Consider the following 130,496-nt stretch of genomic DNA (forward strand, 5'->3'; position numbering starts at 1 on the left):
GGCATTCTTATTCTGTGCTGATTCCTGTTTTGTTTTTTGAAAGAATAAAAACAAATCAATGTGATTTTGTCGGTTGCCTGTCATTGCTACCATTCCCTTCATAATAATAATAGTAATAATAATAATAATAATAATAGTAATAGTAATAATAATAATAATCAGTTGAATGATGAGCTCATGTCTCATTTGTGTAAAGACTCAAGAGTAGGCCAAGGTGAAAAAAAGCACAAATGTTAAAAACAAACACTAGGCCTACGTATAATATATTACATCACATGACATGACATTACATTAGATGCTTTTATCCAAAGCGACTTACAGATATTACAGGATATTGGTTACAGTCCCTGGGAGCAGTAGCCTTTGTGCCTATAGCTCAATGGCGTCTTGGCCCTTGGAGGAAGAAAGGATTGGTAAGCTGAATTGAACATGCATTGCTGTGATTTACTGTCCAACACCCTAACCAGGGCTGGGGAACCTATATCTCAAGGCCATTTTATCCGGCCCCTGATATAATTTTAATGTTATGCAGCTTCACATGAAATATTACATATTTTGTGAAGGCATCTTAGAAATTACATTTGCAATATAATTAAGTTATATTCAGGGGATCTAGAGAAGGTGGGGTCTGATTTAAAGGTCGCTGCCTTCAGTAAAGGGCTAAAGTGCAGAGGGAAATCCTGGTTTGTGTTCATCATACGGCCCTTGGAAAATTTTGAAGTGGCCCCTAGAATGCTCTAACCATTACAAGATCAGCCTACCCCTAAATATAATATATAATACAATAATACACTGTAGGCCTGATGAGTGGGTGATGAAAAACAGTTTTACATTTAGACACATTTGACACTTGATCAGTGGTGTCGTCTACTTTGTTGTGGTGGGTATACTGCATATTTGAGCATTTTTTTAAGTGGGTATACTGTAGTATATATTTGTGCTATTCTAAATAATGGTCTGGATCAATCAATTTACTGAAATCCCAGACATTTTGAGGTGGGTATACTGTGTACCTGCGTTCTACGTGCACTACACCACTGCACTTGACACACATAGGACAGGAATGTCAAACTCATAACACAAAGTCATTTTATGCAGCCCGCGAGATCATTTCAAATATGTATTACAGTTAGCCCATACACACCATTATTGTATAGCGAAGACAAAAATATGGAATTTGATGTGGCACAGAAATATGAGTGAACCCAGGCCAATGAAACAGCCGAGGAATATGTGCAGAATATGCACATTTGAACTACCATAGACGATGCCCAAGGGTTGTACCCAGGGTTCGAATCCGGCCTGGGTCATTTGCCATCCCTACCCCATCTCTCTCTCCACATTCGCTTCCTGTCGCTCTTCGCTGTCTTGTATGAAATAAAGGCGAAAAAGAAAAGCCCATAAAAAAACATTTACAAAAAAAAAAGAAAAAAAAATATATCTTGGTATTACAGTGCATGCATGCAAAATTTGGCGAATAAATATTGAATTCGGCCTGCGACTTTGTTCCAGATTTTAATTTTGGCCCTCAGTCTATCTGAGTTTGACACCCCTGCTCTAGGACAACCTTTTTAATGCACAGGCTAGAGATGGCTCCAGATTAGGAGCCCCCACCTGCCAGTGGGCCTGATTGGCCAAAAGTGAAAAATTGCGGAAATGTGACAGGATGCAATATTGAAATATTCATGTGTCTTATTGAGTACTGTTGGTAGACAAGTTATCATTCATTTCTTGCTCATAATTATGACACTATCTGTGAATTTGTCCCAAGATTTGCCTTCCCGGGGCCCCCACAGCAACCCGTAGCCTAGGGGGCAGGGCCCCAGGCCGTCTTAATCCTGCCCTGCTTGCCCCCTTCCATTGAAGTGCACCTGCACGATATTGTTTGATACACTGGCAGTGCTCCGCCATCTCTCTCTTATTATTTATTGTTTAATATGTGACCTGGCTCATAAATTCTCCTACCATCATCAGGATAACCAGAATGTATGGATTGGGGAGACATTAGTAGCCTAAGTTCCCATGTTTCACAAATGCACATACATTGTTTTGTTTTTGGACCACGCCTTGGATATGAGAATAAACCATTGTGTAAAGCATGGACAACTCTTATGTGTGGAAAATAGTCTAATTGCATGGCTGTCAGTTAGTTTTATGCCAACAACTCCATTAGGTTAGGATACGATAATAACATTTTTTCTTGTATGCTGCAATTTGCAACAAATGTGCAATGCCCTGTTCAAGTTAAAAATAGGTTCAGGTCATTAAAAAAAATAAAGCAAGCAAATTGGTCATAAGATAGGCTGACTATTATTTGTATTCAACAATCTATTTATGTTCAACAACACCTGTACATGAACAGCACTCATCTCTTCGTCCCTTTCACCATATATCCTCAAGGGGGCGATGTGCATATTTTTGACGTGTTCTCCCAAATGTTGTCAGTCTTGCTCGTCGTAGTGTACTGGGGTTGAGAGAAATATGGCTGACGCTAAGGAGAAAGAAGAATCGAAGCAGGCTGAAAGCATCCTTCACACTGAAGGTGAGAACAGTATAATATTACTTCGAAGGGGATTTGGACGTCTGCAAGCCATTCAGCGATATACCAGCCCGATATCCCTGTCGTTTGGCTATCCTTGCTGTAACTCCTACAACTAGTAGTTACCCATCTAAAGTTAGCCAGCGTGAGCTAACTAACTGCCTCCCATCGTGGCCTGTAAACTTACCATCTGTGAATGGTAGTTGCATCATTCGCTATCTGTAATCACACTCCCACCAAGACACAAGACCACTGCCAAAAAACACCGTATATATGTAGTTTAGAAAGTGTAGGGGATGAATCCTTGTGGTGAAAGTTACTGAACGGTGATCAAAACGTCTCCCCAGTTCGGATACTCAACGTGACAGCCCTGTCACTAGCTGTTGTTCAGCCGCTCAGCATCCAGCGTCATGCGCCCATGCTACCAGTTTGGGCGTCAATCACTCCACAGTCCACATTCAATGTGCAGCACTTTATTTTTTTATTTTTTTGCTTCGGGTACAATTATCTGCTCATAATGTAATTGCATTGCAGGTGGAGGTGAAACGAACAATGACGACATATTACGTGCTAAAGTAAGTGTATTTTCTTTCAATCCCAACGTAGTGACTGCACGTCATTTTGCACGAAATCAAGTGTTATTGTCGCTGTCATTTATAGTTCCATGTGTTATATTTCTGCAGCAAGAGGGGAGGGAGCTGACCAAAGAAGAGAAACAACGTCTGAGGAAAGAGAAAAAACAACAGAAGAAACAGAAAGGTGGAAAGGAAGACAAGACTGCATCTGAACATGAACAAGGGAAAGGAAAGAAACAGGTTGCCTCGCCTGAGTCACAGAAGGCAACGCGGCCTCCTACACAAAAAGGTTTCTGCTTTCGTTATGAGATGGGATATACATCAAACAATATATTGTCTTACGTTTGTGCTTAGTATGGGGTATTGCATACATTATATGTTTTGTTAACCAATTCCAGTAATGCTGCATTGACTGTGCAATTTCTAAGGCAATTCATTCATACCTTGTAGTTTGCAGTGCCCAACTACTGCGTTCACTGCACTAAACAGCATAAACACTGCAGTGTTTTGCAGTAATACTGCGGTAAAATTGTAGTAATACTGTAATAAAATGATAGGTTTTATAATGCACAACAATACAGTGTTCATAAGGGAGATTGATCATGTTTTCATATCATAATCATAATCACCAATGTGATTCAATGAAATGTGTTATGGTCTTATATTACAACCACTAACTGACAAGTAATTAAAAGAAAAGAGGTGATATGGACACTGGTATAGCCCTAATGAAAGTGTTCCTACTAAGTACTCACACATAATGTGTATTGCTGTAACACCGTACTTACTAGCCCTGTGTACAACAGCATGCTGCTTTTGTTGCCTGTCTTCAACTCAACATCAGTTTGAAATCGGAACCTGCGTTTAGGTGACAGAAGTCGTGTGCATATAGACTGCTGGTTTATGAACACTGCTTTCGATACTAAATTACGTGAAAAGGTGTGATCTTGTATAGCTACACTGGTATAGCTCTAGTAAAAGGTGTTTTTTTTTAATCACTGTGGAGTTACTAACACTTCGTATAGTATACAGCCCTAATGTAGTACCAGTCCTGTATACAACAGTATTCTGATGTTGCCTCTATGAATATCAGCATCTATTTTGAAAATGGAACCGTGGGCAAGTAGGGTGCTGGTTTACGAACACCGCCTTTAATGCTGAATACACGTCTTGGATGTTTTTTCCCCTCAGCTTCTGTCACTGTGCCTTCACCCATGCCTTCACCTGTAGAGGCCCCAGCTCCACCCTCGGCCCCAGCCTCCAAACCCGCAGCTTCCACCACGGCTCCATCGCCCGAGTCCGCGGCTGCCCCCTCAGAGAAGCCAGCAAAGACCAAAGCTGAGATGAAGGCAGAGAGGCGCGCCAGGCAGGAGGCCGAGCGGGCGTCCAAAGCCAAGAAGGGAGAGCCGGGCCAGCCGTCCACCTCCGGCAAGAGCAAGACCGTCGCCAATGAGCTACAGCCAGGTAGGAATGCCCCACAAGGCATCAAGAGCCCCCTATGGCATGAATGGTACCACTTGGAACTTCAGTCACTTACCCTTCTCATTGGTTACATGCTCTCTGACCAAAGCTAGTAGTTAGTTAATTGTGAAGGAGATCCAGGCTATGCTAGTGACAAGTCATACACAGCACTTGTCTTGCTCACTTCGTACTTTTTACTTGTATTACTATTCAGAAAGTCACAAAATCATCTATGATGCCTTCTAAAAGGGGTATAGCTTGGATTGAATTGAATTCCTCTTTTTTAGATGCATCTCTATAAGAGGGCATGTCCGTCCGACGGTCGGTCCGTCTGAAAGGCATTCTTTCAATTGTCATTCCCTCCTGTCCACAAGGCGGCAGTGCATAGACGGACGCATCTTTGTCCTGTCAGACCTGTTTAAAATTCTGTTCAAAATTTTTCAGCTTTTAATTGTGTGTGGGTTTTTTTTCTTAATGTGTAACTCACCTGTTTTTATCTCTTATTACTTTCAGTGGTGAAGAGGTTACCAGAACATGTCCAAGTCGATGACCCAGCAGCTATTAGAAAGCTGGCCAAGAAGCTGGAAAGGCAACAGGTTGACTTCTTGAATTTTTCAAAACCCTTTTCTTTCAACTGATTTTTTTGGGGGGCAAAACGTCTTAATGTTGCGATTATTTCAAATTCACAGATCTATCTAAAAAAAAAAAGTGAGTTATAAAAATGTATATGACTGGATGCGAGACCCTGTTTTGTAATAAAACAGAAAAGATGGTAAACCAATACACCTCAGTTTAGTTTTAACATCAGTAGTCTAGTGCTGAAGAGGATTAAGCTTACCATGCTGAAATCAATTAGTTTTGTCTACTCACATGCCACCTTCATTACAAATGAGCATGTTTTGCTGCCATGTTGACAAGCGTAGTGTGTCTCTCTCCTCCCGTTGCCTGTGCCTTGCTTTCCCTGCTGTGTGTCACTCTATCTGACCAATATTGGTAAATCTCGGGAGATGGGAGTGTTGGTTTGGCCTGGGGTGCCTTTTTCTGAAAATCAGTAACCTTCTTTTGACTACTTTTGACCAGACTGGCTCGCACTGGGCATAATCCACTGGTACCAATTCACTTACAGTCTGAATGCATGTGCTTTTAACTCTTACCCTGCAGACACCTTGGCAATCTGGCAGCTCCTCAAAGGTCTGGTTTCAAAATGTGTGCGTGTGTGTGGTGTTGAGTTTTTTCTTTCTTTCTTTTTTTTAATTTTTATTTTTTTAACTTTTCCACAATTTATATTTATTTTATTTTGTATGGTATAATTTTGTTTTGCAGTCCATTTTGCATTTGCAGTAGGTACCAAATTGTTGTCCAGTCTCTTCTCTGTCCGTAGATGTGGGTTGTAGCGAATGTGGGGGTGATCTTTTCGTTTCGTTTTGTTTGTTTTTCTTTGTTTGTTTGTTTTGGTTCTGTTCAGCGATCTAGTGCCCTTGACACAGCCTTGTTGAGGCTACTTCGTCTTATCTCCGTCCGTAGAGGCTGTTCCATGTGTAGTTCCATCCAGTCTGCGTCGTTTGGGGCAGTTCCTCTCCACAAAGGTTCTCTTCAGGGTATTTGTCTTCTCTCTCTCTCTCCCACTGCAGATCCCTCTCAGGTCGGATTATGGCTACAAAGTCAGCCTCTTCTCTCACCTGCACCAGTACAGCCGGAAAGCCCCACTCACGCAGCAAATCAGGTATTGCAGGCTTGCAGACGTGGATGTCCTTTGACTAAATTCTACAATGGAAACACGTTTCATGAGAGTACTCGAATAGAAAAAATATTCAGAGAAATCTCTTTCTAATCAGCAGTCTTGCACTCATGACTACTACCGGTATTTTGTGTGATCACCATGCAATTTTATATGGCCTGTGAATTTGGTTGTCTTCAATGAGACACCCAGGCACATACTGTACAGGCCACATCCTTGACGGACAATTGAGTCTTTGACTATGTATGAGAATCAGTGTTGTTTGAAAAGTAATGTATCTGCTGCACTCCTGTCCTTAACTATCTGATGTGTCACGGGTGAGGACTGAGTTCTAAGGAAGAAGGATAGTCACCACCAGAGCATCTCATATGCGATTATTTAGTGTATTTTATTTAGAGCAGTGCAAAGACTAATGTTTCAACATTGCCACACCTTCATCAGAGTCACCGGTGGATCTCATGTTCTCACATTCAATATTGTTTGTAAAGAGTGGGGAAAAGAATCTGGTGCCACACAGATGTCTTTTTTTTGTTATTTATTTTTTTAAATCAGTGCAGTAAGACTACAGTTTCGACATGCGTCTTCATCAGAGTACTACCGAGGACTCTGATGAAGATGCATGTCGAAACGGTAGTCTTACTGCACTGATTAAAAAAAAAAAAAATAGACATCCGTGTGGAACCAGATTCTTTTTCCCTTTGTACTTATAATTTAGTCCTGCTCTGGTTCCACGGCATTGTTAATTTAGAAGCGAGGAGTGCGTATTTCCTTCGTTTTACAAGCTCAAACTTGTTTGTTTTCAGCATTCCCTCCACGGTAATCCACCCCTCTATTGTGCGGCTGGGTCTGCAGTACTCCCAGGGCATTGTTGCTGGATCCAACGCTCGCTCGGTCGCACTTCTGCATGCTTTTAAACAGGTGGGCACAAGTCACACAAGTCCTTCCCGACCTAACCACTGCATGTTTGATGCTATGATATGACATTGCTGTTATGTGGTTTTAATGGCCTTTCCGACAAATATTTGAGCAAAACAACTGTTAAAAAGCTAAAATGGAATGTGTAAGAGGCTGAGCATGCTTACAAAAAGGGTTTACAATAAAAATTCTTGTTCACTCTACCAAACAATGCACCAATAGTTGCAGATCATGCATTTTTCCCAGATGTGTAAATACCTATTATGTTGGATTGGCATTTTATTCAGCACAGCTGTCATTGCATCTCTCCACATGCTGAAATACACTTTTAACGTCTAATCATTCTAACAGGTGATCCAAGACTACACTACACCTCAGCATGAGGAGCTATCCAGAGACTTGGTGAACAAGCTGAAACCTTACATAAGGTGCGTTAAACTCATACACTGTGCAGGAAATGGTCAAAAAAAGTACTGCAACTATGCTGCTCATTGAAACTGGGCTGCCTATTGCCAAATTTGATCTTTATTACTTAGTAAACTTTCATGTAAACAAATATTTTCTAGTATGGTCCAAGTAGAGTCATTTTTGCAGCTAAAAATGGCTATTTTTGGAAATTCAAAATGGCGGACCATGGAGAAGATCCCCCTTTTCATGTATGAAAAGTGCAAATTTTCCAGTCATAATGAATACTTAGAATTTGATGGTGGTGGTAAGTATTCATGAAAAAGGTAACAGTGAATGGGCAGCATGAGTCCGAAATAAACAACTAAAAATCTCACACAGTGTCCCTTTAAACTCATACAATTAAAAAAAAAACAACGTATGATTCGATACGACAAGATAAGAACGTTGTCAGTTTTCACTGAAGTAAATTTTGCATCTCTGAACTAAACTTGTTTAAAGAACAACAGGACATACATGTTCATGTACAGGACTATTCTATTGCACATTACCAGTACAGTACTAGTGCCATTTTGTAACCCAGTTGCTCAGCATTGCCACCCGCCAGTGAAACTACATGTAGCACCTGTTGCACCTGGGCCATTCAAAGCTTAGAGAAACCTCTCTTTTTGAATAACCTTGTGTGATGATCCAACTATATAATATAAGGCAGCACATCTGATTTCCTGCATAAAAGTACTGAATGAATGTAAAATCAGCCTGCTGACTAATCCTCCCTTTTCAGTTTTCTAAACCAGTGTCGCCCCCTGTCAGCGAGCATGGGTAATGCCATAAAGTACATAAAGAAGGAGATCTCCCATATCCCCAGCCAATGTAAAGAGGAGGAGGTAAGCCTTAATTATTATTATTTTTAAAAAACTTCATTAGCAATTTACTATACACTCACCGGTCACCAGCCAATCTGTTTCGAGACTTCAGCCAGAGAGTAGTTCAACCCAAACTTAACGAACATAAAATGGCCAATGGCAGTTTTGAGAGGCCAATGCCAGTAGAGGAAATTGCCATGCCAGCATACCTCGCGTCAAACACATCCACCTTTCATAGGATGGGTTAATCCTGCAGCTAGATAGACAGCTGCCATGCCAGACAGAGATGCTGCTGGTTAGGATGCTCTCAATGGTACCCCTCTAGAAGGTGGTTAGGGCAGATGTGTGGTTAGAATGCATTGAAATGGCAAAATGTGAATGCGCGCTGCCCAGCAAAAGCAGTACTGTGCCATCACAAACAAGGCCACTGAGAAGTTGGACAGGTGTGCCTGATGAACCTTCTAGTGAGCTTGTTGGTAGATGAGGAGCCGCAGAGGACAAGTTCTATCAACAAATCAAGATGGTCATACCCACCAAATAGACCTAAATGTTTTGTTTGTGTCTTTCTGTGAATTTGTGTCCTTAACGACCAGCTGGGGCAATACTTGTTTTTTTTCTTCTCTTTTCTCAGGCCAAGACAAAATTGGTGGAGTGCATAGATGCTTACATTAATGAGAAGATCATACTGGCAGCTAAGGTCATCTCTGAGTACGCTATTGAGAAGATCAGTGATGGGGACATTATTCTCATTTATGGATGGTAAACACCTTCAATATCTCATAATATTTACTTGTCTGACCAAAGCAGAATTATTTTTGCAGCAAATTACGTCTATTACTGGAAATTCAAAATGGATACTTGGAGATTGATGGTGGTGGTAAATATTCATGCAAAATATGACATCTGTGAATTGGCAGGTTACATTTTGAAAATGAACAGCTAAAAGTGACATACTCTACCTTTTTAAAGGTGCACTGTGTAGGATGTTGACAGCAGGTATTGCAACTGTGCTCCTCATTGAAACGACTGTCTTCTGCCTAATTTGATCTTTCATGAATATTTACTAAATAATGAACAGTGCACTTTTAAGTGCCCCGCCTCTCAAATTGCTGTTCACACTTCCTCTTTCCTGATTCTTCTTTTTTATACAGAGGTTACAGTATGAGTCTTGTCAAGCAATGTGTATACCAATTGGCATGTTCATATCTCCGAATGTCCTGGCTGTCAAGCCAGAGCCGTTATGTGAATAGCTAAATCAAACAGGTCAGTGTCGCGTCCAGAGCGAATAAAGTGCGTAGGTCGTTTCTGAGTCTTGTCAAGCAATGTGTATACCAAGAGCGACCTATGCTACCTGAGCGACAGAAGTCATTATTTCTCTATGGAGGGAGGGTGGGCAACTAAAGTGATCAAAGCGAATTCACCTGGAGCAAAGCGACCAGAGTGACCAGAGCGAATTTCAGCTATTAAAATCAAGCTAATATTATGGTAATAACATGGTTCGGTGTAAAATCAATTGGCATGTTCATATCTCAGAATGTCCCAGGCTGTCAAGCCAGAGCTAAATCAAACATGTCAATGTCACGTCCAGAGCAAATAAAGCGAAACTTCTTCAGCGACCTCAGCTCTCTGGGTCGCGTAGGTCGTTTCTGGTCTACACGCATTATTACTACTGTTCTGACTCAATCGAGTTTCCTCTTCTTTTTCAGCTCTTCACTAGTCAACCATATCCTGTGCGAGGCGCTGGAGAAGAAGAGAAAGTTCCGGGTGGTGGTGGTGGACAGTCGGCCGCGACTGGAGGGCAGAGAGGCTGTCAGGCGCCTGGTGAAGAGAGGCATCAGCTGTACCTACGTGCTCATCTCCGCCGTCTCCTACATTCTACAGGAGGTGAGGCCCCCAAGTAGTGTTAAAAAGTCAGAGAATGCGCGCACATCAGTAGCACAGGTGCTGGACCAAAAATAAGGCAACTGAAAGGAAAATAAAGGTCCGCAACACTGTTTGATGCTCCTTACATTTTGGGAGCATCAAACAGTGTTGCGGACCTTTTATTTTCCTTTCAGTCCCCAAGCAGTGTTGCAAGATGTACGATAATGATCGTATTTGTACCATCATTTTTTTTGTCCGATAACAAAAAAAAAACATGTTGTACAATAATTTCAGAATTTTCTCTCAGTTGCCTTAAACAACCATGTGGTTCATGTACGATAATCCCCCCCCCCCAAAGAAAAAAAACCCAAAAACGATAATTTTGGTTTTCTGGTGGGGTTTCCTTTCTATTTATAGATTTTTATGGGAGTGTTTCTACTTGTATCTACAAGGGGGAAAAATCATGAGGCTATGTTGGGCACAAATATGTCTTCTGAAGGCCTAAACAGAGCACAGCCAAAAACTCCAGTACAATTTGTATCATCTTTGAGGGATGCTATGACGATGCAGGATCATACAGACCAAAACTGACAGTTTTGCAACAAACTATTCCTATCTATGTACCAGCATGCCAAATTTGAGCTTCCTACATGGTTTAGTTCTTGAGCTACGGGCTTGTGAACTTTGACAAAAAAAAAGTGTGAACAAAATGGGCACCCCCCTCCCCCAGTGAAATTGGCTGTAACATGGAGAGTATACATCTTACATTCAAATAAAGTAACAGTGTTTCTCTTAAGTACCATGGGTACACTCAGTAATATTTTCAGAATTTTTTGAGACCTAAGTGCGCGGGCTCCTGTTGATTTGGCGTGGAATGACCCTATTGCGGTTGTACGGTTTATGCTGTATGATTATTATGCAGCTTTCTAGAACGGTAGGGGCAGCCGTGGCCTAACGGTTAAGGACATGGGCCTTAGATCAAAGGCTTGCAGCAGGTTTAAATTCCACCCTTCCATGCTTGGCGGAGGTGCCCTTGAGCAAGGTTCCTAACCCCATACTGTTCGAATACAATATGTCTGGGGACTGGTCAACAATCCCTAATCACTCACTATGCTGTTTCTAGCGCCATCAAAAGTTGGCCTGAAATACGGTACTTTGATCACTGCTCATGTGGCCCTGCCGTGGCCGACCGGTAGGGCACGCGCCTGCGATGTGGCTGACCCGGGTTCGATCCCTGGCCCGGGTCCTTTGCCGACCCCTCCCCATCTATCTCCCAATTCGCTTCCTGTCCACCTCTCACACTGTCCTATCAAATAAAGTTGAAAAAGACAAAAAATAAAAATATAAATAAATAATCACTTCTCATGTACTTTATGCTTATCTTCCCTCATGTCCCTCCTCCCAGGTTTCTAAAGTCTTTCTAGGTGCCCATGCGTTACTGGCCAACGGCTACGTGATGTCGAGAGTGGGCACGTCTCAGATAGCGCTGGTGGCCAAGGCGTACAACGTGCCAGTGCTGGTGTGCTGCGAGACCTACAAGTTCTGCGAACGAGTGCAGACGGACTCCTTCGTCTCCAACGAACTGGGTGAGATATTCAAGCTGTTGGCAATTTGGGGTGGCCTCCAAAAATATTGGAATAGCTAAGGAAATGCCTTTGTTTTTGCCAGTGGCTTGTGGGTGTTTCTTGTCCTGTCAGTTTGCACTTATTTTAACCCATTGATGCATAAAGCACCTGCAAAAAACACCTGCTGAATGTCTGTTGGGAAATTTGCCCTAAGCCTATTTAAACCTACATATCTTCATCTCTCATGCACATAAAAACATGAAATAACTTGCATTTAAACCCTAAGAACCACATCTTGCTTTAGCATGTGCTCATTCAGCTGTAACATTCCCACATTTTTATTAAAAAAAGCTAAAATCTCAAGAGCCTGAATGCAGCGTATACGTGTCTCCAGGCACCAAAGGTCAAACAACACATCCGAGTCATCAGGCTAAAATTGGTTGATGAGCTATTGTGCTGTGACTGATAGGAAAGGGAAAATTTTGATTGAAAGAGAGTGGCAGACAGTTGGGGAATATGACCCAGGCCAGACTTGAACCTGGGTCATCGCAAGCAACTAGCCTGTTTGGTATGGGGGATTACGCATTAGTGTACTTTTTTTTTCTAATTTATTTCCAAAATTGCCTAATTCCAAAAATGTCTTCTTTTTCATGAATATTTACTACTATTCATTATGACTTGGAAATTTACACTTTTATACACTTTTATCTGGCTTTTCAACCAGAGACCAACTGAAGATAAGAACATTCCAATTGTTTTTTCCATGAACTGCATCATAGCTCATTACCATAATATTAACTGAATTCCTGAAATTCACTGAAGTGTTTCCATTCACCTGCCCTTCGTAGACAAATAATGACTTCCACCTCTTTGCCTGATCATCACTAATCCTGTTTTTTGTCGGCCCACCCAGACGACCCTGATGACCTCATTGTGACCCGGAAGGGAAAGACTCAGCTACAGGACTGGCAAAATGTGAAATCTCTGGGGCTGCTCAACCTTGTGTACGATGTAACGCCGCCGGACCTTGTGGATTTGGTCATCACGGACCTGGGCATGATCCCCTGTACTTCGGTACCGGTGGTTCTACGAGTTAAGAACGTTGACCAGTAATGATCAGGAGAAACTCCCAGATGGCTAAGCCTAGCAGCCGGTTGTGCCAAGGCAGAAGCATGACATGAATATATTATATATATAAATATGAATATATCAGAAAAAAAGAAACACTGCTTTGGTTTATTTTGTTTTGTGTGTGTGCGTGCGTGCGTGCGTGTGTGCTGGACAGAATAAATCAGATGAAAGAGGAGATTGTGTGTGTGTGTGTGTGTGTGTGTGTGAGAGGGAGTGTGTGTGTGTGTGTGTGAGAGACAGAAACTCAATACAAAAAAGGGCACTTTTTCAATGGAGACAGGGAAGAACACATCCATGTACACAATAAAAAGGTTGCAAACATTTGATTATGTATGTATGTCTTAACATGTGGTTTGCCTGTTCAATTCATGTCCACTTGAAACAAAATAACATTGAGTACAGAACTAGAAATTTGAAGCGTATTGCAGAAACTCTTTATCTTTTTTTTCCTCCTTGAGAAATAGTCTTGTGCTCCAAGGCATAACAAAATTGACTTATAGGTAGAGTATATTCAGTCAGTTATTTTCAAAATTCATGCTACCCACCCAGTCACAAATTCTGATGATCTTTTGATGGATATTTACCAAGTAACAAACCGATCTGACCAAGTAGGCCTACAGTAAATGGAACATATAGGGCTAATATTTTATTACATCCCTAGAAATTGTGTGATGGAGCAACAGGAAGCCTATGCTCTGGAACCATTGGGCTGTGGGACCAATGACTTGAAAATGAATGGCTGTTCTGTGTAATAGACACTCTTCTGTGTTGTATTCATTATTGCTGTGCAGCACTGTAGGCCTGGGGTTCCCAACCATTTTTTGGCATGGGACCCCCAATCTCTGTGGACCCCATAGCCTACACATTTCTTTCTCGACAAAAATAACGTGACCGAGTTACAATTTGTATTGTAGGCCTATTAGACTGCCACATCTACAGGGCCTAGGTTTAAGATTTTAAAAGGTGTTTCAAGGACAATATTGAATAGTTATGGTATATTAGTTTGTAGGCCTAATATCATTATTTTTCATCTCTTTTGGAGAAATGTTAATGGTTGGCCTGGTCAGATAGATAGACTTGCACTCTATCTCTACACAGGAAGGTCTACTGCACGCTGATGGAACGGCGAGTGGTTCTTCTGCTGGGGTGTGTGTGTGACAGTCACAGATCTGTGGTGTGACAGCCAGCAAGTTCAGCAACTAGCTACTAAATTACCCAAAACTAAGGGGGGAACAGTTAACTACTCCGTTCGGTCACCGCGGTCAGTTCATCTGCCGTGTATCTGGATGTTTCGGAAGAGATTTCAGCATACAGTGTATGGATTTTAGTCATAGATACAGTAAGTATTCTGATTGTTTTAAGACCAATGAACGTATATCAAACATCATCGTAGAGTTTCTCATAGAGAGCTAATTAGCACAAGCCTTTCGGAATAGCTTTTCAACTGCTAAAGTAAGTAAGTACGCTACCACAATTGATCTATTCTCCAATATTACCCGCGGGGTTGTGAAGGGGTTATAATTCATGAACAACACAAGACAAGAAGCCTACACCATAATGTGCTGAAGAACAGCAATTTCTAGCTAGTAGTCTAAATAATAGGCAGTGACAGCTGTCATTGTTGTTAGCATTTGGGTTTGTGTTAGCATCGCATTGGGTAATAGCATTTCCACTTAGTAAAAGAGTGTTTTCAATGTTGTGAAAATGCTTCAATTTTTTAAGTGCTTTAAAATGCTTGAAATTTTGTGTCAAGTCAAACGCAATAAACAAAAAAATAGAAATAAGTTGAATAATAAAAAAAATTCCGAGGTAGTAGTGAGATGTCAGATGGGATTTGCCATTTGACACCCTAAAATTGCTTAAAAATGTAGGAAATTGCATCTTTAAAACACAAAATTAACTGGGGGGAGAGGGACCCCCTCCCTCTCAGTCTACCAAGTGTACCCAGAGATTCTCTGGTGTACCACAGTAGTTCTCAAAGTGTTTTCCAGAAAAAGCCCTGAGTGTCTCTTCTGGTTAAAGTAAACCTGTAGAGCAGTGGTTCTCAAACTTTTTGTGTGAAGTACCACCCGAGAAAATATTGAGCTCTCCGAGTAGATACCACCTTGACAACCATCATGAATGCACAGCAAAGGCCTTCCATATTCACTTTTGCCAGTCAATACAGGAGAGGTTCATAATGACATTTACAGCTACGGTCACATTCATTGCAAGTTTGTTTTTAAATTTCTTGCTTGCCTAGCATTATTCTGCATCATGCTTTCAGATTCATACAGTTCAATATTACAAAATGTGAGACCAAAGAGACATTTTTGACTGCAACAACTTGATCAGCCTTCAAATCAATGCACAAAAAAATACCAGAAAATACCACCAGAGATGTCTCAAGTACCACCAGTGGTACACGTACCACAGTTTGAGCACCACTGCTGTAGAGCTCTATTTTTTTTTTTTCTTGCCGTGGCAGGTACAAAGCAAAGTATACTGGGCGATCATCATTGGTGTGTGAGTAGTACGTATATGTGTTGCTGCACTTCCCATGACCATCTTCACATGGGCAAACACAACTAGAAGGCTGCCTATGCAAAGGTGCTGGAAAATTGAAATTGTGGTGCTTGAAGGTGCTTGAAAATTTGCTCATGAAAAAGTGGTGGGAACTCTGTATGTAAAAAATAACAAATGAATGGAATAGTTCAAAATGTGGGCAATCAATCTATAAATCCATGACAGTTTAACATTATTGATGTAATAATGGGAATAAATCAACTTTTTCATGATATTCTAATGAAGTAAAAAATGAAGCAATGAAAAATGAAGTAAATAAAGCCAAAGTAGTGGTTAACCTGCAACTTGGCCTTTCATTTTTTTGGGCTGTTGTGGTCAAAATAAGCCATATAAAATGACTATATAAATGTTCCATACAGCGCTGGATTAAGATGCCCCGTGGCCCCTAGGCCAGTGGTTCTTAACCTGGGGTGCGGGCACCCCTGGGGGTGCGCCAGAGATTTCAGGGGGTGCGCGGAATTTTGTTTGTGTTGAGGCTGTGACCAAAATTCTGCTTACAAACATAATAATTACACCAAATTTAGAGCAAATTAAAACACATTTCGGTCCCCATTTTAAAGTCATTATGGTATTGATTAATGGCTCAAGCAAGAATCATTGTAAGTTAATTAGTCACTTAAACATTTCTTTTAGTGTGAATACACGAGTAGAAGTTTGGGTAGGGGGTGCGCGGCTTGTCTTCGCCACATGGAAGAGGGTGCGTTAAGGAAAAAAAGTAAAGAACCACTGCCCTAGGCTACAGGTTGTGATAGGCCCCTCAGCAGGAAAAAGGTCATGACAAAATTACAGTCAAAATCCCCCCTTTGATCAAATCAGGGGGTGCCTAGGCTGCCACCACACGTTTTTTTTTTACTTGTATGTAGGGAAATTAGTGTTTTGGTCGCAGATCGGGGTGCTGCCAAGTCAGTTTTTTCAAGGATTAATTGTATATGTTAAAGCTTTCTGTGTCTTGACTTTCCCCTCAGATGGATTTCCCCAAAACGCTCTTCTTTCTGACCCTTGTGGTTGGCGTGACAGGGGTATTAGTAACAAGATGCCGTTGGACAGGAAAGCTGTGCGAGTTAGGAAACCCATCCGCGAATGATCTTCAATGCTATTACAGCCTTCATTCTACTGACACTGCATCCGGTGGCATGGAGAAGCAGGAGCTTGTTGACAAAGTGGATCCCATCATTAAGTCTCTCCAATACATACCCCTCGACACAGAAAACACAGTGAGTTTGAGATACGGATTGACAAAATGGGGTTAAAGGTGCACTGTGTAGGATGGTGGCCTGTGTTGTGCTGTCTACTGATTTGAAATGTGATCATTTCATGTAGTATAGCCAAAGTAGAGTTTTTCAGCTAAAATGTCTATTATTGGAAATTCAAAATGGCGGATATGGAGAAGATCCTCCTTTTCGAGTATGAAAAGTGCAATTTTCCCAGTCATAACGAACACTTCGAATTTCATGGTGGTGATAAGTATTCATGAAAAACTAAATATTTGTGAATGAGGAGCATGAATTCTGAAAAGAAACTGCTACAAATATTACAGTGCACCTTTAATTTTGCCTGTATTCATTGTAATATGTAGCCTGCTTTGAGTTATTTGAAAGCTATTAGTTATTGTTCTTCTACTTCTTCTCAATTGTTTTCTCCCTTCCACAGAAGTATTTTGGATTCCCCTACTATCTCAGAATAGACCTTGACTGTCCCGACCACATGACAGGCATGGTAAATAGATACATAGATAAATAAATAAATAAGTAAATCAATGAATGCATACACACACATACATGCATGCTGTCCACACATGTTGTACATATATACACATTTGTACCTATTTACAATATGATGAGTTCAGATGCAAAACCCTCCTAACGCCACTTTTGAAAAATGAGTTCACAGTGCTAGTACTGCATATCTAAGACCTGGACAATGCTCAATGAGTCAGAAAAATAACGCATCAGACTGACACTATGTATGGTTATCCCAAAAAGTTGTAGACTGTGATCAGGGCTCTACGCTTAGATTTTTCATTAGGAGCACCTGTGCCCCTAAGTGAAAAAATTTAGGGGCACAGATAAAAATTTAGGAGCAACGCAGCTTCATTATTAACACACAGATACAGAGAATATACTCTTTCCACACACAAATACACATTCTAGAGGGCTAGGCCTACAATCAAAATCACTTAGGGCCACTTTTCCAAAATCCCCCCAGTAAAAGGACTAAACTAAAGTACACATTTATATCTATATTCACATTAATTTCTATACGCAGCTGGCGTTTCAATTCAGGCCTACACAGCAGGATCTGGCAGGGAGCTGGGATGAAATTGGTCAGGGGGGCAGATTTTTTACAAGAGAGACCAGAGAGGCAATTACACTTCTGTCCTGAAAATACAATGACTCGCATATGAGTATGCTATGTAGCCTATGATGCTATGATTAGCCTACCCATGGGTTACACTTTTTTTTTTTTAAATGCATTTGGTAGGCCTACCACAGTAACAGCAACTCAGTAATCTGAATATTACCCTTTGAAAAATACAACATTGTTCTTTACTTGCATTTTAGAATTGAAACAAAAAAGAGTGGATGCCAACCAAACACATTTCCTCTAAATAACAATTTGGCAATATTGAAGGCTTGCACATCAAAAACGTGCCCTACGCTACACCCCGAGACTGTCCAACAAAATTCACATGACGTGACGTGATGATGATGACAGTTGAGCAAGTGAGCGCACAGACAGAGCCTGCTATGTGTCCTCCCCTGCCAAGGTCTCAGGACGAGTAACATAAAGTACCACGTACTTACAAGATAAGTCTATGTAAACCGAAGCTATTTCTTCTCACAAAGTTATAGGCAGCGGGCCAGAAATCATAGCTCATCTAGAAAATGAGTTTCGTTGTGACCGTTTAGTGGCAACTTAAAAACATGTTTTCTTGATCAATTTGGGGGTGCTGAATCCAAATCTGCCTGTTGCCACGGCGTCAGCCTGCACATTAGGCCACCACAAGGGGCGCTGTATTCATTTTTGCTTATTTATGGGTAGAAACAGAGTTTTAAAGTTTTCTTTCCTGTTCAGTTATAACATTTTACAGATTGCTTTGTAACAACATTTTCCATGAAACTGAAGACTTGGTGTGTGTGTGTGTGTGTGGAGGGGGGGGGGTGCAGGGGGCTAGTTCAAACTGACTTAAAATGCTGGTTTTGGACTGTTTCTTTACTTCAAGCCATGTTTTTCTCTAAACATGACAGCTAATTGGTTGAATTATCGAACAACATACATATACATTACAATCTAGACTCAAGATGGAAGAAAACACCAAAATATGACACATAGGCTGCGGACCACAAATCATAGCTCATCTGGAAAATGAGTTTTGTTGTGACCTCTTAGTGGCAACTTAAAAATATGTGTACTTGGTCAATTTGGGGGTTCTGAATTCAATTCTGTCTGTTGCCAGGGCATAAACCTGCTCCCTTGGCCACCACAGGGGGCGCTACTTCGGTTTTTACCTTATTTACTGTATATACCGGTAAGTGCACAGAAAAGTACACGTATAGATTTGGCACAAATGTTCATTATTGTGCACTCTTTAAAAAAATGCCCTTGGCCGCGCAGAAAATCCAAGCTGGCGGCCATATTTTAAGATGGCCACCCTCTGCACTTATAATGAGGCCACGAATAGCTTTAATTATGATAGCATGAAATACTGCAAATGTTACCTACAATCCACTTTTGAAAGAAGAGCATTGTCCATTGATAAAATCCAGATGGCCACCGTTTTCAATATGGCCACCCTCTCCACTTATAAATAAGGCAAAGAATCGTTCACTTAGTGATGCAAACATTCAATTTGGCACAAATGTTCTATAGAATACACCCTTTTAAAAAGTGTGATGGCCACCAAAAGAATCCTAAGTGGCCACCATTTTTCAAGATGGCCACCCACCTCAGAAGACCAAGAACTGTTCACATAATGAAATTTTGGCATGCAATTTCGCACCCTTGTTCATTAGAATATACTCTTTGAAACAACAACATTGTTCACACGTTTCGAGATGCTATCCCCTCCACCAACAATTACTAATGCTAACTAACATATAGGTTATGCAATTACTTCAATGAAATCAACAAATTACTGAAGAACAATACTGTATAGGCTACATGATACAGTCTGAAAAGGATATGTGATTTCTTATTCAAAAACATCAGTCACAAATACTAAAACTGCACAATATAATGTCAAAATCTTGACAGGACTGAAGTAAAAAGATTAGGCAGAACTGTACTTCACATATGCAACTTCACTAGACTATGCATATAAGACCAAGCCTGAGGCATGTGCACCTGCCACACTTAACAAACTTTTACTACTCTTTGCAATGGCTGCCCTGATCATTCTTTGCCAATCTTCTCCCGTCAGTTGGATTTAATTTCTTTGAGTTCTGGTTGGCATATGCTTCCAAACCCACAGGCACTCTGCTTGATTTGTTGCATATTATGTAGTGTGTTGTTGCATATTATGTAGTGTGTTGTATCAGTGCTGCTGCTGTTGGAGGGATGTCTTCACATGGCCTTTCTGCAAAATAGTTAATGGCTCGCATCACTCATACAATCTGCAGTGCTGAATCTCTCATTCCACTACTTTCCTTTCCATTGGTTTTGAAGGCTATAAAAGCATGGCAGAACAGCATGTATTAGGCTTTCTCTTGTGCAATTGTGTTGTAAAGTTTGTGGATGAAGGTTCTGGGTTTGGCCACACATCAGCCCTAAATGTTGCACATCTAGACTTGAGTGGAGAACATTGCCATTGGTATAATTTGGCAGGGAAAAGTAAGAAAAGGTCACTCCATGCATTAACTTTCTTTTATTATTACACAGACGTGGTTCGGCGATCTGCCTTACCATAATTTAGCATGGGAAAAGATGTGGCTATTGGCTTCCTCCTAGGACCATGTAGTCTTATCTCATTCAGAGAGAGTTTTGGTTGTACCAAGTCTGATGCAGACGGCAAAAGATATACAGCTCCTATCTCATTCAGAGAGAGTTTTGGTTGTACCAAGTCTGATGCAGACGGCAAAAGATATACAGCTCCCAACTTACTCAGGAAAGTCTCAACATCATCAAAGTTGACTTGGTCAAAGATATCAAACACAATCAGTTCTATCTGAGATGTAGGGTCTCATGTTTCCAGCACAGCATCATGCCAAACATTCCAATGTCCTTACCTACTGTACAACTTGGCCCAAATGGAAGGACTGTAAATGCTGTGTAGTTAACAAGAAAATAGCTGTGGGTTCCCCCAACTTGTCAATTTGGATAACAACACCTTTGCCAATTTCCTCAGTTGAATTTAAAAGCCACCAATGCATCAAAGCACCAATGAGTAGTCAGTACACTCCACTTAACTTGTCGGAGTATGGGAAATGAGGCTGTTCAAAGGTTTTTGGAATATATCTGTTGATAAGGCCAAGACTAGTTAGAAAATCCAGCTGACTGGGGATAAGAAACTAATTGAAAGTGTTCTGGGTAATTGGGTCTCCCATTACAGAGAGTAGAGAATGGCTCAGACGGGTGCAAATGCTACATGTCTTATTTGTCCACTGTCCACCCTTACACAGTTATTTTTGAGATTTTGTTATAGGACTACACTTCTAATATTTATGTTGTTTTGCTCTAAAAAGGCCATTGTGCAAAAATAGCAGATCTTTTTGGTCAGACTGTATGATAGTATAGTGATCAGATTGTTTTGTCTTAAAATAATTGTACTGCAAATCAGTTAATATAGGCTAAGGAGTCATTGGTGGAAGGTTGCCATCTTGGAATTCCCTGAGGCCAGCACCCTTTTTTCAAAGAGTGGATTCTGATTAACATTTTGTGCCAAATTGCATGCTTGCATCATTAAGTGAACTATTCCAGGCCTTTTTTACAAGTGGAGAGGGTGGCCATGTTGAAAAATTGTGACCACCTTGGATTTATATTTTTATATTTGCATAATTATCATAATTATAAATCATAATAATACTATACAACTAATAATAGAGTCTAACTTAAAATATTGAGAATTTTGTCTTTTTCAATTTTGTGAAAACCTTTGGCCCATAATTGGCAATTAGGCCAACTGTATTCTACCTTGTGTCTATCAGTCTTGAGTGAAAGAGTCATGCAAAGGCAAAAGACAGTAACTAAGTTGTGATTATGTGTTTTGTGTTCATAATTACAATCAGCCATGATCTGCTAATTATCATTCATGTCGGGCAATGAATGTTGAATTAACAATTAACGGTTTACCTGTGGTACGTTTGTCACCACACAATTTCCTTATTTTACAAGACATCAACAAACCATTCGCAAAGTAGGCCATGTGTAATAGAATCTACACATCAACTTCACCACTTTTTCCTATATGGAATTAACAGGAGCTGCAGTGCATTTCAAGCAGTTCAATCGCCTACCAAATGGTGGCGCTATGCTTGACTGCCATTTCACTCATAGGCCATGTTTAATAGAATCTACACATCAACTTCACCACATTTTCCTATATGGAATAAACAGTAGCTGCAGTGTATTTCAAGCAGTTCAATTACCTACCACATGGTGGCGCTATGCCTGACTGCCATTACACCCATAAAGAAAATTGATAGGCATAATACACACTTAAGCTTATATGTGAAGTTTTGCTCTTGTGGATCACTTCAAATTTATTTTCTTGTTGAAAAGGGCAATTTTAATTACATTCCTACATTACCAAAAATCGCTATTTCAACCTTTGTTTTTTATATGAATGTGCAACTTTTGACGATGGCAACACTTAGAATATTGACTTATGCACTCTGATGGATATATATGAGCAAAAACCAAGTTGCCACCTGATCACTCCGACGAACTTGCAAGATAGGATTTCTGGCCCGCCGCCTATTAACAGGTTGAGCATTTGTTAGCATTTTTGCTAAGCGGAGAATTAGCAATTCTAGCGCCAAAGTTTCTCTCCAGCTCTTCTCCGTCCGTGGATACTCCCGACGCTTAGCTTTCAAAACTCCCTCGACTGTTTGTCTGTCTGCCTCTGTCTCTCTGTGCGCAACGCGCACGCGGTCTTTTGCGCATTCTCTCGTTCACACGTTTTTGCGTTTCTCTATGGGGTGTATTTATTTTAGGAGCAAAATACAATTGAAAGGGTTGAAACATCTACTCGCACACGTGCGCCCTTTCCATTATTTCGTTCGCACAATCATTTATTTTAGGGGCATATGCGAGCAAAATGCTCGCACTGTAGAGCCCTGACTGTGATCCATGATTACAAAATCCCTCAAAATTCAAGAATTGTATTTATTAATTATTATTATTATTGGTAAAATGCAGTGTTGTCCATTTCCATGTAACAGCTGCAGCAGATAGGGTTTTTTTCCATGCAATGAACCTATCGAGCAGATAATTTGTTGCCAATTTGTCTGAAGTTAAAAATCACAAACTATTAATCATACAAAATCAAATAAAACTAGGTTTCTGTGGTTGAAATAACTTACCACGTTGAAATACACTGGGTTGAAATGCACTACCGGTATATCACCAAAAGTATTCACTCACCCATTTCCATCCAAATGGTCAGAAGGGGTCCCGCAACCGGGGAACTTGGGACCCTTTTTTCAAAATAGGGTTCTAAATTCCTCGCTGCTTCCAACTAGACTGCTGCCGCATGGCAAAGCTCAGGTTGTTGTTCCACCTCTGACAGGTTAGGGGTCTTACACACTAGGGCGGTAAAGCGTCGCGGAACGGCCACGATTTTTAATGGCGTCGGTGAAAATACATTGAAACATATCTGTCCCTACACACCAACCGGCAGTAGTCGGGCGTCAGCGCCGCGGGAGCCGGCTCCACGCCGCGCTGCATTTGGAAAATAGAACTCGAGCGTATTTTTCACGCCGGCGACCGGCGGTGTCTCATTCAAACGAATGGCAAAGTAGCATGCTAGCTTTGGCTGTGGGGAGGGTTTTGAATAGGACTGGCCGTGCACGCCGACGCTGTCAGTGTGAAAGGCAGAGAAAAACACACCGGCCGAAACTAAGCAGAAAGACCGCGTTCGTCCCGCGACCGTTCCGTTCCGCTTTGGTATGTTTTGCCCCTTAGGTTTGGGATAGTTTTGGTCAGGGCACAAATGTACAACTCAGAAACATTGCATTACTGTCAGGTTAGGTTTAGAGCTGGTTGGGAAGGGCACAATTTGAAAACTCGGAAACATACAATGCGGGGAACTTAACCTGCCGCATGGCAAAGCGCAGGTTGTTGTTGCACCTCTGACACATTCAAGGTTCAAAGTTAGAAGGGGGGAGATAATAATAAATTCTAATTATTTCAAAAGCCTACAAATCATCTACTTCCTTCATCTCTTCAAACTCGTCACTCCATCCCCACTCAAAGTTACTCGTTAGTTACTTCGCTGATAAAAGAAGAAGCGAAGGCATGTGATGCAGCTCCTGGCGGTTGCACTATGCATAATATAAATCCATGAATCGTTTTAAGCAAAAACTGCAACTATTGACAGAAACAGCTACATGTGTAGGCTATTCGTGCGTGTGTGTGTGTGTGTGTGTGTATGAAGAGCTAATTTACAGGACGCGGTCGAGGATATAGTGATTGTAGATCGATTTTTTTGTAGATGATAAAAGTTTTGGATTGATATCGGATTTTTCGAACGTGAATCGATATCGGATCGCGGATCAATCTTTTGAACCCAGGCCAATAGGAATGGGCTGACCGGTGTATGTCCTCAGCTGGAGCTTTGATGGAATCAGGGGCGGTGGGATGGACCTTCAGGTCTTCCTGTAGGTCTCCTCGCTGATCACTGATGCTGTCGCTCCTGAATCGATCTCAAACTTGACATTTTGTCCATGTATACGCATGAACGGCCATGCGGGTACTTTGCCTATAAATACGCTCCTCAAATGTACTGCCTTCCAAGTTGAGTTGAAGCTGTAATAGTTGTAAAAGGTGGACGGGTATCAAATGGCATGGCATTTCAGTTCATATGTGAGTCAAGGCAGGTGAGCGAATACTTTTCGTAAATACTTTAGTGTAGTATGAAAGCCTGATAAGAAATGACCTTTTACAGAAGAAATGGTCTGGTGGATTTAGCATCTGAACTCTTCATGTAGACACATATTGTTGCTGTCAGGCAGAAACCTCGTAACTCTACTTTGCATTTTGTTTACATATTAAGTTATAAATCACTATTTTCTAAATAAATAATCAATTAAACATTTAAGTTAAATAATTTTTTGATACACATACAGTGGCTCTCAAAAGTCTACACATCTCTCTTCAAATGTCGAGTTTTTGTGAAGACAAATACATTCACAGCTTATTCCACCTTCAATCTAAACTAATAACCTTTACAATGCAATTGAGAAACAAACTTAAAGCTTTAAAGAGGCACTAGGTAGGATGATGTCATTTGTAAGGTACTGTACCCGTGGGATGCCTGTCTCAAAATCTACACCGTAATGAAAAAAAAATACAAATTCAAATAAACTTGCTGTGAGACTGTTTTTCATCCCGGAATGCCAGCAGTTGATGCAATTCTGAATACGGTATCTAAAGCGATGTTTCAAATGAAAAGTGTTTCTCACGACACTTGTTCGGTCCGACACTGTCTAAAGTTACATGTGGGGTTTTCTGACAGCGAACCGTGGAAGTGATCACGAGAGCCATCGTTCACTTACTAAAGACTCGCATAAGGGAGAAAAATGAAAATAGAAAACTTCAATTAACATAGTTGCATAAATACACACCCTTAAAGTAATACTTTGTTGCAGCACCTTTGGCTTTTAATAGAGCATTATTAGATTATTTTTTGGGTAAGAGTCTATCAGCATGGCACAGGTTGATGTGGGATTATTCGTTCAGTCCTATATTTGCAAAAGCCCTCAAAATCAGACAGATTGCGAGTGCATCTCCTTTGGACAGTCCTCCTCAGATTTTCCAACTAATGTTCGATGGGTTACAGGTCTTGGCCATTCCAAAACCTCAGTCTTATTCTTGTGAAGCCATTCTTTTGTTGATTTAGGTATGTGCTTAGGGTAATTGTCATTCTGAAAGATTCCGCTGAATCCTCACCTTTCTACCAGGGGTCCGAAGGTTTTGTACCACTACCATGGCCCCTGTGGAAATGTTCATAATTCCCTCCTCCCTAATGAAGGCCCCAGTTACCGCTGAAGAAAAACAGCACAAAAGCACATTGCTGCCACCTCCATATTTCACTTTAGGTATGGTGTTACTTGGGTGATGTTTTGCAGCGCCAAACATACTGTACCCTTTGAAATTATGTCCAAGAAGTTCAACTGTGGTGGAGTAAATTTTACAAAGAGACTTCTGTAATCTCCCATATGCATGTGGGAAGATGTGTTATGGTCTGATGAAACCAAGGTCGAACATTTTGGACATAATTCCAAAAGATAAGCTTGTCACAAAAACAACACTACATCGCCATGCGTGACAGTAAGTGAAGCATGTAACTGTTGTTCTTCAGCTGGAACTGGGGCTTTAGTCGGGGAGAAGGGAATTATGAACAGCTCCACAGGGGTCAAGGTGCACAAAACCTTCAGCCCCCAGTTAGAAAGGTGAAGATGCAGAGGAACTTCACCTTTCAGAAAATCAATTATCGGTACCTTAGCACATGCCTAAAACAACAAAGGAATTACTTCACTAGAATAAGACTGAGGTCTGTTGGGTGATCTGAGGAAGACTTTGCAGATGAGATGCATTTGCAATCTGTCAGATTTGGAGTGCTTTTCAAAGATGAGTGGACAAATATTGTTTTGTCAATGTGTGCCATGCTGATAGACTCTTACACAAAAAAGTGCTGTAGAGTGCTATAATAGAAGCCAAAGTTGCTGCATCAAAGTGTTTGTTTAAGGGCGTGTATATTTATGCAAACATGTTAATTGAAGCTTTTTTCTGTTCTTTCCATTTAAAGCTTTGAGTTTGTTTTTCAATTTTTTTGTACAGTATAATAGTTTAAATTTAAAAGTTGTGAAATGTTATGCCTTTTTCTCATTTTTTTACATAACAAAAACCTGCCATTTCAACAGGGGTGGCGTAGACTTTTTATGGGCACTGTATACTCATGGAGACTGACTAGTAGTGCTGATTTATATTTTAAAACCAATGAAGAATATTTTTTTATGAAAAGAATGGTCGTCGCACACTCAGAATTTCATGCAGTACATTTAATGAGACCAACGTGTCGGCTTACGCCTTCATCAAAGTTATCTTGCGACGACAATTCTTTTTATAAAGGTTACTATTGACCGCCATACGCACCTCACACGGTGTGCATTTACTAAAACCAAGGAAAAACCAATAAAGAACTAGGGATGCACCGATACCACTTTTTTGAAAACCGATACAAGTACGAGTACATTAATGTGTGTACTTGCCCATACTGAGTACCGATACCTTTTACCACCAAAATACAATGAAAATAAATGCATGGCCTTGTTTTTTTACACCTGTGATATTTTTATTGTCCATTTCCATGTAGATTTAAATGTTAATAAATGTATGAGGTGGCACTTTTTTTCCATGCTGCTTTCAAGTCTTCAGAACGTGACAAGATTTTGCATTGTTTTGTGTAATAGCAGTATCGTTCCTGGTATCGGCAAGTGCTTGACGAGTATGAGTACGAGTATAATGAGCAGTATCGGGTGCCGATACCGATATCAGTATCGGTATCGGTGCATCCCTATGAAGAACAAATATAAAATAATAATAACACAAATAATGGAGACATAAGGTTTCTGCCCGTCAGTGACAATATAGAATACGTCAGAGGTGGGCAAAGAAAGGCCCAGGGGCCACATGCGGCCTGCTGAGGCATTTCATGTGGGCCGCAGAGCCTTTACAAGACAGACAACTTTTAAATCCACATTCATATGGACACTCAACATTCTTAAAATGGCTACCTAATACAGGGTCTTTTGAACTTAGTAACTTAGTTAACTAAGTACATGGGCTACATTTAAATACCTTTCCATGTAATGTGCTAGAATGGCAAAGCTGACAAGCTATGTCACTATACACTAGTTCTTATTATTGACACGGTGCTAGTTGACATCTGGCCCTTCGGTTAATGTTTTTCACCCAATGTGGCCCCTGGGCCAAAATAATTGCCCACCCCTGGTAGACATATAGTGTATACTACAGCAGTGTTTCCCTACCTTTTTTTTATCCTGCGTACCCCATAAGCAATTTTGTCATATGATGAGTACCCCTCACTCATGCTCTATATCTGTTCCTCTATCCCAATGTGACTACACATATATTTGTCATTATTACATTTTTCCAAGTACCCCCTGAGTTGTGCTTGCGTACCCCTAGTGGTACACGTACCCCTGGTTGGGAAACACTGTACTACAGTATATCGATTGATTAATGGTTGAAAGTAGCTTCAATGTTCTAAGTGTTGACCTGCTGTTGACTGTTCACTTGTTTTTGTGTTTAGCCTCCCTTGGCATATATGACGATGGGTTTGCTCACTGGCCTGAGTCCAGTAGTGTACTTGACTATAGGACCGCCAGTGAAACCCACACTTATCAAACCTCAAAGGCTGGAATTAATCTTGAACACAGGAACCCTCTCGGATTTATGTATGTATCATGAGCCCATTTATATTATCAGTTAACACACAAACACAACACGCTTTGCATTTGTGATACAAACAAACCATTTTAAAAAGGTACCTCTGCAAATAATATTGACTGCGCAGCAATTTCGTGTTTATTCCACTGACATACATGGTCAGCGATGTTCAATTTAGGCCAGTGTTTCCCATACATTGAGGAAAATATGGCGGTCCGCCATGGTTTTAATTTTTCTGAACGGTGCCTCTGTATTTTTTTCTTAATTGTCAAAGAAACTAGTACAGTGCCCTGTGTAATTAAGCTGGATTATTTTTGCTCAAATTGATTGAAAAGGGGGAGAAAAATACATTCCACTATGTCTTCAAATTTTACCCTCCATTTTTACCTTTTTATGACATAATATTGGGGCAGAGCCTAATTGACAGTATATGCCCATAATAAATGCCTAAACCATGCTGGTTTTGGATGGAAAATTGTTTTTCTATGCTTAATTCAACTATGTCTTAAAATTTTCACCTTCCATTTTTATATTTTTATAACATTATCATTTAGGCGGAGCTTATTTTACAGTATAGGGCCACTACAAGGACCTAAATCCTGCTCGATTAGCATGTAAGATTTGGATTTTGCTTACATTGATGAAAATAGAAATAGAAGTTAAACTTTGTCTCAAAGTTTTTTACAGTTTATTTTCACATTTTTATGGCATTATTAAGTCAAGAGGACATTAATGCAGCACATTAAATTAGTGTAGTCATCATTCATGAATAATGTTTTGTTTCTCTTGTATGTTCTCTTTGTGTGTGACCATGGCTATCCTTACTCTTGTCTATGTCCATGCTTTTACAGTACATTGTGCAAGTGAAATGTGCTCTTTCGGATGGTATGCTCCCATGCCAGTCCTAAATGGATCGGTTGTCTATGGGATCAAAATCAAAAGCAATGGCTTCGGCAAGGTGGATGTTAAAGATACAAGGTATATAATTGCACAACAACCCTGACACAGTGACACCCTGGTTTATTCAAAAGAGGTGGTTTAAAAATTGATAAACCAGAGGCCACTGTACTTATTTTGGTAACATTTTATAATAATGGATGCATAAAAAGCATTATAAAGACTAAATAATTTACTATTAATAACTAAACCTTAACAAAAGTTTTTATTATTTACTAAATTTATATTCATGCTTTATGAAATATTTACAAATGATATGTTCAAGATTTTACAAACCTTTTAACAGAGTATTTTTTATTCATTTACCAAAAAAGTAAATGTTTGATAAATAAAAATATTAACATAACATTTACAACTCATTTACAAACATTTGTTAATGTTTTGTTCATAAATAGTTAATTATTTATTAAGCTTAAGTCTTTATTATGCTTTTTTGCATCCATTATTATAAAGTGTTACCCTTACTTTTTATTGAAGAAGATGAACCCCCTCACTTTTTGTATTCAGATGTGCAATTGACCGATCCCAAACCACGCCCATTTTTGGCGCGTCATACAGCTGGCTACTGTAGAACCCTCGGACAGCCTTGGACAACTTGAGAAGAGGAGCAGTCAAACTGCTACTACTCCCGTATTCAGAATAGGCTAAATACAAATACAAAAAATAGGAATAAAAAGCCATTTATTGCCATTATACTCGGTACAATGACATTTTAAGCCTCCATACAAGGTGTACACTAGCCTACAGCATTGAAAGACGTCCCCATTAACGTCTGTCGGTAATTTCACTATTTAAGAAAAGGTCAGAAGATGGGCTGCATGAGTCAAACAGTGGATGAGCTGTAGACCAACTGAATGTACCATTTCTTATTTAATTTGAAAAATGGATAGGATGACCGGCCGGTCTTATGGACTTAGAGAGGGAATAGGATGGATATTGCGCGGGGTGGTGTGTGTGATGTTCTTGCTCATGAGGACTTAGCGTTTCGCAGAGGCTAATGACTTAATAGTCCAACGATTTACAATTCTTATTAGGAGCAGAGGTGTCAAAAGTAAAAGTAAAAGGAAAAAAAAGAAACACAGTTTCCTTCCAACACAAATAACTTATCTGAGTAACCAGTGGACCTGTGTCTTACGATCAGCTAACTCTGCACTGGTTGGATCAAGTTTGGGGGGGTCCTTGTTGGGTTTTCAGTGTTTTTCAGTAACAACACAGCCCGTCTATATCATTAGGTACAATGGAGTAAATGGTGTAACAGCTATGTAATTACATGTGCTAGTGTTGTAATTGCACCACAAATGTAATTTTACTTTTACTATTGACACCTCTGATTAGGAGGTAGCCTAGTTTATTTCATGTTTCACTGATAAGTTTTGTCTCGTTGAGGGCGTCCCCGAGTTCACTGCCTGACGCCACTTTCTTTGATTCCATAACCGCATGGAGAAGCGTTCTCAATTTGATTTTCCTGTCATTATTCTCATGCAATTTGATTTCCCTGTTGACAGATGACTTGCTCATGGAATTCCATGTTTCCAAGTCATATTTGTTCTCCTACTAGGCCTAGTTGAAAACTTAACTTCGAGCTTAAAAGACGTGCCCCCCTTCCTTTGTAGCCTAATGTCTGCGAAAGTGCAGAGCAGAGAACTGGCAAGTGACAATGTTGCCAGTCGGTAAAAAAACTCAGAAAATGTGCATGGGTCAATCAGCGGATGAGCTGTAGACCTATCGAATTAAAACATTTTTATTACAGCATAATGCTTATTTAGGCCTAATTAAAATTTGGATAGAATGACGAGTCACGGGTAAGGTGGATAGGCTACTGCGGCGTCCGTTGTGTGCCTGTGTCTGATGTTCTTGCTCATGGGGACATCACGTTTGACAGAGGCTAATAACTTTTTAATAGTCCAACGATACAATTCCTGTTCGTATTTCGCTGCTAAGTTTTGGCTCGTTGAGGCATCACCGGATTCACCTGCCTGACGCCTCTTTCTTTCATTCACCGTATGGGCTGCATATTCTCTATTAGGTATGATTTACTAGTCATTATTATCATAAAACTCGTTACAGTTCAGAAACAATAGCCTCTCCTATCAGCAGTGAGCATTACAATAATAGGATATGAATTATGTCGGGGATCGGATGTAGCCTATTTGAGCAGAATTGCCTTATTGGCTAGATTACTGCCCTGTCAGTCTCGGAACGAATCAGGGCCTAATCCATCCAATAGGCAAGTGAGGCACATGAAACATTCAAACATGGCATGATTTTTCTGGTTTTGTTTTTGTTTTGGACAAAATAGCCTATTCAACCTCGTTTTAATTAGTCGATGATATAGGGCTCATTAAAGCTACGTACACACACATTACTAGCTTCTCGCTTGCTCGCCTACTCGCCACTCTCTCATGGAACGTTCGCTGAAACTTCCCGCGGCTTTAACTGCCAATGTGCAAGTCATCTGCTCGTTTCGCTGTAACACATTGACATTCTATTGATTTAATTCGCTCAGCGAGTAACTAGTAGTGACGTGTGTGTACGGCCCTTTAGTCATAGTCATTGTCACTCAGTATGGCTCAATAAGCTTTGCATTTGTGTCACCTCTGGTCTCAACAACGTCATGTTAAATATTCTCGTCTGAACAATTTCCATGTTAAAGAATCGTTGACTAAAATATTTTGTCCTTGTGTCGTTTACAAAAGCAATAATAATTGTTAAGCTAGCCTATTTGTGTCCCCATATATTGAATATTAGACCTACAGCAGCCGCGTCTTGACCAAGTAGCCGAATTTGTCCGAGGTAGCATGATGTAACAATCGATGGGCGGGGCTTGGGATTGGTCAATTACCTCAGGTATAGATAAGCCAGGTTTTTTAAAAGTTAATTTAGTTACCTAACCTGACTCGCCAACTGGTATGTTTCGCCTTCATCTTTACGATACCATCTAGGTATCCCCCCACAACAGACACATTTTTGAATGATGCTTCTTATCAAACATCCTTGCATGTGATTGGATAAACAACCTAAAGTCCTCTTCTTTGCTGACATGCCAATTCAGCCACTCACATTGAACTCGACCTGTGATGCAGCAGAGAACGACAGGTGGAAGAAAAGCCATAACGCCACTTATCTATGGAAAACTCCTAATTTCCTAATTTCACAAGCCTCAGATAGTTTTGTGAGGAAACCGGAACGACCTCCAGATGGCCCAAGTCAGTTTAGCAGTTATGAAAGATAGCATGAATTCATTGTAATTGGCTACGCTTACATGATTGTTTTAATTTTGAATTATTAATTTAGAAATAAATAGTTAAGAATTAAAGTTATTTTCCGTCGAGGTTACATGGCCCTTTACATTAATTCTGGATAAATGTCTGGGGATGAAAAAGCATTTCAATTAGACAGAGGATGCATGTGCTGGGCAAGTGAAATTTGACGTTGGGGCATGGTCACTAAGCTCCAAGAGCTCCCTGAATTAATTTTATTTCCGAATAAACTTAATTCCAATTAGGTAAGTGTTTGCATGTTGTTTTTTTCAAGCGAAATTTAATTAATTCAGATTTGAATGGAGTTAATTCGGAATTAAATGTCCCATGTAACCAAGACCACTGTCTCTGTATGACCCTGCTTTTCTGTGCATTCCCCATCACTTCTACGTATATTGTTTGTGGTTGACATTGGAATGGCTGATGCTATGATTACATGTTTGTAACTGATTTATGTTGACATAGCTACTCAATAAATGTGAATGGCCTCAGGACAACGTCTGACTACTCAGAGGATTCTTTTGGAATACCGGTAAGCCACACACGTTAGCTTGGTTTGTGTATGCTGCATTTTTCATGTGAAAATTCACTTTCGATTCAATGTACTCAAAGCAAGAATACTATTCCTTTTACGTCGGACATGCGACTTCTGTTGTGTAGTCCAAATAATTACATATTTTTGCACGCACACAACTGAAAAATCGCTTGTCAAGTGAAGTCGACAAGCACACCATTGGTTATCATTAATTCTGAGGTACAATATATGGGTGATCGACCGGGGAATGCGAGGTGGATCGGAAAATAGCTTTGATCAGTCCATTACAGCCCAGTCAAAAGTTTTGGATTTCACAGCCCCATGAGCCGCCCGGAAGGGGTGCAGACTAAGGTGCCCCATTCATGATCTTGTCTTCTCTATGGTCTTGTCATTATGTCTGGTCTGATTAACTAATCTTCTTGAACTGTGAACTTGCTTATACCTTTTTTTTTTTTTTAAGATTCCACTTAGCTCTGTGATGTCGGCATACAACACATATGAGGCATATTCTCCAATGTTGGCCTCGCCTGATCACTCACCAGTGATGATCATCCCAGGAATCAAACATTCCAAGGCTGTTCTCTTCACAGCATCTCAGTTCAAGCATTCTCAATTCGTAGAGGTGATTCACAACATGCACAACACGATTGTTGCCATCAAAATGAATATCAAAGTGTAGTTCTGTATACCACATAGGACTATAAAATTTTTTAATTTGTTTGGTATTGACATGCACATTAAAGTGTCTTCAGGTGACATTTGAACTATGTAACTTTTAAACACGTTCACATTTGCATTGGAATCTTAACCCCTTAAGACGCGGCTTTATACATTTGTTGTTACCAGTATGGTAATGACCAAGTCGTGGTGCATTGCTAAAGGGCCTATGTTGTGTGTGTCATAGTATTGTAGTGCTATGGTAGTTACATTTCAATGTCTATTACAGCGCGCCACTGGAGGTACGGCGCGCATTAAGGGGCTACATCTTTCTGCAATTGACAAATTCCAGTCTTGTTTTAAACTAAATCATGTAAAGGTGATCCAGTAAACCCAGTGCATCGTAGTAGGGTGTTCTATCCAAATATAATATTGAAATAGCTGAAGATACACAAAAATACACAGTGTGATTACGTAAGTTCCTACCTGCATTTAAGGAGAATTCTGGTTCATTTCGGCTCTGATGGTGGTCAAGGAATGTTTCTCAGTAACAAAACCCAGAGAAAAATCCATACTTGCTACACTTCACGCATAGATTTCCTTCAGCAGGCTTCCTTTAGCTTTATCCTTATGTTCGAAATCTTACTTCAATCCACCTTTTCTAAGTCCCGCCCCCTGAGTTGCTGCTGTTTGGTTGGACAGATGCACATTCTGGGCACTGATGTCCAATCGCAGCAGTATTATAAACATTATTGCCTTTGACTTCAAGTAGTGTGAAATTATTCTGATATTTACAGTTTGATAATGCAACCTTGCGGCTTGATGCTGCCATTGTCTCTTCCCTATCTCCGTGCCTACTCTGTGTGTAGTAGAAGGACTTGTGTTTACATGCGTGGGAACAAGCCGACACTACGCCCACCTTACTTAGTTATTAGCAAATCTCGATCAGCTATTTTGTTCTAATGCATGCAAAGGGTGAATGAGCAAATTAAAAGCCGGCTTGGTACAGATTTATGCGGCATTGCCATTTGCTCCTAGATTCTGTCCGCAGCTGGGGCACACTGGCGCAGCAATTCATCAAATTGTAACGCGTCACGTTACTTCCTGAGTAACGGTAACGGCGATAGCGTTATGAATAGAGTAATTAAGTAATTATTCCGTTACCCAAAATACGGCTCTGTTAGTAACGCCGTATAGTAACACCGATTTGTCAACATGGATGAAGGACCACTACCTACAGCTGAACCTGGCCAAGACAGAGCTCATGGTGATCCCAGCTAAAGAGTCGCTCAGTCACAACATCAACCTCAAGATAGGCTCCACCATCATGACCCCAAACAAAGTCGCCAAAAACCTTGGCGTCATGATTGATGATGAGCTGTCATGCTCCAACTACATCAACTCAGTCACCCGGACCTGTCGAATCCAGATGTCCAACGTACGGAATATCAGACCTGTGCTGACACAATATTCTAGGTAACACTTTATTTTAGGGATACATCTATTAGCACTAATACATACAATATTAATGCCTGTGTAAGTAACTTGCAAGGCATGTACTAAGCAAAATAAGACAGTTGTTAGACATTTATTCGCAAGTGTCTTGTTCATGCACAATAAGGGATGTATTACCAATATAACCTTAGTAAGGACCTAGTAGACCCAGATTTCTATTTATGAGTAAGCAGTAAGGGCCAAAATACAATGTGTATAAGTTCCTGGTAAACTGTGTGAACAAACCCTGAACAGTGTGAAAACAGATGTGGAATAAGGGTCCCTATTCTAAAGTGATGCATTGCTCAGCCCAGATTGCTTAGGGCCCCTGCACTACCTAGGGCCCCCGCACTACCTACCCAGCCCCCCCGGGAAGCAAAGTGAAAGAACTTTTCTGATACCACAGTAGTTTAATGAGATATGTAGATCTCACTTATTTCACTCAGTATAAACATGTGTAATAGGAAGGATTATATAGCAAGGATTGGACGTAAACTTCTCAATGACGGTGGGGTGGTGAGATGTCATTTTTTCATACACCAATTAGTTTTAAATGTAAAAACCGTACAATAAATGCAGAATATAATAACAATGAGAAATAGTTTGGAAGAAAAACTAAGCTGTTCCTTTGTGATAAATAAGTTAATTTTTGAGAAACTTAGCTCCAAGAAGTGCAGTGCATGATGGGTACTCCCTTAGTCAGAAATGCAATGCATGGCCAATGCAGCAATGATAATAGTTCTGTTGTTACGTACATGGCAAATTGTTTGGATAGCAACTAAATTGCACGAGTGAGGGGAGGAGCTTAGGACGTAGGTAGGCTCAGAGCTGGGTAGGTTGTCTGTTGGCCTAGATTGCGTACCCATCATGCACTGCGCTTCTTGAAGCTAATGTTCTCAAACATTAACTTAATTATCACAAAAGATAGTTTATTTTCGCTTCAAAACTAATATTATTATGTTCTGCATTTATTTTGAGGTTTTTTTACAATTAAAACTCAGTGGTACATGAAAAAAATTACATCTCACCAACCCACCGCCATTGACAAGTGTACGTTCAATCCTTGCTATATAAAGGCTCCTGTTACCTTACATTGACATGATCAATAGAAAACTGGATGTCTCAGCTGAAGGAGTAAGAATTTGTTTAACATATCCTTACACTTTGGTGATAGGTAGTGCGGGCCTGGGTAATGTGGGGGCCCTAGGTAACGAGGTTGACTTGGGGGCCCTAAGCCATCTGGGGTGAGCAATGCATCACTTTAGAATAGGGACCCTTATTCCGCCTCTGTTTTCACACTGTTCAGGGTTTGCTCACACAGTGTGTCGGGAGCTTATACACATTGTATTCTGCCACTTACTACTTACTAATAAATAGAAATATAGGCTTACTGGTCCTTACTAATGTTATATTAGTAATAAATCCCTAATTGGGCATGAACAAGACATTTGTGAATACATGCTTAACAACCATGGGCGTAATTTTAGGGGGGGATGGTGGGGACATGTCCATACCACTTTTGAGATAAACCTAGCTTGTCCCCACCACTTTTTCCACAAATATAATGCAAAAATTGTATACCCGGACAATTTGCCATTAAAATGTCCCCACCACTTTTCGAGCCAAACCTACACCTTTGTTAACAACTGTCTTATTTTGCTTAGTACATGCCTTATACATACCTGCAAACTTGTCACCTTTCGGCGAAATTCGCCGTTTTGATCTCAAAATAGGTCACTTACGTGAATCGTGTAGATCCGAAGAGTTTTTTTTAGGGGGGGGGGTAGGCAGACGGAGACAGACTACAGACAGATAGACTGGATACGGTACTCATAGAATCTGCTAGTTCTAGTTCTACAGACATTACGGTTGGTCTTTTGTTGGTCTGCCTCTGCCCTCTCGTTCCCATTGGCCGGCAACGTGTGTCGGGGGAAACATTGACCAATCAGAGCGCTAATTCAGAGGCTAGTTCTACTAGCGGCAAAACTTCGAGGCACCGCATCAGTCGGAGTGAACAGCTGATGAAACGGTGGCTGCGAAACACACGTAGGCTACCCCCCTGTCATTATCTTTACCTTCGGTACTATCGCTTTCCTTTTACAAATGACCGCTGTCCAAATCACTGTTTCAAAAGTAAACGGGATTTGAGCAGGGTTTGGGAATTGTGAATGGTTTCATTAGCTACGTCCACTTGTGAAAATAAATAGCCCAACGGCAGCAGGTCTGCGGTCCTAACATGCATGCTTTATTTGATTTGACGACAATATCTTGATGCTTGTTTTGATACTTGACCAAAACGGTATTGGATACTTCAGAGTGAGAAAATGTGCTAGAATGACGGTAGGCAGGTCCCGACTGCGCTATACATTGGCAGATAAGCAGATAACTAGCCTACCGGTAAAGTTGGTTCCCTTATGTCTGATCATTTAACCGGCAATAGTGAGAGCCCTCTACACACTCGATGAAACCTTCATAAACGTCAGAGGAATGCATAGCAATGGCTATTTGTCGTGCCCCCGCCCCTCAATAGCTATTATATGAATATTTTTGCAACGTGTGCAATCATGATTTTAATGTTAGCCACCAAGGACATATGAATCTAAGTAGCCTATTAACCTAAATGACATCTGTTATCTTATTCTACAATCTAATGCTTCTTCATAGTACAACATAATTGTATAGGGGAAATGCTGACATTTGACCAACATTCATTCATTCATTCATAAATTCAATAAAATGCCTTGGTACTATTTTAAATGGCTTATTTGTATTATACATTTCCCTATTATTTACCCTCTTTAGCCAAAAGCAGAAAATGCTTTAATTTCATAGTCAAATGCAGTGGGGCTCAAAGTTAAGACAACCCCAAGTGGCCATGTGCTCCCTCATTTTGGCTGACCAGTAAATAGGACAACTTAAATTTTGACAGGTGGTAAGTGCAGAGGCGCTCCTTGTCATTAGGCTAGATAGGCAGCCGCTTGGGGGCCCCAAACTAGATGGTGAACAGCTAAGACTATACAGTAGTTGTTGAATTTTCGCTTGGCGTCCCAGGTCAACCTAGAATTGCCTCTGGGTGATTGTATGTTTGGCTTGTAAGACATATATTGGCTGGTGATTAATAAAATTAATTTAGAAGTTTGATTTCTAATAGTGTAGGCCTAGTAAACAAAATATTGTCTTTTTCCCTGTTCTTTTTTTTTGTGGGGTGGGAGGGGGGTCGCCGCGATGCCGCGATTAGTTTGTCACCTTTTTCAACCCTCCTGAGTTTGCAGGTATGCTTTACATGTTACTTACACAGGCATTAATATTGTACAGTATGTATTAGTGTTAATAGATGTATCCCTAAAATAAAGTGTTACCATATTCTACACAACGACTGGTCCAGGCCACGGTCCTGTCCCGCGTTGACTACTGCAACTCACTCATGACAGGTCTACCTGCTTGTGCGCTAAAGCCTCTGCAGATGATCCAGAATGCGGCGGCACGGTTGATATTCAATCAACCCAAAAGGACCCATGTTACTCCTCTATTTATTGAGTTGCACTGGTTACTAACGCCTTATGTTACTGGAAGAGAACTGCGCTCATCCAGCACAAGCCGTCTGGCTCTGCCATCCAGTCGCTCTAGGTACTCCCAGTCAAGATTGTTCTCCGTTGTGGTACCCAAGTGGTGGAACAGTCTCCCAGAGGCAGCAAGACTAAGCACATCTCTTGCAGCCTTCAAGAAACTGTTAAAGTACAGACAGGAAGACCCAATTGCAGTTCAGAGATTTTCTTTTCTTATCACAGGAATCCAACGAAAGATTTGCAGTCCAAAAACAGTTAACAAAAAAGGGGTAACGCTCAGAAGATTCAAAAAGGGCAAAAATGAAAAACCCCAGTATCGGTTGGCAAAGTCTTCAAGAAAGAACAAAACTCAAAAGTTGCATAAGCACAGTCCATGAAAATCTTCAAAAAACTCAGGTCACAAAAATCTCCAGACAGAAAAAAAAACTCAAAAGGCTGCCAGAGAAAAAAGTCCAGGCAGTTCCAAAAAAGTCACAATAAAAGATCTTCACCAAAAATTCCAGAAAATAGCAAAAACAAGGAGCATGGTAAAAACTGAAAATTTCACAGGGAAAGAGCACTTACGAACTGGTGCACACTCGGGAAGGGACAGAACAGTCTGACACGTGGCAAAGGGTGAGCAGGGCTTAAGTAGGGGGAAATGAACAAACAATGAAGGTGATGCCAATGAGGGGCAGGTGGCAAACAATCAAACAATCATGAGGGGAAACAAAAACAAAAGCACATGGGCAATGCAGTACGCAAAGGGGTCACTAGAGGGCAGGCACAAATGTAAACAGAAAGTGACAGGTGGAGACAGACTGTGACAGTACTCCCCCCCCAAAGACGCCCCTTGGCGTCTCTAAGATGCAGAAAGTCTTTGGCGCTTGAAGTCAGCAATGAGCGATGGGTCCAAGATCTGACGAGCCGGGATCCAGCACCTCTCCTCAGGGCCGTAGCCTTCCCAGTCCACAAGGTACTGGAGACCCCGGCCCCTCCGTCTGACATCCAACAGACGACGCACAGTGAATGCCTCTGCGCCATCAACTAACCGGGGAGGTGGGGGGGCAGGTTGGGCAGGGTGCATGGGGCTGGTGATGAAGGGCTTAATCTTGGACACATGAAAGGTGGGATGGATGCGGCGAAGGGGAAAAGGGAGCTTGAGCCGGACTGCAGAGCGGCTGATGACCTTGGCGATTGGGAAGGGGCCAATAAAGCGGGGGGAAAGCTTACGGGACTCTGTTTTGAGGGGGAGGTCTTGGGTTGACAGCCAAACACGCTGCCCTTGGCGGTAACGGGGTGCTTGTGAACGGTGCTTGTCAGCCTGCCTTTTCATTCTGGAGGAAGTGCGGAGTAGAGCAGAGCGGGTAAGCCTCCATGACCGCCGGCAACGGCGGACGAAGGCCTCAGCGGAGGGGACCCCCACTTCTCTCTCCTGGTCCGGGAAGAGTGGTGGTTGGTAGCCCAGGGAGCACTCAAATGGGGACCGGCCAGTGGAGGAGGAGATGTGGGAATTGATGGCGTACTCTGCCCACGGCAACTGCTCACTCCAGGTGGTAGGGTTCTGGGAGGCCAAACATCGCAGCACTGTCTCCAACTGCTGATTGGCCCGCTCGGTCTGGCCATTTGTCTGCGGGTGAAAACCAGAGGACAGACAGACAGAAGCACCCAACAATTTGCAAAAAGCCCTCCAGAAACTAGAGGTAAATTGGGGACCCCTATCAGAAACCACCTCAGAGGGCAGTCCATGCAGTTTAAACACATGCTGTATCATTATTTTGGCAGTGTCTTTAGCAGATGGTAAGCCAGTAAGGGGTATAAAATGTACTGCTTTAGAAAAGCGATCAACCACAGTGAGGATTGTATTGTTACCAGCAGACTGGGGCAAACCCGTGACGAAGTCGATGGAAATGTGGGACCAGGGCCTCTTCGGAACAGGTAAGGGTTGTAGCAGTCCCGCAGGTGGGCGTGTAGAGGTCTTGTTTTGGGAACAGATGGGACAAGAGGCGGCAAAGGCCTTGGCGTCCTCTTTCAGGGTGGGCCACCAGAAACGCCGGGAGATGAAGCTGAGAGTGCGGTCGGATCCAGGGTGACAGGAGAGTCGTGACGAGTGGCCCCACTGCAGTACCTGAGAGCGGACAGAGGTAGGAACAAAAAGAAGGTTAGATGGACACTGACTGGGGCTCGGTCTACGACCCTGGGCAGAGATGACCACAGACTCAATGTCCAGCTGCGCCGCCCCGACAATGCGATTTAAGGGCAGGATGGTGTCTGCCTCTGTGGGCTCTTCATCTGTGCTGAAGAGTCTGGACAGGGCATCAGGCTTCACATTCTTGTGGCCAGGGCGGTAGGACAGGGTGAAGTCAAATCTTGCAAAGAACAATGACCAGCGAGCCTGACGAGGGTTGAGTCTCTTTGCAGAGCGGAGATACTCGAGGTTACGGTGATCTGTCCAGACGAGGAAGGGTTCGCTGGCCCCTTCCAGCCAATGCCTCCATTCTTCCAGGGCCAGCTTTACCGCCAACAGCTCCCGGTCCCCGATGCTGTAGTTCTGTTCTGTAGGAGTGAGGCGGTGGGAAAAAAAGGCACAGGGATGAACCTTGTTGTCCTTGGCAGATCGTTGCGAAAGCACGGCTCCCACACCGACATCAGAGGCATCGACTTCCACGATAAACTGCCGAGCAGGGTCAGGATGGACTAAAACTGGGGCTGAGGTGAAACGTCGTTTCAGGACCTGGAATGCATTCTCAGCTGCAGGGGACCAGTTGAACTTGACCTTGGAGGAGGTTAAGGCAGTGAGAGGAGCTGCCAGGGAGCTGTAACTTCGTATGAAGCGCCGGTAAAAGTTGGCAAACCCCAGAAAGCGCTGAAGTTCACGACGGGATGAAGGAGTTGGCCACTCCACCACTGCCCTGATCTTGGTGCAGTCCATCTTCAGTGTCCCGGCTGAGACCACGTATCCAAGGAAGCCCATGGTGTTGCGATGGAATTCGCATTTCTCAGCTTTGACGAAGAGCTGGTTCTCGAGTAGTCTTTGGAGGACTCTGCGGACATGTGAAGAGTGCTCAGAGAGAGTCCTGGAGAAAATAAGAATGTCATCCAAAAAGACAAAAACAAACTGGTTAATCATGTCCCTCAGCACATCATTCACTAATGACTGGAAGACGGCAGGGGCATTGGTCAGTCCAAAAGGCATCACTAGATATTCATAGTGGCCGGAGGCGGTGTTGAAGGCCGTCTTCCACTCATCCCCTTCTCGAATGCGGACTAGATGGTAGGCGTTTCTCAGGTCAAGCTTAGTGAACACAGTTGCCTCTTGCAGTAACTCAAAGGCGGAAGACATTAAAGGAAGGGGGTACCTGTTTTTGACGGTTATGTCATTGAGGCCTCTGTAGTCAATACAGGGTCGGAGTGAACCATCCTTCTTCCCAACGAAGAAAAATCCGGCACCCGCTGGAGAGGAGGAGGGCCTGATGATGCCTGCTGCCAGAGATTCTTGGACATATTTAGTCATGGCCTCAGTTTCAGGACGAGATAGGGAATACAGTCGCCCTCTAGGTGGGGATGTTCCAGGGAGCAGATCAATTGCACAATCATAGGGGCGATGTGGGGGTAGAGAAGAGGCTCTTGACTTACTGAAAACTGCCTTGAGGTCCAGATATTCAGACGGGACAGCTGAGAGATCCGGGAACTCCTCCGCTGGAGTGGAGACAGGTGGTGGTGTCTGTGCCTGGAGGAGACATAGCAGAGGGGGCTCCAGCCCACAATTAGTTTAGTGGCCCAGTCAATGTGAGGATTATGCTTAACTAGCCAGGGGTGGCCAAGAACTATAGGGGCATGAGGAGAGTCAATGACATAAAAGGCCAACAGTTCATGGTGATTACCGGAAAGGCATAGACTCACCGGTACGCTGACATGCGTGATGTTGGCTAGCCGTCGACCATCCAATGCATTTGCCACCAGTGGTCTTTCAAGGGCAGTTGTGGGTAATTGCAGCTGGGTCAAAAGGGTGGAGTCAATGAAGTTCGCCTCAGCCCCCGAATCCACTAGAGCCAGTAGTTGTTGTTGGAGGCTGCCAAAGCTCAAGGTGGCCGGGAGGAGAGTACGTTGCATGGAGGAGGGTGTTATGGGCGTCACACTCACCAGTACCCCTCTAGCTACTGGCGAGCGTTGGATTTTACTGGGCAGGTAGCGATGAAGTGATCTGGTTGGCCACAGTACAGACAGGATCCAGTGGTCATCCGTCTCTGTCTCTCAGCGGGGGTCAGACGGGCACGGTCCACTTGCATTGGTTGTGGGTCGGAAGTGCTGGTGGTTGGCTGAGGGGTGACCATGTCGCTGGTGGGTCTGGGACGAATGGAGAAGAATCTTCTACCAGGGCGCTGTTGTAGCCTAGTGTCAATTCTGATGGCTAGGTCGATCAGCTCCTCGCAGGTCGATGGAAGATCATGTGACACCAGCTCATCCTTGATCTCATCCGATAGGCCGTTCAAGAAGATATCAAAGATGGCTCCTGCGTTCCAGGAAGTGGATGTTGCCAGGGTCTGGAAATCAATGGCGAACTCGGAAACAGACCGGCGACCCTGACGCATGTGTAGCAGTTCTCTTGCAGCTTCATGGCCATGTTTAGAACGGTCAAAGACCCTCTTCATCTCTTCACAGAACCCACGGAAATCCTCGCAGACAGGTGATTCCACCTCCCATAGTGCTGTTCCCCATTCCCTGGCTCGCCCAGAGAGTTGAGTGAGAACATAAGCCACTTTAGCTTGGTCAGAAGGGAAGGTGGCAGGTTGAAGTTGGAAAATGAGTGAGCACTGGGTAAGAAAAGAACGGCAGGTGCCAGGCTCACCAGAATACTTCTCGGGTGGGGGTAGACGAGGCTCATGGGCAGCTGCAGGTGTGGAAGAGGAAGCTGAACGTGATAGCTGCAGAGGCTGAATTTGAGCAGCCAGGTTTCGGACACTTGCAGCTACAGAGTCCAGCTGGGTGGAGTGTCTGCCAAGCATTGCTCCTTGTTGTTCGAGGGCGCTCCTCAGCTGCTGCTGGTCTGCTGGGTCCATCTTGGTCAGACTGTACTGTTAAAGTACAGACAGGAAGACCCAATTGCAGTTCAGAGATTTTATTTTCTTATCACAGGAATCCAACGAAAGATTTGCAGTCCAAAAACAGTCAACAAAAAAAGGGGTAACGCTCAGAAGATTCAAAAAGGGCAAAAATGAAAAACCCCAGTATCGGTTGTCAAAGTCTTCAAGAAAAAACAAAACTCAAAAGTTGCATAAGCACAGTCCATGAAAATCTTCAAAAAAAACTCAGGTCACAAAATTCTCCAGACAGAAAAAAACTCAAAAGGCTGCCAGAGAAAAAAGTCCAGGCAGTTCCAAAAAAGTCACAATAAAAGATCTTCACCAAAAATTCCAGAAAATAGCAAAAACAAGGAGCATGGTAAAAACTGAAAATTTCACAGGAAAAGAGCACTTACGAACTGGTGCACACTCGGGAAGGGACAGAACAGTCTGACACATGGCATAGTGTGAGCAGGGCTTAAGTAATGAGAAATGAACAAACAATGAAGGTGATGCCAATTAGGGGCAGGTGACAAACAATCAATCATGGGGGAAAAAAACAAAAGCACATGGGTAATGCAGTATGCAAAGGGGTCACTAGAGGGCAGGCAAAAAAGTAAACAAAAGGTGACAGGTGGAGACAGACAGTGACAGAAACAACTAAAGACATTCCTCTTTCGAGAGAATCTACTTGACTAATGCTTGAACTGGCCTTGCCCCAGGGCAGACTCCTGACATGATGTTTAGTTTAGTTTAGTTTGTGAGTGTGTGTTTGTGTGTGTATGTGTACTCGTTATTTACTCTCTACAAAAAACAAAAAAAAACCGAACCCCTCTTTGCAACTGTACTTGTTGTTCTGTATATCTCCTGTGCACTTTGTATTTGCTTGTGATGTTGGCTTGATTATGTCCTCTTTTGAAAGTCGCTTTGGTTATAAAGCGTCTGCCAAATGCAATGTAATGTAATGTAATGTAAGAGTCATCGTAAGATAATATACTAATTGCTAATGCTACTATTACTACTAATGCTACTATTACTATGTCAGAACGCTATAAAGGACTTTTGGAAAAAGCACAACAAAATACCTCCTCTTAATGTATGTTCTGTACAAGTCTTCTGTTGTCCAGTCTTGCACTTTAAATGTCTGTATGAGCACTGTCTATGTCCATACTGTCTTATGTCTATGTATGAGTACTGTCTATGTCTATACTGTCTATGTCCTTACCTAGATTAGTCTATGTCTGCATGGGAAAGCAAGAAACGTAATTTCAAATTCTTTGTATGACCAGTGCATGTAAAGAAATTGACAATAAAACCAACTTGACTTTCTCACTCTGTGGAAGATGTCCGGATATTATGGGACTCAGTGAAGGGATACATACGGAGCAACTGCATATCGTTCTCCTCTCATTTAAATAGGACCCGTTACCGCAGACTCGCTGAATTGGAAAGCAATCTGAAACAATTGGAAGATGCTATGCACAATACCGCTTCTGCAGATTTAATAACACAACATAAAAGGGTTAGAGACGAGCTTGACTCGCTGTACCTCGACAACGGGCTGATTTTCTCATTTATCGCACACGTCAAAACCATTATTTTGAAGGAGCTCGACCCAGCCGGGCACTAGCCTTAAGCCTGCGCTCCTGCGAAAGCTTTGCGCACATACCATCTATAAAGACACTGGACGGAACTTTAGTATCAGACCCAAAAGTGATTAACCAGACATTTCGTACATTTTATTCCAATCTTTACCGTTCAGAGGTTCCCCACGATCCTATCAAATTTGATGCATTTGTCAAAGACCTACATATAAAAAAAATGTTACCTCAGGAGGCATCTTCCCTCGATGCACCAATCACTCTATCTGAACTAGAGTCAGCTTTACGCTGTCTCAATAAAGGTAAATCGCCTGGTTTTGATGGGATCCCACCTGAATTTTACATCAAGTTTTGGTCTCAACTTGGCCCTTTACTGTTAAAAATGATAAACCACGCCATTTCTAGTGGATCCTTTTCAAGGGATGTGAACACCGCCACGATTACATTACTGCATAAAAAGGGAAAAGATCCCAATGATTGTGCCAACTACCGTCCAATATCTCTTCTTAACACAGACATTAAATTGTTTGCCAAAATACTCGCATCAAGATTGGAGCCACTTATGAACAAACTTATACATCCCGACCAAACCGGTTTCGTAAAATCGCGCGTATCCGCCGACAACGTCCGCAGACTATTGCATATACTGGAGCAATCTGCCAGGGCCCAATCTCCTTATGCTGTGTTATCATTGGATGCAATGAAAGCTTTCGACGTTTTAGAATGGCATTATTTATGGGCTGTCCTTCGTCATATGGGTTTTGGTGCCAATTACATGAATATGGTAAAAACGCTCTATGCGTCTCCTTCTGCTATGGTGATGACGGGTAACATCTGTTCGCCTTTATTTCCAGTCAGCCGTAGCTCTAGGCAAGGTTGCGTTCTTTCTCCCCTTTTGTTTGTGTTATCACTTGAACCCTTGGCACAGAAGGTGCGTCAATCATCACACACTCCTATTACTGTACATGGAACGGACCATTTTATCTCGCTTTATTGTGACGATATTTTATTGTATTTGGGAGATGTAACTAAATCCACTCCTCATGTATTATCAATATTTAATTCTTTCTCTGGCATATCAGGCTACACTATTAACTGGTCTAAATCGGCTTTACTACCGCTGAACAATTGTACGCAGCAAGTTTCACCACCAACCAATGTGCCTGTTGTTGACCAATTTAAATATTTGGGATTATCCATTTTCCCTTCATTACAAACAACCTTGGCCTTTAACTATGACAAGACACTTAAGCAGGTGGAAAGTGATTTAGCGAAATGGATATCCATTCCCAACACATTTAGCGCACGAGTCTCAATTATCAAAATGAATATCCTTCCACGAGTCAACTTCTGCAGTACCATGTTACCCTTGCCTCCCCCTGCTGGACATTGGGAGAAATTACATAGACTTTTGTGCAACTATGTGTGGAGAGGGAAGCGTCCAAGAATGAAAATATCTACACTTCAAAGATGGAAAATCTCTGGTGGTCTTGGGATCCCAAATTTTGAACACTATTTCTGGGCCGCAACTCTCCGACCTCTTAGTACCTGGTTTAACACGGGAGCACAAGTGGCTTGGCGATCTTTGGAGGAAAACCTAGTTAAACCACACAGGCTTCAGGATTTCATTCATTCCAATATTCCTCTTAAAATGTGTAGATCCAAGTTTGGCACCATTGTTTCACACCTTATTGCCACTTGGAAAACCGTAGAATCTTATTCCAAAACCCACCTGAAATATCATTCCTACCTTCCGTTATTCAATAACTTTGATCTCTGTTTGGGGAAACAACCCATTTCATTTCCTCAGTGGAGTGACAAAGGGATTAATACCCTCTCTGACATTACATCAGATAATACACTAAGATCTTTTCAAGACCTAAAATCCCACTACGACCTACCTGGTACTTCTTTTTTTTTCTACCTACAAATTCGTAGTGCTCTCCGTGCATACGGGGTCCCCTGGGGAGAGAAACTAGAATGTCACCCAATACAAAATATTTGTTTATCCACCAAAGACCTGATTTCTAATCTCTATACCTATATTGCCAAATGTGTGGAAAAGCCTTTACACGTTGATGCTCTTTGGAGCCGTGACTTGTCTATCACACCTTCCACAATCAACTGGACAACAGTCTGGGCAAAGACAGTTCTATCATCTCGTAACCCTAACCACCAGATGATTCATTATAACTTCATTCACAGACTCTATACCACTCCTCTTAAATTATTTCACATGAAAAGAAAACAATCACCCACATGCGAGCTGTGCTCCTCTGGAGCCACAGGAACATTTCTACATATGGTCTGGGATTGCCCTGGGGTGCAAATGTTTTGGGAAATGGTTTCTCAAAAGATGTCTCCTATTCTTAACCACACCATCCCTTGCTCCCCAAGGATTCTGTTACTAAATGATTTTAGTGAGCTGGACATTTCCCTGGTGCAGCAACGCTGGCTCTTGGTAGCCCTAACTGCCGCTAAAAAAATAATTGCACAAAGATGGAAAACTCCTCATGCTTTGTCACAACAACATTGGATTAATACAGTCATAGACCTCGCCAAACTCGAAAAATCTGTGGCCAGTATGCACGGTGCTCTGAGGAAGAACATCAATGAGTGGTCATCTTTTATAAGCAGGATGCTGGGATGATGGCTTGTTCTTTTTCATCTTCTTATTCTCTTCTACTATCCCCTTATGCTGAGCTGTTAACATTTTTTGTGTGTTTTCTAGAACTGGGTGAGCGAGCTGGGAATGAGACCTGTGTGTGTGTGTGTGTGTGTGTTTGTGTGTGTGTGTGTGTGGGGGGGGGGGGGGGGGGGGTAGATGTTGATTGTTGTCCATGATCGTTGTCTTGTTTTGTTTTTCTGTGATGTATTAAAAACATAATAAAAAAATTGATCACAAAAAAAAAAAAAAACTTGACTTGACTTCACTAATTGTGAGGAACAGAATAGAGTTGATGTTGATGTTTTGACTTTTCAATGTTGCAGGTGGGTATTAAAAATTGCTGGGTATCTACATTGCAATGCAGAAATAACAGATTTGAAGAGACGATCCGGGAGGCTGTGGTTTTGGAGAGCACCTTGATCATCAGGCAGAATGGGATGCTGCATCGCTTCCTTGGAGACTATACTCTTCTCCCTCTCACAGCCCAAGACTCAAGTAATATGAATGAATCAATCAAAATGTATTGCTATAACAGAATATCACAACTATACATACAGGCTCAAATTGCTTTTAAATACATATAAGCACATGCTCACATTCAGTGTTGCCAGATTGGGCTGTTTCCCGCCCAATTGGGCTGCTTAGGATGGCCGTGTGCGGGTAAAAATGGCATTTAGCAGGGGAAAAAAACGCCCATTTTGCCATAGAAATCAATAGAATTCGGCAGGATTTTGTGCTTCTAGGCGGGTTTGGAGCATTTTTTGGGCTGGAAATCATCACCCTCATCTGGCAACCCTGCTCACATTCACACACCAGCTCTGGAGGAAGGAGGCCCCAATTGTTTGCGGTTAACGTGAGAAAGTGCTCACACACAGAGACACAGGAAATCAGGACTTTCCTATAATTGTCAGGAACTGTATGTATGTATGGTAGTACCAAATTCTTCGGTATATGTTTTGGTGGAGTGTTTGATTTCAGTCACACTCATTAATTGGATTAGCTTATCTAACAAATGTGATTGTTTCACAACAACGGGATTAATAAACGATACTCTACTACTCTACTCTACACAGCATTCAGATGTGATGGTACTCCTGATTTACGCATAATATAGTTTCTTGTAAGCCTCACTTTCAACCCATGACCTACATTCCATGACCTGTGTCTGGTGGACATTTTTAAGGACCATTTTCTACATCTAACATGCTCAAAGTGCTGAATGGCAACTTTTCCAAAAAGTATTTACCTCAGACCTTCATCTCGACTTATCAACAGTATACTACTGATTCTGTCTGAAAAAATGCCACGTCTGATATAACACTATAAAAACCAACCCCTCCAAAGCAGCTAATATGGGCAAATCATACATATTCTGATTCCTTAGGGTCATGCCAGTATTTAAGTGTTAAGATTTTGTTTCTCTAGTACTTCTTGGTGCCACAACATTAAAAGACATGAAAAGGAATTAGGCGGAGATGGCTCAAAAAATTGTGTGATTAAAGGTTTGAAGAGCTCCAGGGTTGGCAGTACATAGCCAAAATGTTCTCAAAGCCCAGACTCTCCCCTTTAAAATGACACCAAACATGACACAACTGTTCCCTTATGTCCAATATAGATGCTTTTCTATGACGATGCTCTGCTTGATTTATATACTTTTTCCCTCAACCTTTGTTTGCATTATGTGTAATAACTCACAACAGCTACTCTTGTTAGATGGCGGTCATACATCATTGAAAAGCGGAGATTCCAAGCTTTCAGAAAAGGTATGGTGGCCTTTGCCACCTTTTCGGTAAGGCCGCTTACACAGTACGGCGGTAAAGTTTCGCGGGACGGAAGAGATTTTTACCGGCGTTGGTGAAAATACATGGAAACATATCTGTCCTTCCACACCAAACACCGATAGTCGGTTGTCAGCGGCGCGGGAGCCGGCTCCGCTCCGTGCTGCATTTGCAAAATAGAACTCGAGCGTATTTTTCACGCCGGCGACCGGCGATGTTCCATTCAAATGAATGGCAAAGTAGCACGTTATCTTTGGCTGTGGGGAGGATTTTGAACGTTTGACTGGCCGCGCACGCCGACACTGTCGGTGTGAAAGGCAGAGTAGAACACACCGGCAGAAACTTAGCAGAAAGACCTCAATCGTCTCGCTGACGTTCCGTTCCGCCTTGGTGTGTCTGACGCATAATGGCCAACCCATCTGGCTCGCGGACTACTATGGGAAAAGGTCCCTCGACCTATAAAAAACTGGGACCCTCATCTTCCATTACAATGTGTTCATTCAGCTCTAACATACCCACATTTTTAACGAAAAAACCCTCAAATCGCAATGACAGTAAAGGCGCTGAATGCAGCGTCTACTGTATGTCCAGGCGCCTAGGTCAATGCAGTGTAGAGTATAATGCAGCCTCAGGCTTAACTGGGTTAAAATATTGTACATTATATTATATTGCATTTTATTGTAATATGCCAATATGCATAATACACAACTATCACTGCTATTCTGTAGTAGTGAATGATCCATATGTATCGTGTGTGTGTGTATGTGCTTGCGTCCATTTCTCCCCCAAGATGTGTGGGTGGAAACGATGCGTTCAGTGTGTGTGAAGAGGATGGTGTTTGTGCCAACGGCCCATGGGGGAAAGGAATTCTTCTATGTCCTTGGAGATGGAAATCATCAACATACACTATTCCGAGCTGACATTGAGGGTAAGGTACAGGGGTGTAGTGGGCGTGGTACGCGGAGGTACGCAGTCCACCCACTTCATCCTGACGTGAGATTTAAAAAAATGAAGTGTTTGAATACAAAAAGGGGATTGACATGATAAGTTGCCTAATTAATTTATGACCTCACAAAACGCGTACCCCCACTTAACACATTCCCATTACACCACTGGTAAGGTAATCAGATAAAACAGTGCAATTTTTAAGTTGTTTTGAAGGCTATGAAGTAAAATAACTAGGGCTGGGACTCGATTAAAATTTTTAATCGAATTAATCTATAGGCTTTGAAATTAATTAATCGAATTAATCGCATTTTAATCTCATTTAAAAATCTGACTTGAGAACAGTGATTTTTTTCTCATGGATTTTGAATAAATAAGCTTAATCTAAAAATATTGTTAATTTTTTAAAGAAGAGAGAACTCTTTTCAATTTCAGCAGGCTGTTGACCATCAGGTGTAATACTGCCCTCCACTGGTCTAATCCAGAACTATGTGGCTATTTATACTGTGATTAATTTGTTTTAATCGTGTTAATTAATTAATCGAATCACGTAATTAATTAATCGAAATTAACACGTTAGTATCCCAGTCCTAAAAATAATCACTGGAAAAGGAAACCACCACATTGGAAATGTTTTCTATCTTCTTCTGTCTAGATGGGGAGCTGACATTCAAAGAATTGAGAGACACTGCAGGAAATGTCTGCTTTTTTCTGGCAAGGATATTGGGTGAGTGCAAGCGTCTCATGCAAACACACAGTGGTGTAGTCTACGTAGAACACAGGTATACGGAGTATACCCACTTCCAAATTTCAGGAATTTCAGTATACCCACTTAAAATTGATCGATCCATTATTTATAATAGCACAAATATAAATAGTATACCCACTTCAAAAAAATGTTCAAATATACAGTATACCCACCACAAAAAAGTAGACTACACCACGGCAAACACACACACACACACACACACACACACACACACACACACACACACACACACACACACACACACACACGTGCGTGTATACATACATTTAGTACTCAAAGAATGCTAAATAGCAATACCACTACCAACTTATAGAAAGTCAGATGATGACGCTTTGTTTCTGCCAAAATGTTTCACCCATAGAGATAGAAAGAGCTAACAGCTTCGGAACACGGCAAGAACACTCCCACCTCTGTCAAAAATAGCTTAATACTGTGTTAATATGAAATGACACATTAATCCAGGACAAGATTTGTCGACTGTCGGCTTGTATAGTGTGAGGACATGAGTTGTGAGATGTGAACTTTTAAATCGTGAAATTCCCTCGTGCAGTGTGAGCAGGAGCTTAATATCCACGATTGAAAATATCGCACTGTGTATGCGTGCTTTAAGGCAAAGAGCTTAGTAACCAAGTATTGAACATTGAAATGTTATTTTGAAGGTACCAAATTCCAACTGTTTTCCCATTTACAACACTACAACTGCAACACTACAACACCGAAACTGTTTTGCGTAATAATTTGGAACAGAGCATTTTAAGTTTTTTATTATTTTATAAAATACCGTTATCACTAGAAGGTTCATTCAAAAACTTTATAATTGTACAAATGACTTGAAAATTATGATGACTGTCATTTATATTGATTAGGCCACACCAATTTAATTTGTTGGTTCTCGGATTCGCCTCTTGTATTTTGTATCAAAATGAAAAAAAAAAAAAAAAATCAGTTTCAATACCCCAAAAAATGAAATCGCTAAAAAAAACGAAGACTGCATGTTTTCATGAACGGGGAGGTGTCTCTTTAGTAGTTGGAGGTCATGTGACGTAGAGAACCAATAAAACCACTCCTTTCAACATGCCGATTACGACTAGCGAATCAGGAAACGTGTTACATTCAAACATTTACAGACAAACATGCAATGGCAAGTTGAAGCCCCTGTGGGTTAGCAGTAGCAGCGGTGAAATACAGTATTGCTCTTAGTGGAATTAGTGGAGTGGGATAGCAGTTTAAAAAAAGAAAAACAACAACTATTCAACTGTTGAATCATCTCAGTTTATTCAAACCAGATTAATATAATAATTGCCCTGTGAGCTAATTTTGTGCCTGGTCTATTTGGCTGCCTTAATTCCCTTCTACACTGTCCTTCTCCATGTCCAGGTGTTTGCCTGTCTTGCACCTTCCTTTGGAGGTCCATGTGAGGCTGAAATACAGGTGGTATAACAACACGACTATTTTTTTTTTTTTTTTTTTTCGCCCTCTCGCTTCAACTTTTTCCTGAAAAAATCCGAGAACCAACAAATTAAATTGGTGTGGCCTTACTTGGGGAAAAATGTCATCTGCGTTATAATTTGGAATGCGGTGTATTTAATACTATTTCTCTATTTTTCTCCTCTTATATGTCACCCATAATGCTGTGTGCATTGCAAAATGTTGAGCAAAACTGTTCTTACCCTGGTAATTGAACCTTCACACTTCACTTTACTGGTGCAATGTGCAATTAATGAAGATTGGCCAACAGGCTGGTCCACTTGAGCCATGAGACTTCCCACACTAAAATGACAGGTGTCTCCGTTATTTTGTCCAACCCCTGTAGATGCTGCATTCAGGCTCTTGAGATTTGAGTTTTGTATTTTTTATTAACCCCTTAAGACACGGCTTTATACATTTGTTGTTACCAGTATGGTAATGACCAAGTTGTGGTGCATTACTAAAAAGCCTGTGTTGTGTCATAGTATTGTAGTGCTATGGTAGTTACATTTCAACGACTATTACAGCGTGCCACTGAAGGTACGGCGCGCATTAAGGGGCTAAGCTCCTGCTCACGCTGCATGAGGGAAATGCACGTTTTAAAAAGTTCACATCTCATGACTAGCGTCCTCACACTATACGAGCCAACAGTCGGATGCGAGCAGAATGCTCACACTGTGCGACACAACAGGCTTGTTCCTGGGACAGCAGATGAAAAAAACGAGGAGGGGAAATGCGCACCTGAGTTGGAGACGAGGAGGCGCTCAACAGTGAATCCCACTGCCCCGTCAATTTGTGCATGTTGTCAAATTGGGTCGTAGCACTGCTTCACCTATGTGATTTACACACGAGGGATAATCAGGATTTCAAACAGTTTTGATTTTCTTGCGACCCTACGACTGCACATTGCAAGCTGTACACGATGCAAGACTCACGATTGACCTCCGATTGAGCAAGAATTCGGCCCAAATCGTGGCAAAATCACAAATCGCACAGTGTATGCCTGGCATTATCATGGTGTACCATATTGAAAATCTACTGCACTAGGTCAGGTACTGCCGTAGAACAAGCCGCTGGATTCAGTCCGGGTATAAGAGTAACGAGAATGGCGTATTGATTTAGTCAGACCAAGAGCAATGTAAATGTAGTTTCTGATCTCTTTTGTGGAAGTGATGACCAGAAATGTATGTAGCGGCCATTTTAAGAAACCCTGGGAGCGCTGAAAATTGGTTTGGTTCAAAAATGTAAGAATTGTATACAGTTATCATTGTAGCACTATTAAAAATACATATTGTTGCTGGGATGTGGAAACTGCCAGGATCTAAACAAACAGAAATTTGCATAAAATACATCCTACTGTAAGATATTGTATAAGCCATGGCTTACGTGTAGCCTATTTTTTTTATAGTTAACTGAGCTCGCATTTACCAATACACTGGGGATTATTTAATTCTGCTGGTTTTTGCCCGTTTTACAGGAATGCCGTTACATTAACAAATTACCTTGCCTTGTCTTTTCCAGGTGCATACCAAGGTGCATTCCTAGACTGTGTAATCAAAACCGTGTGCCAACGTGGGGACATAGAAAACTCGGACATTGTGGTGGTGGACCTGGTTTTGAGTTCCAATAATTGGATAACCTATGTAGTGTTTTACAAAGGTGGGTGGAGGTTGGGGATTGGTTACAAGAGCAATGAGGGATGGAAATCTGACCCCCTGGTTAATGCTAGATGTTAACATCTTGATGATAATATTTGTTTTGTTGTGTGTGTGTGTGTGTGTGTGTGTGTGTGTGTGTGTGTGTGTGTGTGTGTGTGTGTGTGTGTGTGTGTGTGTGTGTGTCTCTTTTCCAATGCATGACCAGCTGCCTGCTGGTTTTCCCATGCCAAACTTAATCTTTAAATTTCCCTGCCATCATATGTAAAATCCAGGGAAACAGAATCAATGTTTACCAGTAGCTCAACTCTCTCTTTCCAAAATGTTTGGCAAAAATTTGATCGATAGAATCAGTGAATCAACAATTCATTTATTAATTAATCAATAATTTGCATGCCTCATTGGTATTCAAAATGAATAGTGAGGCTTACACGTCTCAGGCAATTGGAATGCAGCCATTATTCCATTTTAAACCTGATCAGCATGTTATTGCAGTAATTGAGAAATGCATACAAATGTATACATACAGTAGGTCTCCTGTTTACAAACATTCCCGCTGTGAGGAGGGGCAAGATGCTAAGCAGCCAACCACATGGGCGTATTTTTTGAATTACAGCCGTTTCTAACAAGACTGGGATTGTTTACAAACGGTGAAACCCATGTATACAAGGTCCTCCTGCACCAATCAAAACCTATTTCTGTAAAATGTATTGATGGGTGACGGGAAGCAAGTGGGGGAGAGACGGGTCATGGTCAGACTGAAACCAGGGTTTATAGTATGGTGTCTAAGCACCAGTGTTGCCAGATGTACGATAATTATCACATTTGTACTATAATTTTATCCATTTTGTCTTCTGTACGATCAAAAAAACACAATAATTAATAACTTAATTTTGTATTAACATACAAAACATAATAATTTCAGAGTTTTCATTCAGTTCATTCAGTTGCCCTGAAGCAATCATTTGGTTCTTGTGCTCCCAAAAATGATCATTTTGATATTTTTGGTAGGATAGTTCAGCATTTTCCATCTGGCAAAACTACTCAGCACCCCCAAATGTATGTAGAGTCAACAATACTGTGTTCTGAAATATGACACAAGCGTAAGTCTATGGCTCTGTTGGTAACCTTGACATACTTTGTCTTTCTAGATAACATGTTCCATCTCCAAGGCCGTATGCCCCAGTTTGTCCCTATAGGTAAGCAACAAGTCTGCAGTGTGTCGTCTTGTTTTAAATGAGCGCTAGGCAGGATTTTCAAGTTAATCGTCTTACTTCACAGCCAATGCTTGAATTAGTCAATTAACCCTCTAGAGCCCATAACGGCCATTGACGGCCGTAAGGTATTGACAATAGCCGTAACCACTTACTTCAGTCCGGGGCCGGGCACAGGCATAACCTGAGGCCCGGGGATGTGGTGTGCGCTGAATCTCCACTACGGCAACCGGGGACCTGAACGGGTCTCTCGCCGTGGTCTTCTGTCGCGGACAAAATCCTCAAACATGGTCTGCACCCGGTTTTGTCTGTTCCCTCCTCAAAGCGCTGCTCTCACCTCACCGGCCCGTTCACATTCTGCCCCTTTGCTCTACAGTGATCAGTGCCTATTGGGGAATAAATAGACAGACATGCTCCCCGCACACACCTGTCCTCAATCAAGTCAGAACTCACAACTCACCACGATAGGTGGAGCTCGATTAGTCTAATAGAAAGTAGTTATCAGGTGGCATTAGAAGCACCTGGGGTTAGACACTGCACATAGAACGGCAAACAAAACTCAAAGCACTGCAACCCAATCCATGTAAAAATGGCACATCAAACATTAAAAAGAAATCAAAATTTTACACATGTGACAGATAGATAGATAGATAGATAGATAGATAGATAGATAGATAGATAGATAGATAGATAGATAGATAGATAGATAGATAGATAGATCGATCGATCGATCGATCGATAGAGAAGATGTTATATCCTTTTAAAGAATATTTTCCCAGCTGTAATTTGAAAATTACTTGTAATTGACACTTTTTGTTACTTTTCAGGTTATTGCTCATTATTTAACATATGGTCAAAATTGTCATTTTTTCTTTGAATTATCGGACAACAGCAGCAGCATTCTATAATTTTCAGGTTACATACCGCCATTCAGACATACCGCCATTCCGACAAACACCGCCATTCAGACATACCGCCATTCCGACATACCGCCATTCCGACACTTTTTTATACCGCCATACCGAGACCAAGTTGCTTTTAGGGGAGCGAGCATACACCTTCGGCATGTCCGGAGCTCTCCACGCATGTGGTGCTGAAATCTGCGTAAATCGTGCTCCAAGGGGGGTGTCGAAATGGCTGGACGTTTCATGGAAAAAAGATACCGCCATTCCGACAATTAAACGTCAATGTCGGAATGGTGGTATGTCGGAATGGCAGTTGCCCCCCTAATTTTCCTGGGCTCTAAAGGGTTAAGTAATGAGTAAATTAATATGCAAAAGATTACTCTCCTGACGACTTTTGCGTTCCGCTGCCATATATTGGAACTTTTGGCTAACGAACCTGACTGAGCATCACAAACAATTTGCCACGTACGAAAATCTGACTTTACATATTGCTGTAGACATTCACATTTGGTGCTCTTGGATGGAAAAATATTGAGTTATATCAGAGTAGATTTCCAGACAGTCATGTTGGCGAGCACCAGCGATAGGGAAAGTCACTGTTCACACATTTTTGATTAATTTAATGATTCATTTAAACATTGGTTGTAGAGGTAATTTGATATTAAAAAATAGAAAATCCTGCCTAGTGATCAGCTAGGGGTCAGTAAGTCAGATATTATTGGTAGTTTAATTTGGCTGTGTGTATGTTTTTGTGCGTTTTTGTTGTTTAGCCAGTTCGAATTCATTTATACTTGATGATGGTTATGCACCTGACTCTAATCAGCCGGTGTTCATACATGGTGTGGCATACAGCCCTTACAGTCAAATAATCTACTTCTGGGGAACCGTCCTCGTCTGCTCGTAAGTCCCTTCATTAGACACTTCATTAAAACATAGTTGTTATAGCCAGTTGCTATTTGTTTGAAATGCATACACTGTATTACCAGAAGTATTCGCTAACCTTACCTGCCTAGACTCACATATGAACTTAAGTGCTATCCCATTCCTAGCCCATAGGGTTCAATATGATGTCTGAACATGTCTGTGAACAGCTTCAACTCTTTTAGGAAGGCTGTCCACAAGGTTGAGGAGTGTGTTTATAAGAATTTTTGTCTTCAGTTCACACAAGGAAGAGCGCGACACTGCTTCTTCACAGTTCACCACTTTTTTTCTTTTTTCTTTGGTGCACTGTGAAGAAGCAGTGTCGCGCTCTTCCTTGTGTGAACTGAAGACTGAAGTACCTTGAAAAGCTGCACCTGCTAAAAAAGAAACCTTCGAGGTGTGCAGGCTCTCACGAAAAACTTTGTCAATATAAGAATTTTTGACCATTCTTCGTGATAGTCGAGAAGGCCAGATGGAAAAGCGAGATTCGTCGCTCCAGAGAACGTGTCTCCACTGCTCCAGTGTCCAGTGGTGGCATGCACTTGTAGCCTAGTAAACCAGTGCCACCCGCTTGACGCCGACATTTTTCGGCTGCGAGTGGGTCGGGCATAGAGGTAGAAAATAACACTAGAGGTGACCCCGCCCCCCTTTTTACGGCAATCTGTAGCGGCCATTATCTGTAGGTAGATCAGAGAAATGGAAATTAACGGAGAACGAGGCTCACCTCTGTCAAAAATGGCTTAATCATTTGAAAATGTCCATCAACACACTATACAAGGACAATAGTTGAAGTGTGTTGCTAGCTATGTTCATAAAAGATATTATTTGATTTTTAAATGTATTTTATCGACTCATATGATTTAAGTAGATATTTAGCCTGACATTTCAAATCTGGTCTTTGTTTAATGTGTTACTTCATATTCACACAGTTTTAGTCAATTTTTTGACAGGGGTGGGCGTGTTCTCCACTTGACTTGCATTGCCTGAAGGTACCTACACTACCTACGGAAGTTGGGAAGCTCCATCTGCCATTTCCCAGTGCTGTCGCAAATTGCTGTGTCCTCTCTAGTGTTATTTTCTACCTCTATGGGGTCGGGCCTTGGATCGCTCAAACATTTTGAACACATTGCCCTGAATCTGGCGAACCAATCACAACGCAGAGATTTGTTTTGAATTTGTTTTGAATCAAAGCGGGCAGGGTTTTGAGGGAGTGACGACGAAGCTCGCAACGTTGGGAAAGCACATCAACGAGAAAGATCGGTTTGAAAAACAACGGGTTGTTCTCATCAACAATCTTCGGAGGTATCGTTCATTGGGGCCAGACTAAATTACACATCCAGTCTCACATTTAGGCTGGTTTATCAGGCTAATGCACTTGGTGATGTATACCATTCCATGAAGCTCTATGCATACTGCACTTGGGCTAATCTTGAGATCACATGACGTTTTTGGAGCTCTGTGACAATTGACTGTGCAGAAAGTCTGTGACCTCTCTCTCCACCCTCAGCAGTCGCTGACCCGTCTCCATCAGTTTAAGTGGCCGATCACTTTGTGGCTGAGAAACAAAGAAAATACACGCACACTCGTCTCAAAAAAGTTGTGGGTGCAGGACTAGCAAAGTTACTTGAAAACTGGAAAAAAAGTCCCCACACCAAGCTACAGTTTCTCTTATTTTAATATAGTGACGTTTCGGGCCTTTCATCTTTTCTACGATTTTATACATCTGTGGCCATGCCAAGACACCCCCTGCCAAAACACGATTCGGTTTGTATCGCGACTTTTGACCTACGGTTGGATACACCCCACGATTTTTTTAATATATCTTTTTGATGATTGTTCATAGGTAGATTAAGTTACAAGAGGCTACTAGAAATTTTGAAAAAGTTTAAAAATAATAATGATTTTGATTTGAAGTTTGGAAGCACCATCACATCATATCATGTGGTTGTTTTCTGGAATGAAGGGTAAAAGAACATTGAAAGGGTGTATCACGATACTGCCTTGCATCACGATACAGCATTGTGACTGCTTATCACTATTTCTCGGTTTGATACAATATCGCTACAGCCCTTTATGACACCTGCTTGTCATTTGGATTGGTGATTGAATACTTTGGTAATATAGTGTATGTTCCGAGTTTGAGTTACAACTCATATCTCCCTACACACACACACACACACACACACACACACACACACACACACACACACACACACACACACACACACACCGAATGCAAATGTTACAGTGCTCCCTTAAAGATTTTTATTCTCCTGGATCTCCTGTTCTCCTAGTGAAAAAGCTAAGGCTACGGCCCTGCATCTCTGAAATGCTTGCACTAAAATGCAGGCCCAAGTCCCAGCTTTTATCATTATGTACAGTACATCTACACACACACACACACACACACACACACACACACACACACACACACACACACACACACACTCTATTGTGCCCATGCTTCACCCGCTGGCAGTAAATAACTGTTTAGGTACTGTTAGTTTTACCAGTCGCAGTTCAGTGAATCCTTTCACGTCATCCTATTAGTTGCACTGGTTGATTGTTATCTTGCATTGAGAGGGATTTTAAATGCAACCTTTTTGTAATACATATTTTTCTATTTGTGTATAGGTATTTGTGTTCCTTTAATCTTTTAAAAAGGACATTGTTCATTCGCAGTACAGTGTAGTTACAGGTCACAATTTTGATGTAGGGTTTATGCACGTTTAAAAAAATAATAATTATATATGTTTTTCTGTGATCCCTAGGTTAGACGAAGGACGCACATTCATGTTTCTGCGTGGCCTTGAAAATTTACAGTACCCGATCATGGACTTCAGTTTTTCATACCATGGAGAGTTTGTGTTTGTCACAGCTACCCTTTATGAGGTCAGACTTACGATTCTGTCTGTTGTATCCATTTTCCATTTTCACACATATCCATTTTCCTTTTCTTTCAGAAAAAAAAATGCAAGAAGTAAGCTTGCCTCTTAGGTGAAGCATACTATGTATTGCTTTTCCTCGGTTTATTGTATTCATTACATTTGGCAGATATATATTTTTTTTACAAACGTACGGTACATGGTTGATTCCAACCAGGGCTCTAAATTAACACCAGCCAATCGGCTAAATACTGGCGAAATTTCAGTTTGGCTGGTAGATAAGAACAACTTACAGTATCAGCCACTTTGACCTATTGGTGAGTATGTATTTGGCTAGTAAGATTAACATATGTTAGCCATTTTGGCTGGTAGTGAAAAAAGTTAATTTAGGGCCCTGGTTCCAACATTGCGCATGCAGCCCAATGACGTCACATCTGTGTACAGACAGTAAAGGTGCATACACACCACAAGCGCGGACGTCCACTTAACGTCCACTGAACTTGTCCAGTGTCACACAGATCAAACAGATCATGCCTTACACACAGGAGCGCGGTGTAAGCGCGGCGCATGTCCGGTCTGACCGGACATGTCCGCGAAGCTCCTTGAAAATAGAACTCGAGTCTATTTTCCTGCGCGGACGCCTGCGTTCAATGAGCGGCTTCCATTGAAAATGAATGGCTGCTGCCCGCGGATAGAACGTGGACGCTGACTGTGCAGTGTGAAAGGAAGCCCGCAAGCCTCTCGGACTCGCAATGCTCCCGGACACGTTAAGCGAACGCGACTATCTTGGTGTGCATGTACCGTAAGAGTTCAAAAGCCAACTAGAGGCCCAGAGGCCACATGTGGGCCCCCTCCTCACTCGGCTCGGCCCGTAGATAAAACTAGACTGCATTTCTGAGAAAATAGAGAAAATGCTACTAGTATGCTTGCGGCTCCCACACACACTGCTGCCCTACACATGCACAAACACGAGAGAGAGAGAGAGAGAGAGAGAGAGAGAGTGTGTGTGTGTGTGTGTGTGTGTGTGTGTGTGTGTGTGTGTGTGTGTGTGACAGAGAGAGAGAGAGAGAGAGATAAATCTAATTCAACATGGCTGTATGTGTGTGCTAGGAGCAAGCATAATAAATTAAGAATAAACTGTCGGAGAACAATTAGTATGCTTGACCACTAGCATACTAGCTCGCAAGCATACTAAATACTAAATAATGACCTGATTTTTTTTCAACCACTACTAAATGAATCCGTAATTTTACTTTTGGCCAATAGAGAACATTCCTACTCCTTCCAAACAACATCTGCAGTCAATGAGCAACCAACTGCACCTCGAACTCTGAGTTGCAGTCATATCCGTGCTCATGTGGCCCTCTGTTGGTGGCAAAGAAAAAATGTGGCCCTCCTTATCATGAAGAACAATTAGGATAATATCTACTATTTAAAGCTGTATAACAAACACTTCATCACTTTAAAAGTTAATTAATCACTGTCCCGAGTCATCCGGCGCTTATTTGAGTTATTAGTAGGTGAACGGTGACTCTCGTGACCACTTCCACGGTCCACTGTCAGAAAACCCCAAATACAATTTTTGACAGGGTGGTCCGCTTCTAGTGTCATGGGACACTCATACGAAAAATCGCTTTACATAGTGTTTTCCTATTTGTATCAACTGCTGGCATTCCGTGCAGGGCTCTAAATTAACTTTTTCCACCACCAGCCAATTTGGCTAGTAGACATTTTTTCTTACTAGCCAAATGGAAGGTCAACTAGCCATTTTTTTCTCACCAAAATAAACCATGCGTTAATTATTTTATTAAACTAGGCTATGTCCTCAACACAGATAAACAATATAAATATTATACTCAATATAATTCAGTCTATTCTATAATTATTTAGTAATTATATTTTTATTACCTGCATTTAATTATTTTTCATTCCATTTCCATATACTGCTCAGACAGCCAAACACTAGCCTATTACCTCACACACCATCACCCAAACCTCAAACAGTATAGGCCTACAACTCACACAAACACAGCATGCCTTCAACACTAATGTCACACACATACCAGACTTTCAATATACACTAGCCAAACACACACAACCAAACACTGCAAAACCACATATCCCCTACACAGCATCACTTCACACACAGTGGGCCAAATACCATGGACAATGCACAGAAGACAGGTGAAGGGGAAAAGAGATGAAGGGAGGAGAAGGAGACGGAGAGGAGGACAGGAGACACCCGCGCGCGCACAAACACACACATACACACACCTACACAGTGCGTGAATGATGTCTGCATTGTGTGTTTATGCTGCTGCTGCGTGACACCTTCAAGTTCCTCCAGGTCAAATTAATATTAGCTTTACTTACGATGCGCTTGGAATGACAATTACCGTTACGCTATGTCAACTAGATATCCAATAACACCACGGACACCATGCTTACTTTGTTACTTTCTTCGCTAGTTTTTGTTATCTTTTTTTTTCACTTACTCGTATATCCATGTCAAACTTGTGCAGGGTCTTTGCGATGGCGTGGGCGTTATTAGGAAACGACAACTCCATCGTTTGTAGTTGCGAGGACCTCGCAAATATCGGACGGCTGTCAGCTGTCCTGTCCCTCCACTCCTCACGCCGTTTTCGCTCCACCGATACTCTATTTCACCGTCACAACAGTTACGCTGCTATTACTTGCATTCATAGACACATAACCGTGCTTTAACCACTGCCACATTATTTTTCATCTGACCAAAACCTACAAAACCAAAGTAATCGGCGCTAGTCCGCTCATTGAACATTTTATCAACACTAGTTCCAGCGCGCGGGTATCAAACACGCAGCCAATGGATGTGAGGCTGCCTTATTGTGATTAACGGTCAGCCAATGGGTGTGGGCTACATCATGACTGTAGGACTAATGTTCATGGGTAATGTAGGCGACGTTTTAACGTTCATCAGACGGCAGCTACAGATCTGTGCGGGCAGCTGTTTAACGTTCAGTCGGGCGCGCGCTACCGGCCAATTTGGCTAGTGGATGATTTTTTCTACCAGCCAAAATTATTTTTCACCCGCATTTGGCGTGTTGGCGTGCGTTAATTTAGAGCCCTGATTCCGTGATGAAAAACATTCTCACCGTGAGTTTATTTACGCAGCCTTTTGTCATGACTGTGGAGATTTTGAGACAGGCATGCCACGGGCACTGCACAAACGACGTCATCCTACATTGTGGCCCATTAATAGGCCACTGGAGCTCCATAATGCATATACAATAACGTACCTTCATACTGTTACATAACATTATAATAGTTTAAACTGCCTATAATAGCTCCATATACTGTAAGTCTAGTCATGTATGTATTTGTGAATGCTTGCGTCAATTAGGGCTGGGCGATATTGAGAAAAACAATAATCTCGATTAGTGTCTGCTATATCTCGATATACGATATATATCTCGATATCTATGCAAGGGAAAAAAAAACCTTTTTTTAAAAAAGCTCGGTGGCTATCTAGCCAAAAGATGTTCAATGTTGAAATTACAATGTCATTTTTTGTTCTGTTTGTTATTTTAAGGAAGATAATATGTACAAAAATAAAAAATATAACAAAGCATCAAAATGCTTAAACCATGTGAGATCAAAGGCTAGACTAGAGTCAGACTTGCCTGGTTAACACCAGACCTAATCACAAACGATTGTGTAGAACTAAAGGCAGTATGGGAGTTCCCAGGCTAGAGTCAGACAGGAGTCAGGCCCATTGCTCCGGACCGCTTCCAGGCGGAACGAAAATAAACCGGTCTTTGTTCCTAGACGGCACTATTTGTGAAGCGAGGGGTGCCTCGTCAGTATGCAGCGGTGATAAACAGAGAAAACGGCAGTAATAAACGCTTATTAGTGTCACTGTATGCACTTATAAAAACAGCGGTAACTTTCTAGAAGCACTTAAATCATATTTTAGTTGTTTATTATCATTTCGAAGTGGTTTCCAATGATTGGGAAACGCATCACGGCTGTGTTAGCACAGCCTGTTTACCCCACTCTGGTTGTATGGGACAAAGATGTCTGACAAAAAGCGTCACGAACGGACGGACCAACGCACAAAGCCTCTTATAGACATGCTCCACATCAGAGGCTCTAAATCCGAAATAACGCCATATTATTGAGCCGTTCGTCCTTTTCTTTGGAACAAATTCTGCTGTTTCGGCTTCTTCTGTGGGCGCCGCCATGTTGAAAGAGTTTATCAACACAAACACACGCCGCTACACGCAATAGAGCTCGAAAGTCCCGCCCCTTAGTTCCGCGTTTCACGGGACCTAAGCTGACCATCTAACAACGTGGAAGCGAGTAAATATCTTCTGATCTCAGTCATGATATGCACTGGGCTACAAATATGCTGTTTTAAGATGATAGATAAAGATTATTCATGCAGAAGTATCAATGTTTTGTTCCGAGACCGTCGGCATGAAAAATGTGAAGAAACACAGCTTTCTAAAAAATGTGGGGGTTCGTACGAAAAATTAAGCAAAAATATCAGAAACAACATATATGGAGCTCGTGGCACAACTCGAAGGGGATCGAAATGCCATTTTAATACCGCCATTGGATTACATGCTACGATTTTCGGCTAAAAACGCCGTTGAGGTCCCATGAAATCGGGGGAAGTGACGTCACTTTCGAGCTCTATGGGAGGGGGAGGAGGAGGAGGAGCAGGGGGAGGGGAGAGCCAGCTCTGTTGGGGGGAAACACACGCAGGAGGAGGCGGGGCGGACCGCTCCACAGCACAGAAGGGAAATCAGAGTGGCGAAATCTTACGCATTTACAGCCTAAACTCGATATATTCGATATGTCAAAATACTAATCGATTTCATAAAACTTCTCGAGAAACCGTAAAACTCGATTAACCGCCCAGTCCTAGCGTCAATCATTATAAACCTTTATGATGCATTATAGCCCTTTATCAATGTCCTTATAAGTGGGTTGTTTGGTGCATTTCAGCCATGGAGTGAGGTAGGGTGTTGAAAGGTGGGATTTGAACCTACAACCCACTGATTTAACCCATTTCAGCCTGCCCTTTTTGGAAAAAGGTGCCCTAAAACCTAAATATCTCAGCCTCCGAAGCACATACAAACATGGAATAAATTGCATTTAAAAGCTAGAACCCTCATTTTGCACTAGAATGTGTTCATTCAGCTCCAACATACCCACATTGTTAATAAAGCAGCTCAAATCTCAAGAACCTAAATGCAGCGTATATGTCGCTCCAGGACACAATGGTTAAAGCCCACCTACTTAAACATTAGGCCACAGCTACCCTGTAGATAAGAAGTTTTCAGAGGTATCACAGGTATCAGTAAGCGTTTTCCAACAACCAATCAGACCACTAATTCCGGATACAGATGTGTATCGTTAATTTGTCGTTAATGTCTAGTTATTCAGGAAAAGGAACACTGGAAAATACAATAGGCAGGTACAGTAGCATATTTGTCTGTGAATGCAGTAATGCAATTGTGTATTTGTGAGAGTGCACAATTGCACACTTGAGTGTGTGTTTGTGTGAATGCACAAAATGAATGCTCGCCTTGCTTGAGGGTGTGAATGTTTGTTGTGCATGTTTGCTGTAGGTTTGGTGGGGACAGGAGGGGTTAGACAGAGTTGTACGGCTTAGACCATCTTATGGTTGGTCACTGTTCACCAGTATGGCGAAATACGAGGACAGATTCTCAAGATATCAATATGGACACAAATTGCTGACTGTGTATTGGGATAGCAACAAAAAACTGCAAGAGGTATGTACCAACGTTAATTAAATTAAATTGATTACTTAACAAACTAATGTTGGTGAAACAGGCAGCATATTTTATGAATTTTGCATTTAGTAAAATTAGATTTAATTATGTTCTGTTACATTTCTAATGTAAATGCATTGCTACCGTTGATGTGAATGGTGTGTATACAGTGTTCAGCAATAATGAGTACACCCCTGTTGAAAAGTAACATTTTGAACTAGAAATGTGCTCAGAGAATGCAAACCTCCACCAAGGAAGCTGTTTTATAGAACATATGACTGTTACACCCTATTTTCATTCAAGTCTTTCTGCCTTCTTTTCGCGGAGTTAGAAATTGGAATGTCAAAATTCAGCCTGTCCAGCAATTCAGTGTCTAGATTTCAAGACTAACAATGATGAAAAATATATTTTTTTAAATGCTGGCTCCGGTTCGTGATCTAGATCACCACCAAAATGTAATCACTTGTTCCTTTTCTTCTTCCATTTCCAAAAGCTACACAAAGTTTTGTCCAAATCCATTCATATGTTTTTGAGTTGACAAACAAACAGACAGACAGACAAATTCTTCCTGTCCCAACAATTGTAGACTCTAAGGCTGTAACGATACACCCAACCCACGATTTGGTTTGTATGACGATATATGACCCACGGTTCGATATGCACCACGATTTCCTCCCCAAAAATAAATATATATATATATATACTCTGTAATTAATTATTTCTTGTATTTACCTGCCTACATTTATTTTGTAGGTTTACAAGGCTAAATGATGTTGCAGATATAGGCTACCACTGCAACCTGTTCCCAGGTGTTGACATCAAAATACAACACAGAGAAATAAGGGATATTAGTTCACCAAGGAAAAAGGCTTATATAGGCTAAGATCATATCACCTGAGAGAGAGAGAGAGAGAGAGAGAGAGAGAGAGAGAGAGAGAAGGGTCAGGGTCAGGGTGCCTATGGTCATTGACAGCTGTCTTACTTTATCAAACATTAAGCCTATCCAATTATTATCCAATCATTGACTGAAAACAACACTGGTCATAGCCTATGTCTTCAGGAAACATGTCCTATTTTGATGTTAAATATTTTCGTAGCTTTTCTTTGATCGTGCATCAGCGCATGCCCGTAGCCTACAATCAAAACTCGAAATTAACCTCAGTTAGTGCGCGCACTTTTTTTGTTTTGTTTTGTGATTTGACATTTTGTCAAGAGCGAGAATGAATGCAGATGCTGAAATGGAGCATGCTTTCTGCAGGCAGTAATTTCACAATCACTAGTAACACGGGGAAGAAATAATGTTGCCAAATCCACCTCCCTTACTAGCGATTCCAGGCTGGTTTATGGATATCGACAGGCGGAACATCTCGCACGCTCTCTCTCTCTCTCTCTCTCTCTCTCTCTCTCTGCTCCAACGTCGAACTCCACTCGCCATAGCCTAGGCCTACTTCGCGCATGCATGAATCAAAATAGCTTTACAAAAGCCTTCTTGGTCTGTTGATAATTTCTGCTTCACCTTCCGATGTTTGCCCACGTTTTTCGTCTCACGGAGGTTGCTCAGGCAATGGATAACAATGAATGCACGTGCTGATTGGACGGAGCATTTCATAAGAGAAAGGGGTAAATGGAGTTACTCGCACATGTGCGCCCTTTTTCTACTTGTCTTTTTAAGCGCATATGCGAACTTTTGCCTGCATGTTGACTATTGTGTTCTAGACAGAGGGATAACAACTTTAAAAGGGCACATTACGATTCTGTGAGGAAGGGTCGCGATAGGGGTTCGTGGGTCTGCGTACCGCGATCCCTCGATTCGATGCAATATCGTTACAGCCTTAGTAGACTCTCATTGGTCCAGTCTGATGACGTCTCAACCGTGGCACCTCTCGCGGGCGAAAGTGTTATTAAACCTGCCGAACATGCACATATGCCTAGGAAGCACTAGTTCTTCATTAAATCTTGCGAATTTAAAAAAGTTCTATGGGACCAACGAGAAACTTTTTTAAAAATCCTCAACAAAACTGAAGCACGTTTGGTCGGGAGCGGGAGACTTTTCGAGGTTCACCTTACGGCCTATCTCTACAGGGGTTTAACATAGGGGTCCACTCACTTTTGCACCCCCACAATTTCACAAAAATGGGGTGTGGGAGGGGGGGGGGGGGGGGATGAGTATAATTTAAGTTATATTTTAAGTTATATTTAACTTAACTTTTCTGTTGTAAGCTCAATGTTGCATTAAACGTTCTCTATTCATTCTTTGGAAATAACTTTTTTGTTTTATTGGAATATTGTTCAAAATGGTACTTTTCAACAGCTGTGTAGACATTGTTTCTGAGCAATGTACATACAGTGTATATGTGTGTGTTTTTATGCAGGTAGTGTACATAAACGCAACGGGAGAAGTTTTGAAAAGAGATATACCTGTTGCAGATATAAATGCCTACAATTCTGTGCGGAGTGCACCCATCACCGGGTTATCATTCGGGTAAGATAGAGATGTCCCCTAAATAGAGTTGAAAAGGATCACTCCTAATTGCACCACAAATGTCAGAGATCCGCTAATGCCTTGTTCACACCAAGAGCGACCGACGCTAACGGAGCGACGGAAGTCATTATTTTTCTATAGAGGGTGGCCGACCAGAGCGAATTCGCCAGGGGCAAAGCGAACTGAGCGACCACAGCTAATTTTAACGATTATAGTCAAGCTAATATTATGGTAATGAGCTATTACGCGGTGAGGCGAAAATTGGAATGTTCATATCCAATATCCAAGCCAGAGCCGTTATGTGATTAACCTGAACTAGTAACATAGCGTTTTCACAGAGCCTTTAAAGGTACACTGTGCAGGAAATGGTCAAAAAAGGTACTGCAACTATGCTGCTCATTGAAACTGTGCCGCCTATTGCCAAATTTCACCTTTTCATGAAAGTTTACTAAGTAATAAACTAATATTTTCTAGTATGGCCCACGTACAGTCATTTTTGCAGCTTTCTGGAAATTCAAAATGGCGGACCATGGAGAAGATCCCCCTTTTAATATATGAAAAGTGCAATTTTTCCAGTCATAATGAATACTTCGAATTTGATGGTGGTGGTAAATATTAATGAAAAAGGTAACATTAGTGAATGGGCAGCATGAATACTGGAAATAAACAACTAAAAATCTAACACAGTATCCCTTTAATGCATGTTCTGAGCCATTACAGACCCAACCATTTTTTTAGCTACATATCACATCACAGAACAAGGATTTCATAGCATATTCAACCTATCTCTATCACCTTTAACTTTTGAGGCCAACACTTTATACATAGGCAACTTTTTCTTTGTGTGATTTTTAACAGATGGACGGATTTCTCTTATACAGTAGGTAGAGGAATTTCGTACAGTTTCATTTTGTAGGCCAACACTTTCAAGATGGCTGTTCGTCCTTTGTGTGATTTTGAAGAAGTGGACAGATTTGTACCAAATCTTGGGTACTTATATTCAAATAGAGTAGAGTCACTTTGTTGGTTCCCAGAGGGAAATTAAGGTACAGTATATAAGGTATAATTAAGGTCTATAATAGGTACATGAACTGATCACATCTTGGATGCCACAAACACTGGTAGTCAAGATGGCAGTAGCTTTGTTTGCTACCCTGAGGTTTGGGTGGTTTCAGGGATATACAGTACCTTTGACAGTTGCAGGTAACTGCATAGCCCTAGTTTTTATACATGCTGCTATAAGAAAAACTGCTCACATATTCTCCCCCAACCCCCCAATCTTTTTCTCTGGCCTGCAGGTTCTTCACCGTTGGCAACCCTTGTCCGTTTGAAGTGGAGTACGTGACGGACCTGCCCCTGCCAGATAGGTACACCCGTGTGAAGCGGTACCGGACCAGGCCTCCGCTGATGCCAGGCTTCCTGGGGCTGCACACCACAGCCTCTCTGGCCACCTATCACGGCCTGCTGCACCACATACTCAAGCTGCACGTTGAATATATGCAGGTTGTACTACTCATAAGTCATTTCCCGGTCCTCCCCCTAGTTCCAGATTAATTTTTACATTCATCACGAGAGCCAGGTTACTGTAGTTGTAGGCTGTAGTATGCACAACCTTTTTCCCTCCCTCCCCAAACTGTCTTTAATCAATTACCATTACTGTTTAGGTCTTCACTGTTTGAATTATTTATTTGTTGGACATCAGCTTAAAACATTTACAAGGCAACGAAAAGGTTCGGTATACTTAATAATACAGTTTATCATTAACTTTCTTTATTTACTTCTAGGATATTGGCGATCCTGCAATAGGTCCAGTATCTCGGTTTTGGGCCGGGAAAATGGATGTTGAGGTAAGACGAACGGGAAGTAGCAGCTAGTTTTCTTCAGCTTCTTCGTAATCAGCACTTTGGTCTCAGGCAAATGGGGCACCTAAGTCTCCACCCCTTCCGGGCGGCTTCTGGGGCTGGGAACGCAAACACTTTTGACTGGGCTGTAATGGACTGATCAAAGCTATTTTCCGACCCACCTCGCATTTCCCCGTCGATCACACATATGCTGTGCCTCAAAATTAATAACAACCAATGGTGTGCTTGTTGACTTCACTTGGCAAGCGATTTTTGAGTTGTGTGTGTGCAGAAATATGTAATTATTTGGACTGCACAACAGACGTCGCATGTCCGACGTACAGCCACTTAAGCCACGGTGCAGCGGTAGGGTTGGCTGTGCCTCGGTTCACGTCAGATATGCGAGGCGCACGTGTAGTCTCTAACACAGTTTTGCACAAAAGCTAAAACAACGTTTCTTGCGTGTCAAAAATGAGTGGTCTTACGACGCAAATCCAAACCTTTCAAATTCACTGTCATCATATGTGAAATCCGGAGCACATGCCAAACGGGATGAGGATTTAGCTTGACTCGCTCCATTAACTCGCATTCAAAATTTTGAGAGCTCCAGCCCCATGGATCGGAAGTTGACGGGCGTGACTTAGGTGCCCCATGGGGTTCACTCACTGGTGATTCTGTAGCCTAGTTGGCGTTCGCAACGCAAGCAAGTGAGTGGATGTCAGTGGGGTTTTCACTTGCCCGCGTTCGCCCCCTAGTGGGCACAAAAGAGGAACTGCAGCTAGTTGGCATTCGCAGTAAGTCAATGGATGTCAATGGGGTTTTCACTTGCCCGCGTTCGCCCCCTATTGGGCACCCAACAGGAACTGCAAAAGCTTACTGGCTTGGTCTACCATACTAAATATCTTTGGTGTAACCTGCATGCATAGATCGGTGGCGCTGGGCTCTGTTAGCAGCTGCTAATACATCAAAGGAAAGAGTATTGATTACAGCTTCCAGTAGCACTCAGTGTCATTTCATGGATGCAGGTTAAGCCCGCCCTCTGAAACATTGTTTACACATACAGTAGAGTACCTAAAGAAACTGAGACTTTTCCCTTTATTTGTGTCTTTTGTTTACACACACATAGAGATCTTTCCTCTTAAAAATCATTCTTTGCAGAAACTCAAGCCAAGTGGTTTCGCATTTGCACCTAAATACAGGAAAACTGACACGTGGATGGTTTTCTCCTTTCAGCTACACTGCTACCCATGGACGGGGCATAGTTATGAGAACTCTCGACAGCATATTTATGCAGAATCAATTTTGTTTGTGAACAAAGTTATTTTGGAAAATGGAAGGAAAAAAATGTTCATTTATCAAAATACCCGGCTATGTGTTAACAGTGTGTGAGAATTCAGTTTACTGTAATACATGGCGAGTTGGCCAGATCAAAGCTTGCACAGCTTTGAAGTCGCAATAGTCAGGCAAAAACAATAATGCTATTTTGTAAAGTTTTTTTATGATTGTTATTTTATTTCAGTCTGACTTCAATTGTGAAATACACTGAAAAGGTTGACCCAGCTGATTTTAAGCTGGTTTAGCTGATTTTATCTACGTGTATCTGTTGAGCACTTTGAGCTGCATGTCCTGTATGAAATTGTGCTTTAAAAATATAGTTATGATTATTATTATGATTATTATTATTATTATTATTATTATTATTATTATTATTAGTGATGTTTTAGTTTTACTCTTAAGACAGCCATTTCCGAGAAACATTTAATTAACATCAGTAATTAACATCAGTTGTATCAATTGTATGCTTTTGCAACAGGACTTTTACTCCTATGTGGCCAGCAATGCAAATTTGCAAGTTAACATTGAGATGGATATCGTTTCACGGGTGTATGACTATGCCACCTCAGCCCTCAACATTCCACGTGAAATCTATCTGGACCTTGGGGAGTCATACAGCTTCTCCATCTTCATCAGTGGAGGAGTGCCCAGTGACGCTTCACGAGGTGAATACACCACATACAGTGCATACTGACTCAGTAATACTAACAGGGCTCATCCCTATGTTCGGGAGTGTACCTATGTTCTCTGGGTCCTATGTTCCCCGATTTGTATGGGACCGGCGCATTGTATCTGACAAGGGGCCCAGGATGCATGCATATTTATTTCGCGAACGGTTGCCATGCGTATTTTATGTCAAGTTTGTGCACAGTGGCAGTCTAACCCTAACCCTAACAACAACAACCAGCGCTCGCTCCAACCGTATCTCACTCATTTCGTGAAGTATTCACGAAAAAAATAGATTAATTTTCGTGGTGCATTCACGTTATTGCCCGCCTTTCGTAAAGTCTTCACGAAAATAATAGATTAATTTTCACGCTGCCTATTCACTTGAATTGCCCGACTGTTGCCTAGCGACCCACTAGTTTGATGCCCTTTCAGTAGCCTACCGTCACATGGTAATCAAACATTTCAAACAAGCAATTTAGGGTTAGGTTTAGGGTCAAGGTTAGGGTTAAGGTTAAGGTTAGGGTTAGGGTTAGGTTTAGGGTTAAGTAGGGTTAAGGTTAGGGTTAGGTTTAGGTTTAGGTTTAGGGGACATAAGGCGTAAGTACCGAAAGGGCGTTGCATTAGTGAGTCCCGAGTGTATCAGCAGTGTTCTGTCAGCACCCCCTCCCCGCCCCTGCAGACGTTTGGATAACCATAGCAGCAGTGGGGCAATTCAAGTGAATAGGCAGCGTGAAAATGAATCTATTATTTTCGTGAAGACTTTACGAAAGGCGGGCAATAACGTGAATGCACCACAAAAATTAATCTATTATTTTCGTGAAGAATTTACGAAAGGCGTGAGATAGGGCTCCTCGCCATGTGGCAGCAGTCTACCTGGAAGCAGCAAAGAAAATAGAACCCAAAAAGGGTTCTATGTTCCCCGCTGCTTCCAAGTAGACTGCTGCCGCATGGCAAAGCGCAGATTGTTGTTGCACCTCTGACAGGTTAGGTTAGGTTTATGGATAGTTTTGGTCAGGGCACAAATTTACAACTCAGAAACATTACATCACTAATGGGTCAAATTGGCTAGTAAGTTGGCCTGTTCCACCGGCCAAACTGAAATTTTACCAGCATTTGGCTGGTGTTAATTCAGAGCCCTGATTGCATTACTGACAGGTTAGGTTTAGGGATGGTTTTGGGAAGGGTACAATTTGAAAACTCGGAAACGTGTCGAACATAGAACCCTTTTTTAGAAAGAGGGTCCTACGTATGTTCACCGGTCTTTGTATGGGACTGGGGAACATAGGTACTAATGTCGCACCAAAGGCCACAGAATTCACACTTTTAGTTTGCCGTTTTAACAAGTTATGCCCGGAAAACTGATTTAAAGTTGAATTGATGGTTTAAAAAAAAAAAAAAAAACATTTCATGTGAATGATTGATGAAGATTTGTTTCAGTCCATCCGTTAACTTTTTTCTCTCATTTTCTCAGAAAATATCGATGTAATCTGGATTTCGGTTGAGTGTTATGGCAGGGAGTATGTTCATATTGAAGTCAATAGGCAAGAATTGTACAAACATGCTGCTGTACTTCACCAGGTTGGTCAGAGATAAACGTTGGCAATGCATATTTTTTGTGTGTGTGCATAGACTGTGATTTGTGTGTGACGCATGTGCCTGCCCCATATGTGATCAGGTGAGCATCCAAGACAGAGGAAAATTTGGACGACAGGTCCTGGCAGGAAAGGACCTACAAACTGTCACTGTGATACTCAAGGTGATGATGATGCACACACACACAAACACACGCACATACACACACACACGCACACACGCACACACACACACACACACACACACACACACACACACACACACACACACACAGTACATAACTTTAGGACATGTATATGTTCCCGGTTCTCTGAGGGAGATTGAGTGAGGCATCTCTCTCTATGGGGAATGCCCTCCTGTCTGTCACTTACCAAAGTGACCTTTGTAATCACAGCTGTGAGGCAAAACAGCTGCGCAACTCTGCCGCCACTGGTTTACCGGAGGGTATAAAAGCTGGGTCGGCCATGCGTGGAGTTATCTGACACAACCAATCCTTTTTTTTTTCTCTTTTTTTTAAAGTATTTTTTGGGGCCCTCTGGCCTTTATTATTACAGGACAGTGGAGAACAGACAGGAAACGATTGGGAGAGAGAGATGAGGGAGGGCCAGGAAATGACCCCGGTCGGACTAGAACCGGGGTCCCCGTGGGCAATGTAAGCCCAATGACACAACCAATCCTAAGAGCCCCTAACCGAGAAGGACCAGGCAGAGAGATGCCTCACTCATCTCATCTCCCTCAGAGAACTGGGGACACATACAGTACATGTCCTAATGTACTCTGTCAGTCGATTTCCTTCTGCATTTCTCGCTATGGGGAGATAAAATCACTCCCGATCGTAGTACGGGACACTTAGAGGTGGGGGATCACCCGGTAGGTACCCCAACAAGCCTGCTAGTGTAGTGATCGTCCCCAGGGAGGAGAGTTGGACAGAGGCTGAGTCACAGCTGATGACCATACGGTCTTAGCGGACGTAAGGAGGGTAAGGCGCGCAGGCAGGGGCCTGTCCTGTACCCAGGTGCTGCATCGGGACAGGGATTAGTCTTGAATGGGCCATACCAGAGAGGAAAGAAGAAGTTCTTCTTTCCTCTCTGGCCATACCCATAGTGCCCACAACTCTGGGTGTGGGTGGAAGAGCTCGCCACGTGCCTGGGAGAGTAGATCCCTAACTAAATGGAAACAATTCCATATCAGGCCCACTGTTGAGGGGTTGAGTGTCTGAACTAGGGCTGCTCCTCCAGAGCATATCGGCACCACGTTGAGCTGTCCGCTGTGATTACAAACGACATTTTGGTAAATGTCACGCAGGAAGACATTCCCCAAAGAGAGAGAGATGCCGAATGAAAACGACTCAAAGAGAATTTCAATTTGTGTGTATTTGGACTGTACATTTCACAATAGTCATTGTGTTTTGTGTGTTTTTGATTAAAAAAAACAATAGTTATTATTTATTAAATTACGTTGCTGTGCTATTGTAGTGTTAAAATGTACCCAACTTGGACTGTTTAGGTTGCTTCAGTTCTCTTTATGTAAACATAATCATGTTGACACCATTCTGTAATTCCTACAATTCTTGCAATTTCAGGCAAGCGAATGTGAAGACTGCTTCCAGCAAAGCAGCGATGGGATTGTCCCCTTGGTAGGCACTCAAGTCTTTTTTTTGTCAGAACCTTCTTAACCCCTTAAGACACGGCATTATAAATTACCAGCATGGCAATGACCAAGTCGTAATGTTTTACTAAAGGCCCCGTGCACTGTCATAGTAGTTTAGTACTATAGTAGTTAATTTTCAATGTCTATTACAGCGTGCCACAGGAGGTACAGCGTGCATTAAGTTGCTAGAATACATTGTTGTTATGATCTACTGGCTACTATGGTATGGCGTGCCTAAGACTTCCCCCTTCCAGGCAGCTCACGGGGCCTAGGAAGTGAACAAAATTGGGGGTGACTTATCACCTGTGAAATGCACCAGGCACCACTCATTGCCTACTTCTTATAATTGGGTGGCTTTAGGACGTGCAAGCTCTATAATAGTGCGAGCTCGGAAAATGTTTCAAACCGCACACACGGTACATCAGTGCTCCTCGACGTCTTCAAAACCAGTGAAACTGTGAGAAGGAAGGGACTCAACTTACGTCTCTCTTCCTCCGAATAGATCTCTATTTGCGCGTACCACATGCGCCCGAGAGAGAAGGTCATAATTATCTGTCCAATCACAAAAAAAATCGCCACGCTTCTTTACCAACTTTTCAGGAGTAACTCGTTAGGCGTACACTACTTTTTCCAGTTACATTACTGCAACACAACACTAATAATTTTTCCCTTTGGGTACCCCTAGAATGGCCTATTTTTTAGTGTTGCACCGATACCGATACCAGTATCGGCCGAGGCCCAGATACTGCACTAAAATGGTGGTATTGGTAACGGCAAGTATCAACAAATGGGGTACCGATACCATTTACCCATACTTGTATGACACTTGTACGCAGCCTTGAACTTAGTTATTGTATATCAGAGTTCTACTGGATTCACTTTGTACAGTATCAGTCTTTCACAAAGGTAAGCAGCAGCCTGACAAAGCCATGATAGCAAGGATTTTACATCAAAGTATGCAGCTGTTCATATATATACACGTGTATATAAATTTAAAAAAGAGTGGTATCGGTATGGTATCGGTATCGGCCGATACTGCACGGCCAGGTATCGGGTATTGGTATCGGGGCCAAAAAATTGTATCGGTACAACACCAAGTTTTACCTTAAATTTTCAAAAACTCTGCACCGCAAAAGGGGGGACACCTCCCTTCCGCACCAACCCCCCCCTGGGTCGCTTTGTTCTCTCGACTATACCGCTACTCTAAAATTTCATCCTAGCTAGACCCGTGGATCTTAGGAGCTGTGCATGCACGTTCACGTACGATGATATTTGGGAATCAGGCGTAGAAAAGAACGTTCGTAGAATCAATAGTTTACATTGCACTTAGGTCTAAGATCCATTATTACTGGCAAACGCACCCAGTCGTGACATTTTGTAAATTAAACAAGCTTTGGAAGGGTCATGGAATTTCAGGAACTTTTCCACTGAACTGTCGTGTTTTGATGAGTTTTCATTTGGCTATTATTATGATTATTTCCAAATGTGCTGTATGCACCTGTGGCTGCAGTACATGCATTGACAGTAGTTAAAACAGGAGCGTGTAGGTCCTGCCGTGGCCAACCGGTAGGGCACTCGCCTGCCACGCGGCTGACCCGGGTTCGATTCCCGGCCCAGGTCCATTGCCGACTTCTCCCTGTCTCTCTCCCAATTTGCTTCCTGTCCACCTCTCACACTGTCCTATCAAAATAAAGTCGGAAAAAATATCCCCCAAAAAACATCTTTAAAACGGGAGTGTGTCTATGTTCCCACAGCCCATTGGTCCCACAGCCCATTGGTCCCACATCACTAAGACTTTAACATTAATTTTTAGGCCCATTGTTCACACAGCATATTCCTGCTGCTCAATGTTCCCACATTTTTAAGAATTTATTCAAATTGATCTATGTTCCAAAGGCACATTCTCTTAGTTTGCGCAGAAATGTGGGAGTTGTATAACATAGGTTCTTTATTTGAATAATTTCTTTAAAAGTTGTGAACATGGAGCAGCAGGAATAAACCGTGAGACCAATGTGGGACCAATGGGCTGTGGGAACATAGAGCAGACCCGGTTAAAACACAGTTCAACAGAGTTAGTGGAAAGGATTAACAGCTTATTTAGTCCTAGAATGTGTGTAATTCTTCCTGCTTATGGTGCAGTTAAGTCATGAAAAAAACTCTTTTGGTCATGAAAAATGCTAGTTCTGAAATTTGGTCAGTGAAAAAAGTGGGAATCTTGCCAGGGGCAAACAATGTTTGTTTAAATGGCAAACAAAATTTAGTTGATTGAAATTTTGTGAAAAAAAAGTGATCCACTTCATTTCATTTCACTGCATTTCAGCCACATTTTACAGAGATAGGGTTTACCTGCACAAGGAGTGGTTTCTCAAATGCATTGTTGCTCAGTAGTGGAACAATTAGTGGGTTGTCAATGGGAAATTGTATTGCAACCAAGTAAGTTGCTAAGTTAAGGCAGGCATACACTGTGCAATGTTTTTAATTGTGGGTATTAAGCTCCTTCTCATACTGCAAGAGGGAATTTAAAGATTTAAAAGTTCACATCTCACGACTCATGTCGTCACAATATACTGTATGAGCCGACAGTCGGATGTGAGCAGAATGCTCTCACTGTGCGACACGAAAGGAATGTTTCCCGGGTCTGCAGAGGAGGGAACATGCACACCTGAAGTGGAGAAGAGGACGCGCCCATGAGCGAATCGCGCTGCCCTATCAATTAGTGCATGTGTAGTGTGAAATCATGGCAAAATCGCCAAAAAGTCGCACAGTGTAAGCCCGGCTTCAGTTAGTAATGAAAAGACCCCTGTATAGGTCAAGTAAACCAGTAGCCGTACCATTTTTTTTCTCAGAAAATGATATTCTTCCTTCACATCCTCAGGGCATTTACACAATACTTGTGTATATTGGGTGCCCTCCTGGAAAACGCTTGGCCTTCGACATCTCGAAAACTATTTTAGAGAGCACTCGCCTCAACAAACGCTACTTTGACTGCCCAGTGCTGAGCAGCTCCCCCTGTTTCTACTACGAAGACAGTGAGCCTCACAATTTCTGTTGATTCAATTTAGTGATTTAAATTGAAGATGTATTTAAAATAGAAGTGGTGGTAAATGGATATTATCATGTCATTTATGGAATGAATGCCTTATTTTTAGTCCACATAAAATATGCATTATGTAACATGTTTAACTTACAGCAGTTGGCGTAGCCATACTGTACAAGCTTAATGCAATACTGACTGAATCAATGTTCTTATTCATTTGTTCTATTTACCCCTTCATGCCAAACACATTTTGATTAACTACCTGAAGAAATATCATTTTCTTTCTCCTTCTGTAGAGTTTTATCCCTTCTTTCTGATCCAAGACATGGTGTTAGGGGAATCAGGACCCTTTTTTGGCAGGTATGATTGGTTAATGTGCATGTGTGTTCAATCCACTGTTAATTGATATATGGTGTTAACAAGAGAGTAATGTGTCATTGGTAGTTACACTTTTAAGATAGTGGGAGGAGGCGCATACTCCAGAGATAACATCCGCTACTACAACCAGGAGGAAATACTGATGTATAACAGCGTTAACATGTAAGTTAATCGCAGAACTGCCAGAAAAGAATGTTTATTTTTATTCTGATTTCAAGCTTGAGTTTTGTATGTAACATAATAATTAAGAACACACTGACTTGTCTTTCAGGTCAAAGAACAGTCTGATATGGGTTTACGGTGAACAGACAACGGTATTGACTACCAATGAAGGCTTTCCGGTGCTGTCAGATACCCGCAACAGTATTCGGTAAGACCACTATTGCTACTACTACTAATTGCTACTATTGCTACTAATAAAATGAATTATATTACATTACATTACATTACATTGCATTTGGCAGACGCTTTATAACCAAAGCGACTTTCAGAAGAGGACATAATCAAGCCAACATCACAAGCAAATACAAAGTGCACAGGAGATATACAGAACAACAAGTGCAATTACAAAGAGGGGTTAGTTTTTTTTTTTTTTTTTTTAATAAGGAGGAAATAACGAGAACACACACACACACACAAACACACACTCACAAACTAAACTAAACTAAACATCATGTCAGGATTCTGCCCTGGGGCAAGGCCAGTTCAATCAGTAGTCTAGTAGATTCTCTCGAAAGAGGAATGTCTTTAGTTGTTTCTTGAAGGCTGCAAGAGAGGTGCTTAGTCTTGCTGCCTCTGGGAGACTGTTCCACCACTTGGGTACCACAATGGAGAACAATCTTGACTGGGAGTACCTAGAGCGACTGGATGGCAGAGCCAGACGGCTTGTGCTGGATGAGCGCAGTTCTCTTCCAGTAACATAAGGCGTTAGTAGGTCCTTCAGATAAGCTGGGGCCGTTCCTGTGATGGTTTTGTAGGCAAGGGTCAATGCCTTGTGCTTGATCCGGGCGGCGATCGGTAACCAGTGCAACTCAATAAATAGAGGAGTAACATGGGTCCTTTTGGGTTGATTGAATATCAACCGTGCCGCCGCATTCTGGATCATCTGCAGAGGCTTTAGCGCACAAGCAGGTAGACCTGTCATGAGTGAGTTGCAGTAGTCAACGCGGGACAGGACCGTGGCCTGGACCAGTCGTTGTGTAGAATATTGTGTCAGCACAGGTCTGATATTCCGTACGTTGGACATCTGGATTTGACAGGTCCGGGTGACCGAGTTGATGTAGTTGGAGCATGACAGCTCATCATCAATCATGATGCTAAGGTTTTTGGCGACTTTGTTTGGGGTCACGATGGTGGAGCCTATCTTGAGGTTGATGTTGTGACTGAGCGGCTCTTTAGCTGGGATCACCAGGAGCTCTGTCTTGGCCAGGTTCAGCTGTAGGTGGTGGTCCTTCATCCATGTTGACAAATCGGTGAGGCAGGCAGAGATGCGTTCCGAAACCGTGGTGTCCTCTGGACGGAACGACAGGTACATCTGGGTGTCATCAGCATAGCAGTGGTAGGAGAACCCATGTGTTTGAATGACACGTCCCAATTATAATAACCGTTGTAAACTCTTTCCTTTTCCTTTATTACCACCTTTGCAGCTGGTCTAGCAACTAGGGCTGTGACGACACACTCAAGTCACGATTTGATTGGTATCACGATTTTTGACCTGCGGTTCGATATACCCCACAATTTTTAAAATCCATCCTTTTGATGCTGGTTATTGGTAGAATAGGTTACAAGAGGCTACTAAGCAGTTTTTTAGGTAACAACTAGATAATTTGAAGCTTGGAAGTACCACCCCATCATATCATGTGTTTTCTGGACCAAAGGGTAACAGAACTTTAAAAGGGTGTGTCACAATATTGACTTCTTGCATCACGATACAGCAGGGGTCCCCAAACTAAGGCCCGGGGGCCGGATGCGGCCCGCCATGCCCCTTTGACCGGCCCTCCACCTCTCTGCACCTCACCATTTGAACTGGCCCAAAGAAGCAATCCTCACAGAAAAAAATAATGATAAAATGTACTTTATATACATATATATCACCAGAAGTTTCTTGTCTTGATAGTTTCTCATCTCACTGTAATATAAACAGGCCTACCATTTATATTGTATCACTCATAAACTGTCAATCAGCATATTTTTCTAACACTTTTACATGGTTATTAGAAATTAAAAGGATTACCTGTGGTATTTCAAATTCAAAAGCATGTGAAGTACTCACTTCTTTTGCAAATCACTTGTAATGATGAACTAATTTGTGCTATAACTTATGGCTATAACAGGCAGTGGCCTAGTACACAGCCCACATGATTGATCCCGGCCCCTGATCACAGTCAGGAACGATAATGTGGCCCCCAAAGAAAAAAGTTTGGGGACCCCTGCGATACAGTGTCGAGACTCTGCATATCATGATTTCTCGGTTCGGTACAATATCATTACAGCTCTACTAGCAACCAGTATTTTATTAACGCAAGTGACACCAAGTCTTCTTGGTTCTTGATACCTCTCCAAACTTTAGGGTTGCCCTAGTTTCTCCAGTTATTTGTTGCTATTCAACTTGTAGGCACCCATTGAATAGCTTGGAAGGGTACAAAAGTAAGTCCTGAACAGCCAGAGGTGAAAAAACATTTGATTACCCACCAAATTGGTTAAACTGAACAGAAGAGTGATGTCTAAGCAACTTTTTTCACACATTTATTGAGTAGGGATTAGGGCTGGGACTTAAAGGTCGACTCTAATAGAAAATTATCACTTTACATGTTTTCAAATGTGTTTTCATGTGTCCGGAAACAGACTTCTTATGTACAGAAGTTGTTTTGTTCAGTAGTAAGGACAGTTTGTAAACGTTGTTTTAATGGTTATTCAACACTCTTAGGCCCGGCCCCAAAAACATAATGCAAGCATGCACTGATGTTTTTCGGCGCTTGATGATCTTCGGTGGTCGCGATGGCATGTTTCTGCGCAGTCTGTGAAATAGGTTACGTTCTTTTTGAAGTGCATTGAAATTGCGAAGCGCTCAAGCGCAGACTTGTGCTGCCTGCGCCTATAATGAGAAAAGGAGAACAAATATTTGCACACCGCAAAAGCTCCCTTGTCGTGATTTTAATGTCAAAAATGACCCCTGACGAAGACCTTGCTGGTTGAAACGTTGAAACGCCATTTTTCACATTAAAATCACAACAAGGGACCTTTTGCGGTGTGCGAATATTTTTTCTCCTTATATGTTTTTTGATATTCTGCACCCGTAGCTAGCTGTTACTTTGGGATGTGCGCGCACCTTACTCTTTTTGATCCTGCCTGCGCCTCTGAACATGGCCATGAGCAGCGCCTTGACTAACTGGATCACTGCTCTGTATACTCTAGTAGTGGTGGAAGCGGTACAGTGGTGAAATTTGAGTGCGGTTACGATTAGTGTTGCACCGATACTGATACCAGTATCGGTCGGGGCCCCGATACGGCACAAAAATGGTGGTATCGGTATCGGCATGTACCAACAAATAGGGCACCGATATCATTTGCTGATGCTTGTATGACACTTGAATGCAGCCTTGAACTTAATTATTTAATATCAGAGGTATTTAAAAAGTATAAAAAGTTCTACTGCATTCACTTTGTACAGTATTACTTTTTCCTGTTTCACAAAGGTAGGCAGCAGCCTGACAAAACCATGATAGCAATGATGTTACACTCAAGTAGTATGCAGCTCTTCATATATATCTATACATTTCAAACAAAGTGGTATCGGTATGATATTGGTATCGGCCGATACTGCACAGCCAGGTATCGGTATCAGGGCCAAAAAATGGTATTGTGCAACACTAGTTACGATAGAGTGATGTTATAGATCTAGTATACGATCGCTGTGTGTTCTAGAGTGCATGGTGTTCATTACCCAAGACAGTGAACAGTTTGCTAAGAGATGTTTTCATTGAAGTAGAAAGTCTAACAGCACAAGTACTGCCACTACAGAGCTAGCTTTCCTCTCCAGAACTTCAGAGAAATGTTTTCTGATATTCAGGGTTTACAATGTTCTAATGCACTTGACAGCATTGTGTTTTGCAAAAAAACAAAACAAAAACAGTGTAACACTTTTGACACCTCTGTCCTGTGTGTAGTTGGGTATGCCAGGTGAACTCTCCGTGCGGCGATCTGGTGGCCCAGGGACTGATGGCACCAGACTTCTACTTTATCATTGAGGTGTCCAACAAGTAAGTTCAATGGGGAAAGACAAGATGAATTGTGTGCAGAGTTTCCAGATGTGACTGTACTTTTGTAATTAAAAAAATAGCAAAAACATACAATTTTAAGGGAGGCATGGGAACCTAAAATGTAAATGATATTCAATGTGCTTTTACAGATTTGTGGGTTTTAACTCATATTGTGACTATGCACTCCGCTTTGAAATTCATGTCCATGGATTTCCACTTTCTCCATCAAGGACCCTGTATTACTTCTTGGTAGGTCTCCCTCACATACATCAAAGCACACCTTTGGCAGTTCTGCTGTTATTGTATCTTCCTTGTATGAACTTACATACGTATGTAATCATAAGTCTGTATGTTATATACTATGTTTCTATGCTATAACATTTTGTACTGAATGGGTGGGATATAGGCGTCCCTCACAAACATCAAACCACAACTACTAGTTCTTCTTACTGCATCTTCCTTGTAAGAACATGGTCCACTGTATGTTATACATTCTTAAGTCTATGTATGCTATGTAGTGTATGTATGTTATCATATTTTGTTTATACTGTATGGGTGTGATATACAGTAGGGGGTAGTCTTCATCAGTGCACCGAGCATTGAATTCAAATTAGTACAGGGAGGTTGTAGTTGGTACAGCATGTAATGTCTTGTCATCTAAGCCGTCGTAGCATGTTTGACTGACAAGTGCTTGGCATCCCTTCAGATTTCCCTGGGCATCATAAACGGGGTTCTGTTCTGCTATGTGGTGTTCCACTGCTGTGGCCCCGGAGTCAAGTCCATTGGCCAGGCGGCATTAGAGGCGGTCAGGCAGCAACCAGAGGAGGAGGATGAAGGTTAGTCCCATTACATGCTGCGTGTCATATCGCACACTTGTGTCCGTGCACTGAAGGTTAATGCACAGTGCACTGAGGTCTTAAGTGCATAGTGTCATGGAAAATCTTGGGCACTATGCACTGTGTTCAATCAGTTTGCGGTGATATCAGTGGCAGGAGTTCTGTTGATCAATCTGTCTTATATACAGTAGACAAAGGATACTGTATGTGTAGCACTTAAACTATTATTCATGATGAATTTGGTGTCAAGTTGGGGTGACTCTCCCACCACGTTAGGCTATATTGTGTTTCATGCAAAATGCAGTGTGAATGTTGCATGGACCTGGATTAATTATATTGGGCGAATTATTGGGTGGGTTATATTATATTATATTATATTATATTATATTATATTATATTATATTATATTATATTATATTATGGCCTATATTATATTATATTATATTATATTATATTATATTATATTATATTATATTATATTATATTATATTACATTATATCATGTGGAATATGTATTAATATAGCATCTGAGGGACAATTTGTTACTACAGCGCTCAAACCGCTTTTGTTCGACTTTTTTTAACAAGTGAATCAAGTGATTCGGCTACTCAAGTGAGTCGACTCCCCATCACTGAGGGATCCAAGTGAGTCGGTCACCTTAAAGGAATTGAGTTAAGCAGCTTTGTTGTACTTTTGTTTTTCAGAGTCGGACACCTATTCAGACACGGATATTGGACCAAATTATTAATAAAACAGGATGTGCGCTTGCGCTACACCCTCTGAATGCCCTATGATCCTGGAGTTCAAACTAAGGACTTCAGGCTGACTATTTTTCGAAGACTAGACCCAGGGATGTCCAAAGCGCTTGGAATATTTTTCTTTCTTTCTTTTTTTTTTTAAAAAAGGTGGTGACTCTTAATTCACAAATTTGTCTTTGTACAAAAACGTTTAAATACTCTAATTCACAAAATAAAAAATGAATAAATAAATAACCATTACCAGCTTCAAGGTTATTTCAATTGGTCATTAGTCATTTCTGTCCAGTTGCTACTACAAGGAGGAACTGAGATATTTGGACATTCTTGTGATTTCATATACAATAGAATTTAACTTGCTCATCCTAAACGGTACATTTGTGTACATTGGTTGTACATAGCTCAAGGCATAAAAGATGTGAAAGTGCAAATGCCCTTTCATTATTGATGTGTTTTGAAAATTATAAAAGAAGTGCAACACTGCTACAATTACGTTCAAGGTTTTAATGTGAAAGCTGACGTTTCAGTCATTGAGTGTCAGTCATTATTGATATTTTTTAACATAAAGAAACAGTGGTTTCATAAATTAAACTGGAAGTGTTTTACTATTTCATTGTTCTATGTGTAACAATATGAGCCATGAGCTAACTCTCCAGCGCCTCTGAACATCCAGTCATCCGGACGTATACGTGTTTCTGCCACCTTATAGTCGTTTCCTTGAATTCCAGAGAGTGAACTTTGATTGAAGGTTCCCCCGACGATTACAAGTCCAAGACAGCAGAGTTGTACCCTTCAGTACGCTGTCCTCTCATTCACTACCATTCATTTGAGGCTCCCTATTTTCCTCTCCGAATGCTCCGCCCGCTCATTTTGGGTGGAAGGACCCAACCGTATCTCCCGCAATACAGTGAAGTCATCACAAAATCACCAGGAAAAACATCTAGGCCTATAACACTCGTGGTGCCTTCATGATGAAGCCCCGTTTGGACAACACTTCCGCTACCTTCTGTATGCATTTGAATTCGGGGACCACTTGCCGACTGGGTCTATGGTAGAAGTGGATCATGTCTGCTTGACTGGCCCCAAATTTCCTGAACTGTTGGACAAAGTATAGTCTTTGTTGGGGTTCTGATTTTTGAAATGATGCAGCTGAATAAAGACAAGACTGAAATAATTGCTTTTGGTTTCGAGGATGAAAGATTGAAACCCTGTGCTTCTTGTTCATTCTTCTTGGTGTTATGCAGACATGACCTTGGATACCGTGGCTCTTGATACATCACAAAGTGTAGATTCCAATCTGCGGACTTCCGTCCTCCCTTGCTCACTTGCCTGCTTGTGGCCTCATGATGATGTCACTGATGACAGAAAATTAATTAAATATCTTGCAAAAGCACAATTCTAATGTTATTTTCTCCTTTGCAATTGGGATGGTGAATGAAACTTTGTTGTTTTCTCCATGGAGGCGGGGCGAGACCACAAGCACAGTGTAGGATGGGAGTGTGCATATTGGAATGCACACAAAGACTTGCTGTCTTGGTCAAAGATGCACCAGCAACACGCACACCAAGAATTTCATAATGTTGTGTGCATTGCAATATTTTGCACAAAACTGTGTTCTTACCCTCTTAATTGAACCTTAACATTCTGCTCTTACTGACGTGCAATGTGCAATTATGAAGACTGGCCACCAGGGTGGTCCAATCTGTCCATGACTATACATGGGTGTTGTGAGGAGGGGCAAGATACTGGCAGCAAACCACGTGAGCAAATTTTTTGACCGACAGCGGTTTCCAACAATCAGAGGTTGAGTTGTGCGCAGCCAGGGGAAAACAAAAAAAGAAAATCCATGTATTACCACACTAAAATGACAGGTGTTACAATTTAATTGTTCAACCCCTGGGGCCTATACTACAAAGCTGGTTTAGGATAAGTTAAGGTTAAGGTTAAGTTTAGAGGTAAATCATCTAATACGAGAGCTTTTCTCACAAGAAAATGAGGACTCCAGGTTCTTCTATTAGATGATTTACCTTTTAACTTAACCTTAACTTATCCTGAACCAGCATTGTAGTATAGGCCCCTGTACTAGTCATTATACATGGGTTCTTAGTGTTTATAAACACGATGTTATGATGAGGGCCGAGGCACTGGCAGCCAACCACGTGAGCTAATCTTTTGACCGACAGCGGTCTCCAACAATCAGAGGTTGAGTTGTGTGCAGCTAGTTTCGCCCAGTCAGGAGAAAACAAAATTTAGAACCCATGTATAGGAGAGTTGTGATAACTGGGGTCCCCGTATAGCCCATATCCTAAAATAGGTCTTATTTCGCAGATTTACGTAATGTCAGTGAATTTTAATGAATTAGTAATATAATATTTAAGTAATTACCCAGAAATGTAGATCATTTCTACTTCATTTTGGCTTGTTTTTGAAAAAAGGGTTCTATGTCCCTCGGTATCGGGGAACATAGGACCAAGGGAACATAGGGATGACCCCGTACAGTACGTCTCTCCAGGCGCCAAAAGTCAAATAATGTATATTTAATTGAATATTATTCAGCATCAGGCTGAACACTCTGCAGACTGGTTCTCTGGGATGAAAAAAATCAAACTGAGGGAAAGAAAAAAAAAATGACAGTGTTGATATTCAGATATGTTCAGGCTTGTTGGTGAGCAGTGCATCGTGAAAACTATGTAGGGCGACTTTAACTATGTAACTTGTTTAAAACAAATCTGTAAACTGAGTGGCTTAGGGAGAAACGTAGGGAGGTGTCGTCAGTCCAGATATGTTGTCCAAATAGTAGATACATGTATGTGCATGTGTTATTCTGTGTGTGTGTGTGTGTGTGTGTGTGTGTGTGTGTGTGTGTGTGTGTGTGTGTGTGTGTGTGTGTGTGTGTGTGTGTGTGTGTGTGTGTGTTTCATTTAATTTAGGCTACAGTTGAAACCGTTTGTCTTATTTTTCATCATTTCAGTTTAAAATCATGTTGAATTAATATATTCTCAAGTGGCCATAATATGCTTATAGCCTGGGAATTTGATTGCAACCATAATCTTTTCATCTGAGCTTTAGGCTATTTAATAATAGTATTACTTATACTTTTATTTTATTTCTTATTACAAAATTGTTGTTCTGATTAGTATTGTTTTTTTGTGTTGTTTTTGAATTCTTGTATGTTCAACATGTTAGTTTTAATAAAAGCCTTCAAAAAGCAACCTGTCTCCATCTTTCTGAGTTGCACCATTTCCTTTGCTAAGTTTGTCCACTGGTAATCCCCGTATATATGTGACGTCATCACAGGCGGTGACTTTTTTGAAAACATTTTAAAGCCTTGGCGCGGTCTGCCATTTTCAACCAACAGAGTAAATCGAGTGTAAAGAAGGTATGTTTGACAAATTGTTAAGTTTAATGGTTCGGCTTCGTTTGCTTATAGAACTATATACTGATGAGACACCGTGCTATCATGTAATGGTAAATGAAGACTCAAAATCAAGATCATATTTTGTTGTTAGCGCTAGCTAAACGATAGCTGCTGAACGTCACGTTAACAGTTTTCCTATCATTTACCAGCAGAGAAATGGCGGACAGCACTCCAAATGCATTTAAAACTCCCAAAAGGAAGAACGTCAAAAGTCCTGGTAAGTTTGTGCGTCCATTTTCTGTTGCTGCCTTCATGCCATGATTATGCCAGTCAGACGGAGAGGAATCACTTGCCCTAACTTTTTTTTCCAGTCACAGGGACACCCATCATGATTCCAGCTTCGCCTTTCATGAAGAAACTCGGATGTGGAACTGGGGTCAGCGTTTACCTTATGGAAAGGTGTGCTTAATAATAACTGATGATAGCAAAGTGTATCGACACGTTTTGGTTGGTCGTTGTACTTGGTTAAAGCTAATCGTGCTGTCTTTGCAGAATGGGTAAACAAACACACTCTCCGTGGGCAGTCAAAAAAATCAACAGCAGGTGTGCGAAGACCCAAATGAATGTCTATCAGAAACGGCTTAACGATGAGGCCAAGATTCTGAAAGACTTACAGCACCCTAATATTGTTGGTAAGAGTCACTCACACACACACACATACTGATGAGAAGGCAAGTTTGAGGGCATAGCTTTTCCTTACAACCACTCCAGTGTATTCTAGGGCAGGGGTCAGGAACCTTTTTTGCTGGCGAGAGCCATAAAAGCCAATTTTTTAAAAAGAAATTTTCGGTAGAGCCATACCATTTCAAAAACACTGAATACAATTAAAAGCATGTATTTCAAAAGCCCCACAATTTAAGAGTGCACTGTCAAGTTATTACTTTTATTGATAAAAGGTAAGTGTGGGTTGCCAACTGTTAACTTCATTATGGTTGGGGGATATTTTGTATTTCTTAAAATGCAGGAAATTACATCTAACACATTTTAATATCCTGTGTCCCGTTTCAACTCAATATGGAACCCATACTTTATTTATGATTCCGTATTTCAAGGGACGGTTGACAACCCTTTGTAGGCCTAAGAGCCAGATACAGATCCCAAAAGAGCCACATGTGGCTCTAGAGCCATAGGTTCCTGACCCCTGTTCTAGGGTGATGTGGGGCCCCAGGCAAAAATTCAAAGGAAGGAACATTTGAAACTAAATTGCCACTACTGTAGTAAAGGCCGAAGTGTTATTTACTATTAAGGGGCTTGGGGGCCCCAAGCGTCTGGCTGCCTAGCCTGGTGACAAGATGCGCCTCTGCCTCTTCCACAGGTTTCCGTGCATTCACCACGGCGAAGGACGGCTCCAAGTGTCTGGCCATGGAGTACGGGGGAGAGCAGTCCCTAAACGACCTCATAGAGAAGAGGAGGGAAGAGGGACTCAAGGCGTTTCCTGCTCCAGTCATCGAGAAAGTGGCCCTGCATGTAGCTCGAGGTCTTCAGGTATGGTGATCTATATTCTTAACACTTTGTATGATGACAAAAGTGAAAACCTCACTGTGAAACTCCAACTCCCATTGTCCTTGTGACACAGCACACAAGTGCACATTGACTGCACACAACGGAATTGCATTTATGCCTCACCTGTGCTAGGGGACAGCCCTCATTGGCACCCTAAGGAAGCATTGCGACGGGAAGGTACCATGGGATACCTCAGGCATGGAGGAGGATGGGGTAGAGCACTGGTTGATTACTCCCCCCGCCAACATTGCGGGTTGGGAGTCAAACCGGCAACCTTTGGGCTAACAAGTCCAACGCTCTAAACGCTTACCTGACGTAAGATGTGTTGGTACTGGCTGCAGTCTTCTGGTGTTCTCACACCAGCTCCTCTGCCATGGAGTGAGCTGGGGTGATAGAGTTGCATTCATACGTGCAACCCTCTGATCTAAAGCCCATTTCCTTGTCTGTCTGTCGTTGTCTCTCTCTCTCTCTCTCTCTCTCTCTCTCTCTCTCTCTCTCTCTCTCTCTCTCTCTCTGTCTGTATACCCACAGTACCTTCACAATGAGAAGAGGCTGCTCCATGGGGACATGAAGTCCTGTAACGTGGTCATCAGGGGGGACTTTGACTCTATCAAGATCTGTGACGTGGGCGTGTCACTGCGCTTGGATGAGAACATGCAGGGTAAAACACATTTTCATTTTCATATTTATTCCCCCGTGAGAGAGTTTTTTTATGTCCACACACTCGCTCCTGATATTATTTTTTTTTCCAAAATATTTTGGATGTCATTATGTTACATAATGACAAATAACATGTTTTTGTATATTTACACCGAATGATTTAAACCATTGGCTTCATAATGTATGGCTACATAATGTTAGCCTGGTTCACACCAGACGGTGTATATGTAGCTTCGGCGCCCCCTGGCGGAGCAGAGCTTCACACACTACCGTCTGGTACACAGCCATAGAGCACGCTCCGTCTCCAACCAGAAAATAGGCTGAGAATGTATTGCTTCTGCACGGCCTCCTCACCAACAAATTCCTTCAAAAACCTTCCTGTTAATCTTTAAAGAGTCAATATAGTCTCTAATCTGTCTTGTGACTCCTCAATGTGAGTTACCGTTTATATTGAAGAAATAAATGCTCCGTCTATTTTCTGGTTGGAGACGGAGCGTGCTCTATGGCTGTGTACCAGACGGAAGTGTGTGTAGCTCTGCTCCGCCAGGGGGCGTCAAAGCTACACACACACTGTCTGGTGTGAACCAGGCTAACATAATGTAGCCTCCCTCATCCAATTAGTTGAAGTCCGGTGGTGATGAAACATTTTCGTCCTCCTTATCATGAAAGTAACCCATCCCTGTTCTATGCTTTCTTTCCTCTGTGCGACTGTGTGTGTCTCCTAGTGAGTGACCCAAAGGCCCATTACATTGGCACAGAGCCCTGGAAGCCCAAGGAGGCTCTGGAGGACGACATCATCACAGACAAGGCTGACGTGTTTGCCTACGGCCTCACGCTTTGGGAGATGATGACCCTGTCCATGCCTCACCTGGAAATGCTAGACGATGAAGATGAGGAGGAGGATGATGATAACGATGAGGATGGTAAGGGTTAAGTGTGTGTGTGTGTGTGCATGCGTGTGTTTGTGCACTTGTGCATGTGTGTTTGCTTGTCTATTGCTTCCTGTCCATGCCACACCTGCAAATGCTGCATGATGAGGCGGAGGATGCTATGGGTTAAGTGAGTGTGCGTGTTTGCCTATATGTATAACCGGCGTGACGTGTGCCATGTGCGTTATCCCCCTTTTTGGGGAAAACATAAGAGGATAAGTCAATGCAAGTCCCTGGTAATGTTGTGAAAGAAGAAACGAAAGACAAGGACCTGTAGACTAGCGTTGTTCATGCTCGCATGCGTGTGGTGTTTTCCTATGGCCTCCCCCTGGTAGATGCTGAACGATGGGGAAAAGCCAGAGGTGTATAAATCCGAACTAGAATTCCTTTTCCTTCAGCCTTTTTGAAATGCAAAACTTACTGTACTTTGGCCATACTAGTAAATATGAAATTTGGCAATAAGCAGTAGTTTCAATGAGCAGCATAGTTGTTCTTCCCACCCTCCTACACAGTGCACCTTTAACCTTTAATAGTCCCCTCTGACTCCAACACTAATGTTTCTGTCTGTGCTGTCGTGTCTCTGTCCAGACGAGGAGGACTTTGACGAGGATGCGTACTACGAGCGGCTGGGCACCCGCCCCCCATTGGACGCGGCCACTCTGGGCGGAGCCTACCAGCGCATGGTGGAGCTGTTCTGCCTGTGTACGGAGGAGGACCCCCGCAGACGGCCCTCCGCCGCGGACATCGTGGCCGTCCTCGAGACCCAGCTCCAGCACGGGAAGGCACAGACACGTGCCCACTCGCCACTCGACAGCGAGGTCATTGTCATCGACTAGATGCCAGATGTTTTCAAGGGTTTTTTTTTTTTTTGCGTTAGTGTTTACACCCAGTGTAGTCTAACTGCAACGTATATGTTTTGGGTATCCAAGAATTTTCTTTGTTTGAATTCCTATGACCTTCTGTTAGGTTATTATATCAGGTGGTTTGAATTGTACAGAATTTTTATTTACTATTGTTGAATTAAGAATCCCAGCCGAGTGCAGGGTCAACTCAAAACTGACAGTTCAGAAGTTTTACTGTAGAATTAGGACTGGACCTTCTTCACTTTTAACTGTTGTCTTTGTACTGTCTTTTTTTTCTTGTTTTGTCTGATCTGTTTTGTCTTAAACAATGTCAAATCATGTTTATTTATAAATGTGAAATTCTTACATTTTAGAGATACTGTATGCACATACACTTGAACAATAAAATCACTGTGCAGTTTTCAGCATTGGCTGAGCTTTTTTCTTTCTTTAAAAAACGCCATTTTTAATGTTGATGTGCAAAGTGCAGCAGCAAGACAGCAGAAAACACTTGCAAAAGTTTTTGGCCTTTTATCATGGTCTCGCAAAGTCTCAAACGATTACATAACAAGACACATTAGGGAGGAGACCCCTGAGAAAGAACTGAGAAATCTTAAAAGGTTCTTATTGGGCCTAAAAGGCACTCCTAGGTTGACACATTCAACCACATTCTAGGTGGACCAGAATCAGGCCCACCGACAAGGGGGTATGTTGGCCCAGGCCCAGGGAGATGGGTGGCCCAGAATTGGGTCCCTATTACATTCTATGTATTGCATTGGGGGCCCTTTCAGATTACTTTGTCCTGGGCCCAGGAAAAGCTGTCAGCAGTCCTGACCAGAATTGACATTTATTTCTCAATTAGGTATTATGGTGTAGGACAGTTAAGCAAGAAATGTTCATTTTACCAACCCTTTCTGTGGAAAAATGTGCTTTCAAAACAAATTTACAAACCATAATATGCAAACTATTTCCATCCCAAAGATTGTGAATTCATAATTATGACGTACTAATGAAGTGCACCCTGTATGCCAACATTGAGGCCTGATTTTACTTTTTAAGCACAGTTGGAATCCTACTGTCTTATTTGGATGTTTATTTTCTCATCCCCTTCTCAACTCTCCTTTACACACAATATCTTATCACAGGATTTAAAAAATGTCAAAACCACCCATCAACTTAGCAAAACTACAGTTTAAGTTTTGCTGATCAGAGTTGTGAAATCTGCCCGAGAAGAAACCTATGGTGGCAAAACTAGTGTAAAAGCAGCATAAAACCTACTACACTCATATCAAGTGAGAAGCTGGTCCCTTAAAAGGGCACTGTGTAGGATGGTGGCCAGAGTAGGTAATGCAATTATACAGCTCATTGAACTGTGCTGCACATGACCAAATTTGATCTTTTCATGAATATGTACTAGTGTATTCAAAGTAATGAACTAATATTTACTAGTATGACGAAAGTGCACTAACTTTTGCAGCTAAAATGTCTCTTTCAGAAAATTCAAAATGACAGACAATGGAGAAGATCCCCCTTTTCATGTATGAAAAGTGCCATCTTCCTCGTCATAATGAATTGTTAGAATTTGATGATGGGTACAAGTATTCATGAAAAAGGTTACATTTGTGAATGGGCAGCATGAATTCTGGAAATACACAAAATATTACACAGCGCACAGAACTTTTTTTTTAAGTTTTTTTATTATGTTGGTGCACAAAATGACTCACGTTTCGGCGCACCTGTGCCTTCCTCAGAGACTCTCCGAAACGTCAGTCATTTTGTGCACCAAAATAATAAAAAACCTCTAAAAAAGTTCCTGAGTGCTCCAGTCATCCCTGGGTCTAGTCACTTTGAAGTAGCCCAGCCTGTCTTGACACTGCTGTCCTCGACTGTGAGCACCACCAAGGCTTAAGCGCAGACATCCCTTCTTCGAATTACATAGCGCACCTTTAAGATTCAATGATGGCGATAGCCATCACTAGCTTGGAAAATAATCATGGCCAGAGACAGAAAAACGAATCCATTCTATAGAGTGTAAAGTTTTATTTACATATAATATAGTATACATCAAACATGAAATGCCATGGTATATAACCAAGGGAATGAAACAACAGTTAACAGATGTTGTATTACAGCCTCCATCTTTTTGTACATCTCTCTCATTCAACACTTTAAAAAGGCGTGTAAAACAAAAATAAGCAAAGTTAATACGTTTGTATGACGTATTAAATTATTGTGAAGTTGGACTAAGCACCAGTAGCCAAAAGGGACTGATGACCATGAATCTGTTTTCTTGTAACTTGTGAATTATTATCGCCAAGTATGTTAACACAAAACTTAAAATAAAACAAATTAAAACGCCTTTGTTTCATTAACTGACAATATTTTACTTTTTACAACAACAACAAAAAAACTAAAAACAATCTTTACAAAACACAATAAAATATATGAAACAGCAAAAAAGGGAAGAAGTTTAGCCAATGAAGTTGTAGACCAGGAAAGTTGGAGTTCCGCAATACTTTGTGGCAAAGAGTTTTCCGTCTGGTGTGGGGTCTGAAAATGCAATCTCCTCCTTTGTCAGGATGCTACCAAACATGAAGGACTTCCTAGAAGACAAAATCAAAAGGGGAAGAAAAAAAAAAAAATCACAGCACTGAAAAAAACATCTCCAAAAGCAATGAACTGTGACATCTCCTTGATCCAAAGTATGCCATCTTGCTGTGAGCAATTTAGGGCTGTAACTACACACAACTCACGATTCGGTTCGGATCACGTTTTTTTTTTTTTTTAACCCGCGGTTCAATATACCACACGATTTCACATTTGCCAACATTATAAAATTATTTTAGAATAATATAATAATAAGAATAATAATACTGATGATTTGAAAATTGGAAGCACTATCACTTCACATCATGTGATAGTCTCCTGGACTGATGGGAAACAAAACTTTGAAGGGGCATATCACGATATTGCTTCCTTGTGTCGTGACTGTGTACCACGATTTCTCGGTTTGATACAATACTGTTACAGCCCTAGTGAGCATGTATGAGGGTATCTGACCTGTGTGTGTTGTATAAAAACAAACACGTCCACCATTGCTCTATTCAGCTCACACGCAACCTTTGGCACCCCAGTTTGGGAAACCCTCATGTAGGTTATGCGCACGTATGCATGCGAGAGAGAGAGAGAGAGAGAGAGAGAGAGAGAGAGAGAGAGAGAGAGAGAGAGTGAGTGAGTGAGTGAGTGAGATTGTGTGAGTGTGTGAGAGAGATTGTGTGAGTGAGTGAGAGTGTGTGAGTGAGTGAGTGTGTACCTGACGGTGTCGAGCATGCGGGTGGCAATTGCTCGTCTCCTCTGCATGCTGAAGACCCAGACGCGACTGATGCCGCAGATGGCCTTCTCTGGCACGGTAGAGCAGCACCAGGCGCGGTGGCGTTCTAGAATGTCCTCCTGACACACCCGCTTCTGCTGTTGCTCTGGCGACGATGGCTGCTGCTCCAGCACACGGAACGCCTGCAACACCAACAAAAACACAACACAACCACAAACGTTGATGCCACTTGTATCTTTGTCGCGACTTGGTACCCACGGCTTAGGCGATAGTCAGCCTATAAAAACCTAAATATTAGTGGTGGGCCGTTATCGGCGTTAACGTGCTGCGATAATGTGAGACTCTTGTCGCGCGATAAAGAAAATATCGCACGTTAATCTATTCTCAAAATATAGGTTTGGAGTTTGGGTATGCACGTCACCGTTTAATTGACAGACGCTTTTAGACTGCGCTCCAGTCGCTTCTCCTCTCTCCACCTGTTGTTTCACCAGACCTAGGCCTACTAAATATGAAGTGTTTGCATGCTGAAAACATTAATCCCTCTGCCGTGGTAGTTGTTGTTTGAGTGCTTTTTCGTAAGTGGTAGACTAAAGAGACGTTATTGTTTGAGGAGAAGCATAGAGAGACATTATTGTGTGAGTAGCTACCAGCCCGACATAGCCTACATTTCAAGTCAAGTCAAGTCAAGTCAAGTAGGTTTTATTGTCAATTTCTTTACATGCACTGGTCATACAAAGAATTTGAAATTACATTTCTTGCTTTCCCATTTGACATAGACTAATCTAGGTAAGGACATAGACAGTATAGACATAGACAGTACTTATACATGGACTTAAGACAGTATGGACATAGACAGTGCTCATACAGACATTTAAAGTGCAAGACTGGACAACAGAAGACTTGTAGAGGACATACATTAAGAGGTATCTGTTGTGCTTTTGTGCTTTTCCTAAAAAAAGTCCTTTATAGCGTTCTGACATGGTAATAGTAGCATTTTGAAGAAAATAAATATTAAAAAAGGTCTGTCAAGTACACCAGCAGCAGTGTGTGTGTGTGTGTGTGTGTGTGTGTGTGTGTGTGTATGTGTTTAGTGCAGGTAGAAGGTGCGGTGTGCGTCTTGTGTGTGTGTGTGTGTGTGTGTGTGTGTGTGTGTGTGTGTGTGTGTGTGTGTGTGTGTGTGTGTGTGTGTGTGTGTGTGTGTGTGTCAGTGTGTGTATGTTTGGGTTTAGTGCAGAAAGTGCAGTGTGCTTGTGTGTGTGTGTGTGTGTGTGTGTGTGTGTGTGCATGTTTTGAGTTAGTGCAGGTTGAAAGTTCAGTCACGAGTATTTCCTCACGCATTGCATAGAATACATAAACAACTTCCAGAAATCTTGCCTGTGCTATAATTGCAAAACATTCCGTGTGATAGTCCTATGCATTTTGAAGATTGTCAAACTGAAACTGTCAATATCTACTCTCGCTGAATGTTTGTGTTGCAATCGCGCACATTTGCGATTCAGTGAGATATTCTCATATCCGACGGTAATAAACCTCGCGGTTGTCGCGCTTGACTTTTTTTTTTGCAAACTGAATTCATGTCGAGTTGTAACTCATCTGGCATTCTACCTCTGAGAACAACTGTCAAATCGCCGTGTGCCAGTGCTGTAGGTTCTAGATAGGCATATCCAGTAACCTGGCTCTGCTGAGGGCTGCTGTGCCTAGGCTACTACGCGCAGAGCTCCTCCCTCTCTTAAAGGAGCCGCTGCTCCTTTTAACAGTCAGTGGCAGATTCTCTCTCTCTCTCTCTCTCTCTCTCTCTCTCTCTCTCTCTCTCTCTCACTCTGTCTCTTTCTCTCTCTCTCTCCTCTCTCTCTCCTCTCTCTTTCTCTCTCGTCTCTCTCCTCTCTCTCTCTCTCTCTCTCTCTCTCTCTCTCTCTCTCTCTCTCTCTCTCTCTCTCTCTCTCTCTCTCTCTCTCTCTCTCTCTCTCTCTCTCTCCCCATTAGAAATGCTGAATTGTTGAGATAATATTGTTTAAATAAAAAAAACTGAAAAGAAAATAAAGGTCCGCAACACTGTAAATGCTCCCAGAAGATTTATTTATTTTATTTTATTTTCAGTTATCTTACGTTTGGTCCAGCACCTGTGCCACTGATGTGCGCGCATTCATTGACTTTCTTAATATTGTTTAAATAGCCTAAATGTTTGATAGATTTATCTGTATTTGCCTCTACAACTTATAGCGCTGTTCATTTTGAAATTTCAGTATCTTATAACTGTAAATGCTTCCTAACATATTGGACACACTTTACACATATTGCTGTGATTTTTTAATCTCCAAGTATCAACATGACCATTTTTTGAAGATGAGATGCATTTTGGAAAAAAAGATGAGCTCTGGTCTAATGCGCCATCTGTCTTAAGAAACCCCAAGGTTTTTTTGGCATTATTTCGCTATTGTGCCTATTCTGAATGAGCCATTTTGATATAGATTAATCTAGATTAATCTAGATTAATTTCATAATTACAGTGAGATTAATCTAGATTAAAAAAATTAATCTATGCCCACCCCTACTAAATATCTATATTGAAACCGATGAAAACAAAACATTAATTGTATAAAAGCTACAACACACCTCTTCAATCGGAACACATTTGTTCAGTTTCAACATGCCAACATTTTTAAATAAAAAAACTCTGATATCTCATGAGCCTGAATGTTGCATCATACTGCTCCAGGCGCTAGGGTCAATGTTGCTTTACAAAATATTCAACATGAGTTAATGGGGACTGGAGAGGGGGTTGTTAAGCCTGGTGACACTTTGAGAAGTAGATTTTGAAGCGCAACCAAGAGTTCTTTATTAATTTACTTTTGATGTTGCTGAGTCACACCATCCATGTAACATGCATTTCCCTCACACACACTTACGTGTCGTATTTGTTCGGCCACCACGCAGCCCACTACCATGCGGTCGCTGTTGACGAAGAGGAAGGTCTTGGCTGAGCTGGGGCAGCTCAGGGTCATCTGCTGGAAGCCCAGCTCACTGTCTGCTACCTTACGCACCTCCTCTGCCTGGTAGAGAGAGAGAGAGACAGAGAGAGAGAGAGAGAGAGAGAGAGAGAGAGAGAGAGAGACCGAGAGAGAGAGAGACCGAGAGAGAGAGAGAGAGAGAGAGAGAGAGAGAGAGAGAGAGAGAGACCATTAAATGACAACATTAAGTTATACAGCAGCTCACCGTCTGCACCTCCTCTGCCTGGGGACCATTCCATCATTGGCGCTGAATTCAGCGACGCTTACTCGCAAAGGCCGAGTTTCAATTAACGGCAGCTTCTGACACCGTTCCACCACTGAAGATCAGCTGCGCCTTGGCTAGTTTCACTTCAGCCGCGCTCATCAGAGCTGGCGTTGCGCTCGTGCACGGTGTACAGGGGAAGTCCATATCAACGATTGTCGAAAATGCGATCATGTTGTAGACTGGGGCATGCCTTGTCAAATAAAGTCTTTATCAGTCATATAGTGCGAGCATTTGTAGGTGAACGGTAACGTAACCGCATTCCAATTGAGAGGCCCGCGCTCAATCCCCACCGTGCGCAATGACAGATCATAACTCAATCATCAAAGGGAGAGTCTCGTCCAAACCTCGAATGCCACCATTTCAATGCGTAAAAATAAAATGCTTGTATCATCTAAGGTGTTTTAATTTTATCTTTCAGAAGAATTTGTTTTCGGATTAAATAAAGCTAAAACGTTAGGCAGAGATCATTTACTGAATCATTGCAATGCAAACTCAAGCGTCGGCGTCTGCAAGGTGGTTGTGAAGACGTTTTTTTATTGCCTATGCTGTAAAATGTTAAGGTCTAGGCCTCCATTTAACTGTAGGCCTATTGCTTGATAGCAAATGAAGACAGCCACAAAGCGACATCAAATGAGAGAATGTTTTGAAGTTTCCATAATCTGTCGCCATAGAAGACTTGAACCCGGGGCGACCACATATTCAGCAGCGCACCTGTCCACTGGGCCACTCACGTCTTCGACTATGTGGAAGGAATTGTTCACCATCATAGTAGTAAATCAACACTATAAAAGTTTTTAAAAATGTGCTAATTATCAGAAATCCCCCGAAATGAAAGACAATGGTAACTATTGTAGTTTTTACTGCCATTATCACATCATAGACTATTAAAATCGAGTGACTGGTTCGCTTTGATCTCGTAAAATGATGGCGGGAATTAAGCGGAACGTGCCCACTGTGACATTGTTTCCTACAGGTTCTTTTTTTTGCAACACTGATTCATTTAGCCTGGTGTTTAACCTGGGAGCTACCAGGTTAGAGTTGGAGCATAAATTACCGTGGCAACTCAGCTGAGTTTCAGGTTAGCAAGGCTGATGGAACGGATCTCTGTCTAAAAATAGCGTAGTTTACAGACTTGAGCTCGGATTTGGGGTTACCGCCGTTGATGGAATGGTCCCCTGGTGCACGCGCACACACACACCAAGTAAAGTCCGCTTTATTGCAAATTTCTTTACATGCACTGGTCAGACAAAGAATTGAAATGACATTTCTTACTTTCCTGAGCAGACAGACATACTTTAATCATACAATTAAACAGCAGCTCACTGTCTGCCACCTTAAGCACCTCCTCTGCCTGGTACACATAGACACACACTACCAAACAGCAACTCCGTCTGCCACCTTACACACTTTTTCCCCCGCCCGACACAAACACACAGACACATACACGCAGACAGTTCACTGCCCTAAACACTGGAGATGTCAGATGTCATGGGTGAAGTGGTGTAACATTTTCATACTGCACGCAATTTCACTGAAAATGCTCACCTTCTTTGTGGCATATTTGGGGTCGTCGGGGAGGACGAGAAGTATTTTGCCATCCCAGAACTCTCCAACCACACGCTCCTTCTTCCAGCCCTATGCGGAGGCGAAGGATATCAACAGTTAATGCCACACAAGACACAAACATCCAATACAGTTTGTTCACTTTATTTTGAAGTAATGACCACAACCTTTCTGCTGCAGCGGTTTACTTTACCCCCTTTAGAAACCTACTCATTTTCACTGTTGACAGTAGCCACCAAACGTGTGTGTGTGTGTGTGTGTGTGTGTGTGTGTGTGTGTGTGTGTGTGTGTGTGTGTGTGTGTGTGTTAAATTCTGCTCAATCTAAAATAATTGGTAGTAAAGCAATTTGGAGGTGCCATATGTATCATTAAACTTTCTAAAATTAACCAGGTCATCTTTCAGTGCTATTTGGACCTGTACAGCTTCCCCTGAAGTGAGAACCAAATAAACATAATAAGTGTGTGTGTGTGTGTGGTGTCAGAGCGGTGTGCCAAATACCCACCACGAACTTGATGGCGTCGAGGAAGCGCTGGTGGAACTGGCTGTGCTGCAGCTGGTCCTGAGGGGAGTCGGCACTGTACAACATGCCGCACGAACTGCACGTGGTGGCGCCAAACTGCTTCTGGCCCGCATCCTACACACACACGCGCGCACACACACACACACACACACAGATAAATAAAACCCTTACTCCGAGAGAGTGAGAGCAACAGTAAACACTCAAGTTCTGAACGCAACTGATGCAGGCACCGGTACGGTTTCATAGGTGCGTTTCTGGAACTACTTCCTTGGTTAGCATGATTTCACACGTTTGTTCATTGAGTATCTACTCTCTTGTTGACCCGAAAAGAGTAAATGAGAGGTGTGGGCAGCAGGCACACTCACGATAATCAGCTGGTCGTCTGCGTCGGCCATCTTGGCGTCTCGCTTGGCGCGGGCGCTGCTGCTGCTGCTGCTCTTGTCCTTGGCAGAGGGCGTCCTGCTGGAGCGCACAGCAGAGGGCGTGCTACAGGTCTTAGGGGACGACAGGCCAGACCGCTTCAGCGACCTTACAAGGGGTAAATACAAATATGTATACATAAATAAACGCCATAACATCACACTACACAACTAGAACTGCACTCAGAGACAGTCCCAACCTTACAAGGGTAAATAAATTCTATAGTAACATCACATTACACAGAAATGTCCTGACATTAAAAAGCTATTTAATAATACATCATTGTTATAATAATTGCATTTAGGGATGCATGATGCATCAGCCTTAACATCAGTATCGGCTGATATTTGACATTTCAACGCATCGGACATTGGTGGGTAAAACTGTTTTTTTGTTTTTTTTTTAAATACGACACGGTTCTTAATCTTATTGGTTCTGATGTGTTTTTTTAATATTTCAAAAGATTGGACTTGACAATGACTTTCATTGTTTGTCTTCTATTTTTTTTAATCTAATTTTATCACAGAGAGTTAAAAAGTGTTTTTGGAAATAAGAGGACATAAAAAAATTAAGTTTGCTTCATTGTGCAATCTGTATTAAATGTTATTATCGCTTTAATAAATTTAAAAAAAACATTGGTATCGTTTAATATCGGTTATCAGACAAAACTGCAATATCAATATCGGTATCGGCCAAAATTTTCACATCGGTGCATCCCTGGTATTTTTGCATCGACATTTTGCATTGATATCGTAATTTCAGTCGAAACTGCTACAATTAACAACCCAAGTGGAGGAGGGGAGAGGGGGTTGTGTTTGTAAGTTTTGCTGTGAATTTATGAAAATAACATTAAACATGTGGGAATCATTCAGTACTTTTATTTACCAGTAAATCGGGAAGAGTGTACAACTCTGCTTTCTGCCAGTGGCAGAAGCACAAGTGAATTCTCCTCATTAAAAACAAACAACCAAACAAAACAAAAATCACATACCTTTTGCCACCAAAGATGGGGAACAGAGATGAAGATTCTAACAAAAGAACAAACAAGGAAAACACATTTAGGAATGCATTCTGTGGTCACCCCAGCACAACATACATTACATTTTACAACTCCACATTTAGCAGACGCCTTTGACCAAAGCGACTTCCAAGGAGAAAATGTAAGCAAGAACAGGGTAAGGCACAGTGTACAGTCGCAATACTGACAACATTTTCCAACACAAAGTAAAGATGACGTAGCAAAAAATAAGATGCATTTAAAAAGTGGTAAAAAGTAAACAAAGACATAAAGGCGTAGTGTGCAGTTGCAACACTGACTGCATTGTCCAACACTGTTGCAACTGCACACTAAGCCTTTTTGTCTTTGCTTACTTTTTGCCACTTTTTAAATGCATCTTATTTTTATTATCACAAGAAAATCATTTTTGGAGTATAACACATCCCCTGACGCTTTCTATCCAAGATGATTAACATCTATTTAGGTGCAGGGTATTGGTTTAAGTCCTGCTGGAGCAATGTGAGGTTAGGTGCCTTGCTCAAGGCATTTCAGCCATGGATGAGGTTACTAATAAGGGTGGGATTCGAACATGCAACCCTCTGATCTAAAGGCCAGCGCTCTAAACTATTGAGCCATGGCTGCCTCACGAAGAGGTCCTTACCTTGGTTCTGGCTGTCGTCCTCTTCAGAGTGATGGATATCACTGAGGTCGAACACTCTGTCCGAGCCTGCCTCCATGTCCGACTCCTAAAAGGGATCAATTAAACATAGGGTTAGCAACCCTAGCTGAAGACGTAGGCTTTTAGTACATGGCCAGGTTTTGCAATCTCTCTCTCCTAATCACTTCCTATGCATTCTCTACTTTCCTGTCAAATAAAGGCCCAAAACCCCTTTTTTAAAAGCCGCACCTGTACGTTGACGCTGAAGCTGTAGAGAGAGGAGAGCGGGTCGCCGGGGGACACCGAGACGGACCTCCTGAGCACCACGCGTGCGTCTTTCATCAGGACGCCGTGGCTCTCCTGCGGGGACGATAGCACTGCTGGGTTCACTGGAGATGCCATCTTAATAGGCCTATTCTCCTCTTCCTCCTCCTCCTCCTTCTTCTTCTTCTTGTTCTGTTTCTCCGTCTCCTCATGCTCAAGCAGCTCCTCCTCAGCCCATATGGTAGAGTCCATCTCTGGTGACGGCGGTGATGGTGTTGGTAGTGATGGTGATGGTGTTGATGTAGGAGGCAGTGGCTTCTTGGTGAAGACAGCCTGTCGAAGAGGGGAACGCATCATAGGGCCAGCCGGCTTCTCGCTGCTCTTCTCGTTCTGTTTGTCCTCCTCAGCAGTGCTGGTCTGCTTTGCCGTGATCTCGTTCTCGTTCTTGTTCTGGTCTTTGTCCAGGTCCTTCGGCTTGCTCTTCTGCTGTCCGCCGGTCGCGGTCGGTCTCGGCTTCCACGGAACGGCGCTTTTGTACATCTTGGCCGTCTTCTTGCCGGACACGAAAAATGCGGCGCCCACAAAGAGCTTGGGCTTGGCCTTGTTCTTGAGACCGCCAAAGCTGAGCAAGGGCGAGAACTTCGAGCCCTCAGTTGCCGAGCTCGCCGCCGCGTCAGTCTTAGCGGCACCGCTGATGGCGGGCGCAACCTTTTTCACAACTGGCTTCGCCGACAAGTAAGCCTTAATGCTTGCAGGCTTCTGGGCTTTGGGCGGCATTGTTTTCTTAGCTGGCCGCCCCCTCTTCTTCCCCTTAGCCTTCTCCGTGGAGGGAGGGGTCCTAGCCTTCTCCGTGGAGGGCGGCGAGCTTGCCGTCTGCTCCTCTGCGGGTTTCCCCCCTGTCGGGTCCTTCGTCTCCCTCAGGAGCTTGCGCTCGAGAGGCGTGAGGTACAGCATCTTCTGCTTGCTGTAGAAGGAGCTGGCCACTGTGACCTTTTGGGGCGATGCCGCCGTCATCCTGGTCTTCTGGGGTGGCTCGTCCTGCTGCGGGGAGGCTGGGGCGTTTCTGGAGGAGCCCTTCTTGGGGGTGAGGGGCGTGCGCTGCCGGCCTCTGGGTGATTTCAGGGGCGAGCCAGACTGATTCTCCTTCTCTCCCTGGTTGTGGCTAGACAGCTGCTTGTTGGTGGTGTTGTTGATGGTGGTGGTGGTGGTGTTGCGGGGGGAGCCTCTCCTTGGGGGACTGCAGTAGCCATTAATGAGTTGCCTCTTTGCAGGATTCCTGAAAAAGAAATAGAAAATGTTTTTGTTTACCACATAGGTCCGAGATATTTCCAACATTCCCCACACGTTGAACATTGTCAAAACATGTGGTGGTTGACTAGTGGTGAACAGATAGGCGCACTATTGTTTTTTTTACTTTTCAATACTTGCAGGGTTTTCCCTCAAGCACTTCATAGTCAAGACGGCCACCTTGACAACTACCACCTACCACCTTGACAATGTACCTTAAAATAATTTGTTTGGTGAGAGTTTAATTTCTAAAACTTGCGTTCCAAAAAATATTCCTGGAGGATTCTTATCACATTTCGTACGAAAAGACACAACATAGCCATGAATAGGCTTTCGTGTGATAATGGTCATATCACATGTCTCGGATGCCATCTAACTCCCCAAGCACCTTCACTAATAGGCTACTTTGCAGGAATCATGATTGTATCCAGTACCATACTTAACACACTACAAGAGAATGTGCATGGACCAATTAGATGGAGAATAATGTGCTTCATGTGCATTTCTATTATGTGTGCCGGACTGTACAAACTAAGGCATGCCATAATGTCCTGCCATCAAAAACTATCCATTCATGCTTCCAATTTCACATAAATGTGAAAATGGTGAAAGGCCATAAACGCTCACCCGTCGAGGTCAGGGGAGCACCGTTTTCTCTTTCTTGACGACAGGTTGGGTAACATCTTCAGTCGCACGTCTGTGGATACATAAACACATTCAATAAATGCACATTTTGATAAATAAACAACTGTGTTCATGCAGGTGTCGGATTTACAGTGTTCTTGTGTGCAGTGCAGACGTGTGTCGTGTTTTAGGCCTACTGTGTAGTAGCAGTCTGTAATGGCATGGACGCTTTCGGATTCCCTGACCTTAGATAACCATACAAGTGATTACGTAGAAAAGGCCAATATGAAAGGCCACATGAAAGACATTTCACAGTTTAGCACTCAGTCATTACCAGGCCACTTTCCAGCCCGATACCACAGAAGTGAACAATAAACCAGCATTAGAATTATGTTAGTTAGCTAAAGTAGTATTTTATGAGAGAAACATCTGATTACCTAGCAGGTTAGCAAGTAAGCTTAATCATTAGCCGACCACAAGACCTGCTATTTCGCGCGAAGCAACGCTACTTCAAGGTTCCAACTCATCTACGTGGTAGTTTTGTTGGCGTTGCTGATGTAAATTTGAATGTAATACCGCATAAAGTGCCGAACAATACAGCAAACAAGAATGAAGCATTGACAGCGGGAAAAACATTCAGCTCCATGTTGGATGTAAAAACAACTCATACGGTTGCTCTGCATACTAGTACTACGTTTGTCGCGTGCAGTAGTTTATACTGGTGTGCTGAAATGTGGACATTTTAAAATACTTGTTTAACCGAAATTACGTTTTCATCCTGGAGATATTAGCATTTCCAGGACCATTCTCTCTACAGAACTTGCAGACATTTCAAGCGCGCCTCTAGAGAGACCTACCAGATTCTAATAGCTGCTAGAACTACCACAGTAATTTATCTATGTCTGTTGGCTCCAACATCACAATTGTACTTGGACCGTACACCAGGTAGGATAGAAATTCTTACCTTGTACATACAGAACTCAAAAACTGTCTGAATTGAAGTCGCTAAACACGTCCGGCTGATCCGAGTACCCGCTCAAAACAAGAGTAGCAGCTTGAGCTTTGACCGCGGTACAACACTGTTTTGAATAGGGAGGGAAAGTAATCTCATCGCCCCCTGCTGGCAACGTTCCAACCCCCTGCAACAAATGAATGTTTTTTTTCTTTGAAAAATTACATCTCGGCCCTGACGACGAAGTAGAAGTAGTGGCAGTCATATTATGGGCATGTTGGCCCGTTTTATCGAACCAGGTGGTAAAATGTTCAGTTTTTCACTGATCTGAGCTGATTTTAATATTCTTTAAAAAGCTAATACAGAACTACACTGACTGGCATGTGTGGCTTGTTTACTCCATGTAATTAGCATAGCCAAATTAGCATAGCCAAACATGAGCCAGAGAGGTGGTTACTCGTCACCACAGAAGCCATCATATCTACTAGAGAATTTAAAACCATACCAAAATGATCGCGTGTATATATGTGTAATAAGAAGACAATGTGGAACTCATAGGATTACAAGAATGTGAAGATATGCGAAGAACTTGCGTTCGTTCGCGTTCATTTGTTTCTCTGTGTTGTCAACGAGGCGCGAAGCACAGCATGCTGGGAGCTGTAGTCCGTTTCCGACCAGATTGGCACAATTTCTATTTTTCTTAAAAGGGCAAAAAATGACTTGAGATTTTCACAGGTAGTAGTTCATGCTATTGTGTACGCTGAAAAATGTGTCTGGTGTTATAGTTCCAAGTCATATCTTTGTGGGATTTTTTTAAAAACTTGTCTATGGGAGTTTCAATAGGATCACCCTGGTGTTTGGAACGTAACCGCTAGGATCGCTGTTTTCCACTTTCCCTCCCAATAGCGCGCGCGCAAAAGTGCTTGTGCAACCAAGTGGTGTGAATACGGAATCAACAACACATGAAGGAAGTACATAGCATAGCTAAGCAAAACACGAGCCTTTCAAAATAACGTATTTTCAACTGGCATTATTGACGCTGTTACTCAATAAACGTCAGCGGTATTAATTGCATTTGTTAGTTGTTTTGTATAATTAATCGTTGTTCACTCGGTCACGTAGGGCCTACGAGCTGCAAGTCACTTACTGAGTATATTTCGCCACGTCTTTGATTTTGGTGTTAGTTGATTCTGAGGTGGGCTAAGCTTCCTCATGCGTCAGTTCCTGTGTTGCTTGCTTCGTACACGGCTAATTTCTGTCACCGCGTCTCATATCCAATTCTTTTTAACGTTGCGTATGTGTTGCTTTCCGAGCCAATATACATAATTCTGACTGTGTAGTGTGCGCTGACAGCTTGCATAAGAAAGTGTTTTGTTTTATTCAAGATGGTATTTTACTTCACGAGCGCAGGTAAGTCCATAAAGTCAACTCGAAATTCTGTATGACCAGTTAGCCATGATTTAACTAAAAGCCTTGTGGCATTAAGCTAGCTAAGAAAGGCAGCACAACATTTATCCTCTAGTTTTCGTTTCATTTTAAACTTGTTACATGCTGCTGATGTTCTAGTTTAAGTATGTACGATCCCATTTGGAAGCAGAAGCGCCCCACCTAGCAGACGTAGGCTACAGTTCAGCCTGTTGTTTACCTGGCCAAACGTGTTGCTACTTGACTTTGTGACTTGTCAACTTAACAGCACAACAAAAGCATGCAGAACTCACCCCTGGAGTCATATTTTGTTTTGTGCATCTTGGTCTGGAAAGAGTGTCCGCACACCAGCAAACTCGCCATGTAGTAAATGGGCCTGCTGCTACGCAGGTTACAGCACATCGGTTTCACTATTAGATTGGCACATGGAGTGATAAGAAGTTTAACTGCCTTTTCTATTTGTATTTGACAGTCGTCAGTCCACCATACACAATCTACATGGGAAAAGACAAATACGAAAGTAAGTTACACTCTGGACTACGGCATGGACATGACTTGACTTGACTTGACTTGAAAGCTTTAATGTCCTTAAAGAGGCAATTTGTCTTACAGTACAGCAGAATGACATAAAACACACAGACCTACAATGAAAACAGACATACAGTACTAGCATAATAAATAGCTAAACATATAAGAAAATATGTAAAATTAAAAAAAGAAAAACAGACCACTGGTCAAAGTCATCAGTTAACACAAGGAATCACTAGATTGAGTACTTAATGGCAAGGAAACGACTATCTAAATATGCATGAGAGACCATATAAGCCACATATATGTATTTTTTCCCCTTTCTTAAGATGAAGACCTCATAAAATATGGATGGCCAGAAGATATATGGTGAGGGAACTGAATCATCCTTTGTGATCTCACATAAGACGTGCATTAACCAAAGGTGGTATGTTCAGTGATGACGAGTCACTTTTCCCCTCTAACTGTGAATCCATCTTGGGTATATTACAGGTTTCACGTTGACAAGCTGTCATCTGCTCATGTGTATCTCCGGATGCCCAAGGTACGTGCATTTCAGTCAAAGCTGGGTGAAAATGAAAATAAGATGTTTTCAAATAAGTCATGTGATTCGGGTGAAGGATTTTGGTCCTTGAACTGACACAAATGGTGTGACAAATTGTCTATATCTGTATTTCAAGGGCACAACCATTGATGATATACCAAAAGAGGTTTTGGTAGACTGTGCACAGCTGGTGAAAAATAACAGCATTCAAGGTAAACACTTTACTTTCTTTTTACATTGAGGAAGTGTGTGTGTGTGTGTGTGTGTGTGTGTGTGTGTGTGTGTGTGTGTGTGTGTGTGTGTGTGTGTGTTAGATTTTTTTGCCACATCATTCAGTAGTGGGAAGGATCGTGCATCGCATACATTTGAGATGTAATGTGTTTCCATCACAGGCTGCAAGATGAACAACATTAACGTGGTGTACACTCCATGGGCGAACCTCAAGAAGACCGGAGACATGGATGTCGGACAGATAGGCTTCTTTCGGCATAAGGACGCAAGTCAAGTTTCCCCTCTCTTATTGTGTGGTGTCAGGCAAAAGTGTTGATTAGGTTAAAGCCTGTTAAGCATTGTAAGACTTGTAGTACATAGACTTGTGGTATGTAACCCTAGTATGTTCAGGTCTTAATGACCATTACAAAAGCCATCTGGATACAGACCTACAGTAGTGCATAGTAAATATAATATGTTACTTATTGTTAGTATGTCCAGGGTGCAATTTGGAGCTGCACTTCAGGTATACGTATATCTAGGTTTAATGTAACTCCATTGATATTGCTGAAAATCTGAAATCTGACATGTCAGAGTTTGTCATCCAATGTTTGTCAACCATGTTGTGGGGAGCAAGTCACTGTGGATAAAAGTGTGCCTTAAGAATGACTTAATGTAATGCAAAAACAGGTAAAAACAGTAGCGGTGGAGAAGAAGATCAATGAGATCGTCAATCGGCTGGAGAAGACGAAAGACGAGAGGTACCCAGACCTGGCGGCCGAGAAAGAGTCCCGAGATCGAGAGGAGAGAAACGAGAAGAAGGCCCAGATTCAGGACGTAAAGAAGAAGGAGAAAGAAGAGATGAAGAAAAAGAAGGAGGCGGAGGACTTGAGGTACACAAGCAATAATAGTCTCTCACAGTCCTTGGATCTTTCTTTCTTTTTTGATGATATTTTCCTCAGTTCATTTACTCGTGTTGGCAGCAGAGGACTAGATGAGCATATAACATGAAAAAAGAATTAGAAAGAAATAAAATTCAAGGACTGTGCAAATCTTTCTTTTTGTTATTTGTGGCTTAAGGTGATACTGTCCCATTTTTGGAAATAAGCTTATTTTACACCTCCACTCGAGTTAAATAATAGCGTTTTACCGTTCTCCGACCTATACTTTCAACCGTTCTCTGGGTATGACCGTGCAAATTTTACCTCCAAGCTAGCAGTTAACATTGAGTCCTATAAGACCAGTTAGCCGCCAGCTGGTATCATAGGACTCAATGTTAATTGCTAGCTTGGAGGTAAAATTTGCACTGCCATACCCAGAGAACGGTTGAAAGTACAGGAGAACGGTAAAACCCTATCACAATGGGACAGTATCACTTTAACTTGTTCACAATACCTGGTCCTGAACACAAAACGTGCCTTTAAAATGTTTTTCTTCCGTTATGTTCTCTTCTGCAGTTAAATCTGCAGTAGAACATTAAATAAAACCTTTTGATTTGAGCTTCATTTCCTGGTGGATGTTCTCATATTTTTTACTAAACATGTCATTTCTCTGAAGGAAAAAACAGTTTATCATCTGTTTCTACATTTCATTTCCCCTGCAGGAATTACACGACCCTTATGCGGAGTGAGAACATGACCACGAATGAGGTAAGTGCTATGTTGTGTTGTAACAGCTCTTTTCAAGGCCAGACAACCTTGGCTCTGGAACAATGAAGGAACATTAGCAATGACCTCATGCGACAATCATAACTTTTTGTTTGTGTGTGTGTCTGTTTGTCTGTCTGTCTCTGTCTGTCTGTCTGTCTGTGTGTGTGTGTATGTGCGCGTGTGTGTGTGTGGCTGTCTTTGTTTCTCTTCTTACCACAGGACGGAAACGATTCAGACGATTTCATGTAGGAGTGAGCCACTCCGGGTGGAGTTTGGGCTAACAGGGAGCGCTCGGGACCGCGCGTCTTTTCCATAACACCGTAACCTTGACCACTGCTGCCTTGTGCCCACCTCACACCTCACAGGGTGTTTGTTTGCAGGCTGACATTTTTGGAATCGTGAACGGCTGTTCCAGATGAATCTGGTCACAACGTCAAACAAACAAACAAACGAACGAAGCAGCTGTGCCAACGAAGGACAAAACGCGATTTGCAGTCTTTGCTCAAGCATCTTATCTTTGTATGGGACACGGAAATTAAATTAATTGAGGAACAAAATGCAAACAGCAGCAATAACCACGTTATTCCTGTTTCCCCTACTTGCCTAAACTGACTGAGAATACCTGTGATGTTCTGAGGTCTTTGCAAGAGATAAAAAAGAAAGAACGAAAGAAAGAAAACATGCTTTGTTCTGGACGTTTTTTGGCCATAGCTCACTAAGATGTCAATCTAATGCTGCATGCATGCAAGCCTCAATTATGTACAGGGCAAGTTGTGTTGCTATGGTGACGGCTCGGTCGCCTTGGCGATGTGTAAACAGGAAGCGTTATGTACCATGAATGCTGCTGTACAGTACTGAGAGCTGATGAAGTCACCCCGTGTTGTAAATGTTCAGTCCAGGATCTGATTGGTTGTCGTCAGTAGTGGTGGAGGAGGATGACAATGTCTGAATCAATAAAGCTTTACCACCTTTTTCGCTTACATTCGTTTCCCGTCAGTGGGCTTTGGCATCGGAGTGTGGTTGCATAATACATTGGTGGCTAGTGTATATTTTGGGGAAATACTTCATTTTAATGGTTCACTTTTGCAGTGGATCTACCACGTTAGGTGCAGTGTTATAATAACCAGTGTAACAATATTTTAATACCATGTGATACCAGTGTAACACCATGTACCAATTTTGTACTTACATCTAGGGTTAGGGTTGGTATATGGTATTAATAGGTATTACATTTTGTTACACTGGTTTTTACATTGTACTTAATGTGGTAGATCCACTGTAATAGTGAACCATTAAAATAAAGTGTTAGCATAGTTTGCACCTTAAAAGCACTCTAATTGGTCCAGGCCTTGAGGGTGTGCAAACTGAGGTTACAGTGTGTAAACAGGCAGAGGAAATTAGATATATTTGTTTGGATTCTTTCTGTATGTCTTTTTTTCTTTCCTTTTTGACTTATTCTTTCTTTCTTGATGTTGTTGGCTTCAGAAAATGAATCATGTACCCCAGAAAAGTTTTGGGCAGCATCCAATATATTGTTAGAGGCTCGTCAGGTTTCTGGAAAGAGAAGCGTCTGCAGCTTTTTCCACTGAGGAGCTCTGAACTGAAGACAAATCTGTTGTTTACGTCGCTGTGTGGAACATGTGCTTTTGCTTTCCTCTGTCTGTCTGAACTTAATATTGTTATTGTCTGTAGACAGTCCGCCCAGTTTTACTTGTCTCTCCTGATGTGCTTTTTAAAAATAGAAACAATAATAATAATGATGATGTTTTGCGGGGGGGCAGAGGCTATTGGTCGTGACATGCCAGTCTTGGAGCATCAGTGTGTTCCTTGTCCCTTAACCCGTTTTAGCCTGATGATTCGTATATGTTGTTTGACCTTTGGTGCCTGAAGCGACATACACGCTGCATTCAGGCACATTCTGATGCAAGATGAGGGTCTTAGGGTTTAAATGCAACTTATTGCATGTTTTTATGTACATGAGAGGCTGAGATATTTAGGCTTTTATAGGCTGAGGGCAACTTTCCCAACAAGGGCGTAGGTATTCAGCCGGTGGTTTTTGCAGGTGCTTCAGGCATCAATGGATTAATCAATACAACCAATAATATGGCCGCCATGCCCTCTCTATGAGGACAGGGCAGAGTAAGGAGTTTCAGGGAAATAAAAATGACAAGACTAAAAAAAGAACATTTAAAGGTATATGTAATTTAATTGAAGAGTTAATTAAACACCACACACTGGATACTGTTGTTATTTTTATTTTTATTTTTTGGAGCGAACAGTGTGTTTCGCCCAGTGAGTGTTTGCTCCAAAAAATTAAAGAGAAAAAAAGAGCAGTAACCTATCTGATGCGGTGTTAAATTAACTTTTCATATTGATCAAGTCTTCCTGCCTTACACCTGCACCTGGACGACAGATGAGTTGTGCAGAGGGACTTGTGCCCTTTCACAAATGTTATCTTTTTCATATCTCTTTTCACCCCTGTCAACTTCCAGGAATTATGTCTGGGAAAATGACACTTTTAAAATGTAAATTGAATTTCATACATGATGGAAATTCTCCATGTCCCAACATTTGAATTTCCTGTAATAAACATCTTTAGCTGCAAAACACACTATATAATAATAATAATGATAATGATAATGATAATATTTATTGTTCAGAGTGCAATAGTCTCAAAACACTTTTAAAACATAATGATAATGATGATAATAATAACAATAACAACAATAATAATAATAATACTATTTTATCAGACCAGAAAATATTAGTTTATTATTTTGTAAATATTCATTAAAAGGGTCAAATTTGGAAATGGTTAGTAGCCTGGATTCAATGTCTACTCTGGGCACTATCCTACATAATACTAATATTTTAACTCTTTCACCACAAGATGGCGCCCTTATACTACAACATTTATAATTGCCTAGTTGGATTTAAGATGAGACATACAATTTAGGCAGAACTTTTTGTCACAAATGTTGATGTTATTAAAACACATGATTCAAATACATAAAAACATCATTCAGTTATAGCATTAAAGGCATAGAGTTTAGTATAATGCAGACTGTGATTGAAAAATCCTGGTGAATTCAGTGTGGTGACGCAGACACTGACACTGAGTGGTCCTCTGGTAACTTAATTGTCTCTCTCTCTCTCTCTCTCTCTCTCTCTCTCTCTCTCTCTCTCTCTCTCTCTCTCTCTCTCTCTCTTACACACACACAGTACACACTGCCATCTCATTCATGGAAACAGTTGGACACAGATACAGTTAGGACATAGGGCTACCCATGAGCCCTCAGTGGGCACAGCTAGATGAAGAGGGTTATTTTGCGCTGGTTAGAGGAAAGGATTTACGCTAAAAGCACTAACAACCTAAGGGGATATCTGTTCAAGTAAAAGCTTGAATAAAACGGACTGTCATCTGTTTCTTTCATTGGAGAACAAACATAGGACCTTAAAGTCATTACAGAACTCAATTAAAACACAATAAACCACTTTCTTATGGTCTGGTTTGTTTTTGTCGACCTTAGCGTGTGTGTGCAGGGAGGCTGACAGGAGGGACAAAGGGGTCACTTGTCCCGGGCCCAGGGAGAGAGGGGGCCAGAATTGGATCTTCTATACATACTGTATGTATTGGGTTTGGGGCCCTTTCAGATGTCTTTCTCCCGGGCTCAGCCAAAGCTGTCAGCGGCCCTGCATGTGTATGTGTGTGCGTGCGTGCGTGTGCATACAGGATTCCTTGGCTAATGAGGTGCTGTGTGGGGTCTTATGATGTAGAGGGAAAACACTAGATGTGTCTGCCAGAGCATGTCTAATTTTAACAAAGCAGCATAACACACACACACACACACACACAATAGGCAATAAGTCGGCTACGCTTCCATGTCCTGGCACAGGAATCTCTGTCTCTTTCTGCCTGTCTGTCTGTTTTTCTGTCTGTCTGTATGTCTGCCCCCCCCCTCTCTTTGTCTCTCAACGCCCCCTTTCTCTCTGTCTTTGTCTCTCTCCCTCCCTCCCCACTCTCTCAGTCTGTCTTTCTCTCTCTTTCTCTCTCTCTCTCTCTCTCTCTCTCTCTCTCTCTCTCTCTCTCTCTCTCTCTCTCTCTCCCTCTCCCTCTCCCCCCCTCTCTCTCTCGCTCTCTGAGAGGACACATGAGGACACCAGGGCTTGCCTGTTCCAGGGCTGATGTCCAGTACTGATGTCCAACACTGTCGCAACACAGACTCTTACATTTTCAGTCCATTTTCTCCATCCATTCATTTCCTAAAGGAAGAAGATACCCTGCCCTGTAGCTCTGTCTTGGACGGACATCCTGACAACGGAAAATATCTTGATGTTAGTAGAATTGGTCCAGCATTGAGGGGAATCATCGAGAACGCCCCCTTTACCTAATCATAAGGCTAATCATGCCAATCATGCTAATCATCATTTTCATGGTTAGAAACTGGAATGTCAAAATTCGTCCTATCCCGCAATGATGAAGAATCTTTTAATTCCTGAATCCAGATAGTGATCCGGATCACCACCAAAATTTAATCAAGAGCCATTTCATAGCGATTTGAGTTATTCTACTGACAGACAAACAAACAAACCAACGCAGCCGAAAACGTAACCTCCTTGGCAGAGGTTGAAAAAAAAAAAATCAAGATGAGCTTGACTTAATTCAAGATGAAAACTTAGAGATAAGAAAAAATATCTGCCAATGGAATAAGATTGTTTTTCTTTTCTTCTTCTTCTTCTTCTTCTTCTTCTTCTTCTTCTTCTTCTTCTTCCTTTTTTTCTTAATTTTTTGGCAGTTGACAACAACTTAAGTGGATCATAAGCCCCTGTCCATTTGGATTATGCGTTCCTAGTTGCATACCCCTTCACATGGATGAGGCTGTGGGATCGTAGTTGGTCCACAGGTGTTTGGCGGGAGGAAAGCTGTATAAACCGTATAAACAAAACTCTTGGAGGGAAGAATGATGCATTGAGGGACTACATGTTGAGCAAAGTGTTGTGAAACAAAGAGACAATTCCGTAAATTGAAATGAAAAAAACGTTTTATTGTGTTATACTGTATTTTGTTTTTCACACATAACCGTGTCTCCATATGCAAGAAGACCGCACAGACAGACAGACAGACAGACAGACAGACAGACAGACATAGACAGTCAGTCAGACAGACAGAGTAGAGAATGGCCTCAGTGTGCAGAAGAAGAGGCGTCTCCACATTGGCAGAGAGAGTTTAAGTCCAAGACCAAAGGCTGGAAACTATGAGCCCACACCAACCCCCCCCTGCACCCAACCCTACGGTACCCACTCCTACCCAAGGCCACCTCCTCCCTGCTCCTCCTGCCAACACCTCCCCACCCACCTCCTCCAATACGCCTCGTTTCTCCTGGTCCTCCTACCTGATTTCCTCCCCCTCATCCACACCACCGCTCCTCCTCATCCACACACCGCCTCCCTCGTGCTGTTGTCCCTTGCTGAGCTCCAGCTTGTGTTTATAGGAAACTTCAAGTCATCCCCTCGACTAGACACATGGCGTGACCACCAGACAGAGCGTGCACGCACACACGCACGCAGGCACGCACACACACACACGCGCACGCAGGCACGCACTCACTCTCACATGCACGCAGGCACGCACTCACGCATGCACGCACGCACACACACACACACACACACACACACACACACGCACCCGTCCGCCCAAGGGCTCTGTGCCATGCAAACCAGGCAGGGCAGTGCAGTGAAGGGCAGTGAACGGCAGGGCAGGCTCTGGCTCTGCCCCCCTGACTCTCTGTGCTGTGCTGCATGCTGCTCTGCTCCATTTCACACCACTGCTACTATGTGATGCCAAGCTGCCCACACCACACCAGACCTGCTCAGTCCAGTTCATTGCAGGCCAGGCCAGACAGCTGTGTTCCCAGTACACCAGAGGTGGGCAAACTCAGGCCCGGGGGCCACATGCGGCCCGCTTAGTCATTTCACGTGGCCCGCACAGCCTTTTATAAGAAAGACAACTTTTAAATCCAAATTCATACGGTCACTCAACATTCTTAGAATGGCTAAAACAGAGCCTTTCGACTTCAAGATTAACCAAGTACATAGGCTACATCTAAATACATTTCAATATAATGTGCAGGATTGGCAAAGCTGACTAGTTATGTTGGCATATGACACAGGCAAGTTTATCACTCCATGGCCGAGGTGCCATTGAGCATGGCACTTAACCCCACATTACACAATACAACCCCATACACTGGCGCCGATTTCCGTGTGCTGCATGTCGGCAGATGTCGGCTGCCAATTAGGGCAGAGCTCTATTGTTGTCAGAGCCGTCCATTGATTAGCCATGCTCTGCTCTTATGAAATTCACCATTATGTAGTCATTATGTCTGCGCCAGTCTGCAGGGGTGGAACTTAAGTTTTTTCCCCACCAGTCACGGTGGCAGGTAGATTTCAAAATGTGAGTGAAAGTGACTAGTGGGTTGAAAAAGCTACCAGTCACCATTGAAATGTACCTGTCATTGGCAGGTGGACGGGTGCTTATTTCCATCCCTGCGCCAGTGTGTGGGGGTAACCGAAATTGTTGGCAGCGATAGAGCTCCGCGGTGCTGTCGGAACCGGTGTGCGGATCGAGGCCCTTAGTGTGTGTGTCAGTGTTAGTGTGTGTAGTGTGTATGAGTAGCATGTACAGTGCTTTACAGGGTTGTGTTTACTATACAGGCCCTGGTGCTTCTAGTGTGTAGTAGTGTGCACAATTTTTGTAACAGTGTGTGTCGTGTGTTATGGAAAATGTTTTTTTTTTTTATTCTCCTGCTGCCACAGTTCATTAGCTAGTCCAGCTGGGTGTTCTGGACCACAAATGTGGAGACGTGCGAGGGACGTGCGAGGGACGGCTTGATGGCCGCGCTGCTTTTGTGCTGCTTTTGTGCTGCTTTGCATTCCAAACACACACACACACACACACACACACACACACACACACACACACACACACACACACGTGCGGACACATGGACACCTACACACACAAACTCACATACACACACACACAGGGGTGGACTAGGGGAGAAATAGGGCCCGGGAAGGGCCCCTCATAATTAGTAGCGCAGAACTGACTCACCTGTGGGCCCAGCCCCCCTTTTGGCCCCTATTTTCAGAAATGTAAAAAATATTATTTATTTATTTTACATTTCTGAAAATAGGGGCCCATGAGGGTGCGGAGCCAACCGGGAAATGCCCGCTATGCCTGATGGCCAGCCCAGCCCTGCACACACACACACACACACACACACACACACACACACACACACACACACACACACACACACACACACACACACACACACACACACACACACACACACACACACACACACACACACACACAACACACTCCTGAGCTGCCGGGCCCCCTGGCAGAGCCCCAAACACTCCATGTCCATTTAAACATCGCTCAGTGGAACAGTGGCCAGAGACGTTTTGGGCTTACTCTGTGCTCCATGCATGTGTCCAGACACAGACACACACACACACACACACACACACACACACACACACACACACACACACACACACACACACACACACACACACACACACACACACACACACACACACACACACACACACACACACACACACATACACAGACGGCAGAGGCTTCCTCTGTGCCTCAGAAGAACACATTTTGTGCTCTCTCCCCACCAGTTCATCCAACGCACACGTGTGAAAACAGTTTTGCAAAACTTTCTCCCCACAAACATGCAGTTTTTGTAAAGAAAGAAAGAAAGAGTATATTGGTACGTGTGGCCTGGCGGTAGATCAGAGGTCACACTTTACTCCCACGGTGGACACACACACACACACACACGTACGCACGCACGCACGCACACACACACACACACACACACACACACACACACGCACGCACGCACGCACACACACACACACACACACACACACGCACAGAGGTGCCTGTCCCTTTCTCAAGGTCAAAGGAAGACCACACAGAGAGGAGCAGACCTCAGACAGAGGAAGAAGAAAGCTAGAGAGAGAGAGAGGGAGAGAGAGAGAGAGAGAGAGAGAGAGAGAGAGAGAGAGAGAGACCCCAGAGACAAGGCCACAGTGGGAGGAAGGCAGGGGGGCAGAGAGAGGAAGAAAGATAAACAGAGACACAGGGATGGAGACAAAGCGAAAAAGGGAGGGAGAAAGAGATGGAAAGTGAGAGGGAAAGAGAAGAGAGAAAGAGGAAAGTTGTGTGGGTGGACCTTGGTCAGCAGCACAGGGGTTAGGCACCGCTACATAAACAACAAGGGATGTTCAGCTGGATCCATGGTGGCCCTCTTTCCTTTCTTCCTCTCCATCCCTCTCTCTCTATCTGTCTCTCTCTCTCTCTCTCTCTCTCTCTCTCTCTCTCTCTCTCTCTCTCTCTCTCTCGCTATGTTTGCCCTTGACAAATAAAGCTTTCAAATAAAGACTCTGTGGCGTGCAACACCAAGGCAAGGGGTTCCAGAGAAGTTCTGAAGCCAGCCCAGGGGAGGCAGGAAGAATATCTTCTATCTGGGGGACAAGTGCTATTCAGACATCCGTCATACCATAGGGTTAGGGTTAGGGTAACTGTATGCACTCTCCCATAACTGATAAAAGCTGAGCAACGTACCACAAACCACAGAAATGGCATATCTCGTGTCGGTATTCAGACAATAGACATCAATGTCGGAATAGCGGCATGTCTCAATAGCGCCATGTAACCGAATATCTTGATGTAAAGTCAAAGTGAACCTGTGTTTCTAGAAAATGTGCAAATTAAACACCAACAAAAATCATGCATAAACCACACGTGCACACATATCACACCACCTAACCATATATGTAGCTTCTCTCTCTCTATCTGTTCTACATTATTTGTATACTGCTGTACTCTCTCTGCTTACCCCACACTCTGTACTTGTTTTTATCTCCTCCTTGTAAGGCGCTTTGGTCAAATGCGTTTGCTAAATGTAATGCCGGGAGGTAAAAAAAACAGTACTTGCAACATGCAAACAAAATAGAACTAGCTGGGCCAGCTGTGTCTAGTGGTTAGGGAGGTAGTCTTACAGGGTTGCAAGTTCTAATCCCAATCTTACCTCTCCATCCTTACCTTACCATCCATGGCTGAGGTGCCCTTGAGCAAGGCACCTACAGTAACGCCACATTGCTCCAAGGACTGTAACAAACACCCTATAATACTGTATCAGTATGTCGTTTTGGATAAACGTGTCAGCTAAATGTAATGTAATAAAGCTGTATTGCAACGCTGGTGTTGAAAGTCTTGGGGACCGCTGTGGCGCAGCGCGCTAAGCCCCCCACTTTTGGGCTTGCATGCCCATGGGGACCCTGGTTCGAGTCCGCCCGGGGTCATTTCCCAGCTCTACCCATCTCTCTCCTGCTCACTTCCTAGCTCCTCTCACACTGTCCTGTCATAATACCAAAATCCCCCAAAACATATAAAAAAGAAAAAACAGAAAGAGTCTCAGCGCAGCGCAGCTCAGCTCCACTCCGTGTAGTGTTATTGTTCCTGCGGGTTCGCATTTCATAACATGAGTCAGCACAGCAGGGCCGCTGACAACTTTGGCAGGGCCCAGGACAAAGTCATCTGAAAGGGCCCAAAACTCAATATATTACAAAGTAATGATGACCTAATTCTGGGCCCCCTCTCTCCTTGGAATGGGCCCAGGACAGCTGACCCGTTTGTCTCCTCACCATCAGCTTCCCTGTTATGTTAGTCAGGCCCAGAGGCAGTGTTGCCAGATGTGTCTGACCAAATCCCGCCCAAAATGCTCTCAAAAACCGCCAAAATGCGCTAAATACCGCCCAAATTCATCAAATTACATTGACTTCTATGGGCCCAAAACGGCTGAAAAAAACGCCAAATGGCCAATTTTTCCCATTTTTACCCGCAGACGCTTGTCAAAAGTAGCCCAATTGGGCGGGCACCCGCCCAATCTGGCAACACTGCCCAGAGGAGGTCACGAGACAGCAGGCAAGACTCTGACTGCAGATGCGTTTACTGTCAGCGTGTTTTCTCCTGCTGCTCTGCTCTTCACCCCCTCGGACATTTGACAGCATATTTTATCCCGCTGCTCCTCGCCATTGACAGCTATCTAAAACAACAAAGACAAGGGTGCAGTTTGGTGTTGGTCCAGTCTGAGTCGTGTCACATTTTTCTCTCTCTCACTCTCTCTCTCTCTCTCTCTCTCTCTCTCTCTCTCTCTCAAAAAAATCCCCCAAAAAGCTGCAAAAATAAACCTATAAAATAACAACATAACAAAAACAACAGCGAAGAGAGTGACAATGTCCACATTTCCTCACAATTCACAAAACATGAGCCAAGTGTCCTCCTGTAATTTGAAGGCTTTTGGAAGAAAGAGTGAAACATCTTCAACCACAAAAAAAAGAAATCCATGTGCTTAACTTTTCTTTGCTAAGCTTTCTTTTGACCAGCATGTAGGCTATTCCAAGAACCTGGTTCAGTATAAACTATGTTAAGTTAACCTTGAGGTTGAGGTACGTAATCTAATACAAGAGTCTGGAGCGGGGCTGGACTGGCCATCTGGCATACCCTTGTGGGCCCCTATTTTCAGAAATGTAAAAAAAAAGGTGTGTCAGTTTTGCGCCGCTGATTATGAGGGGCTATTTCTCCCCCAGTCCATCCCTGGTCTGGAGTCCTCCTTTTCTTAACTAAATGACACCTGCTATTAATCAGCAGGTTTGCCACTTCCTTGGTTACCATAGCCAGGTTTATTACTTGGTTTATCACCACGTTCTTGGAATTCCCACCAAGATGAACGAGAATCCTAAAGGTGTGCTGTTAGAATGGTGGTCAAAGTAGGAATAGCAACTATGATGCTCATTGAAACTGTGCTGCCTATTGCCAAATTTGATCTAATCATGAATATTTACAAAATAATAATCTAATATTTACTAGTATGACCAGAGTACAGTAAGTTTTGCAGCAAAAAATACCCATTTCTGGACATACAAAATGGCAGACATGGAGAAGATCCACATATGAAAAGAGCAATTTTCCCAGTTAGTGAATGTTTAGAATTTGATGGTGCTCCTAAGTATTTGTGGAAAATGTAACATTTGTGAATAGGCAGCATTAATTCTGGAAAGAAACTAGAAAGCTAGCTAAAAATATCACACAGTGCACCTTTAACAAACCAGTTCACCTCTTCCCAATCAAATGCTTTTAGGTGCTATAGATCTGTAGCTAAAGAAAAGAGCCTGCAGCGCACGGAACAGAACAATAATAATAATGATAACAGTATTTCTACAGCACAATATCACACAAGGCATGCAGTTCAAAGTGCTTAACAACAACAATGTAAAAAATAATAATAATAATAATGGAGTGAGGTATAGAAAAGTAACAAGAAAAGAAACAAGACAGAAATATCAAAAAGACAAGAGAGGAAACTAGACAAAATAGAAAAAAAGTAAGTAGATAGATCATAAATAAGTAAATGTAAAGATAAATGAAAAATTAAATGAAGGAGAACAAGAAAGCTTTGTGTCGTGCACCAATGTAATATATTTCCCACAGCAGATTCTGATGACTTGCAGATGCCCACCTGTTAGTAGGTCCAGCTGACCCCAATACGAGGTGTGCAGGGACGGGAGCGCCTTGAGTCATGACACAAAATACCGGCACATGCAGGCCTCAACTTTTAAAGAGCAGCACAGGGTTCAGGGAAATAAATAGATGTCCTGTCATCTCTCTCTCTCTCTCTCTCTCTCTCTCTCTCTCTCTCTCTGCTCTGAAAGAAACCCCCATAAAAGTCACATTTGTCTTTTTATAGTTGCTCCCCAGGGCCATGTCTTCCCAGCAGAGATGCTGACAGCTTTTGGCGGGCCCAGGAAAAGTCATCTGAAAGAACCCCACCCCACCCCGACACACACACACACACACACACACACACACACACACACACACACACACACACACACACACACACACACACACACACACACACACACACACTCACACAGCACACAGCACCCCCCCCACACACACACACACACACACAAATACATACAACACAATGATAAACCAATTTTGGGCCCCCTCTCTCCCTGGGCCCGGGACAACAGACCCCTTTGACACAACTGACCCCACCCCCACCCCCCACTCCTGCAGCCTGAGTCAAGCAAAGAGGAATGTGAGAGCAACGGCTCCAGAGAGAGTTTGAGGTCGTGGCAATCACATTGCTCAATTTTCACTGCCCCGCTCCCTCCAACATTACCTGGCTAGCTGGGCTGCCTGGATCCTTTTCATCACCTCAGAGAGATCTCATTTGCCATCAATTCCTCAGCACTTCCCTCCCTCACTGCTGGCTCTACAACATTGCCTGGCTCAGGGGCAGATCTAGCCATTTTGGGGCCCTGGGCAAAATATAAGAAAGGGAACCTTAAAAGACTAAAAAAGACTAAATAGACATAAAGTTCTCTGTTTGGTGCTTAAGAGTTTCATCTCATAGCCTATGTATCTTCGATTACTTTACACACTGAGTGACAAATTAAAATCAAGCCTACTTTTTTGTGTGTTTGTGTGGTGTGACATTTGGGGCCCCCATGGAGGACAGGGGTACATTTCTCGATGCCATAGTTGCTAAGTACGTTAGCTACTTTGTTGTTTGCAATGCAATTTCACATGAGCAACTACCCAAGTTGCTAACTGGCTGACAACTATGCTTTCGAGAAACGCAACCCAGATTTGGTCGGGTCCTAGGCAATTGCCTAGGTTTGCCTCATGGAAAGTCCGCCTCTGACCTGGTTGCAGATCCAGTCAAACACACACATACTCACTTGGTATCATTTCTTCAAAACATTAATCTCTAGCATTATCTGGCTGGCAGCAGATTGAGTCAAACACCAGCATGTGAAAGAAAGGAAAGAGTTTCAAAGACTACTTTGTGCGCCAACCGCAGTCTTTGACTTCTTCACAACTCTCACTTTCCTCTCCTGCTGCTCACTTCACTTGCTCTCTCCTGGCCGCTTTTATTTGCCTCCAGGGCCAGATTAATGCACAGGCTAGATAGGGCTGCAGCCTAGGGGGCCCCCACCTGTCAGGGGCCCCCAGAGTTGGCCAAAGGGGGAAACTCAACACAATTGGAGAAATTAGACAAAATTAGGTACTGATAACTTAATATACCATGTCAGATGTAGTTTTTAATACACTCCTCTTGGTTTGGAATTATGATGCCGTCTATGTAATTTTGTTGGCAAATTTGCTTTCCCTGGGTGCCTAGAGCAACCTGTAGCCTCGGGGACCCAGACCTCCTTAATTCGGCCTTGTTTGCCTCAGATATCTTCTGTGTGCAGCCCTCACATCACATCTTTCACATCACTCACATGGTTCATCGTTCCCTCTCCAACGTTACCTAACAGACTGCAATTTTTGTTCCCCTGATCTCTCCAACATAACTTGGCAGACGGCAGCCTCCTACGTTCTTTGTTCACAGCTTGCTGCTCCCGCTCCAACAGGGCTGGATCATCTATATGCAGGCCTCTAAATTAACTTTTTAGATGCATCCTAGCATCTGTATAAGAGGGTATGTCCGTCGGTCGGTCGGTCGGTCGGTCGGTCGGTCGGTCGGTCGGTCGGTCTGTCTGTCCGCCTGAAACGCATTCTCTAATTGTAATTCCCTCTTGTGTCCACAAGGCGACAGAGTGCATAGACGGACGCATCTTTATCCGCCTGTCGGACTTGTTTCCACCATATATGTTAATGTTAGTGGGCAAACACACACTAACCAAGGAGTCAAAGTGGCTTGTAAGTTGTAAGCATTATTTTCTACCAGCCAAAACTGAAATTTCACCAGCATTTGGCCGGTTGGCTGGTGTTCATTTAGAGCCCTGTCTATATGGCATACAGGACATTTGCCTGGTGGACTGTTGATGATATTGGCCTGGCCCTCTAATACAGAAAGAGAAAAAGATCTTCATCTATCATTTTGCCTTTTGAATTTGATCACGTGTAATCGGGCATCTGTTTATTTGGATGTGCGCACAGATATTCAAAAACAAAGTGCCTTTTGTCTGTTGCGGTCAAAATAACTCATTTTGAAAATAATGAAAATGTTGTCATAGGCCTGGCCTCCCTCATTGTCTCTTTGCATGTCTGGTGAACCGATCCTCGATGAAAATGCCTGGCCTGTTTTGATGTTGTTGTTGTGGTTGTTGTTGTTGTTGCTGTTTTTTCACAGTCCAGCCCTGTGCTCAAGCATTAGGCTACCTGGCTGCCTCTATCTCCTCAGAGATCGACACGGTTACCATAATTTCTCCGGCCAGCATTCCGGCCTCTGACCATGGAGATTGGCTTTAACCAGAAACAGGTCCACTGGGAGAGGCAGACACAGAGCATCTCGGCCCTTCTCTTACCATCTTCACCCATCTGCACTCGTTTGTCGCGCAAAGGGGGGGCATTTCAAAAGGCCATAGGCAAAGACAGACTTTTTTTTGAGAGAGAGAGAGAGAGAGATCCATGGGGAGAGAGACAGCTCGATTGGGAGAGAGACATCAAGAGCGAGCATCTTGAGTCATTTGCCCTCTTTTTCCCCAAATAGTGCCATTTGTCAGAGAGAGACAGACAGCGAGAATCCTGAGAGAGAGAGAGAGAGAGAGAGAGAGAGAGAGAGAGAGAGAGAGAGAGAGAGAGAGAGAGAGAAAGAGAGAGAAAGAGAAGAAGCACAGTACATCGAGACAGAGACAGAGACTGTGAGCGTCTTGAGGGGTTGAGACTGCGAGTGTGTTTGCCCATTTTGTTTGCTGCTGCGCGGGGACATCATAAGAAAGAGACTGCTGTGGTTGTAGTGACTTCCACAGTTTAGGGAGAGGAGAGGCGTCATCGCTTCGCTCCTTCTGTCTGGAAGTCATTCATCCCCCTCTCTTGTCCAAATCTGGGTATTTATTTATATCTACATGGGGACAAATGGAGGCGGGATAGGGAGGTGGGGATTGAGGCATCACATGGGCACATGGGCGCCGTGCTTTGGTGTGTGTGGGTGTGTGTGCCTGTGTGTGTGCATGTGTGCGTGTGATGACTTTGCACATCTGGGGAGAAGATGTGGTGGTCTCGCCTCACGCGAAAGCAAAACAATTGGTGAAATGTTACGTTTAGCTTAATGCTGGAGACGCACGTGCGGGGCCTAAAAATACTCGAGCTGCTAACAGATGACATGACCTTCTTGTGTCGTGGGATGGGGTTGTTGAGCTCAGAGAAAAATGGGTTGTTTCTGGATCACTGACACACGCAAGGGATTAGGCCTGGCAATAATGATGTCTGAAGTTAACGGCTATCTCTTACGACCCTCATCCATCAGATAAAACAGCCTGGCCCATTGACAGGGGGGGGGCAGGGCAGGGGCAAATGGGTATGTTGTCTTGGGCCCAAGGAGACAGACAGGGGGTTCACAGTAGAGGATGACATTTTTTTAGGAATTCCCGTGGGTGCCGCGTGTCCTGTGGGATTCCCGCGGGATGGGAGTCAAAATTTTAAAGATGAACGGGAGCGGGCAGGAACGGGAATAAAGATGAATGGGAGCGGGCAGGAGCGGGAGCTTTTTTTTTTTGACGAAACGGGATTGGGGTTGATTTTGAGTGGGAGTGGACAGGATTGGGAGACATTCTTTTCAGGAGTGGACGGGATGGGATTTGTTTCTTTTACTCCAGTCCGGGATGGGACGGGATGGGATTTTTTTCTGGGACCGGGATGGGACGGGAGTGAAAATCCACTCCCGTGTCATGCTCTAGTTCACAGTGCCAAATTTGATCTTTACATGAAGGTTTATTAAGTATTAAACAAATATTTTCTAGTGTGGTCCAAGTACAGTCATTTTTGCAGCTAAAAATGGCTATTTTTGGAAATTCAAAATGGCGGACCATGGAGAAGATCCCCCTTTTCATGTATGAAAAGTGCAATTTTTCCTGTCACAATGAATACTTTCACAATGAATACTTTTAGAATTTGATGCTGGTGGTAAGTATTCATGAAAAAGGTAACATTAGTGAATGAGCTGCATGAATTCTGGAAATAAACAACTAAAAATCTCACACAGTGTCCCTTTAAACGTAAAGCGGTAACTTGCCCTGCTGCCTTAAGTTAGTAAGTTCAAATCAAAGTTTGGGAATAGACAGCATAGTTGCAATGAAAAACATAGTTGCCTACTCTGGCCACAATCCTACGTACTCTACCTTACTCTAGCGTATTAATTGAGCTGTGCAAGGGTGCACACGGCATTTTCTAGGAGGACCAATGGACCGCCCCCATATGTGACAAACACATGACACACCATGACGCATGCAGCAAAACTGTACCAGTCTGACATACACCACACACATCCCCGTTGTATGCCAAGGTCAATTCTATAGCACCAAGGTCATCTTTAAACGGCACCCATTCAAGCTATCTTGGTACTGACATATTCCAGATGCCTACTCTCTCTGCGACCCCACCCATAACATACTATGGCGAACACACCCACACACACATACACGCACAAAGGCATGCACTGACGCACACATGTATGCACACATGTATGCACGCAGGCAGGCACGCAGGCACAAACACACACACACGCACACACACACACACACACACACACACACACACACACACACACACACACACACACACACACAAAAGCACTGCAAATCTTGTTCTTGTTGGCTTACGTAAAACGGGGCCTAAGCTACTACGCTAACTCGTCATGTTTTTGCAGGATGTGGGGTGGTTCTTTGGCCATAAATCTGGTTCCATTCCTTGAAAATGAAACAAAAAAAAAGAAAAACCCACCACCAAGATATTATTCTGCACGCTTTCGGTCAGGCTTTTGGAGAACGTCTTTGATGTGAAACAGGCCACCCAGCGCTCCCTGTTGATGCCTCATTTGGAGAGTATGGCCTATGTACTGCCTTTGGATGTGTGTGTGTGTGTGTGTGTCAGTGTTAATTTCGTCAGCTTTTTTTTATTTAGTCTTAGTCTTAGTCACAATGACGAAAATCAATTTTAGTCTTAGTCATATTTTAGTCATTGCCTTCCCAATTTAGTCTTAGTCTTAGTCAAAATGACGAAAATCAATTTTAGTCATAGTCAAATTTTAGTCATTTTAGTCAACATTTCAAATTTTAGTCAACATTTCAATTTTTAGTCATTTTAGTCAATATTGTGTAAAATAAATAACCTACAATGGCTATTGTTATTTCACAAAGTATTACTAATATTGCCTGTTGCAGCAAATATTCACCTTGTTACTGGGTCATTTTCCACCAAAACCCAAATCAGTCATTTCAACATCATAGAGCAAAAGAGCATCACACACACACACACACACACACACACACACACACACACACACACACACACACACACATCCAGGTGCAGGCCGCGCTCTCTCTCTCTCTCTCTCTCTCTCTCTCTCTCTCTCTCTCTCTCTCTCTCTCTCGCATTAGAAGCTGCCGCATATTATATTTCATTTTTAGTTTGCTCACGGAGGAAGCTACATGCTCTTCTTCCCCTGACCGCGGGACTTAAAGCCTGCAGATTGCCGGCAGTGGGAAGACCGAACATCCCAAGTCTGCATGAAGTTCAAGAAGTCTCCCTGATAGTGGCTCCCGATGACCACGAGTCAGATAAAATACTGCTGATGTTAGACTATGCAAGTTAGCGTTTTTTGTTTTCAATTGGCAATGCGAGCAGAGAACGATAATGACTCGTGCGGCATGTGTGGAATAGGCTTAAATAGATTGCGCGAGCCCACTTCGTATGCCCTGCAAAAGTCCCAGGAAAAATAGTTAGACAGGGGTATGCAGACTGGACGATAGAAAGGACACGCACATACAAATATTTAAACACTAATGCTGTTTTGTTTGTCGGGGGTGTCGAGGCTCGATAAGCATGACCTGGAAAGAGTTTTTGGAACTTAGGAAGACGCTGAAGACGCACGGAAAGGCTGTCGACTTCCTTGGGTCTTTTAGCGTTGCTCTCGACGAGAACAAGTTTCAAATCTCAACAGTTTAAAACTCCTTAGCGATCGCCCATCCATTGATTCTTTTCAAAACTAGACTACAGTAGCCGCGCCTNTGTTTACTTTAGACAGGCCAACTTTCCCCTGCTGGCGCGCGCTCCCGCGCTGACTGATTTAAATAAATTCACAAATCCGACCTTCATGATTTGCTTGCTGCCTACTCATATGGTTAAACAACAAATATAGCAAACATTACAAAAAAAGAACAGACAACGAACGCCCGGGCTAAGACAGCCTAAGTGAAAAGGAGAATAGTGGAAGCTCGAGGAGGTTTAGAATGACAGTATCAGAGGAGGATTGGCGCGACTGTCATTACCTACTGCAGAAACACATGTCTTAGTCATGGATAAGAGGGTTGTTGAACATGTTTCAAAATGAACACTTCTCTCAACGTCGGCTATTTTTTCTCTTTCTCTGGGAATGTTTTAGGACCTAAACTCAACTTAAATGGACTCACTGAACTACTAGGCTACAGAACTACTGACTGAGCCGCGCCATGCATTGGCTGCCAGCAGATACAAGCGAGGCAACACAGCGTGAGCGCGCAATCAGTTCAAGACACTTAGGCCTATATTACAATTACAAATTACAAATTATTTATAAATAATTATATATTTTTAATGTCCATTCGTCCATGACTTGTAAATTTCGTCTCGTCTTAGTCTCCTTGACGAAAATATTTTTTTATTTTCGTCATATTTTGATTTGCTTGAGGCAATTTTTAGTGCGTCATCGTCTCGTCATCGTCAAGGGAAAAAGGGGCGTTGACGAAATATTTTCGTCATCGTCGTGGTTGACGAAATTAACACTGGTGTGTGTGTGTGTGTGTGTGTGTGTGTGTGTGTGTGTGTGTGTGTGTGTGTGTGTGTGTGTGTGTGTGTGTGTGTGTGTGTGTGTGTGTGTGTGTGTGTGTGTGTGTGTGTGTGTGTGTGACATGACTCATGATTGTCACTCCTCCAGGTGCACCAAACCAGGAGTGCTGCATTTCATGCTATGCCAGTTGGGTTGGCACACTCCACTATGGCAAGACAGTTGAGTAAGTTGGCATGCACTGCTATGGCAAGCCAGTTTGGTTTATGTGTTCCTTGAGACCTTACGGATACAAACTTGTGCATTTGGTTTGAGAGATTTTCACACAAAACATATGGCTCCATGTGGTGTTTCTCCCTTCTTTTTTCTTTCTCTCCCCCTCTTTCTTTCCCTCTCTCTCTCACTCTCTCTCTCTGTGTCTGTCTTTCTTTCTTTCTCTCTCTCTCAGTCTCTCTCTCTCTCTCTGTCTTTGTTTCTTGTTCCCTGTTTCTCTCTCTCTCCCCCGTTTCTCTCTCTGTCTTTGTTTCTTTCTCTCTCTGTCTCTCACTGTCTCTTTCTCTCTCTGTGTCTTTCTTTCTCTCTCCCTCTCTCAGTCTCTCTCTCTTTCCCTGTTTCTCTCTCTGTCTTTCTTTATGTATCTCTGTCTCTGTCCCTCACTGTTTCTTTCTCTCTCTCTCTCTCTCTCTCTCTCTCTCTCTCTCTCTCTCTCTCTCTCTCTCTCTCTCTCTCTCTCTCTCTCTCTCTCTCTCTCTCTCTCTCTCTCTTTCTTTCGTTCACAACACTCCCACCACTCCTGGTCCTGTCTCCAGTCTGGCTCCGATGTACATTTTGGGGTA

At 42.4% G+C, this 130,496-nt stretch overlaps 5 protein-coding genes across 6 annotated transcripts; 4 read left to right on the forward strand and 1 right to left on the reverse strand.

The window, feature by feature from the left end:
- Positions 1-2,431: 2,431 nt before the first annotated feature.
- eif2b4 (eukaryotic translation initiation factor 2B, subunit 4 delta) lies at positions 2,432-13,364 on the forward strand. The gene is made up of 13 exons (XM_063223585.1): positions 2,432-2,542; positions 3,074-3,114; positions 3,223-3,403; positions 4,306-4,578; positions 5,089-5,171; positions 6,207-6,298; positions 7,117-7,231; positions 7,580-7,656; positions 8,418-8,520; positions 9,131-9,258; positions 10,206-10,383; positions 11,768-11,948; positions 12,841-13,364. Exons 1-13 carry the CDS (start codon positions 2,482-2,484, stop codon positions 13,038-13,040), a joined length of 1,713 nt encoding a protein of 570 aa, XP_063079655.1. The 5' UTR covers positions 2,432-2,481; the 3' UTR covers positions 13,041-13,364.
- An 861-nt stretch (positions 13,365-14,225) lies between these two features.
- Positions 14,226-85,433, forward strand: LOC134469376 (cation channel sperm-associated auxiliary subunit gamma-like). Its single transcript, XM_063223598.1, has 30 exons — positions 14,226-14,397; positions 16,589-16,837; positions 17,274-17,339; positions 28,117-28,261; positions 29,105-29,231; positions 32,936-33,002; positions 33,466-33,627; positions 48,357-48,528; positions 50,602-50,739; positions 51,412-51,483; positions 54,514-54,651; positions 55,799-55,846; positions 57,537-57,666; positions 60,459-60,579; positions 66,191-66,355; positions 68,728-68,837; positions 70,136-70,340; positions 70,622-70,684; positions 72,492-72,678; positions 74,154-74,260; positions 74,358-74,438; positions 75,858-75,911; positions 78,801-78,954; positions 79,259-79,322; positions 79,407-79,502; positions 79,612-79,710; positions 83,507-83,599; positions 83,749-83,848; positions 84,306-84,435; positions 85,140-85,433. The coding sequence occupies exons 2-30, from the start codon at positions 16,589-16,591 to the stop codon at positions 85,181-85,183; spliced, it is 3,387 nt and encodes a 1,128-aa protein (XP_063079668.1). The 5' UTR covers positions 14,226-14,397; the 3' UTR covers positions 85,184-85,433.
- Positions 85,434-88,467: 3,034 nt separating this feature from the next.
- On the forward strand, positions 88,468-92,967 carry pbk (PDZ binding kinase). Of its 2 annotated transcripts, none has more exons than XM_063222504.1 (8): positions 88,468-88,569; positions 88,758-88,825; positions 88,920-89,007; positions 89,101-89,240; positions 89,924-90,093; positions 90,643-90,772; positions 91,497-91,694; positions 92,289-92,967. In XM_063222504.1, the coding sequence occupies exons 2-8, from the start codon at positions 88,765-88,767 to the stop codon at positions 92,534-92,536; spliced, it is 1,035 nt and encodes a 344-aa protein (XP_063078574.1). In that variant the 5' UTR covers positions 88,468-88,569; positions 88,758-88,764; the 3' UTR covers positions 92,537-92,967. The 2 variants fall into 2 exon arrangements, with proteins under 2 accessions (XP_063078574.1, XP_063078575.1); XM_063222505.1 differs by having other exon boundaries at positions 88,491-88,569; positions 88,761-88,825.
- Positions 92,968-94,558: 1,591 nt separating this feature from the next.
- Positions 94,559-106,572, reverse strand: esco2 (establishment of sister chromatid cohesion N-acetyltransferase 2). Its single transcript, XM_063222506.1, has 11 exons — positions 106,445-106,572; positions 105,484-105,553; positions 103,555-104,845; positions 103,309-103,393; positions 102,642-102,678; positions 101,596-101,758; positions 101,213-101,344; positions 100,692-100,781; positions 98,780-98,923; positions 95,856-96,055; positions 94,559-95,145 (listed from the first exon to the last, which is right to left on the reverse strand). The coding sequence occupies exons 2-11, from the start codon at positions 105,537-105,539 to the stop codon at positions 95,013-95,015; spliced, it is 2,331 nt and encodes a 776-aa protein (XP_063078576.1). The 5' UTR covers positions 105,540-105,553; positions 106,445-106,572; the 3' UTR covers positions 94,559-95,012.
- Positions 106,573-107,581: 1,009 nt separating this feature from the next.
- On the forward strand, positions 107,582-111,768 carry ccdc25 (coiled-coil domain containing 25). The gene is made up of 9 exons (XM_063223586.1): positions 107,582-107,842; positions 108,330-108,377; positions 108,715-108,754; positions 108,878-108,929; positions 109,066-109,141; positions 109,322-109,425; positions 109,830-110,032; positions 110,743-110,788; positions 111,008-111,768. Exons 1-9 carry the CDS (start codon positions 107,818-107,820, stop codon positions 111,035-111,037), a joined length of 624 nt encoding a protein of 207 aa, XP_063079656.1. The 5' UTR covers positions 107,582-107,817; the 3' UTR covers positions 111,038-111,768.
- The last annotated feature ends 18,728 nt before the right edge of the window (positions 111,769-130,496 follow it).

The sequence above is a fragment of the Engraulis encrasicolus genome, chromosome 18 (assembly GCF_034702125.1).
Source record: "Engraulis encrasicolus isolate BLACKSEA-1 chromosome 18, IST_EnEncr_1.0, whole genome shotgun sequence".
Taxonomy (NCBI): Eukaryota; Metazoa; Chordata; class Actinopteri; order Clupeiformes; family Engraulidae; genus Engraulis; species Engraulis encrasicolus.

Coding starts and splice junctions, on each gene's coding strand:
- eif2b4 (XM_063223585.1), top strand. CDS start 2,482: ATGGCTGACGCTAAGGAGAAAGAAGAATCGAAGCAGGCTGAAAGCATC. Junction 5,172..6,206: donor AGAAGCTGGAAAGGCAACAG/GTTGACTTCTTG, acceptor CTCCCACTGCAG/ATCCCTCTCAGGTCGGATTA. Junction 10,384..11,767: donor TCTCCTACATTCTACAGGAG/GTGAGGCCCCCA, acceptor CCCTCCTCCCAG/GTTTCTAAAGTCTTTCTAGG.
- LOC134469376 (XM_063223598.1), top strand. CDS start 16,589: ATGGATTTCCCCAAAACGCTCTTCTTTCTGACCCTTGTGGTTGGCGTG. Junction 29,232..32,935: donor GTGGATGTTAAAGATACAAG/GTATATAATTGC, acceptor ATGTTGACATAG/CTACTCAATAAATGTGAATG. Junction 33,628..48,356: donor AGCATTCTCAATTCGTAGAG/GTGATTCACAAC, acceptor TCAATGTTGCAG/GTGGGTATTAAAAATTGCTG.
- pbk (XM_063222504.1), top strand. CDS start 88,765: ATGGCGGACAGCACTCCAAATGCATTTAAAACTCCCAAAAGGAAGAAC. Junction 89,008..89,100: donor AGCGTTTACCTTATGGAAAG/GTGTGCTTAATA, acceptor CTGTCTTTGCAG/AATGGGTAAACAAACACACT. Junction 90,773..91,496: donor CTTGGATGAGAACATGCAGG/GTAAAACACATT, acceptor TGTGTCTCCTAG/TGAGTGACCCAAAGGCCCAT.
- esco2 (XM_063222506.1), bottom strand. CDS start 105,539: ATGTTACCCAACCTGTCGTCAAGAAAGAGAAAACGGTGCTCCCCTGAC. Junction 104,846..105,483: donor TGCTCCCCTGACCTCGACGG/GTGAGCGTTTAT, acceptor TTTCTTTTTCAG/GAATCCTGCAAAGAGGCAAC. Junction 95,146..95,855: donor CGCATGCTCGACACCGTCAG/GTACACACTCAC, acceptor TTTGTCTTCTAG/GAAGTCCTTCATGTTTGGTA.
- ccdc25 (XM_063223586.1), top strand. CDS start 107,818: ATGGTATTTTACTTCACGAGCGCAG. Junction 107,843..108,329: donor ATTTTACTTCACGAGCGCAG/GTAAGTCCATAA, acceptor TGTATTTGACAG/TCGTCAGTCCACCATACACA. Junction 108,755..108,877: donor GGATGGCCAGAAGATATATG/GTGAGGGAACTG, acceptor GGTATATTACAG/GTTTCACGTTGACAAGCTGT.